This window comes from Amphiprion ocellaris, chromosome 14, assembly GCF_022539595.1.
Source record: "Amphiprion ocellaris isolate individual 3 ecotype Okinawa chromosome 14, ASM2253959v1, whole genome shotgun sequence".
NCBI lineage: Eukaryota > Metazoa > Chordata > Actinopteri > Pomacentridae > Amphiprion > Amphiprion ocellaris.
In genome coordinates this window covers 525,743-648,886 of record NC_072779.1, presented here as the reverse complement: position 1 = coordinate 648,886, position 123,144 = coordinate 525,743, and the positions used below count along the sequence as shown (strand labels likewise).

At 37.3% G+C, this 123,144-nt stretch overlaps 1 protein-coding gene and 3 long non-coding RNA genes across 7 annotated transcripts; 1 reads left to right on the top strand and 3 right to left on the bottom strand.

Moving 5' to 3' along the window:
* Nucleotides 1-2,205: 2,205 nt before the first annotated feature.
* LOC129350431 (uncharacterized) lies at nucleotides 2,206-14,586 on the bottom strand. Its single transcript, XR_008603822.1, has 4 exons — nucleotides 14,428-14,586; nucleotides 9,331-9,479; nucleotides 8,132-8,436; nucleotides 2,206-3,625 (listed from the first exon to the last, which is right to left on the bottom strand). It is a non-coding gene; the product is annotated as an uncharacterized LOC129350431 (long non-coding RNA).
* An 8,450-nt stretch (nucleotides 14,587-23,036) lies between these two features.
* Nucleotides 23,037-64,109, bottom strand: klf5l (Kruppel-like factor 5 like). 2 transcript variants are annotated; one of them, XM_023294728.3, is made up of 4 exons: nucleotides 63,839-64,107; nucleotides 41,368-42,268; nucleotides 38,532-38,591; nucleotides 23,037-25,649 (listed from the first exon to the last, which is right to left on the bottom strand). In XM_023294728.3, the coding sequence occupies exons 1-4, from the start codon at nucleotides 63,977-63,979 to the stop codon at nucleotides 25,471-25,473; spliced, it is 1,281 nt and encodes a 426-aa protein (XP_023150496.2). In that variant the 5' UTR covers nucleotides 63,980-64,107; the 3' UTR covers nucleotides 23,037-25,470. The 2 variants fall into 2 exon arrangements, with proteins under 2 accessions (XP_023150496.2, XP_054873177.1); XM_055017202.1 differs by lacking the exon at nucleotides 23,037-25,649 and adding an exon at nucleotides 37,279-38,125 and having other exon boundaries at nucleotides 63,839-64,109.
* LOC118469207 (uncharacterized) lies at nucleotides 33,282-67,409 on the top strand. Its single transcript, XR_004846042.2, has 3 exons — nucleotides 33,282-34,318; nucleotides 64,112-64,250; nucleotides 64,588-67,409. It is a non-coding gene; the product is annotated as an uncharacterized LOC118469207 (long non-coding RNA).
* Nucleotides 67,410-69,700: 2,291 nt separating this feature from the next.
* Nucleotides 69,701-92,886, bottom strand: LOC111585289 (uncharacterized). 3 transcript variants are annotated; one of them, XR_004846039.2, is made up of 5 exons: nucleotides 92,733-92,886; nucleotides 92,059-92,310; nucleotides 91,012-91,099; nucleotides 88,341-88,583; nucleotides 69,701-70,951 (listed from the first exon to the last, which is right to left on the bottom strand). It is a non-coding gene; the product is annotated as an uncharacterized LOC111585289 (long non-coding RNA). The 3 variants fall into 3 exon arrangements; XR_008603873.1 differs by lacking the exon at nucleotides 69,701-70,951 and having other exon boundaries at nucleotides 87,507-88,583; XR_002747815.3 differs by lacking the exon at nucleotides 69,701-70,951 and having other exon boundaries at nucleotides 87,507-88,583; nucleotides 92,059-92,203.
* Nucleotides 92,887-123,144: the final 30,258 nt, after the last annotated feature.

The window sequence follows — 123,144 nt, the reverse complement described above, 5'->3', positions numbered from 1 at the left end:
TTCATGATGATTTTTTTTTTCAAAGAAAACCTTTCTGGAGTGTTTTTCACGGCCTCCTTTACATTATTTCATCATATGGCACGTTTTTACAACATGTTTGAAAAATCGCATTTTTTTTCGACATAGTATAGTAAGGCGTTTTTTTGCGCCAAAATTCATGATGATTTTTTTTTCAAAGAAAACCTTTCTGGAGTGTTTTTCACGGCCTCCTTTACATTATTTCATCATATGGCACGTTTTTACAACATGTTTGAAAAATCACATTTTTTTTTCGACATAGTATAGTAAGGCGTTTTTTTGCGCCAAAATTCATGATGATTTTTTTTTTCAAAGAAAACCTTTCTGGAGTGTTTTTCACTGGCCTCCTTTACATTATTTCATCATATGGCACGTTTTTACAACATGTTTGAAAAATCACATTTTTTTCTCGACATAGTATAGTAAGGCGTTTTTTTAGGCCAAAATTCATGATGATTTTTTTTTTCCAAAGAAAACCTTTCTGGAGTGTTTTTCACTGCCTCCTTTACATTATTTCATCATATGGCACGTTTTTACAACATGTTTGAAAAATCACATTTTTTTTCGACATAGTATAGTAAGGCTTTTTTTTGCGCCAAAATTCATGATGATTTTTTTTGCAAAGAAAACCTTTCTGGAGTGTTTTTCACGGCCTCCTTTACATTATTTCATCATATGGCACGTTTTTACAACATGTTTGAAAAATCGCATTTTTTTTTCGACATAGTATAGTAAGGCGTTTTTTTGCGCCAAAATTCATGATGATTTTTTTTTCAAAGAAAACCTTTCTGGAGTGTTTTTCACGGCCTCCTTTACATTATTTCATCATATGGCACGTTTTTACAACATGTTTGAAAAATCGCATTTTTTTTCGACATAGTATAGTAAGGCGTTTTTTTTGCGCCAAAATTCATGATGATTTTTTTTTCAAAGAAAACCTTTCTGGAGTGTTTTTCACGGCCTCCTTTACATTATTTCATCATATGGCACGTTTTTACAACATGTTTGAAAAATCACATTTTTTTTCGACATAGTATAGTAAGGCGTTTTTTTGCGCCAAAATTCATGATGATTTTTTTTTTCAAAGAAAACCTTTCTGGAGTGTTTTTCACGGCCTCCTTTACATTATTTCATCATATGGCACGTTTTTACAACATGTTTGAAAAATCCCATTTTTTTTTCGACATAGTATAGTAAGGCGTTTTTTTGCGCCAAAATTCATGATGATTTTTTTTTTCAAAGAAAACCTTTCTGGAGTGTTTTTCACGGCCTCCTTTACATTATTTCATCATATGGCACGTTTTTACAACATGTTTGAAAAATCGCATTTTTTTTTCGACATAGTATAGTAAGGCGTTTTTTTTGCGACAAAATTCATGATGATTTTTTTTTCAAAGAAAACCTTTCTGGAGTGTTTTTCACGGCCTCCTTTACATTATTTCATCATATGGCACGTTTTTACAACATGTTTGAAAAATCGCATTTTTTTTTCGACATAGTATAGTAAGGCTGTTTTTTTGCGCCAAAATTCATGATGATTTTTTTTTTCCAAAGAAAACCTTTCTGGAGTGTTTTTCACGGCCTCCTTTACATTATTTCATCATATGGCACGTTTTTACAACATGTTTCAAAAATCTATTTTTCATTTTTTTCTTCGACATAGCATGCAATTTTTCAACGTTGTGAAAACACGCCATATGATGAAATAATGTAAAGGAGGCCGTGAAAAACACTCCAGAAAGGTTTTCTTTGAAAAAAAAATCACCATGAATTTTGGCACAAAAAAAAATGCCTTACTATACTATGTCGAAAAAAAATGGGATTTTTCAAAGATGTTGTAAAAACGTGCCATATGATGAAATAATGTAAAGGAGGCCGTGATAAACACAGTGGTAAGGTTTTCTTTGAAAAAAAATCATCATGAATTTTGGCGCAAAAAAAAAAAACGCCATAGTATCGTATGTCGAAAAAAAAATGTGATTTTCAACATGTTGTAAAAACTTGCCATATGATGAAATAATGTAAAGCAGGCTGTGAAAAACATTTAAATATTGCTTTAAACAATCATTTTAGGTCAACATTCAAAGATTTAAGGTGGAATATTCCTTTAAACCAAACTAAATTTCATATTTTGATCATTATCAAGTGAGAAACCTCAATCCAGACTCCTCATAGTGACATTTGAGATTCATGCTGCTGTCATTTGTTTATTCCAAACTAAATGACAGAAATCCACAACTGTAATTTTATTTCAGGACTCGGTTATTAAAACAATCCATGTGACTCTAAAAACTCAACAGCTTTACAAACTGTAAGATCAAACTCTCCACAAGGATCCAGAATAAGCTGGACTTCTACATGAGAGCTTTAATTATTCTTCATCTACTTCCTGAAAAGTTTGGTCAATAAAAAAAGACAAAAACTAATATTTTCAGCTGAACTAAAGACAGACTTTGTGATTTTTCTGCTCACATGTTGTGTTGTTGTAAACTTCCTCTTTCAAATAAATAGCCTCCTAACCCCCTGGAGACCAGCGTTTGTCCTGTTTTTGTGTTGCTCATCAGCGACCCTAGACAGCCGGGTCCTAATGTTTTTTGAGCAACACACCATACTATGACGTTTTTACAATGAGGGTTCTACTATGGAACCAGTTTGACATGTTCAGGTGTTCTTTGTGTGAAAACTCAGAGATTTCAGGGATCAGAAGGTGGTTTTCAACTTTCTTTGTTAACTTTCTGCTTCAACTTTAAACTAAATTTCCTTGACTAACCCAGCCCTCTGGACTTCCAGTAAGCTGTGTTCCTATTGGCTGTCCAGGTGGCTGCTTGGTGTTATCAGGAACACCTGAGCAGCTTGGTGTTATCAGGAACACCTGAGCAGCTCAGTGTCTTCCTGCTTTATTTAGCTGCAGACAAACATTTCCTCTGTTTCTCTTCACTAGTGAACCAGGTTGGGCTCCGTTGCTTTTGTTTGTTCTTTAGGTGTTGGCTTGCAGCTTCCAGCAGTAAAATCATCTTTAATGTGTTTCTTGGTGTGTTTTAGGGCTTTGTACTGGATAGTTGTCTTGGTACATGTGGTTCTGTAGCCACAGTTAGCACATGGTGCTAATGTGTGCAGTGATTAGTGGATTTGGTGCAGCTGAGTTGTGTCTTTATCTTGGCTGTAGTGAGTCTTCAGAGGTGTTTGCTCAGACACATTCTGTATTCTTGTTGGTGAACCAACGTTGGTTGTCCAGAAGGTAAGAGTTTCTGTCCTGATTCTTTGTTCTCAGAGGTTTTCTGGTAGGCTGCAGGAGACTTTAGCATTTGGGTTTTGCTAGTTTGGTTTTTGTAAGGTTTCATTTGGACGACTATCTTGAGGCCCCTCCATGTGGTTTAGTGAGGTTTTCTGGAACAGTTCTACAAAGCAACCTGCAGCAGAAGAGACTTTGAGACTTTTTAGGAAGTTCTGGAGCCAAGACTTTAGAGCAGCAGAAACATTTGTCAGCAGTTTGAGCAGGAGAAGGTGAGCTTCAGAGTAGAAATGAGATGGAAACCTTCTTGACCCGTGTGGTGAGGTCCTGTACCAAGAGTTTGAGCAGGTTGTGAAGAGTCTGTAGTTCTTTAGTCTGAAAGCACAAGAAGAGTCGACTCATTAAAGGAGAAAACAGGAGATATTGTTGGTTCTTCTGTCGCTCTACAGTTTCCTTAGACTGAATATCAAGTTTCTATTCTTTCTATCTATCAAGTTTAGTTTGCTTTTCTATTTTAAATGATTTCCCATGTGAGCCCAAGAAGACTTCAATAAACTCCCTCCATCCCCTAGACACAACAGATTTTATTACCATGTTAAATGCTTTTTTAAAAATATGTTTTTGAGTTTTAATCATAGTTTTACCAGTTTTTTTCCCTCTTTGCTTGTTTAGTTTTGTCATCTGTGTGAAAGGTGCTAAACAAATAAAGTTGAAAGTTGAACTGAATAATTGACTAACTCATGATTGTGACAACAGAAGTATTTTCATTGTGATTTAAGGGTTCGTTTCATTTTTAAGGTTGGGGTTAAAATCTTTACAGAAAAAGAGATTGAAGACATAAACTACATTTTAAAAAGCAATTAAATCAAAGGAAAAAAAGCATTTAATACAATAAAACTTTTAAAAAGCAAATTAAACGTGAAATACAATTTAATGATAGTAAACAGACAATATTTAATTAGATAATTAAACAGAAGATACAAAACATGCAATTATGAAATTAAACAAAAATTTTTAAACAAATATTAAACATTAAATCTGAAATATGTTAGATAATTAAACATTTAAAAAATACAATTAAACAAGAAGAATATCAAACATTTAAAAAATACTGATTTACACATTTGATTATTAAACCTTTAAAAAGACAAAACATTTAATTAAAAAAATGTAATGTTTAATTAGAAAATTAAATCTTAAAGACAATAAAACTTTAAATAGGAATTAAACAGAAAATACAATGAAGCATTTAAAAAGAAAATTAAACATTAAAAGGTGGTAAAACATTTAAAAAGAAAAACCTTAAAGATTTAATTGAAAAATTAAACATTGGGAAAGAAAAGGACATTTTTCAAACAAGCCGATAAAACATTTGAAAAAACAACAATTAAACGTTAAAAAGACAAAACATTTGGAAATCAAATCAGACATTCGAAAAGAATAAAAGTTGAGAAAAGAGCAAAACTAAACATTTAAGAAGAATCAAACTAAAGACAAAACATTTGAAAAGACACCAGTTAGACTTTAGAAGATCAAATTAAACAGCAGAGACAATAAAACGATGAAAAAGAGCAAAAACAGATAAAGGTCTAAAAGCGTTTTCTAGTCTGAAATGAAAACATCAAGTTGTTTCTTCAAACATTTCCTCTTTCTATGTTCTTGGTTTGATTGTGGACAGATTTACTAAGAACTCATTTCAGAAAACTGCTTTCCAGATAAAGTCTACTAGTAGTTGAAGGCATTTATCAAACTAAAGTTACCTTCTGATCTCCACAAACTTTACTGTTCAGTGAAGAGAATCAAAGTTTGTTGAAGATTTCTAAAAAAAACCCACAGATGAAGGTCTGAGAAGAACTCAGATGGATGATCTAAATGTGAAATCAAGACTCATGGTCACAAGTTTTAAGGCTTCTGTTAACCAGAAAGTTCAAACTAACAGAGAAGTACTGAGAAACTTTTAAAACTTCAGTCCTCAGACTGTCTGAAGGTTCAAACTAACAGAGAAGTACTGAGAAACTTTTAAAACTTCAGTCCTCAGAGTGTCTGAAGGTTCAAACTAACAGAGAACTACTCAGGAACTTAGAAGATATCAGTCCTTGGACTGTCTGAAAGTTCAAACTAACAGAGATCTACTGTGGGACTTAGAAAATTTCAGCCCTCAGACTGTCTGAATGCTCAGGTCCTGAGGACTCGGGAGGTGTGGAGGCTTTGGAAAGTCTTGGAACTGAGGGTTCCACCCTCCAGCACAAAGGCTGAAGTCCAACCTCCTGAGAAAAACGGTCGAGTCAGGACTCGAGTTAAAAAAAAAACTTGAAAATGGCAAAAAATAGATGATAAATGCGCAAAAAAAAGAAGAATTAGTATCTGAGCGAGTAGCTCAGGGGGATAAGAGGATAGACTACCAACTGGAAGGTCGCAGGTTCGAGACCCGCCACCGGCCTTTTTCTTTGTTCGTCTTTGTCAGGATTTTCAAGAAATTTAAGAAGGGTCTGGTCTTGAACCAGCGACCTGCAGCTCCACAGGCAAATCCTTAACTCACTGAGCTACAGATCAGATAAAAAGAAATAAATTCGTCGTCCCTTTGGCATCGTAGTTCCTAAAGTGACCACATGGGTGGAGCCAAGGCGGAGTCTGGGTGGAGTCAGGGCGGAGAGTAGGCGGGGAGGTGGGTGGCGGCCTCCCCCCTCTTCTCCCCCACCTCCCCCCACCACCCACCACACCTTCCCCCGCCCCACGAGTTCTTCGAGTCTCCACGAGTTCTTCGAGTCTCCACAGGTTTTCCCGAGTTTCTGGAGTTTCCACCAGGTCGGAGGCAGAACAAGTTGTCATGAAGAGGTGTTGAAGTCGGCCAGGATGGACTGACTTTTTACAGCGACTAGAAGGAAGACGACTAGAAGAGCAGGTCTTTAACCAGCATCCATAAAATTCATGGAGTCGCTCCAGAGAAATGAAGGGAGGTCAACTTTTATCAACCTCCATCCAGATGTTCAACTTGACATCTTTGAGATTTTTAGCACCACAAACCTTTAGTATCACACTTTATCATCATTTATTAGGAATTTGATGGAATCCACCAGCAGATTTAGTTTTTCCTGACAAACTTTATTCTTGTCATCGTGGGACTGCAGTATTTAAAACTCTTCCTTCTATTTGACCTCATGTTTATTAGTTTTAGTGAAGAAACTTACTTTAATTGTCCATTAGTCTCTTAAAAACCAAATAATAAATTGGATTAGTCAAGAGATTTAAATTTCTTACTTTGTCGTATTTTAAATCTGACAAAAAATATAAAAATAAAGCGTCTTGAGACAATTTGACCTTTAATTGGCGTTATATGAATAAAATTTAATTCAAATTGTATGTATCTTGAAATGTTGGAGTAATTCAGCCATATATGTTGGAAAACACATTTTCTTTCCACATTAATCTGTTGTTTTCTCCAGTAATTCATTTCTTGTTTTGGTTTATAAAATGTCAAACGCAAATATATTCAGTTTACTGTCATAAAAGCCAAAAAGATTTACATTCATGATGCAGGAATCAGGCAGTTTTTCATTTTTTATCTTAGTTTAGTCAGAAAGATAGTTGATATTGTGTGAATTGTTGCAGCTTGTGAGCCGTAGAAGGTTTTAATCTTTGGGGCCGAGTGTCAGAAAACATTTAGAAACCAACATCAACAAAACACTCAACAAAGATTTGAACATCTTTAAAGGGAAATCCAACTTTTGCATGACAATGTCTAATTAAAGGACATTTATTTCCAACGTAACTGTGTGATATTCATCCTCTGGAGCTTTCTCTTCACATCGTCTTCCACCTGGACTGGTTTGGTCGGGAGCATGTGCAACAAACATTTGAAAAACTGCACTTTAACATCAATGAATGACACTGAAGTTTAATCTCTACATAAATGAGACTGAGTCTGGATGTGCTGCTCTGTCATTAACTCCTAAGTTTAGGGAAAGTTCAAACAAAAGAGGACAGTTCAGATCAGACGTGAGAATGAGCTTATTTTGAACAAACATCTCAGACTTTCTGAGCTTCAGCACCTCTAGCAAGATATTTTAACAACAAGCAACTCAAGAGATCCACAAGTTGGAGCGAGTTAGCTTTAGCTGCTCCAAAGAACATGTGGGACGCTAACCTAGCAAACATTTCAGACTTTTCTCTGTGAATTCTGAGAAATAATTTCCTATTTAATGACAGAGCTACACATCTTAACTCAGTCTCATTAAAACAGACTCTAATTCAGTGTCATCCATCCATATTAAAGTGCAGTTACCCAAAATGTTTGTTGCATGAGCTCCAACAAAACCTGTCCAGGTAGAAGGCCACTTTGACAAACAGGAAGCGGAAGATTCCAAGCAGATTTATAGAAGGGGGAACCGGACTGTACTAAGTGTGGTCGAGTATAGAGGGGTGTTTTGTGGGTTTTTAAGGCTGATAATGATTATTACTGAGACAGTTAGAGTAGATATTCATTTGCAGTAAATGAAAGTATTTAAAATAATGGAGTTAAACTTAGAAGAACACAAACTCTAACAGAAAACTTTGTTGATACGTTTTTGTTTTGTTTACAGATGTTAAGTTTAAGGAGTTTTATTCATTACGTATAACCAATCAAATCACTCCAGAAGACAGAGCGACCACAGGTAGATAAAGGTTCAGAGCCAAAGCAGCGCCATTTTTAAATTGATTTATTACCGTAAATCAGTAAAAAATAAAATACTGCTAATCAGTAAATCAGTCAGCCAACAATTACTACAATTCTACAATGTATGTCTCTTTTTACTTTGACTTGTTATTTGTACAATATACGATGTATATGATGGTGTTTTTTCATCCCAAAGGCTATACTATGATGTTTTCTAAGAGACATACCATGCTACTCTGGTTGTTCTGGCTCTGGGCTGCTGCACTCCTCCTCTGTTGTTTTCTGGATTGTACTGAGCTTCATGTCTTCGTCCACTCGGCCTCCGTTGACTCGTCCCGCCTGCCGTCTCTGGAGCTGAAGCTGGACTGGAACAGACCAAAGTACAGTCCAATCACGATGCCAGCTGACTCTCAAAAGGCTCCTTCATCTGGCAGGTGGCGCCACTTCTTCTGAGGGGAAGCTGAGCTGGTCCAGCAGAACTTTGGAGATGTGTTCCAGTGGTTGGTGGATGTGTGGGGAAATAGAGAGGGACCTTTGAATTGTTCACAAAAGAAAACAGGGAACCCATTGGTAGTTTTAGTTTAGGGAGCTACTCCGGTGTGTTTTGGGGTTTTAAGAGGTGAACAGGAAGAGTTTTTTTTCGTATTGATTATCTTTTACTTTGTTCCTGGTTGGAATGCCCATCAATGTCAACATGAAGTTCACTTTTAGTTCTGTTTATTTTTATTTTACTAACACCCATTTGCTTTTAACCCCCTCACATTTTGTGTTGTTGTGAACTTACTCTTTCAAATAAATACTCGTCTAATCCTCTGGAAACCAGCGTTTGGACTGTTTTGGTGTTGCTCCTCACCTACTTCAGACAGTCAGGACATAACAACGTTTTGCGGACTAAAGGCTAAACTATGACATTTTCAGAGCGACATGCTATACTATGAGCTACAGGCCATACTATGTTATTCTTGTAAAGTAGACTATACTTTGACATTTTCTGAACTACATCCTATACTATGGCGTTATACACAGAGTGCTTTGGTTACATGTTGATTTATAATATATAATATAATAATATAATAATAATATAAGACTTTAATAATTTAAGACTTTACAACATCAGCATCACTGGCTGATGTTAACATAAACTGGACTATATCATTACCACCCCAAACCATAAAATTTGCACTGACATTCTTGCACTGCACATCTCTGCACTTTTAAACTTTATTTTTATTTTTATTTTTTTCTGTTAAAAATTTTTTTCACCCTTGTATATATTGTAAATAAAGCTGCTGTAACAATGTAAATTTCCCCTGGAGTGGGGAGAAATAAAGAACTTTATCTTATCTTATCTTAATCTAGATTTTTTTCTGTTTTGTTTTTTGATGGGATTACCACAGACCTGACCATGAACACTGTTGACACCCACCTGAGGGAGACGCTGCCTAAGATCTCAAGGCTGCTTGGTCGTGGTCTTTCTGGTCCTGCTCCAGAACGCCTTCATCAACTACGTCTTCTTTTGAAGAGGCCCTCAGATGCTGCAATCTCTGACCTTCAGGAGGAACTGCTGCTTTCACTCTGTAACGAGACGGCGGTTATTTTAAAGACCCAGCTCCTGGCGGCTTTGAGTGAAAATTTAACATCCATCAAAATGGAGCTCCAGACAGTTAAATCTGAGCTGTCGGTCAGTATTTCAAACATCAAGTCCGACCCGGCTGCCCTAAAGCACGCTGTGGGTGAAACGGAAACTTCACTCTCCACATCACCAACGACATCGTCACACTCCAAAGCAGAGCACCTGTCTGCTGAACTTTTAAAAGTGGACAACAAATGTGAAGACTGTGAGCAGCAGCAGCCTGTGAGCAGCGGAACAGATGTGATCAGAAAGAAGTCATTTTCTTCTTTTCTTTCTGGTTGACTTGATGCTGTCAGATGCAGATGTTGGAGCTGATTCTGATATTTCAAGATAAAAAGCTGCTTTTCCTTCAAAGATTTTTCAGGAAATTATTCTCTCAGGTTTTCTCTGCTATTTATATTTTTCTTATCTGTGATTATTTCATTATTGTAAAATAAAGTTTGAGGTATAGAGACTCATTTAGTTATTTTATTCCTGAAATCTTTTACGTAGCAGAACTAAACTTCCATTTTCCTTCTTGTACTTCTGATACTAGAACTAAACGTGTCTTCAACACGGATCATCTGGTTTTAATAAATCAGCAGCAACATCACAACAAATGAGACAATTTTGAACAAATTCATGAAATTGATGTCATTATAACTATCAGAGTCGGTTTTAGTGTCAAATTAAAGCTGATTACCGACAACTAGAACATTAATGTTACTGTTTCAATCACATTTAAGTTTCCTGAACGTTACATTAACGTCAACCAGCCACAGTTTCATGAACTTAATGAACCACATTACAGGAACACAACACACTTCAGCTGCTGACAGGAAACAACACAAACATCATTAGCTTGATGCTAATCAGGACTGGTCAGCTAGCTCAGTTAGCATTGCTAATTCACATTAAAGCTAATATTCACTGGATGCTAACTCTCTTCTCTGGTCAACACACACAAATAAACTCCACCAACTCCTGGGGTTCACTGCTCACATTATATCTGACTCTGAAGTTGAACATGAAGTTCATTAAAACCGGCACTGATCAGTAAATTATCATTTATTACCAACCAGCTGTCGGAGTCCTTCAGTGTCGGTCCAATCAGCTGAAGGACTGAATTACTGAACACAAAAATGATTAAAACAAGACAACTGACAGTAAAACTGTCTGTGGAAAATGTGCTGCTGCTCCACTGATAAATACCAACAAACTAAAACAAACTTGGTGGAAGTGTTGCTTTTAGTGATTTTTTAATAAATAGCAAATATGAGGCTTTTATTTTTCTGGAAGTAAAAGGAAACACTGCTTATCCGTAGTTTCACTAATTTAACTTTAGCTGCACTTTCACCATGTTCTGATAGATCATTTTTTTAATATTAAAATAGCTACACTTCCTTTGTATATTTGGTCGTTTCTTCTTTAAGGTGCACAATGACATTTTACAATCTCTGGACACTAAAAAGCCAGTACTCCTGGTGATGTTGGACCTTACAGCAGCTTTCGACACTGTGGACCACTCCATACTAATTTCTCGTTTAGCTCGTCATGTTGGTCTGCAGGGCTCTGTTCTCCAGTGGTTCAGCTCCTACCTGACAGACAGGACTTTCTCTGTGATGCTTGATGATCACTCATCTCTGCCTGCCTCGCTGTCATCCGGGGTACCACAAGGGTCCATCCTTGGACCAGTTCTGTTTTCATTATATATGCTGCCACCTGGAGCCATCATCGCTAAGCATAACCTGTCTTTCCACCTATATGCTGATGACATCCAGCTCTATCTGCCTGTGCTCCCCAATACTGCATCTGCTCTGGACTCTCTACATAGCTGCTTATCAGATATTAAACATTGGCTGGCCCAGAACTTTCTTCATCTGAACGAAAGTAAAACTGAATATATCCTCTTTGCCCCCTCCGATCTGCACCTCAACATACTGTCCAGTTCATCGCTGTTTCCCCATCAGTAATACAGTAAAAAACCTTGGAGTCATTTTTGATAACGAGTTGAGATTTGACAGGCAGATTGCTTCCGTTGTCAAGGCTAGCTTCTTCCAGCTACGTCTCCTCACCAAGGTCAAGTCCTTCCTTTCTAAACGCAACATGGAGAAGGCCATTCACGCTTTTATCAGTTCTCGTATCGATTATTGTAATGCTCTCTATTTTGGTGTCACACAATCGTCACTCCGTCAACTACAACTGGTTCAGAATGCAGCTGCCCATCTGTTAACCCGCACATCCAGACACACTCACATCACCCCCATCCTCTCCGCCCTCTGTTAGCTCCTGGTTCATCATCGTATTGAGTTTAAAATTTTAACATTTGTTTTTAAAGCCCTTCATGGCCTAGCTCCTTTATACATATTGGAGCTTTTAACCATCCACCGCCCCAGTAGAGCCCTCCGGTCGTCCACGCAGATGGTGCTGGACGTGCCCAGGTCCCGGTATAAGCAGTGGGGTGATTGATGCTTTGCTGTAGCCGCCCCAAGACCCTGGAATGCACTCCCACTGGAGCTCCGCGTTACTACCAACCTGCAGCTTTTTAAGTCTAGATTGAAAACCTATTTATTTAGACGTGCTTTCGAATCCTAGGACTGTTTTATGGTTTATATGGTTTTATGCTTTTGTTAGTTTTGTGTTTTTATGGGTTTTATGGTTTTATAGTAATCAAAAATTGTATTGTGTTGCTTATTATTCTGTCTGGAAAGCACTTTGGTCTTCTTCTATGTTGTTGGAAAGTGCTCTACAAATAAATTTTTGATTTGATTTGATTTGATTTATGTTGCTGCTGTTTCATTGCAATTATATTTTAATAATATGACTTTAAATACAAGTAATTGAAAAGAAAAAAAATGGTTCTGAAATACTCAATGAACTGATACATCATCTAGAGTTAAACTGAATAAGAATTCTTAATAATATAAAATGTAACTGACTAAGCTGTATTAATTAAATCCAGATATTTCAAACTGAAAGAAACATAACATTGACTGAAAGATTTCAGTCAATTAAACCTTAAATTCATTTTAGAGGTAATTGTGTTGTGCCTTTTAGGAAAAGTGCTCTTGGGCAGTCAGTTTTCTCTTTTCGTGCATCACAAACCTGGAATACTATACCAAGTGCCATTCGTGAACAACCACACCTCACCTCATTTACTAAACATCTCAAAGCATGGCTATTAGAAAATCAGATCTGTGATCATAATACTGTGTAAATTTGTTCGCCATTGATTGGGCTCGTCCCTGAAGACTCTGTGTAATTTGTTTTAAATGTGTAGACGTGGGCTTCGGGCAATAAAGCCATGTGTAATAGTGCTTAAGGATTATGAGCGATGGTGATAATGGGATATGTGCAATAGTGTTAGATGGGACATGTATAGGGTAATTATATGTTATGTAGACGGGGATATGTGCAATAGTGACTAAGAGAAATGTGCAATATTATTATGTGCAATAGTGGCAATGGGAAATGTGCAATACAATTAAATGTAACAGTGTCAGAGGGATATATATAGCGGACCCTTATGTTATAGTGACAGAGGTGTAGTATGACAATGTGCAATAATGTAGAGGGATATGTGCAATAGCAACAAAGAGATATTTGCAATATAATCATGTGTAAATGTTAATAATTAGTGGTTGGTAGCTGCCTCGATATCTCAGCTTTTGTCTGTTATGTCCACTAAGTGTTATAGTTTTTATAAGTGTTATAGTCATTTATTTTATATATATATATATATATATATATATATATATATATATATATATATATATATATATATATATATGTTATATATATATATATATATATATATATATATATATATATATATATATATATATATATATATATATATATATATATGTTATATATATATATGTTTTTGTTCAGTTATGGTCTTATGATGTTCTCTAATTTTGATCTGCCAATGGGACTTGAGACGGAAAGTAGCCGTATGGCTACAATCTATCGTATTTACAAGAAAATGTACATTAATACGAATTGTTCCATTTTAAAAATAAATGAATAAATGAAATGAAATGAAAATTTACCTAAGAAAACCATCCTTTAATGTCTTACCTTAAAATGACCTACATTTTAAAAAAAATATAGGTGCAAAGTAAAAGTTTCACACTAAAGACTAATCACTGATGAACATTTAATGGCATTAACTAAATTATTATGAGGAAACAGATATCCATTTCTAATATTTCTATCAAATATGTTTATGTCTATAAAATATACTGGACATCAATAAAAATGTCTGCATTGTGAAATATATGAAGTCCATCTGCATTTATACATCATATTGATGTTTAACTAACGGGAACTGCAGCCCACGTTCGGTCAAGTTAGCGGAACTACGGATAAACAACGTTTCCAGGTATCTCTTTCAAAATAAAAGCCGTGATTTGTTTTACAGAAAAATTACGAGACTTCAAAAATGTGATTTTGAAAATGTAAATCAAACTGTAATAAGCGTTAGCTAGCTGCTCCACTTGCTCTGAATATTTTTGTTCTCGTCTTTGTCAAGCCCAAAGGAAAAATGAATCCATATTCTGGCTACATTACCGACAGCAGCATCCCTGGAGTGACCGGAAAGGTTAGCCGACCTAGCGGAAGTGCTAATGAGGTCTGCTCTTGGCACGGATTATTACCGTCACACATGTAGCTTTGAAAATAAATCTTCTACAAGACACAGAGCTGTAGCTCCGTTTCAGTGTGAGCTCTAATGTTTCTCTGTGACTGACTTCCTCTAATAAAATCCTCCTGTTCACTGGGAGCTGGAGCTAGCATAGCTACTAGCACGCTAGTCTGGTCCGATACAGTCTCGATGATGACGTTACAGAGTAGTCAGAACGCAAGTACGGACAGTTACGTACTGAGAAACGGCCATAGTCTTCTTACCGCAAAGGTACAAAGCTACTCGTCTTCTCCTCCGGCATCAGGAAACGTCTTCAAAGCTTCTTCAAATCCAAACGAAATACAATCAAAAGATCAAACTAACGTCATTGGTGCATTCATTTGCAGTCGGACAACAAAGTTGCGTTCAGGAGCGTCGGAAATCGGAGGTTCAGTAATGTAAATGTCTGCTAGGATAATATGGTACTATCAGGTCTTTAAGATATGATGGAGATTGGTTGTTAAGCGCTTTATATGTCAGAAGAAGGATTTTGAATTCTATTCTAGATTTAACAGGAAGCATAACAAGGGAAATCTTTCATATTAGATATCTGTAAAATAATGATATATATTTTTGAATAATCTAAAAACAGTAGGTCAAACATTCTAAATAAAACTACTTATCTGTAAAAATACAGACCTTTGATATGGACATTATTTGCAGCTTTACAGTCTGTTTTTGTTTGTTTATTTATTTGTTTGTTTGTACTTTTTTCTGGGATTTTTAATGAGTTATTAACTTTAATTTAGCAAAACAGGGAAAACCTGTAAAAAAAAGATAAATTGTCAGAATAATTTTTGAAAAATCGTTTTTTTCTTTTTCAACCGTTTTTTTTAAATCCCCGAATATGCATGTAGTTTGACCTGTGATTGTTTGTGTTGTGAGAGTGTGTGCAGCTCTAGTAAATCAATAAATCAAATATGATAAGCATATATATAATATAAAGCTTATATGACATCTGATCCATGCAAGGAAATTAACGGAGACACAACAACTGAAGTCAGTCCGTCACTGTGTTTTTGTACGTTGAGTTTGGTGCCACAAGAGGGCGCACTGCAGCAGCAAATGGAAAGATTAGGAGCCAAAATATGAAAAGGAAGAAGAGGTTGCATCTGCATGAGCAGAAAGTGTGGATTACGCCTTTAAAAGCTGCTGATGTTCTACCTTTTCACTCAGATATTATTCATTCAAGGACAACCTGAGACTGTGTTAATAAATAAAAAGCTCACAGCATAAAGCGCCAGTAATAAAATGTTCCGTCTCTGCCGTTTGGTCTAAATGGGTTTATGGCCTCGGGTCAATCATTAACACACACACGCGCACGTGTGTGTGTGTGTGTTAATGACACACACACACACACACACACACACACACACACACACACACACACACACACACACACACACACACACACACACACACCACATAAACGCAATAAAAGAGCAAAACATCGTCATTCTATCAGGCTGCATTCCGATGTCAGATCCTGCAGTAAATCATCTTGGTTCAGTTTTCTGGTCATTAAACTCGTCTGGACAGTTGAGTGGAAAAAATTTCTTCTCCCAAACTAAAGATCACAGTTTATTTTAAATCCAGCTGAGTCTTAGTTTGATCTTTGTGCAGAGTTTGACAGCAGAATTCACTTTATTTTATGGCACAGTCTGATATAATTGGTACCCAGATCCAGGTTTATTACAATAACTGCACTTATGTAAACTCTAATGACGACCCTGATGACCCACAAGCAGTGTGTTTGACTTCATAAATGATTTTAGACCAAACTAACTGTGGGTTCACTAGTGAAAAGCAGCAGAAAAATGAATTCAAACAGAAGCTTTTTAGTTCTGAGTAAAGCTGGCACACTGCTTTAAACATCGCTGCTACAGAACACACTGAACTGTCTGGATCCTTTGGTTTAAACTACATTTATTTGCATTTTTGCAGATTTTAACCAGGAAAATCCAGCTGAATTAACTGTTAGCTCCACTTAAAACTTAAATCTATCTATCTATCTATCTATCTATCTATCTATCTATCTATCTATCTATCTATCTATCTATCCATCTATCCATCTATCCATCTATCCATCTATCTATCTATCTCTCTATCTCTCTATCTATCTATCTATCTATCTATCTATCTATCTATCTATCTATCTATCTATCCATCTATCTATCAGTGCTCATTTCTTTATACTTTCTCCACCTTTAGGGATGTTCCAGTCAGTAAATCCATCTGGATGACTCCAGAGGACGCCTCTGAGGCGACACAAAGCTGGAAAACACAAAGCATGCTGGGATCAGGACTGACAGGTGTGTCTATATGACATATCACTAAATCATAACACATGTCACGTTTTATTTGTTTAATACTGGTGTGTGCTGCGCCTCTTTAACACCTTGTGACATGTGTTTCAATAAAACAAATACATGTGACATTCTGATCGCATTTTATTTTTAACCCTCTTATTACCTTCAAATTTACTGATATCTTTTATGCTTGGGGTCAGTTTGATTCCAGCAATTTAATACTAGAAATCTGCAGATCCCAATACAATCTCACTGACTGACCTGAAACTGGACAGACATCTCTTCTTAGTGTTTTATTGGCTTCATATTATTTCAAAGTACATATTTTTGTTCTAACATAATAGCTATAGCTTTTTATTATATGTTATAACATACAATAAAAAGCTATTTCTGTTATCAAGAACAGTGACATGGATTATGTTCAGGAAAAACAATCACGATTTCAAAAAGTTCAGGGCCCTGAAGTTTTTTGAAGCTTATAAAATTTAGTGTCATAATGACCTCACTATCATTCAAAAAATATTGTTTTTATGTCCGAAAAAAATCCCAAAAATCTGCAGGCAGAAAATTACAATAATTCCTTAAAAGTTTCCCTTAAAAATTTTATTTAAAAAAAAAAAAAAAATGGCAAGAAAATTCTTGTAAATATTTTCAAAAAATTAGTAAAAATGTTCAAAAAAAATCCTAAAAATATCTAAAGTGATTCCCTATATAGCAGTAAAACGTGTAATATTTTCTTTAAGAACATTCACAAAAAAATCAACCACAATCCAGCAAATTTCGCTGGAAATATTTTTTAAATTTTTTTTTTCCACCAAAAAATGTTCAAAGATTTCCCAAAAATGTTGCAAATGTGGACATCAGAAGTTTCACTGTGAAAATGTAGTTTTTTCCCCACATTTTCAAACTTAAAAATGGGTAAATTTGACCCACAGGAAGACACGATAAGATTCTTTGTTTTTCTATCATAACACAATAACCTCTGTGGGTGAAGCAGCTCTGCACTAGAAACCGTAGATCGGGTGAACAATGCCTCTGATCCCTGCATGTCTCAGTGACAGGTCAGTCTGCAGATGTTCAGGGTTGTTTTCACAGCTTTGTTGGCTCCTTCCATCTCCTCCAAAGCCACCTGGGCACGGCCTGACATTGGAGGAAAAGGTAGGCCCTTGAATCCACAGCTATCTGACACCGATCCCGCCACGTTGACGGACGTCACGTGACGTTCTGCAAACGAAAGGATCTTCACCTCGAATGCACTTTGAATGGAACAACTGTGATCTTGTTCCAGTTGCTTAAAGATGTCAGCGGGACTTGATCCAATAAAAAGTCTTGCCTGATGAAGCAACTGAAGGAATTTTATCCAAAAGCATGTCAGGTGATGTTTGTTACCTTCCACTGAAACCAGTCATTCATTACTGAATGCTTTGGTTCAGACTGACAAAAGATTTATGATTTAGCTTCTAAATATTATGTTGTATCACATATTAATGTGTGAAAATCCAGCTTTATTATGTCCACAAAACAGCTCATCATTCTATGGTATAATAATCAGAAGACATGCAGGTGTGAAGACGTTATTTAGTGACTCTGTTATTTTTAAAAAACACTTTATTTACTACAGTAAACAAAAAAAAAATCAGTATCAATTACAGGAAAATATGGGAATTGTTTTACCTTGAATCTAAATGGAGCTTTTTACTTCAGCTGACCTGATATTTCTCACTGCATCCCTTTAGAATAATAAAACTGGGATGTAATTGAAGGTCGTCTCCACATTTCCACTTCTTGAAGTAATTAAAATTTATACTGTTAAACCTTTGTCTCAAATGAAAAGCACTCCTGTTGTATTAACCCTCCTGTTGTCCTCATTTATGGGTACCAAAAAATACAGTTTCCTTGTCTGAAAAATATCCAAAAATTCTGCAAAACAATTCCCCAAATTTCTGAAAATTTGCAAAACTTTCAGGAAGAAAATTCCAATAATTCCTTCAAAGTTTTATTTTGAAAAAATTTGACAAGCAAGTTCTTGTAAATATTTTTTAAAAATTAGTAAAAATCTTCCAAAAAAATCCTAAAAATATCTAAAGTGATTCCATATAAATCAGTAAAACATCTAATACTTTCTTTAAGAACATTCACATAAAAATCAACCAAAATCCAGTGAAATTCGCTGGATTTTGGTTAATTTTTTGTGAATGTTCTTAAGAAACATTTTTAACATTTCTTTTTGTCCACCAAAAAATGTTCAAAAATTTCCCAAAAATGTTGAAAATGTGGACATCAGAAGTTTCACTGTGAAAATATTTTTTTCTCTACATTTTCAAACTTTAAATTGTGTCAATTTTGACACGCAGGACGACACGAGGGTTAAAGTGTAAAAATGCTATTATATCTTCACGTCCACTGTTAAATTGCACAATCCAAACCTCATCCTCTGTGTTCTTCAGTTGCCCTGAGAGAGCTTTAACTTCTCAGAGAGGATCACGGTGGAATCATTCAGACAAGTTTTAACAGGAGTTTTACTGCTGCGGCTGTGGAATGAGCTGCAGAGTGGAGCAGCCGGCTTCGCCAAGCCCTCGGGTGAATGTTCGGGATGGCCAAGCCAAAGAAAAATGTACCTGAGCAGCAAATAGAAAAGTAGGCGATGGTAGATAAACAGGTGAGTCATCGGGGTGGCCGCACGGAACAGCCAGCAGCGACGCCTCGGTCCCTGGGAACATCTGGTCATCTTCAAAATATGCACAAAATATGCCAAAAAACTAAAAATAGCAGCAGGAATTCAAACACTTGACCTGCTGTTGGTGCTAAAGGTTCGACATCTGTTAGAAATAATGAAATATATCTTGTGTATTGTCTTGTTCAGCCATAAAATATGCAGAAATGAAAACTATGCTTACTGGCTGCACCATCACATCAAAAGAAAAAGTCTTAGCACACAGTTTGTGGTGTAAGACTGTAAGAGCTCTGGAATTGTGAGCAATGCCTGGTCTAGCCTATATGCAATGATGCACGGATCACTGAGGTTTAGCAGGGTTAAGGAGTTCAAATACTGCTTGAGCAAAGACACACATGGAGCTACAGTACAGGGATCTATTCTTCGTTGAGTCTTATATTAAAAAACAGAGTTCACACGGATTCTCAGGCATTCACGTCGAGCACATTTCTCACTGATTCGTAATGTAAACAGATAATGAGCAGACAAACAGCCAGAGGACATTCAGGGCGTTGTCGCCGATGATGAGGCAAATCTCTGCGGCTCCCGACTCAAAGCATCTTGGCACAAACATAACGATTACTTTCCCTGCCAGTGAAACACAACAGTGACTCCACCCTCTGGCCTTTATACCTTTATACCCCGACTTATTCCTGCTTAATTGTTGACTTTTTCAGGTTCTTTTGTGTCACGCAGCGCTGGCAGTGTTAGCTTTCATCTGACACCTCACGCAACGGCAAACAGACATCTACAGCCCGCCATAATGGAGCAGAGGAGTCGATACGGGGAAATAATTAACTCTTCTTCCTCACTGTTCATGTTAAAAGCTGCCAATTTATTGTTTCCTCTTTGATAGGATGTTGTTAATGTCATGAAAAAACCTCACTTCAACAAGAAGTTCAGATCTTTGGAAGTCTACAATGGTTGAGAAAATCAACATTTATTTTAGTCATTAACAAAAGTTTACATGTAAACACCATCATGGTAGTCTAGAGTTTCCAATGAAACCCATACATGTGTCACAAAAAACATTCATGCATTTTGGTTCTTTCACAGATGTATTAACCCTCCTGTTGTCTTCATTTACGGGCACCAAAAAATAGTGTTTCCTTGCAGGAAAAGAATTCAAAAATTCAACAAAAAAATTTCCCCAAATTTCTGAAAATTTGCAAAACTTCAAGAAGAAAATTCCAATAATTCCTTAAAAGTTTCCCTTAAAAGTTTTATTTTTAAAAAATCCCCCAAATTTGGCAAGAAAATTCCTGTAAATATTTTCAAAAAATGAGTAAAAATCTTCCAAAAAAATCCTAAAAATATCTAAAGTGATTCTATATATATCAGTAAAACTTCTAATATTTTCTTTAAGAACATTCACATAAAAATCCAAACCAAAATCCAGCGAAATTCGCTGGATTTTGGTAGATTTTTTTGTGAATGTTCTTAAGAAACATTTTTAACATTTCTTTTTTTCCACCAAAAATTTTTCAAAAATTTCCCAGATATGTTGAAAATGTGGACATCAGAAGTTTCACTGTGGATATATATATATTTTCCCACATTTTCAAACTTTAAATTGGGTCAATTTTGACCCACAGGATGACATGAGGGTTAAAGGTCTTCTGGTAAAATGACAAAATCTGCTGGGTCAAAAATATACACAGCAACTTAAATGATCAGTTTCTATTATGCAGACAGCTAATTTGTTAATCAAATTTCCTTTGTGGCATGACCTCTTAACTTCTCCTGAGTGATTACTACTGACTATAGCTGGTGACTCCTCTCAGGTGATTTAAATAGAACCCGTTAGATCCACTCATTAGACTCAGCCATGAACACCATAGTGGGAAAGTCTGACGAGCTAAGCAAAGATCTGACAGGAAAGTCACTTGGAGCCATTGAAAGCAGCTTCAGATCCCAAAACCATCTGTGCAAGCAATTACTTGTAAGTATGAAGTTAATGTGTTACTGCCACCATCAGGAAGAAAACACTAACTACCACCTGCTGCTGAGAGACAGTTTGTCAGGATGGTCAAGAGTCAACCAAGAATCACCAAAAAGCAGCTCTGTAATGAATGAAAAGCTGCAGAAACACAGCTGTCAGTGTCCACAGACAGCAAAAAGAGCTGAGAGGATCCATGAAAAAGGAAGTTCTCCCTCTAGAAGAACCTTAAAGCTCCATGGAGATTTGATGTTTACCACATGGACAAAGAAAAGACCTTCTGGAGGAAAGTTCTGTGGTCAGATGGATCAAAAACTCAGCCATTTGGCCTCAATTGCAGAAATATGTCTGGAGGAGAGAAGGTGAGGCCTTCAACCCCAAGAACACCAAATGTACCACCAGGCATGGTGGTGGCAGTATCATGGTCTGGGGTTGTTTTAGTAAAAACTGGAACAAGTTCTTTAAACAAAGTAAATCAAATAATGAAGAACGAGGATTACCTCCATATTCTTCAAGAAAATTTAATATCATGAGTCAGAAGGTTGGATCTTGGACACAGTTGGGTGTTCCAACAAGACGATGAGCCAAAACACACATTCAAAAGAGTGAGGAAATCCATTTTAGATGGGTCTCCCCAAATTCCTGACTTAAACCCCATCAAAAACTGCTGGATTGTGATGAGGAAACAAGTCTGAAAACTAACAAATTTGGTTTAACTGGAGATCAGGATGATCAAAGATACAACCAGAAACTTGTGGACATCTACCCATGCCGAGCTGAGGTGAAAATGGCCACAGGATGTTTAACCAAATAGGCTTTAAACCCAAGAACACCAAACCTAACCATCCAGCATGGTGGTGGCAGTATTATACCTCTGGGGTAGAACAAGTACTATAAACAAGTGCTATTTCATACATATAATATAATAATGAAGAAGGAGAATTACCTGCATGTCCTGCAATACGTTATATTGTACATTCAGGAAAACCTAAAATCATCAGAGAGAAGGTTAGGTCTTGGAGAAGTGGTCAAAGAGACAACCAGAAGCTTGTGGATGGTTTCAAAGAATACCTAGTTGAGATAAAACTGGACAAAGAACATTGTTTAAGTATTAGCATTGATGTATGTCTATTTTTGACCCAGTAGACTTTGTCATGTTTCCAGAAGACCTGTAATAAATCTATGAAAGAACCAAAATGCATGAATATTTTTGTGACAAAGCACTGAAAGGTAGGAGTTCTAGGAGTCACTGGAAAGTCAGGACACCTAAGATATATAAGCTCTTTACAAATGGATGTAAATATGCATACTAACTATAGTGGTTTAGTTGGGTTCATTTGGTCAAGAATAAGCAACAACGGTGACTAAAAACCACTTGATTACTGGTCAAATGTCTGGATTATGACCTTTGTAGGCAAAATATCAACTAAATCTAACTGCAGCAACTCTGTATTTTTTGATTTAGCGTGACAACTGGCATGCAGAAATGGTTCAGTCAGACATCTTTATGTCAAAGAACTGACCATTTAACACAGCTGGCTGTCAGATTAGATGTGATTTATTTGGGAGCTCTCAACGAATGTGAAGCAGGAATGAGGATTCTGCTTCAAGAAGTCAAATTAACTGAAAAAAAAACATGCAGAACTGCAGGGAAGTTAGGCAAGATGATAATTCTGTGTGTTTTTCGACCAAGTGACATCTTTCAGCTTAAACCCAGTTATTAGACATGATTCTCAATGACAAATAAATGTAAAATATGATCAGTACAGCATTAAATGACCAGAAATCTCAGTTTGAGCTTAGTACTAATTAATTTCTAACCTTATTTACAGATAATATCCAAAGCTGAGACAAAAAAAATGTAGGCAGTAATCTAGTATTATTTTAAGAATATTTTTATTATTTCATTGTAGCATCGTTGCAGCACAAACAGAAAACAAAAAAATAAACCGTTGTTCTTATTAATTTGTACATAAACAATCTGATAATTCTCTTACACACATGAAGTATCAAAACAAAATTACAACCGATCTAAAATCCCATTAGTTAAAAAAGGAAAAAAACAAAACAATATTAATATTATAACAGGAAATAAAACTAAAGAGATATTTACAGAGTCTTCTGTTGAAACTAGTTCTGTACACAGTGGGTGGTCGGCTCCTCCTAGAGAGACTTGAGAACTCGCTTCCTTGGGACTAAACTTTTTGGTAGTGTTGAAATAACAGGATGTGCTTCCACTTATTGGAGAGACATTGGCCAATCGATGCGTCGTGATTTCTCTAACCTCCACGGTAAAAATCAAACCCAGACTTTTAAAAAAACTTCTCCAGTGAAGGTCTAAATGTTCCGCCATCTGTTTCAGATTGCCATGTTTTAGTACGTTCTCGTAGAGTTTGGGGTTTTAAAAGAACAAAGACACAGTTTTGATGCTACAAAGCACCAGCTGCAGCAGAAAGAATCAGACTAGCAGTTCTTGTCGAACCGTCGCCACCTAAAGGCCAGAAATGCAACAGCAGCAGAAGGCAGGAAGTAGCAGTTTGTTCAATTTCAACGCTGAATTGTGCCACCTGCTGGTAGAACGTCAAAACTGTTGCCTAAAAACAACCTAAAGGAGGAGATAAATCATAAATTAATGTTCGTTTGCTGATTTATAGCCTCAATCTTTATTTGTTTAGTCATTAAAAGTAAAACAAAGTACAAGAGAAAACCACGGTTTTAAGTGTCCCAATATTTTTAATCACTTTCTTTGCCTGTGGGAGGCAGCGTTAAAACATTTTCGCCTATTTACGGTCCTGCTGTTGCTGGATTTCTGTCCTTTAAGTGTTAGAACTGGTCTGATAAGAGCCAAACAGCTCCCCCTGGTGGAGAAGCAGCATGCTAAATGTGAACGAGTGAGCTAGATTCACAAATTAGCAGGAAAATGTGATGCTGTGTTTCTGTCCACTTTTAGTGTTGCTCCCTTTAAGGCAAAACATGACCAGGGAGAATATTTCTTTAAATATTCAGTCAGTAAAAGCATTTTTTGTCCTCAATCCATTACTTGGCAACGGTTTCTGCAGATTATATCTCTTTCAGTTCAGGAAATCAGCCCTTGCTTTTGTATTATGCAACATTTTTTTCCCTTCTTCTAAAGCCAGTTGTTGGCAATCATATAAAACTGTGTGACAAAAAAAATGCAGAAGCTGCAACTGAAGTTTTATGTCCTGTAATGGAGTGAACGTTAACCTGCTGTCGCCACGCCACCCGTTAAGACCAATCAGACAACCCGATTACATAACAGCGCCGTCCACCCATCTCTGAGTGTCTTCAGCTGAAGTGTTGAACAAATAAAAGGAGATTAAGAAAATAACAGCGCTGAATAGAGACTACAAGCAGACCGCGGGCTGTTGTCAGAGGAGCCCGGTCGCCGTGGCAACCGCTAATGTCATGGATACAAACACTGGCAGGTCGACAGGTAATACCTGCACTGGAACAGGCAGAACTGGGTGATGATTAACTTTTCCATGTCAACTGTGTTTTTTTTTTTTTCTTGGAGGGAGGAGGAAGTTTCAACGTGGAATATTACTCATATTAACATTCAGTGAAAACAAACAAAAAAACGAGTTGTCAAGTATAAATTTCAATACATTCGTTGAATTCTCAAACGCACAGATGCACACATATTAACAGGTATTTACAGGACGGAGGGTGTTTCTGCCTCCACTTTTTAAAGTTCATCCCTCAGAATGATAAAAGACGGTGATGATAGAGGCGACGCTGGCAGCACAGTCGTAGGAAAAGAAATAGTTCATGTTTGTTTTTCCCCAGGATTTAAATCAGAAGGAGTCTCAAATCCATGGTAGGAGTCTGAACAGCAGAGTCCTCGTGATGCTCGCTGGGTGCGTGGTTTAGATCGAGATACATCGACAGACGCCAAAAATCATCTCTGAGTTTCTAGCAAATCATTAGCTCTGGTCTGATAGCAGACGGTCGGTTTTATCCAGGAAAAGAGAACTTTGAGAGGATCTAAAAGTTTGGTTTTGTTAGTTTCTGAATCAAACTATTTTCTCTGATTGTAGAAGTGAAACCAAACGGATGTGTGGGCATTTCTAAGCTTCTCTGCACCACGAGAACATCCCTCAGATTCATTTCCTGAATATAAACCCTGACCGACGACTACATGATCCCTCACTGGCTTCCCAGTTATTCATAACTAAATGATCTCAGCACTCAGAATAAACACCAGGGATGATTCTAGTATCTGCTGTGGTGTTCTGATGGAAGCTCTGCTGGAGTGTTACTGCGTCTTGGTTGGTATGTGAAGGTGTTAGTTCTGGTGGCGCTTCATGTGCAGAGCCAGGTGGTCCGAGCGCGAGAAGCAGCGGCTGCAGGCGACGCACTTGAAGGGTTTGGCTCCGGTGTGCTTCCGGTAGTGTCTGGTGAGCTCGTCTGATCGGGCAAAACGCCAGTCGCAGCTTTCCCACGTGCAGCGGTACGGTTTCTCACCTGCAAGAGGGCAAAGGAGACGATGGAGGCGTTAGGAATATATAGAATATTCCCTCATAATGACAGATTTTTGATTGTTTCTTTTTAGGATTTCTGTTCATGGAGTCTTTAACAGAAGTTTTAACCCTCCTGTCGTCCTGGGGGTCAAATTGACCCGCTTTTAAGTTTGAAAATGTGGAAAAAAATGTATTTTCACAGTGAAACTTCTGATGTCCACATTTTCAGGAAATTTTTAAACATTTTTTGATGGAAAAAAATGTTAAAAAAAAAAGGTTTCTTAAGAACATTCACATAAAAATCAACCAAAATAAAGTGAATTTTGCTGGATTTTGGTTGATTTTTATGTGAATGTTCTTAAAGAAAATATTACAAGTTTTACTGATATATATGGAATCACTTTAGATATTTTTTGGGTTTTTTTAGAAGATTTTTACTCATTTCTTGAAAATATTTACAAGAATTTTCTTGCCAAATTTGTGGGATATTTTTAAAATAAAACTTTTAAGGGAAATTTTTAAGGAATTATTGGAATTTTCTTGCTGAAGGTTTTGCAAATTTTCAGAAATTTGGGGAATTTTTTGCTGAATTTTTGGATTTTTTTCACACAAGGAAACAATATTTTTGGTGCCCATAAATGAAGATAACAGGAAGGTTAACTAAATTTCTCCTCAATTTCTGCAGAGCTGCTGGTAGAAGCTGTGTGTGTGCAGCTCAGTCTGTTAATAACAGACACACCTTTATTTACAGGTACATTTATCATTATCAGAACATGTGTGTGCTCTCAGATTATCAAACTGCCTTTCTATTATTTGTTAACAGCAAATGGAGTTTTTTTTCTGCCCCGAATGCAGCAAAGTGAAGCTACGTGGGATTTTTGTGGATGTTTGCACAGATTAAAAGCATGTTTTATGTGGAAGGTTACACTGGAATTATTGGGAAAAACACAAATCAAGTAAAAGAGCTACTCCAGCTGTCGGTTTTATCAACAGTTTTATTGTTGCTGATACTCAAAGCGAGCCACGATGTCTGACTTCTTCCATCATTTTATCATCGGCTGAACTTTCTGACACGTTTCTGAACTTTATTACTGATGCAATTTGCAGTCACAAAACTGAGACGCCTGATTAAATACTGTCTAATTTGCATATTTTCAGTTGGAATTTCTTCTATAAAGTGAGAAAAAGCTGAACTGAGCTAAGTAGAAAGAACTGGAAGGCACAAAATCACAGAGATACAGCTAAAAAAATCATCACATTAAGTTTCTGAAGTCATGTTTCATGATTAGATTCCTGTTTTATTTGTTTATGACACTACAAGCTATGCCAAAATTCTGAATTTTCCAAAAATAATCTGCTTTGCAAGTTGTTTTTGAAGGAGGAAAATGATTCATCTCATTTTTAACACCTCGTGGATATGAATATACTGCTTTTAAATCACAAACCAAACCACTTTTTTTGCAAACAAGCTGCCTTTAACATGAAAACATCCATTAGTGCAGCTTTAAACTCAAACCCTGTTGGCCAACGGGGCGCTTTTTGAGTAAAACCGGGATTATTTAACAAGATATACCATAAATGTTTCACAATCTTCCTCTATCTGTTCTGCTAAACGTACGGGACACAAAGCATTTCCCACTGTTTTATAATTACAGGGTATAAAAGCTAAGAAGGCATGATGACAGAGAACCTGCAAAGTGGGAATTCAAAGCAGCGAGGAACAACAAGGCGAGTAAATCCAAGGCGACACTTATCCTGCTCCACCCAAACACTGACATTTCTCTGCTGTTGCCAAACAGGGAGCTAATCATCAACAAAGACGAGGGAAAATAATGAAAAAAAAGGTTCTGTTGAATGGGCTGGTATGCCACAGCAGGAGAGAAAAAAATACATGTCATCCTTCATAGCCGAGGTGGAAATTAATGTCTGGGAATCAACACGAGGCACAAACAGAACGGAGAGATAACCAAACAATAAAACTCTGCTGAAGACGCATTCCTGCTTCAACTGCGGTTTGGGACTTTCCTGAGCTGTTGGTGTTGTTACCTGAAAGTTCATCATTCAAATCCATGTGTTTAATGCCAGCTTATCCAATGAGGAATAACATTCTTTAGATTTATTTTTATCCCTGCAGGGTTTGTGGTGCAAAAACAGTCATCCTGGAGATGTTTGAGGCTATAAAATGTGATTTCTGAGGGACTCTTCTATCAGCGAGTGTGGCTCTGTTCGGGTCATCAAGTGCTCCTTACCAGCGATGGGCCTCGTTAGCGCTGATTAGATAGCTTCAGCTAGCGGCCATCCATCACTGAGTGACAGCGACGGGGTCCAAAGAGTAAAGAGGGGATTCAGGTGACTCCAAGAAGACAAAGAGGGCACAAGGAAGAAGGCTTCAGTCTGGGAGTTTATTTTAACCTCCTGTTGTCCTCATTTATGGGCACCAAAAAATATTGTTTCCTTGTCGGAAAAAAATCCAAAAAAGTCAGCAAAAAAATTCCCCAAATTTCTGAAAATTTGCAAAACCTTCAGGAAGAAAATTACAATAATTCCTTAAAAGTTTCCCTTAAAAATTTTATTTTAAAAAAATCCTCCAAATTTGGCAAGAAAATTCTTGTAAATATTTTCAAAAAATGAGTAAAAATCTTCCAAAAAATCCTAAAAATATCTAAAGTGATTCCATATATATCAGTAAAACTTCTAATATTTTCTTTAAGAACATTCACATGAAAATCAACCAAAATCCAGCGAATTTTGGTTGATTTTTATGTGAATGTTCCTAAAGAAACATTTTTTAAGCATTTATTTTATTTCCACCAAAAAATGTTCAAAAATTTCTAAAAAATGTTGAAAATATGGACATCAGAAGCTTCACTGTGAAAATATTTTTTCCCCCACATTTTCAAACTTTGAATTGGCAAAATCCTCAGGAAGAAAATTCCAATAATTCCTCAAAAGTTTCCCTTAAAAGTTTTACACACAAAAAAAATCCCCCAAATTTGATAAGAAAATTCTTGTAAATATTTTCAAAAAATTAGTAAAAATTTTCCAAAAAAATCCTAAAAATATCTAAAGTGATTCCATATATATCAGTAAAAGTTCTATTTTCTTGAAGAACATTCACATAAAAATCAACCAAAATCCAGCGAATTTCGGTTGATTTTTTTGTGAATGTTCTTCAGAAACATTTTTAGCATTTCTTTTTTCCACCAAAAAATGTTCAAAGATTTACCAAAAATATTGAAAATGTGGACATCAGAAGTTCCGCTGTGAAAATATTTTATATTTTCTACATTTTCAAACTTTAAAACGGGTCAATTTGACCCGCAGGATGACACCAGGGTTAAAAACATCTCCAGTTTTGGCGTATTTCTGAGACATCTCATCCTCTACAGTCCAAGAACCACTTAAGAAGGTCTTTCCAGACACTTAAACGATAGGATTGTGAGTGTAAATGCGTTAATAGCTTTTAAACCCCACTCCAGCCTTCTATCTGGACAATATCCTGTTCCTTCGCCACTGTGTTTGGAGTTCATATAAAAGGCCCCACAGGTGTGTTTGGTTTTGCTCTATAGCTGCACAGTCGGAGTCAAAAGTGCAGTGACTATTATCCGTGAAAGCTGGCAAACAGTTTGTTGAAATATGACACACATGCACCGAACAAACACACTGGGCTGGTATATGTTCCTGAACAAGCCGAACCTCCATCCATCCCGAGGCGCTTTCATTTTCCTTCATTCTGAAGGTGAACATGTCGAGTTTAGAGGAGATTTACTGCACTGTTTGGTCCATTTATCACCAGTGAAATGAGAGAAAAAAGGACAACAGCGTCACATATGTGCCTCTTCAACTTAATCCTCCTGTTGTCCTCATTTACGGCCACCAAAAAAATATTGTTTCCTTGTCGGAAAAAAATCCAAAAAAAAATCTGCAAAAAAAATTCCCCAAATAACTGAAAATTTGCAAAACCTTCATTCCAATAATTCCTTGAAAGTTTCCCTTAAAAGTTTTATTTTTTAAAATCCCCCAAATTTGGCAAGAAAATTCTTGTAAATATTTTTTTAAAAATTAGTAAAAATCTTCAAAAAAAAACTTAAAAAAAATCTAAAGTGATTCCATATATATCAGTAAAATTTGTAATATTTTCTTGAGAACATTCACATAAAATTCAACCAAAATCCAGCAAATTTCACTTGATTTTGGTTGAATTTTTGGGAATGTTCTTAAGAAACATTTTTAACTTTTCTTTTTTTCCACCAAAAAGTGTTCACAGATTTCCCAAAAATGCTGAAAATGTGGACATCAGAAGTTTCACTGTGAAAATATATATTTGTCCACATTTTCAAACTTTAAAACGGGTCAATTTGACCCGCAGGAACACGAGAGTTAAAGACCCACAGAAAATAGGTATTTATTGCTCATTTTTCAGCCACGGTGTTAAATTAAAGCACATATGAGTCATAAATGAAACATAAAACTGACATATTTCACTCTGGTGCAAACTTAATGCATTCAAACTTGTGCTTGATCAGCATTTTTTTCCATTTAGTGGTCTCTGTGTAATATTAATATTCCATACATGAAGAAGAATCTGTGCAATAATCAACCTTTTATTTAAATCCTGTGCAGTACTGTTGTCTACATTTAGAGGAATCTATATTTTCTACAAGTAAATGAATCCGCATAATATCCAAAAGTGAAACTCGAGATGCAAGTTAGCTAGAAAAAAAGAGTGTAATTGTGTGTGTGTAATTTTGGAGTCATATATTTTTTTAAAAAATGATTTACTTTCTTTAAAAAGACAGACTTTTTAATTTGGTCATTATTTACAGTTTTGGCCTCTTGAGTATTTTTTTCATCCATCCATCCATCCATCCATCCATCCATTTTCTATACACCGCTTAATCCTCACTAGGGTCATGGGGGTGCTGGAGTCTATCCCAGCTGACTCAGGTGAAGGCAGGGGACACCCTAGACAGGTCACCAGTCTGTCACAGGGCCACATACAGAGACAAACAATCACTCTCACATTCACACCTACGGGCAATTTAGAATGATCAATTAACCTCAGCATATTTTTGGACTGTGGGAGGAAGCCGGAGTACCCGGAGAAAACCCACGCATGCACAGGGAGAACATGCAAACTCCATGCAGAAAGATCCCGGGAAAGCCGGGACGTGAACCAGGGATCTTCTCGCTGCAAGGCGAAAGTGCTAACCACTACGCCACTGTGCAGCCGTATTTTTTTCATTTATTTTTTATTTTTTTGATATTTTAAATGCCAATTATTACTTCTCATTGTGATTTTACTAGATATCATCCACAATTTAGCAAAAAAAATACAAAATAAAAAATGGGAAAACCTGTAATTATTTCTGTAACATCTCCAATGTGCACATTTATTCTTTTAAAAAACTGTAAACATAACAATATTTTCTGCTTAATTAAATACAGCAAAAATAGTGTAATGTTATGTAAAAAAGAATTCAGAAAAATGCAGATTTATTGTGTATGTTTTTTTTTTGTTAAAATATAATTTACCATTTGCTAACCGCTAACTGGCTGAAAAATACCTAAAAAGACATTTTTCTTTGTGATTTTATTAGTTATGTAATTTTTAACAAAGCATGGCTAATCTATAAATGTTTGGAAAAATCACCGTTAAAAAAATACTTCTTCCAGTGTTTACTTCTGGTTTATTTTTCACTCATGTCTTTATGTTTTTGCACTTTTCCCTTCACTGCCATAACACTGCAAATGTCCCTGATAGGACCAATAACAAATCATCCAGTCTTATCAAATCATATCAAGCCTTATCTTATCTTCAGATTTTCTTCTGATCGTCAGCAGGGTTAAAACTCTTTCAGCTTCAAATAAAACTTTAAAAATAGAGTCGAGCTGCTCTCATTGAAAATAAAAATAAAAAGCATTTAAAGTCCTTTAAAGTATAGGAGACCCAGCAGCTGTTTGATCAGGTGGCTGATTAGAAACGACATTAACAAACACGTCGTTTAAACCATAATGGACAAACACACAGCCTGAGACACACAATCACAACAAAACACACAGAAACATGCAGGTTACAGAGCATCAATCATTCTGGACAAAAACAGCCATTGAAGCAGAATGCTGAAAGCTTTGTGTGGAGAGACGTGTTTGCTCTATAGGAGGCTTAAAGTCTCTCTGACGCTGAAAAATGACAGTGTGCCAGAGTTTGAATAAATCCGGTACAGAAACAAGTGATTAACCCTCCTGTTATCCTCATTTATGGGCAACAAAAATATTGTTTCCTTGTGTGAAAAAAATCCAAAAATTCAGCCAAAAAATTCCCCAAATTTCTAATAATTTGCAAAATCTTCAGGAAAAAAATTCCAATAATTCCTTAAAAGTTTCCCTTAAAAGTTTTATACAAAAAAATTTAAAAATCCCCCAAATTTGGCAAGAAAATTCTTGTAAATATTTTCAAAAAATGAGTAAAAATCTTCCAAAAAAATTCCTAAAAATATCTAAAGTGATTCCATCAGTAAAACTTCTAATATTTTCTTTAAGAATATTCACATAAAAATTGATTTTTTGTGAATGTTCTTAAGAAACATTTTTAACATTTCTTTTTTCCACCAAAAAATGATCCCAAAAATGTTGAAAATGTGGACATCAGAAGTTTCACTGTGAAATTATTGTTTTTCCCCCATTTTCAAACTTTAAAACGAGTCAATTTTGACCCACAGAACGACACGAGGGTTAAAGACGCTGAAAGATGACAGACGATGGGGCAGATTTTAGTAAATCTGTACAGAAACAAGCCATTAAAGTAAACCTGGCAGCCATTTAACTCCATGCACGACTCTACACAGTCTGGAATAAAACATCAGCGCTGTAATAACGTTTTATAACCACCTCTGGCTGCTTTTACTGAGTCAAAGAGCAAACACTTCCAGGCTCTCCAGGACACCCATAAACTCTTTGTGGACCTCTCAGCTTTATCAGCTCAGTGAGTGTTTGTGAAGAGGGCAGGAGGCTTCCCTAATCAGCCCGATAGCGCTCTGCTCGTTACACACACGTACACACAAAGCTGCACACTAACACAATTACAAAAGAGCTGCAGCGGCTGCAGAGGCCACAGTCAAAGCTCTGGACGATGATGCAACGTCAACAGCTTCCGGATATCTGAGCTTCTACTGGGATTCAAACCTGCGACCTGCATGTGGTTCTAGTCTGTTAAATGTCGTCTGCAGCAGTGGAGGGGATCAAAATATGCAGAATATTTGTCTGAATACAAGTGGAGATCCTGGAGTCTGAAAGTCCTGCATTCACAAATGTTTCTACCAAGCAGTTTCAGTTGCTCCAGTCACATTTTTACTCAATGTGGGCTCATTTTTCACTGCAATATAACCAAAATCCAGCGAAATTCGCTGGATTTTGGTTGATTTTTTTGTGAATGTTAAGAAACATTTTTAACATTTTTTTGTAACCAAAAAATGTTCAAAGATTTCCCAAAAATGTTGAAAATGTGGACATCAGAAGTTTCACTGTGAAAAAAAAAAAAAAAAAAAAAAAAAAAAAAAAAAAATATATATATATATATATATATATATATATATATATATTTCCACATTTCCAAAGTTTAAAACATGGGTTAAAATGTACAGCATTTTTCCAAATTCCTACTGATGTTACTCTATTTACTATAGATATTCTGCTACTAACATTTTTATTTCTGTTTCCAAACCTGTCTCCTTTCTGATCCGTGTAAACACAGCCTGCAGTTCAGCCGAATAAATCCCTGTATTTTTAATAACATGATTCTTGGCTGTAGCCGAGTCATTTCCAGCTTCTTTGTTGCGTCTGGGAGAGCAATTTTTTTTGTTTTTACAGAATTTGAATAAACCAAATTGGATAATTTTAACGGATTTTCAATTGACTTATGTAGAAGAAAATGTTGAGCATCACGTTGCATGTGAGTAGTTCTGGTTTTACAGCTTCTTGTTCAAATAAATGGTGGAATTTTGGTGATTTTTAAAAAGATAACAAGACTTTAATGTCCGATAGCAAGTTTTTGGGTTCAGAGAGTTCAGTATTCTCTTCAAAATATACTTCCAAAGTGTCTAGTGTTGAATTAAACATATTTCTGATGTTGAAACTGAGTGTTTTAGTGCCAATAACTCAACATACTGTGTCAGTATTAGTTCATGTTGTAATTTGTTGATGTCTACCACAGTAAAATGGAAGGTTTTTTCCTCTAAACTGTTCTTAATTCTGATTTTTCTGTAGATTTATGTGTTGTATGTCATTGCATTCCACCTGTCTGATTTGGTAGAATTTAAATTGGCGCCTCATGCATCAAATATCTCAACCTGTTTTCATGCAGATTAAGTCCTGAGCCAGTCCCAGCATGCAGAATCCTCACAGATAAACATATTTACATCAATTTGCAGTTTCCAGTTCACTAAACCTGAATTTTTTTGACCTTTGGGAGGAAAACAAGTCGAAACAAACTCGTTCCAAACCCAGGAATGCCTCCAGTTCGAGAAGCGTGGAGTTCAACGAGGCGCCGTTCTGCTGGAACCTCCCAACATCAGCAAACACGACATGAACATCTGCAACAAAAGCTAATCAGCAGTGGCAGAAGAAGAGTTGGATTTCTTGGGAAAGTGTGCTGCAGAAGTGGACGTCTGTCAGGTAAAGAAACTAAAACTAACTGCACCGTCTAAACACACACTCCCACGCAACTTGCTGATAAAGTCTCTTCAAGAAACAACAAAACAGCTCATATATCTGCCAGGGAGTTGAAACAGACACAAACAGGGATGATGTTTGATGCAACATGTGGTTCATTCTGCACTGATTTAACTCCAAATGAATCATAGTTGAAGTGACAGACTGCTGAATCTCTGGTCTAAACTAAAAAAACAGCCAAACATATCTCTTTTAAAAGATATCTGGGAGCCTGTATTGCATAATTAGACTGCAAAGACACGAAGACTGCAGCTGCTCTTATCAGTCCGTCCGTCAATCAGTGTCTGCAGAACGTAAACAGGCAAACTGAGCGTTTCTGCCACACAGGTTTGACAGGTTAAGTGGCGACGGGAAGATTAATAGCGAAAATAACGATAAAGTTTGGAGCATGGCAAAAAGTAAGATCTTAAAGTCAACACGAAGCCGATGTAAGGAGGCTATAATGTGGCTAACGTTATCTTCTCTATTTGACTTGGAGAACAAAACTGGCTGCAGCGTTTTGTATGAGTTCAAGGTGTGAACAGTGTTGGAGCAGGCAAACATTCATCAGTTCTGGAAAAAGATAAAGCCTGAGTAGCTTTCAGGAAATCTGGAGTTAAAGATATCTTCACTATTTAGGGCACTGGGTTTAAACTGAAGACACAATGGGATTATTTTGATGTTTCTGTTCTCAGTTGGTTTCAGTTATTTGATTGAGAGCATTTCAATAAGTCTGTCTGCACATTTAGTTGTGTTTTATCTGAAAAAGTATGGATTATTTCTTTAAGAAGAAGCAGATAGAAAATAAAATGGAGATTTATTACAGAGCCCTGAGGCACTCCACAGTATACAGGATGAGGAAAACTCACCGAGAGTAAGATGTTGATCAGGATTTATAGACAAAAAACCGAAAGAAGCAGCGCATACAGTAGATAGAAAATAAAGTGGGGATCTATTACGAAGCCCTGAGGTACTCCAAAGCATAGAGGAGGTAAAAAACTCACCAATAGTGAGGATTTGAAAAGAAAATACTGACAGAAAAGAGGCAGTACATCTCGAAAGCTCATGCTCAGATGTTCTTTTATTCCAGATTTACCTATAAGTTTATAGTTTCTGTATAATCTCAGCTCATGAGTCATTGGCAAATAAACCAGACTGGTCAGGCCTGCATTGAGAGATGCAGATGGAGAGTAAATCCTGCTGGTAGGATTCACAGAGTCACCAGAACGAGTGACATGTTTCTGGCATTTTTTCTTGCTGCTGAACAACCGACTAATCGTGATGTTGAACTCAATGGTCGAGGGAAAACTGCCTGACCGTTTGCTGTTGGAGCTTAGATGATTTGATAAGTCTAGAAATACAAAGTTAGAAACATTGATATGTGGTATGCATTTCTGCAACAAAAAGGGCTGTTTTTTTTCTGAATTTCATGGGAATTATTGAGTTTCACCTCTTCAGGTCCCAAAACATGTTTCCAATAAAGTAGTTTCATAATAAATAATCTCAAACAACTTCTAGACATTCATTTTTAAAAAAACGCAGAGAACCGGTGATCACATCTTCTTGAAATGCTTGGTTATTTCAAAGAAGTTTGTCGGTCAGTTAGCAGATAAAACACATTCAGCATCATCATCTTCTAGTTCAGCAAAAATACAATCAGATTAAGTGTCGACAAGAACCTGAGGAGCTTTTGACTTTCATATTTTATTATCATCTGAATAACTAATCATCCTCCAAGCCTTACAAGATTGCACCTTTTTAGGTGGATGCAAGTGATTCAATTTTGGTTTGAATGTGACAGCTTATCCAAAGTGACATTAAAATATCCGTCTGACCTTCCTGTAAAGGTTTTTGTTGAATATAGTGTATAAAATATTGCTTTTCTGTTAACAAAGTGAGTGAAACCTGATCCGGCAGTCAGTTTGTGTTCCATCTGAATCAACCAAACTCCCAGTTTCAGCCATAAACCACTACTTCCCTCGAACATTTCAGCAGACTTGTGTAATGTTTTCACTCTGTTGTTGCGTTTACTATCCTCACTGCGTATTTTACAGCGCGTTTGTCTTCTGTGCTGCTGCATCCTGCATCAAGCCAACTTCCCCATAAAGATCCATCTTATCCGTTTACGACCACAGGGAGCTCCGTTTTTCTATTTTCCTGTCAGGCTTACGTGTTTCGCTCTTTCTTTACCTGCTGGAGGAGTCCTGCAGCTTCTAATCGCATGAGTAAACCTCCCGAATCCAGGTCTGAGGCCGCCGGGAATCCACAGGTTTCATCTTACAGAAGGGAAACACATCGAAACCTTCCCCCATTCTGCAGAAAAAAAAAACCCTTCCTCCTCCTACATCCTCCTGAAAAGAAACTAAAAAAGCAGGAGGAACTGGTTTGGGCCTCTGTTTAACAGCACGTCTTCCCTCTTTTCTCCTCTTTTCTTGGTCTCCTCCCTCCAGTCTTTGTTCTGTCTCTCTGGGGAAGCTCGAGCACGCATAAACATGACGGAGAAAAACAACAACAACAAATAAACGATGTTGTTTTTCCTCTTCATTATGTTTTCGTTCATCTCTATTATTGTAAATGGGAGTATCGAAACTGGCAAAGTTGCAAAATATGCAACATAATGACAATAAATCAGCATTAAGCAACTGACCTGAGAGCACAATAGCTGCAGATATATGACAGCGACAGGGTGTTTGCAGCTTTCAGCCCCAGGATTAGACAGAAAAATGTGAATATGTAAAAACAAAGAATTCATACAGAGTCAAGCAAACCTTCATCACTGCTCAAAATGCAGGAAACACGGTTTAAAAATTAAGTAAATACAAGAAAAGTCAAATTCTAGCAGCAGGGACACCAAACACTACTGTAAAATAACCGTCTTAAAACAATACGGTAAATTTTAATAATTGTAGTAGAGTTTCCAGCCATAATTTTACTGAATGTGTATTTTATTTATTTTATTGTTTAATGGAGGACATTTACAGTTGAGTAATGATATATTACAAAAATACAGGATCAATACTGTAGAAAATAAATGAGTTGTGTTTTATTTCATCATTTCATTCAAAAGAGCTTCTAAAAAATGGCAAAATGCTGCTGGAAAACTAGTCATTTAGAGTCAACTGTTGATTCTAGATCACATCAAAAGGGATATGAGTTTTTACATATATATGTTGTGCATATGACAGATTTTAATTGGGAAAAAGCATAAAATTTAATGGATTTGTATTTTAAATATTGCTAAACCACGATTGTTAAACCTTTATGAATATTAATACAATAATAAACTGTTAAACTTGGATCATACCAAGTCTAATATGTAACTTTACTTAAGAATCTTGTGTGTTAGTGTTTAAAAAGTCTGCTGACATATTAAGTTCAGGGATGTCGCATTGAAATATTGTAAACGTCTAAATGTAATTCAGTTAAGTTAATTTTGCTTACATCAAGTGTAAGTTTTTACACTTGTAATATTATTGATATCTTGGTGCATTTAAAAAAACATGGAAAAAAGTCTGTGAAATAAAATAGAAAAATTATAAATTATAAATGCAACTTCAAGCAGAACACTGAAGTCTCACTTTCGTTATTTCATTCTTCATTTATGCTTCACAAAACATCATGAACAACCTGAAATTTCTTCAGAAAAATGAGTTCAATTTCAAAAACTTTATGCCTCAGTTTATCATTTCCACATTACAACTTCCAGATCACAGAGTGTCGACAAAGGAACACAACATTTAGTCATCTGGAACTGAATCATAGAGGATTTTACTTTATGATCAAAACGTCAAAAAAAGACAAAAAACAAGACAAAATATTACAAAAACGAGACACAAAGGGACAAAAAAAATGGACAAACAACAAGTCAGACAAAAACACGACAAAAAACATGAGAAAATATTACAAAAACGAGGCACAAAACAACAAAAGAACCATGAACAATCTAGTATTTTACTTTATGATCCAAACCACTTGTCATGGTCTAGAAATGATTTTAAATTTATAGTTTTACTAATTTAAAATCTGCAGTTAATGTTTTCTCTGGAATTTTTACACTTTGAGGACCGGATCTGTCAGTCACAGACTAGTGGATTGTTGCTGCTGGACGTCTAAATAAATCCTCACAAACACCCTGATGTGTGTTCATCAAACGTCCCGTAGAAACCCTGATTCTTACCTGTGTGTGTCCTCTGGTGTGCCTTCAGATGAGAGCTTTTTGTGTAAACTTTGGTGCAGCCTGGAAGGAAAAAACACGGATCATGAGCCGGACGGACGGCAGAAACGTGCAGGAGAAGAAAACGGGAAATTTCTGCACCCATGAGTTAGAAGCATTTATATCCAGGAGGACAAACATGAAAACAAGTCAAAATCCACAAACCTGACCTGCAAGAAGAACTAAATGGACAATTTAACAGCTAATCCCTCCAAAAAAACTAAGTAAACAGAATAATTAACTATCATGTCGTCCTGCGGGTCAAACTGACCCGTTTTAAACTTTGAAAATGTGAAAGAAAAAAATTTCACAGTGAAACTTCTGATGTCCACATTTTCAACATTTTTGGGAAATTTTTGAAAATTTTTTGGTGAAAAAAAACAAATGTTAAAAATGTTTAAGAACGTTCACTAAAAAATCAACCAAAATCCAGCGAATTTCACTGGATTTTGGTTGATTTTTTTGTGAATGTTCTTAAAGAAAATATTAGAAGTTTTACTGATATATATGGAATCATTTTAGATATTTTTAGGATTTTTTTGGAAGATTTTTACTCATTTTTTGAAAATATTTACAAGAACTTTCTTGCCAAATATGAGGGATTTTTTCAAAATAAAACTTTGAAGGAATTATTGGAATTTTCTTCCTGAAAGTTTTGCAAATTTTCAGAAATGTGGGGAATTTTTTTGCAGAATTTTTGGATTTTTTTTCAGACAAGGAAACAATATTTTTTGGTGGCTGTAAATGAGGACAACAGGAGGGTTAATAGAGCTTTAAATTAGCAAAGATTGAGTGTTTTTCTATTAGAATCCTGTTGGTTTTCATGAACTCTTCTTTGTGAAGTTTCTTGTTTTCAAACCATAAAAATGTGGAAAGATGTAACGCCACATTTCCAAAAGAAACACAGTTAGGGTTGAGAATCTTCTACGACGACAATTTAATTTATTTAAGCCTGAGAATTTCTGCATTTCTCACATTGTTGACACTTTAGAAATTAAGAAACTGCACAAGAAACAAGTAAAATTGAGTCACATTTTTGGTCTTGAGGGCAGAATATGAGACTAAATTAGCTGTTGATGCCTGATTCAATTTTATTTAGTATCCTGGAATTCTGGTTTTATGCATAATTGTTTTTTTCTTGCATTGATGTGCACTTTTTTTTAAAGTATGGGAGAAAACTACTGACAGATTTATAGATGTGCAACTATTTACACAACTCTGTTCCTGGCAGTAAATGAAGCAGTGTTAACTTGTTCGGCTAGTCGTTGTGGTTTGCAGGACTCTACAGGCTGATGGTGTTGCACAAAAATGAGAAATAAAACAGAAGTAAACGATGGTGTGGTGGTTTGATTGCATTTTGACCTACATGCTGCTTAAGGCTCTCTAGATATGATCAGATATCTATCTTCATTAGAAGGTGGAGGCACAGAAACACTGCAGAGGAAGGTTGTGTTTGTTGCAGAACAATAAAAAAGAGTTTGTGTCGATGGAACTGTTTTTGAGTTGCTTTCATTTATAGACGATCACAGCTGACTCTGGTTAAAGCTTCTGATACTAAAGTATTATTGGTTCAACGTCAACTACAAAAGATTTAAATAAAAATTAGAAAACAGGACCCAAACCAAAAACTGAGCTGTGATTTATACTGTTGAAAATGTAGTTTTCAGTGCTAATGGACATTTAAAAATGGAATAATGGCGCCAAATTAATCCATGCTTTTTTGTTTATTGCTGGTTTAAATGGGAAATAGAACCCCTTTATCCTCTTTTGCATTGGTTTAAAAATGGGCCAGTTTCCTTGTTTTTTGTTGATGGAATAAAATGTAAAAACAAAAACAAAATTGGTCCATTTTCTCTTTTTGTTGCTGCATTAAAACAAAGAACGAGAAACGGTTCCATTTTCTCATTTTTGGTATTTGGTGAGAAACTGATTCTATTTTAGTTACCAGATTGGTCGAGTGCAATTCTAAGGCAGGAAAATACACGAACTGTGCAACAGCAGAGCTAGAACTTGACAGTTCAGCAGGTTGGTGTGCAGCGGGTTAGTTCTGAAGCACAAACTGGCCCCAATGACAGCACAAGTTAACCAAAGTCAAATCTGTTTTTTCTGCTTTTGATTTCACAACAAGAACAAAACCTGTTGAAAATAATAATGTCTGGTTTCTCTAGTGGAAGATTATTATCTGAGTTGAAATATTAACCCTCCTGTTGTCTTCATTTACGGGCATCAAAAAATATTGTTCCCTTGTCTGAAAAAAATCCAAAAATTCTGCAAAAAAACTCCACAAATTTATGAGAAATTGCAAAACCTTCAGGAAGAAAATTCCAATAATTCCTTAAAATTTTTCTTAAAAAAAACCCATAAAAAAATCCCCCAGATTTGGCAAGAAAATTCTGGTAAATATTTTTTAAAAATGAGTAAAAATCTTCCCAAAAAAATCCTAAAAATATCTAAAGTGATTCCATATATATCAGTAAAACTTCTAATATTTTCTTCAAGAACATTCAGAAATCTAACCAATATAACCAAAATCCAGCGAAATTCGCTGGATTTTGTTTGATTTTTTTGTGAATGTTCTTAAGAAACTTTTTTTTTTTTTTTTAAACCAAAAAATGTTCAAAGATTTCCCAAAAATGTAGAAAATGTGGACATCAGAAGTTTCACTGTGAACATATATATTTTTCCACATTTTCAAAGTTTAAAACTGGTCAGTTTGACCTGCAGGACAACGTGAGGGTTAAATGAATTTAAAGTTAAGAAAAGCATCCGTTAGTGAGTCGAACACAACCAGAGGACATACCTGGGTAGTCACAGAAGTGGATCCTCCTCTTCTCCAGCTCGGGGTTGTTCCTCCGGTTGTATTTGGGTCCCGTGAGGACGCCCTGGCCGTGCGTCATCAGCATGGCGTGAGAAGACAGCTTGATCCCTCCCAGACGCTGCTGGTACGGCGGTGGAGGCTGCGGCGCTAAGCTGAGCAGCTCCGCCTGGCCGTCGGGGCTCCCCGGCTGGGAGTTTGGGGGCGACGGCGGCAGGCTGTGGGGCGCCGTGTGCTGGGAGACGCCGCTGGGAGAGGCCTGGTAGTAGCCGTGGTGCTGCTGCAGCTGCTGCTCCGCCATCATGTAGCTGCCGTTGTTTGAGACGCCGCCGAGGTTCAGCATGGTCCTGGTGGAACCCTGAGCCGCCGGGCTGCTGTGCGTCAGCGTCATGGTGAGGTCGGCGCCGCTGGTGATGGGCATGTGGTAGACCTGCGGCTGGGGAGGCGGAGGGCCGATGTGGAGCTCTGTGTCCAGATTTTGCTGCTGAGAGCCGCCGGCGACGCTCACCACCCCTCCAGAGCTCATGTCTGGCTTTATGAAAACGTTGTTGACGACAGGCGGCATGCTGAAGACAGAGGTGAAGTCCGGCAGGGCTTGGGTGGAGGTGGGCAGGGAGCAGGGCACCTCCAGCCCTGGTTCTGTCTTGATCTGCTGGGGTGTGAGGGTCTTAGTGTTGGGCCGGTAGAGGCCTGTGCGGAGGTGAGTGGTGCTGGGCAGGATGACGTTAATGTTGAGGCTGTAGGGGGCAGAAGGTTTGTCCTCGGAGAAGTACTCGTCCACCACCGAGGCGCTCTCCCGTCGGTACTTCTTATCGGTGGCGTCGGTCGAGGGACTCAGAAGAGAAGTGTTGACCTGGGGGAGGTATTTGTCCAGCTCTAGTCGGGTCTGAAAAGAAACAAAGAGGAGACGAGGTTAACCCTCGTGTTGTTCTGCGGGTCAAAATTGACCCAGTTAAAAGTTTGAAAATGTGGAAAAAAAAAAAAAAAAATTCACAGTGAAACTTCTGATGTCCACATTTTCTACATTTTTGGGAAATCTTTGAACATTTTTTGGCGGAAAAAAAAGAAATATTAAAAATGTTTCTTTAAGAACATTCAGAAAAAAATCCACCAAAATCCAGCGAATTTCACTGGATTTTGGTGGATTTTTTTCTGAATGTTCTTAAAGAAAATATCACAAGTTTAATGATATATATGGAATCACTTTAGATATTTTTAGGATTTTTTTGGAAGATTTTTACTCATTTTTAAAAAATATTTACAAGAAATTTCTTGTCAAATTTGGGGGATTTTAAATTAGTTTTTTATAAAACTTTTAAGGGAAACTTTGAAGGAATTATTGGAATTTTCTTCCTGAAGGTTTTGGAAATTTTTAGAAATTTGTGGAATTTTTTTGCAGAATTTTTGGATTTTTTTTTAGACAAGGAAACAATATTTTTTGGTGCCATAAATGAGGACAATAGGAAGGTTAAAGGAGAAACTCTGCATCGGTCCTGAAACTAAAAATCCGCACTGACTGGGTGGAAAACTAGACATCTGTTCGAACAAACAAACTCTGAGAGCTGAAGAGATGCAGGACTTTCCCTGTTACTGCAAGAAGCAAATTGGTTTCTTTCTCTTCTGTGAAGCTAAAATCAGCATTTTAGTAGAAAAAAAACTACAGTTTCTTGACAGACAAACACAAAAACATCATCATAACTGTGCAGAAATCTTCTTCTGGAGATAAAAATCATAGACTGAATGATCAGCTGTGGGATTTCTAATTGTTTTGTGACTTTATTGGGCTGCAGGTGGCTCAAAGGAAAGCTCAGTTCCACAGTTAAAAGAAGCTAACACAGCATAAATGAACATATTCAGTGGATGAGACGGATAAAGCAGAGAGATTTCAAGAAAATAAACCTATTAAGAAAGAATAAAGCAAAAGCTCTCCTCCATCCCTTGATCAAACCTCATTCCTGTTTCCCAGCAGAGCTCTGACAAATAACCAAAACCAGGAGGATTCACCTGCATTTACCTTCATATTAATGATCCAGGATCAACGTTTTAATCAATGATCAATAACTGATTTGGTGTTCTGTTGGAATCCTAATGTTTACAACTACTCCTGCTTTCTTGTCATTTATGTGTTATGCAATACAACAATTCTGCAGCTATTTTATATCTATATTTCTCTCTCTATATATATATATATATTTCTATTTAGCCTCACAGTTGAAAGCTTTTCCCTTTGATAATTTACTAAACAACAGTCGTTTCCCAGGAAAACTCCAGAGAGACACAGGAAGGGAAGGTTGGAGATGTTTTTTTTTTATCTTTTCGTTTCGTTTGAGATTAAGAAATGAAGATTACAGGTGGGTAAGGTGTTGTCTACAACATGCTGTGGGACGAAACAAAAGCGAAATAATAAAACTAGAATTTAGTAGAAAGATGTGTTGATGTTTTTTTTTCAGGGTAAAACAGTTTTGCAGTCTGAGCTAATTCAAGAGAAGGCTGGAAAAACTGTCTTCTGTGTAACTGAAAAAAGAAAAGGAATTTCCTTCAAGATAAATAAAGCTTTATCTCAAATTATTGTTATTAAAAAGCTTTTCAATGCATTTATTTCAAATTGTGACTTAAAACAATGCAAAATCACAAAGGCTGCATTTTAGGACACACAGTTTGTGTGTTAATGTTTTTATTTCAAACCATCCTCTAACATTAGCCTTAATAAAAAATATCAAAATCGAATGAGGTCTGATCTTAACCCTCCTGTTGTCCTCATTTACGGGCACCAAAAATATATTGTTTGCTTGTCTGAAAAAAAATCTGAAAAAAACAGCAAAAAAATTCCCCAAATTTATGAAAATTTGCAAAACTTTCAGGAACAAAATTCCAGTAATTCCTTCAAAGTTTCCCTTAAACGTTTTAATTTTAAAAAATCCCCCAAATTTGGCAAGAAAATTCTTGTAAATATTTTGAAAAAATGAGTAAAAATCTTCAAAAAAATTCTAAAAATATCTGAAGTGATTCCATATATATCAGTAAAACTTCTAATATTTTCTTTAAGAACATTCACATAAAAATCAACTAGAATCCAGTGAAATTCACTGGATTTTGGTAGATTTTTTTCTGAATGTTCTTAAAGAAGCATTTTTAACATTTCTTTTTTTCCACCAAAAAATGTTCAAAAATTTCCCAAAAATGTAGAAAATGTGGACATCAGAAGTTTCACTGTGAAAATATTTTTTTTCCCCCACATTTTCAAACTTTATAATGGGTCAATTTTGACCCACAGAATGACATGAGGGTTAAATGCAAAATCTGTCAAACAAATCTCAAATAATTAAATATTTCCAACAAGTTCAGACATTAAGTGAAACACTGCTACTTATATATATTCTATGCAGAAACAAGAATTTAACAGGCAATAATCTCTATGTTGATCTACTAAGAAACCTTTTCAAGCAGCAGGACCGGACAGGCTGAGTGTAGAAGAAAATAAACTGCAGGTATTCAGAGGTTTCTGTCTAAGTAGAAGGCATTATCTGATCTTCATCCCTGATGGACTGGTGTGTGTGTGTGTGTGTGTGTGTGTGTGTGTGTGTGTGTGTGTGTGTGTGTCATTCAGAGTCAATGAAGCAAACGGTCACTGGTTTAGTGCTGCAGCAGAGACCACACACAGAGCCGGTTTACTTGTCGCATGCATGCACAAATGCACGCTGTTCATGCGCACCGACGTACACTGAATGCTCTCAGACACACACAAATAGGAAGAGAGTTCCTCTGCGGGTGTGTCCAATGGTTTGATGCATGAAGATGTAGCGAGAAAAAGAAAAAAAAGCACTCAGACAAACCAAAACAAAGACTGAAGGCATGAGAAAGACGCAGTGAAACTGTCTGACACTGTCAGGTAAAAATAGATCCACGGGAAGGATGACGAGAGGGAGGACAGACCACAGATATGACGCACACATACAGAATAACAGAAAAAAAACTGCACGAGAAGGAAATGAAGAAGAACCAAAGTCCAAAAAACAGCGAGAGAAAACCACAGCAGCTATGAAACTGATACTCAGTGTGTGAATGAATGCAGCTAATCTGACTGGAAGCTGCACACAAAAAGTCTGAGGGGAAATCTGCATGTTTCTAAGAAATCTGAAAATAAACACTAAATATCCCGCTGTGACTGTCATGGAAACAGAATATTTCATGTCTGAATCGCAGAAAATGCATAATTTCTGCACTGGTTTAGTTTGATTAAGGAATAAAATGAACCAATTATGCATTTCCATACTTGTCTGTACATTTTGAGCAATAAATTGGGCACAGAAGCTGAAAAATAACTTATAATTGCCCTCAAACTGTATAAAGTGCACCCTTAACCTAGAAAGTCCTAAAGTGAATCGAGCCGTTTGGAACAAATGACCTGACGAGGTGCTGATGTGCTCGAGGTCGAGTCCAGAAGCCGAACAAAGGAGCAGATAAAAGCTCGTTTCAATGCTGTTATTCTGCAGCCCCGTCAACACACACATCCCTCTGCTAATAACCTGCTGATGTGTTTTCATACACAAACCTGCAGGCTTGTTGCTCAATGGACACTTCAGGCTGGGAGGTGTCTGTGTTCTGCATGAATGAGTCTATTTATTTACGAGTGAACAATAATACGTCTGTACACTGGAAAAAATGCTCTCTCAAAACAAGAAAAAAAACTTATTTCAAGGAACTTTTACTTTGAAAAAAGTGAAAAAATCTGCCAATTGAACAAGTGAAAAATGTCTTGGTAAGATTTCTTGAAATAAGATAAGATATTTAGAATACTGAGATCTTAAAATTAGCTGGAAAACTTATTTTAAGCTCTATTTTACCAGGATTGTCAAGCTTAGGTGCTTTAAAATAAGCCAGACATGCTAAAAAAAAAAAAATAGCAGTTTTTCCACTCAAAAATAGATTTTTGCTTTCATGTAACCTCCTAATGTGAGATGTATTAACCCTCCTGTTGTCTTCATTTACAGGCACCAAAAAATATTGTTTCCTTGTCTGAAAAAAATCCAAAAATTCAGCAAAAAAAAATTCCCCAAATTTCTGAAAATTTGCAAAACCTTCAGGAAGAAAATTCCAATAATTCCTTAAAAGTTTCCCATAAAAGTTTTATTTTTAAAAAATCCCCCAAATTTGGCAAGAAAATTCTTGTAAATATTTTCAAAAAATGAGTAAAAATCTTCCAAAAAAATACTAAAAATATCTAAAGTGATTCCATATATATCAGTAAAACTTCTAATGTTTTCTTTAAGAACATTCACAAAAATTCGCTGGATTTTGGTTGATTTTTATGTGAAAGTTTTTAAGAAACTTTTGTTTCCACCAAAAAAATGTTCAAAGATTTCCCAAAGATGTTGGAAATGTGGACATCAGAAGTTTCATCATGAAAATATATTTTTCCCCACATTTTCAAACTTTAAAACTAGTCAATTTGACCTGCAGGACGACACGAGGGTTAAATCTATTTAGAGTTTTCTTATAAAATTCAACTCAAAACAAGATAATTTCCAGATTATTTGACTTAACAAGATATTTAAGATGCATTGTCTTAAAACAAGTCCCTCCATCTGCTGAAATGTCTCTTGTTCAGTGAATTTATCTTAAATCAAGTGGGATGAGACATTTTGAGTAAAAAGTAAGACAAATAGACTTGGTAGGATTTAGAGTTTTTGCAGTGTATGTTGTCATATTTTACTTTTCGGTGCAGTTAATGACTGTCTTTATTTATAATAAACAAGCTTGTTTCTTATATTTCATAGTGTTTGACCTGGTTTTACACCAGAGAGCCGGTACATGAGCCGTAAACCTGTTTGCATTTTGCAAAGCGAATGTGTCTCAGTGAGTTTCGGCGTTAGTGCTCTGCAGGAGAAGGATTCACGTCTGTCGTAGCTGAACTCTCACCACCTCGCCATCGGTGCAATCTGAGCAGCCGATGAAATGGAAGTCTTGGGTATTTACAGCGGAAACAAGGAAACAAAAACAGCTCCTCTGTTTCCTGCCCACTGAAGGCTCCTGTTTGCCTTTCAGGACGGAACACAACCGGGTTCTGTGGTTCTGGGCATCTTTGGTCGTGTCCCTGCTGCTGATGATGATGAGTTTTGCTATCAGGCTCTGCTTCTTTACTCACTTTAGCCTCTTTTCTGGTTCACATGTGCAAAAAACAGAGAGAAAGACTGGAGCTCTCATTGTATCGCAAATGAACTTTAAACTTTTGTGTTATGCAGGATCTTAATGATTTAATCCTGTATCAATAAAAATAGATGAACCAATAAAGCAGCAGACGGAGGATATGAATGTCAGTACCTGGTTGCTCCACCAGGTGGAGATTCTTACTGTTTAACCCTCGTGTCGTCCTGCAGGTCAAATTGACCCATTTTAAAGTTTGAAAATGTGCACTGTGAAAACTTCCACATTTTCAACATTTTTGGGAAATTTTTGAACATTTTTTTGGTGCAAAAAAAGAAAAGGCCAAAAAAATGTTTCTTTAAGAACATTCACAAAAAAAAATTCAACCAAAATCCAGGAAAATTCGCTGGATTTTGTTTGATTTTTTTTCTATATTACCTTAAAGAAAACAGAAGTTTTACTGATATATATGGAATCACTTTAGATATTTTAAAGATTTTTTGAAAGATTTATATTCATTTTTTTTAAAGATATTTACAAATTTTATTTTTAAAATTTTTAAAACAATTTTATTTCTTGCCAAATTTGGGGATTTAAAAATAAATAAATAAATAAATAAATAAATACAACTTTTAAGGGAAACTTTTAAGGATTTATTGGAATTTTCTTCCTGAAGATTTTGCAAATTTTTACAAATTTGGGGAATTTTTTTGCAGAATTTTGGGATTTTTTTCAGACAACGGAACAATATTTTCAGTGCCTGTAAATGAGGACAACAGGAGGGTTAATACTTAAGCATTGTGGACTTTTAGCTAGCAAGGGGCACCATGACAGAGACTTCTGTGGCTGTTAATGGTTTCCGTCCATAAATCCCATATTTAACTACCAAAGTTTACCAGGACATAGCTCCTGTAGCTGCATGGCTAATCTAAATGTTACTTATCAGTAGTTAAAAATGGTTTAAGAAACAAATGTAATATCCATGATACTTTATTCTTTTTGGTAATTAATCAACCGTTATACTGGTAAAAGAAAATTGTTCTAATTTGCATCTCTATTTGAATGTGTCTGCATGCTGTTTGAAGGGAAACTGAGTCATGAGCTAGCCTGGCTTAGCTCATGAAAATCTGTGATCATTTAGCAGCCACAGGAGAGAAATGCACGGCAAAATGTGTCCAAGCACCGACAGCACAACAGAAATACACACAATTTACATTGTGAGTGTTAGTAGATCACACACCAGAGAGAAGCACATCCTTCAAACTCATAAATCATTTAAAATGAGTCTGTCCAATGCGAGTACCTCCTCTTTCTCCTGTTTCACCTGAAAAATGAAAACCTGAGCCTTCAGAAAAACTTTTCAATCCCATAAACTTCAGCACACAACTCAAACAAACTCTTTTTCTACACGAGTTCTGTATAACTTGGTATAACTTTCATACATTAAACAAGAGACACGGCGATGTCAGAGCGAACTAGAACGTCTCTGGATCACTCTATGTGCTAAATGAGGAGAATATCGTTAGACAAAGACAGAGTGGGTTAATAATTGGAGAACATGTACAACAGTTCTGCTATGAATCCTTCTGCCTGATGATAACGGTCTCTTATCAGCTGTGTTCGGGTTTATGGGATGGAGTGGGAGTTTCCACACATCCGGCCAAGTTGACGTCCATCCTTAAAGAACCTTTGTAAACTTTAGCCCCAGGTACGACACAGAGCTCACGCTTTACATTACTGCTAGACAATTTACAATGCTCTTTATAGATTTGTAATCCCTCGTTGACGTTGTTAGCGGAAGTTTCCGTTCCGTCAGTCAGTTCCAAACATACTAATAGTGGGTTACTGAGACAGGAATGCTAATGCTGACGGAGCCACGCTATCGTTGGATTCAGCTGATATGATTTTCAAAAGCCTTTGTCACCACATTTAATCACCTAATTGATCTCTTTTTAGCCAAACACTGTCTTTACGGGCATAATAACCCCAAAGAACCTTTTGTTCTCAGACATGTTAACCCTTGTGTCGTCCTGCGGGTCAAAATTAATCCATTTTAAAGTTTGAAAATGTGGGAGGAAAAAAATATAGATTTTCACAGTGAAACTTCTGATGTCGACATTTTCGGGAAATCTTTGAACATTCTTTGGTGGAAATAAAGAAATGTTAAAAATGTTTCCTAAGAACATTCACATAAAAATCTACCAAAATCCAGAGAATTTCGCTGGATTTTGGTTAATTTTTATGTGAATGTTCTTAAAGAAAATATTAGAAGTTTTACTGATATATATGGAATCACTTTGGATATTTTTAGGATTTTTTTGAAGATTCCATCCATCCATCCATTATCTATACACCACTTAATCCTCACTAGGGTCATGGGGGGGCTGGAGTCTATCCCAGCTGACTCAGGTGAAGGCAGGGGACACCCTAGACAGGTCACCAGTCTGTCACAGGGCTACATACAGAGACAAACAATCACTCTCACATTCACACCTACGGGCAATTTAGAATGATCAATTAACCTCAGCATATTTTTGGACTGTGGGAGGAAGCCGGAGTACCCGGAGAAAACCCACGCATGCACAGGGAGAACATGCAAACTCCATGCAGAAAGATCCTGGGAAAGCCGGGACGCGAACCAGGGATCTTCTAGCTGCAAGGCGACAGTGCTAACCACTACACCACTGTGCAGCCCTTTTGGAAGCTTTTTACTCATTTTTTCAAAATATTTACAAGAATTTTCTTGCCAAATTTGGGGGATTTAAAAAAAAAAAAAAAAACTTTTAAGAGAAACTTTTAAGGAATTATTGGAATTTTCTTCCTGAAGGTTTTGCAAATTTTCAGAAATTTGGAGAAATTTTTTGCTGAATTTTTTAATGTTTTTCAGACAAGGAAACAATATTTTTTAGTGCCTGTAAATAAACACAACAGGAGGGTTAACTAAAATCATTGCTATTCATCTCACAGTAACTTGTTGAACCACATCTACAGCCTCTCAGACAGAAAACTAAAAATGATCAGAGCAGCCGTTTGACCCCCGACTCCAAAAGCCTCCCAGCTAAAAGTCCTCATCAGACCCCCTTCTCCTGCTAATTGCAAAACAAACGGCTGCTTCTGCACACCGGTTTTCTTTTATGGCTTCAGGAATGCAGAGAAACGGCAGCGGCGTTTTTATGGAGTTCCTTTGGAACTCCATAAAAAGAGAAAAAACAGAAGTGTGTCGAAGGCCCAGTCTGCAGGCTGTGAATCATGACGGGTCATCAGAGCAAAAGCAAAACCTCTGAGACCACGGAGACGTTTAATGGCCGCAGATGAACAAGGAGATAGAGAAGCTTGTTTTGGCTTCACAGGACAGTAAAGATGAGATTTAACCAGACAAAATCCACTTTAGCTTTTCTGGGGAAGGATTTTATTCTTCATTTCATCCTGCTGGTCAAAATTGATCTGGTTTAAAGTTTGAAAATGTGGAAAAAATAAATATTTTCACAGTGAAACTTCTGATGTCCACATTTTCAACACCTTTGGAAATCTTTGAACATTTTTGGGTGGAAAAAAAGAAATGTTAAAAATGTTTCTTACGAACATTCACAAAAAAATGTAATGTCCACGTTTTTTTCTGAACGTTCTTAAAGAAAATATCATAAATCCCATATTTAACTACCAAAGTTTACCAGGACACAGCTCCTGTAGCTGCATGGCTAATCTAAATGTTACTTATCAGTAGTTAAAAATGGTTTAAGAAACAAACGTAATGTCCATGATACTTTATTCTTTAATTAGTTTTACTGATATATATGGAATCACTTTAGATATTTTTAGGATTTTTTGGAAGATTTTTACTCATTTTTTTAAAAATACAGGAATTTTCTTGCCAAATTTGGGGGATTTTTTTAAAAATAAAACTTTTAAGGGAAACTTTTAAGGAATTATTGTAATTTTCTTCCTGAAGGTTTTGCAAATTTCCAGAAATTTGGGGAATTTTTTTGCTGAATTTTTGTATTTTTTCAGACAAGGAAACAATATTTTTTGGTGCCTGTAAATGAGGACAACAGGAGGGTTAAACAGTTTACTTATAAAATTAAATTCAAGTTCACCTTTTCTCTGCATGAGGAGAACATTCAATTTCACCCAAGTTATCGTGACAGAAAGAGAAGAATCTTGATAAATGATAATATATGTATAAAATAAACATGCAAGGTAAACACTTGCACATTATAAATGTCATTTTACAAACTAGAGAACATTTTAATTGAAGATATTGAGCTTTTCTATATGCAAAATATGTGCAACCTGACTTCTGTTGCTAATAAAAAGGCTGCAAATGCTGCATGTGTGTGTGTAAGATGTGGTGTTTAAATGTTTTAGATGTGCACACAGTGTAGTAGAGTATATAAAAGTGAGTGCACCCCTATGCAACATCACCTAAACGCCAAATGATTCTACATTTACCACTGAATTGCATGACATGTTGAACATCCAACAGTAGGAACTCAATGCAAAAAAAGTCAGTAACGAGCTTTAAATCTTTTAGTTCTTCAGTACTTCATATGTCCACCTTTAACTCTGGTGATAGACTCACTCCTCTTTAGCATGGAAGACAGCAGAGTTTACTAATTTATGGAGAAATGTTGCTTTTTTTCAGCTGCTCTTTGCTGGAGGGGTTGTGTTGCTCTGATCTTTCTCTTGAAAATACCCCAAAGACGTTCTGTTGAATTCAAGTCATGCAGTATACTTAGCCAGGTCCCAGTTTTTACTGTTTTCTTCTTTAGAAATTGTCTTTGATTTGAGAAAATTGATCATTAGGATGCCAGATATTCCTCTTTTGCCAAGTTTCTACAGACTGGGTCTCATCTGGTCAACCAGTATTTTTAATATATCCACAGACATTAATGGCACATTTATAGAGATCATCTCTCAACACCTCTTTCACTAATGCAAGCCCATACTATCACACTCTCATCTCTGTGCTTCACTGGCAGGACTGTGCATCCACTGTGGTAGTCCTGGTCAGGTTCACATCTAACATGCTGGATCTAATTTATCATCCGACCACAGAAAGTTCTCCCAGCATTCATCAGGCTACTCTACCTGATTCCTACTGTGATTTATTCTATCTCCTGATCAGTGCCACTGTGATTTATTCTACCTCCTGATTAGTGCTATGATGACTTATTCTATACCTCCTGATTAGGGCTGCATTTTGTTTGGTCACTGATCTTCCTGCATCCTTTTGCAGGATGATCACAACTGACTTTTTTTAAAAGCCTCTGGCAACATGTGAACCAAAAGGTCCAAAACTGAGAAGGTCCTGGTGTGTACAGTTCATTTTATAACCACATAATCAGGCAAAGTGGAAATCATGAGTACTGAATTTTGTTGAATTGACCACAGACTTTGTAGTTTGTGTGTCACTGATGACAGGAATATTTGCTTTGGTTCTTTCTAATTTAATGTCTCTATAGTCTTTCTAAAGTGTTTGTTTTTGTGAGGAAATTTTTGACTTGTAAACTTAGAAATGCTGCAGATATTGAGAGGTGATAACACTGAGACAACAAAGCAGATGGTGTACTCATGTTGTTCATAAATGGTATATGACATTCTAACCAATTGTAAGGCATCTCCATATATCCATTAAAATAAAAGTCACTTCTTAAAGTGATTTAAGTTTCCGAAATATAATAACTGGTTGATTGTTCATTGTTCTTTGTATTGATTACTATATTTGTGCTACTTCATTTCAGCTCCTCTCCTTCCAATGAACTGTAGCACAAAAACTGACACTTTATATTATAGTTTGTTCTTAATCACTGTGTAAACACCGGGTGGAACTTCTATTCTTCTATTCCCGTTAACACTTGTACCAAATAATAACCACGTCTGCGTATTTCCGTCTCTTGTTTCAAATCCGTCTTTGTTCTGTATAAAACAGAATCAGTCCTACTACACTTTTAGAGATGAAGAGGGTTTTTTTGCTTCACCACAGAATAATTTCACCCTTTGTTTTTCTTCACAACAGCAGTTTTCGCCTGTTTTCCCAGACGAGTGAGGGGTAAACGGTGGCAGTCATTAAGGAGATTTGGCTGCAGACCTCAGCTATTAGGAAACGGTACAATATGACTGTCTGCGGTCGGCATGTGTTGTCTGGTAGAGAGACAAAGCCGGGCATGATGGGTACAGATGATCAGCAGACCAAACAATCCAAACAGCATGAGTCACATGATGAATCGCTGCTGGGTCTTCCTTCACCGCAGGAGGATCAGACTGATTCACGGCTTCGAATACGTTCAGAGTCGGCAAAAATAAATGCCAGTTTTTCAAAATATGATGCACCTTCATGACATTTGCTTTAAAATGTGAGTTATCCAACCTGTTAGATGGTTGGGTTCATTTCTGTGAGGAAGAACAGTGGTGAAAATACAAAACTATGAAGAACAGCAGTGAGACTTGAGATAAAAAAAACTATACCACCATGTGCGCAAAACAACAACACTGAAATAGATAAATTCAGGATACTTTATCATATCAGCAGGCAAAAGAGACCAAAAAGTCCAAAATGCAGGAATTCTGACATTTAGCTTCCGCAGTCAGTTTCAAACTTTCCTTGATCTAAAGAGGAAAAAAACTATCCCTAGATATCCGATGAAACAAATGAATAATGCTTCCTGACACAACTCTTCCCTTTTCAAATCCCTGCAGGGACTCAGGTGAGCCGGGACTCGTAGTCATCGGACTCTTGGCGAGATGCAAATCAGCTGCATGTGTTGTCCTGGAAGTCAAATCATTAGTCAAAGCAACGAGCATCTCAAGCTTCAGCTGCATGAAAAGCGTCTGTTGCAGGAGAGAGGAGGGTTGAACAACAATAAACTCACAGAGGACTAAAGAAAGAGGGTCAATCTGGTGGAAACCATAGCAGCAGAGTCTCAGGATGTAGAAAACCACGTCTGAGCTATATCTGAATATTGATCTCCAGGAATCATTAGGCGTGACCGGCGACAGCGTCTTGATCTGAAAGGCATGAAGTTACTCTGTAACTGCCCCCGCCGTCCCACCGGTGAGACAACGGCAAAAGAATCTGGAAATAGGTTTCATATTAGTTACTTATTCTGCCATTAATTTTCAATTCAATTCAATTTTATTTATATAGCGCCAATTACAGTCAAATTGTCTCGAGACGCTTTACAGAACCCATATGCCTGACCCCCAGAGCAAGCCAAAAGGCGACAGTGGCAAGGAAAACACCCTTTTAACAGGGAAAAAAACCTCGAGCAGAACCCGGCTCTAATGTGGGGGGACCCATCTGCCTGCTGGCCGGGCGGGTTGAGAGGGACAGAAGAGGTAGAAAGGTAGAGATAGAGGGATAGAAGTAGAGGGGTATAGGTAGAGAGGTAGAGATAGAGGGATACAGATAGAGGGGTAGAGATAGAGAGGTGGGGGGGTGGGACACAAGGACCATAAAACACAGCCACACATCTGAAGCATCCAGCATCCAGCTCTGGGACCAGGGACACTCGGAGAAAGGACACAGAAAGAAACAGAGTGAATGTAATGCAATAATGGTATATATAGTAAATACATAGGTAGTTAGAGAAGGGCTCAGTGCATCAAGAGAGGTTCCCCAGCAGCCTAGGCCTATAGCAGCATAACTAGGGGCAAACTAAAGGGACGTCAAGAGGGGAAGTCAGTTGTGCAAATGAAAACACCAGCATACCCCGTCAGGGTCCCCCAGTCAGCCCTAACTATAAGCTTTGTCGAAAAGGAAGGTTTTAAGCCTGGTCTTAAAAATAGAGAGGGTGTCCGCCTCCCGAACCCAAACTGGGAGCTGGTTCCACAGGAGAGGTGCCTGATAACTGAAGGCTCTGCCTCCCATTCTACTTTTAGAGATTCTAGGAACAACAAGTAAGCCTGCAGTTTGAGAGCGAAGAGTTCTGCTAGGATAATATGGTACTATCAGGTCTTTAAGATATGATGGAGATTGGTTGTTAAGAGCTTTATATGTCAGAAGAAGGATTTTGAATTCTATTCTAGATTTAACAGGAAGCCAATGAAGAGAATCCAATATAGGAGAAATATGATCTCTCTTGCTAACTCCCGTCAGTACTCTGGCTGCAGCGTTTTGGATCAGCTGTAGATATTTCAGAGAGCTATTGGGACAACGTGATAATAAGGAATTACAGTAGTCAAGCCTAGAAGTAACAAATGCATGGACTAGTTTTTCTGCATCACTCTGAGACAGGATGTTCCTGATTTTCACAATATTTCTCAGGTGGAAAAAGGAAGTCCTACAGATTTGTTTTATGTGCGAGTTAAAGGACATGTCCTGGTCAAAGATAACGCCGAGGTTCCTCACAGTAGTACTGGAGGCCAATGTAATGTCATCCAGAGTAACTATATGCTTTGAAAGCAATTCTCTAAGATGTTTGGGGCCAAATACAATGACTTCAGTCTTGTCTGAATTTAGTAGTAAGAAATTATAGGTCATCCAGGTCTTTATGTCCTTAAGACAATCTTGCAGTCTAGCTAGCTGATTAGTTTCATTTGGCTTCATAGATAAATACAATTGAGTGTCGTCAGCATAACAATGGAAATTAATACAGTGCTTCCTAATAATGTTGCCTAAGGGAAGCATGTATAGTGTGAACAGTATTGGTCCTAAGACAGAACCCTGAGGAACTCCATGATTAACCCTAGTATGCTCAGAAGAGTCATTGTTGACATGCACAAACTGGAACCTGTCTGATAAGTAGGATTTAAACCAGTCCAGTGCTGTCCCTTTAATGCCAATAGAATGTTCTAGTCGCTGTAATAAAAGTTTGTGGTCGATTGTATCGAATGCTGCACTAAGGTCCAATAAAATAAGTATAGAGACCAGTCCATTATCTGACGCTATGAGAAGGTCATTAGTAACTTTCACCAGAGCTGTTTCTGTGCTATGATGCACTCTGAAGCCTGACTGAAACTCTTCAAACAAGCTATTCCTTTGTAAATGTTCACATAATTGATTTGCAACTGTTCTTTCCAGAATTTTGGAGAGAAATGGGAGGTTGGAAATTGGTCTATAGTTGGCTAAAACATCTGGATCTAGAGTGGGCTTTTTAAGTAAAGGTTTGATTACAGCAACCTTAAAAGCCTGTGGTACATAACCTGTTACTAGAGAGAGATTAATCAGATCTAACATTGAGGAATTAATTAAAGGTAAAGCCTCCTTGAACAGTCTAGTTGGGATAGGATCTAAAAGACATGTTGATGGTTTGGATGTAGAAACTATTGAAATGAGTTCAGAGAGATGTATGGGGGTGAAAAATTCTAAATATCCATCTGGTCTTACAGCCAATTCTAAAGTATCTGTACTCGATGATACATCTGTGACATTTGCAGGAAGGGCCAGATTAATTTTTTCTCTAATCGTAATAATTTTATTTGTAAAGAAGCTCATGAAGTTGTTACTGCTCAAAGCTAAAGGAATACAAGGTTCAACAGAGCTCTGACTCTTTGTCAGCCTGGCTACAGTGCTGAAAAGAAACCTGGGGTTGTTCTTGTTTTCCTCTATTAAAGATGAATAATATGTTGTCCTGGCATTACGAAGAGCTTTTTTATAAATTACTAGACTATTTTTCCAAGCTACATAAACTTCCTCTAAATTAGTGGAATACCACTTCCTTTCCAGCTTTCGGGAGGCCTGCTTTAAAGTCCGCAGCTGGGAATTATACCAAGGAGCAGGTCCTCTCTGAGATAGAACTTTCTTTTTTACAGGTGCAACACTATCAAGTGTTGTACGCAGTGAGGCTGCAGCATTATTAACAATATAATCCACTTCTGTGGGGGTAAAATTATAATATTTCCCTTCCATTATATCAGTAAGTGGTGCTGGACTAAATAGAGAGGGTATTATTTCCTTAAATTTAGTCACCGAATTGTGAGACAGACATCTACTGTAATGATATTTATTCTTAACTCCTATACAATCTATTGTTGTAAATTGAAATGTTATCATAAAATGGTCAGAAAGAAGAGGGTTCCGGGGAAATACTGTTAACTGTTTGATTTCTATGCCATAAGTCAGAACGAGGTCAAGGGTATGATTAAAACTATGAGTTGGTTTATTTACATGTTGAGAAAACCCAATTGAGTCTAATATTGAATTAAAAGCAGTCGTAAGGCTGTCACTGTCCACGTCAACATGAATGTTGAAGTCACCCACAATAATGACTTTATCTGAGCTGAGCACTAAATCAGATAAAAAGTCTGAGAATTGAGATAAAAACTCAGAGTAAGGAGCAGGAGGACGATATACAACAACAAATAAAACTGGTTTCTGAGCTTTTAAATCTGGATGAGAGAGACTGAGAGTAAGATTTTCAAATGAACTGTAACTAGGTTTAGGTCTCTGGTTCATTTTTAAGCTAGAGAGGTAAATTGCTGCCACTCCTCCTCCTCTGCCTGTGATTCGAGGAACATGACAGTTAGTATGACTAGTAGGAGTTGATTCATTTAGACTAACATATTCTTCCTGCTGCAACCAGGTTTCAGTCAAACAGAACAAATCAATCTGGTTATCAGTTATCAAATCATTTACTAACAGAGATTTAGACGAGAGAGATCTAATATTTAACAGACCACATTTAATTGTCCTGTTTCTTCGCTCAGTTGAAATAGTGGTATTAATTTTAATTAGATTTTTATGGTTACTATGTCTTTTGTTTATTTTTGATTTGCTTAATTTATTGAATTTTGGTGGTCGGGGGACAGACACAGTCTCAATAAAGCTAACTGAATTACTGGAGGGTGACAGCTGAGAGGAAACTGCAGAGAGGTGTGGAAGACTACAACTCTGCATCCTGGTCTGAACTCTGGGTTGTCATGCTTTAGGAGTTCTAATAAAATCAGCCATATTTCTAGAAATGAGAGCTGCACCAGCCAAAGTGGGATGGATGCCGTCTCTCCTAATCAGACCAGGTTTTCCCCAGAAAGAGCTCCAATTGTCTATAAAGCCAACGTCGTTTGCAGTACACCACGTAGACGACCAGCGGCGAAACGATGCCATACGGCTAAACATGTCATCGCTTGTCAGATCAGGCAGGGGTCCAGAGAAAACTACGGAGTCCGACATGGTTTTGGCAAAGTTACACACCGATGCCACACTAACTTTGGTGACCTCCGATTGGCGTAACCGGGTGTCATTACCGCCGACATGAATAACAATCTTACTGTATTTACGATTATCTTTAGCCAGCAGTTTCAAATTTGCTTCTATGTCGCCCGCTCTGGCTCCTGGGAGGCATTTTACTACGGTCGCTGGTGTCGCTAGCTTCACGTTTCTGACTACGGAGCTGCCAATGATCAGAGTTGGTTTCTCAGCGGGTGTGTCATTGAGTGGGGAAAAACGATTAGAAACGTGAAGCGGTTTGTGGTGTGCCGGGACAGCGGGCTTGAACTTAGGACTACGTTTCCTACGAACTGTCACCCAGCTACCCTGACTTCCCGGCTGCTCGGGAGCTGCTAGGGGACGGCTAGCAGAAGCTACACTAGCAGCTATGCTATTGCGGTCCGCACCGGCTAAGGGAGCCTGGCTAACAGCTAGCGGGGTGTTTTCCATGGTGCGGAGCCGCGCTTCCAATTCAGAGAGCCTCGCCTCCAAAGCTACAAACAGACTGCATTTATTACAGGTATCGTTATCACTAAAGGAGGCAGAGGAGTAACTAAACATGTGACACACTGAGCAGGAAAGAGAAGGAGAGGAAGAGGGAGAAGCCATGCTAACTGCTAAGTGCTAGGCTAGCGGACAGAGATAACAGATTAACTTAGAATTAAGTACTGAGAGGGTGCGTGAAGAAAACGAGTGTATGTTACGATTCAAATATTACCGCTACACACAGATTTAATGAATATCAAATTAGATGGAGTGGATAAGCTACAACAGTCACAGAACACAACACAGCGCTACAACAGGAAGTGACGCAATACGCTCACCGTAACGTCAGACGTCAGCAGAGTATATCTGCAAAGGAACACAAGCAGATTGATTCCAGATTTTAAAAATGCAAAATGACCTGACTCAACACTGAAACAAACAAGGCTCCACTTTAACGAGGAGTCAGGATTCTGCCTTCACAACGAAATGCTGCAGCTTGGAAAAGGCTGGTTCTGTGTAAAGTAATGACACGTAATTTAGTCAAAGACAAACGTGCAGCTTCTCTCTGTTCCAGCACATCAGATATGTGGCTTCGCTACCTGCTACTGTTTTTTATTATTGTAAATTGGACATTTTTTGGAGATGGGGTGATATTTTAACCTCTGGTTGGACAAAACTAACTTAAAACTGGGTTCTTGGCATTTTTCACAGTTTCATCCTTGCACAAAATATGGTTCAACTTTGAGCATGTCTCTCCATTAAATGGAGACTACAGAAGCATCCTGTCATTCAGTCCAGTCCAGTTTAGCCATTTAATGTCTGTTCAGAGCAAAAATATCCCAAACAAAACCTCAAAGTTGATTTCTTTAAATGACAACTGCAGCTTTATATTTTCAAAAAGCCAATTTATTTGCCATTTACGTAAATGCCGCTGCTACTCCTCTACACAGTCATAGGATCAACCACAGATCAAGTAGTTTTCTACACTTACAGTCTGCACTCAGGAACTTTCTACTATAGAATCATTTAAACACCTCAAGTAAAGACGTTACAAAAGAAGTTATGCAAGAGACTAAACAGCTCAGCTCTCAGCCCTTCAGAGCTGCTAAATTCCTCCAATGACTCACAAGTTGTGAAAGAAAAACGTCACCTGCTGCCATAAAACTGCACTAATCGGTAATTAAATGTACCAAATGACAAGTTCTGTCACACAGTTCAGAGCATTTTGTTGTCTTTCAACTTTGTTTTCGTGCTACATACACCACCGAAAATCAGTTTTTTTCCAATGAAGACAGCATGAACTGAATGATAAATCCAGTGTAGACATTGTTAATGTGGTAAATGACTATTGTAGCTGGAAACAGCTGATTTTTAATGGAATATCTCCATAGGGGTACAGAGGAACATTTCCAGCAACCATCACTCCTGTGTTCTAATGCTACATTGTGTTAGCTAATGGTGTTGAAAGGCTCATTGATGATTAGAAAACCCTTGTGCAGTTATGTTAGCACATGGAGAAAATGGTAGTGTAACTTTCAACAGCTCACTTTTTGGCAGCAGCAGGATGCGGTTGCAGCAAGAAATGAAATGCAGTTCACACCAAATAGCATCTGGATACACAACTCAGCAACTAGCCGGTGAACATAGAAGAATATTTAAAAGCTAAAGAGCAAAATATTTGCTTCTGGAGATGGTGAAGACCAAAACAGAACAACAAGAGAGTCTATGTCTGGCTTACATTCATTAGCGGGACACAAACCGGGCTCAGGAATGTAAGAAAAAAAGTCAACATTTAGCTGAATATGTGAAGCTTTAAAGACTTTATTTTAATGGAAAAGCTTCACATTACAAGTTTGCTAAGACTTTTAAAGGGTGGATTTAACCCCTATTTAAAAACAATTGCAGGTAAATTTTGCTTCAACAACTTTAGCCAGGGGCTGCACAGTGATGTAGTGGTTAGCACTTTCACCTTGCAGCAAGAAGGTCCCTGGTTCACGTCCCGGCTTTCCCAGGATCTTTCTGCATGGAGTTTGCATGTTCTCCCTGTGCATGCGTGGGTTTTCTCCGGGTACTCCGGCTTCCTCCCACAGTCCAAAAATATGCTGAGGTTAATTGATCATTCTAAATTGCCCGTAGGTGTGAATGTGAGAGTGATTGTTTGTCTCTGTATGTAGCCCTGTGACAGACTGGTGACCTGTCTAGGGTGTCCCCTGCCTTCACCTGAGTCAGCTGGGATAGACTCCAGCCCCAACCATGACCCTAGTGAGGATTAAGTGGTGTATAGATAATGGATGGATGGATGGATGGAACTTTAGCCAGAAGATCGGTTGAGCTTATTCACTGTAGTTTTGGACAGATTACTCAGCAGCAAACAGAAATGCTGCGGTTTCCATGAAGACACGTGACTGACGGCTCTGGTGAGGCTTTCTGTCGTTGCTGCCGTGACTTTCTCATGAGGTCGGCCTTTGTCATCCTGATTCTGGCCTCAGGCGGCTCATGGAGATGCGGGCGCTGCTCAGACAGGTCGGACAACATGCGACTGTCACGACACCGCCGACTTAAGCGCTCTTTAAAAGACCAACACAATGACACAAAAGCCCCTCTCAGGAGGAAAAAAAACAACAGAAAGTGGAAAAAGACAAGAGGCTGGCTTTTATTTATACCCCCAACTCTCTGTTATGCTTTAGTTTAGACAGAAACTCTGTTTTGGCAGAAAATTATGGATTAAAAAAGAGTAAAAGATACAAGAGAAGTGGTTTCTTTGAGTGCTTTTTTTTTGGTAAACCTGGCTGCGTGATCTTTCATGCTGAATAAAGAGCAAATAAGGTAAACCTGTTCAAGCCGCAGCTGCTTTCATCTGCCTGAGGGGAAACTTTCTCATTTAATCTGACCTTTTGTACTTGAGAACATCACATTTAGCAGAAAAGCAATCATTGCATGTTGCATCAATGAGCAAAAAGCAGCCAAACTTCAAAACAAGCAGCAGAGTAACACATGGGTGCAGCTAAACCGTGTGCTGGTGGTGATTTAAAGATATTGACTCCTTCTGGAACCGTAAAAACAAGTCAACGCTTTGTCTTTTTGTCTTCTGATGCTGAAGTCAGTGTCAAACTGTTCTGCCTTTCAGGTTGCTGAATCCCACAAGCACAGAAAACCAGTTTAGGTAATAAAATACTTGTGTTTATGACAACTGTGTCCTATATGTATCTGCAGAAAGACAGGAAGAGACTGTTCTATTTATCGTATGGAAAATATGAAGACATAAAGTGTAAGAAAGCTTCTGGAAAATAACTCAAAGCTTTGTTGTGTTGAAAGAAGATAATAAGCTCCTATTTTTGCACCTGTTTTCACTTCATGATGTAATATTTGAACACATGGGTGCATTTTTGTTGAACTGGAAGCTGAAAGAAGATTGTTTTTATAGAGATGATTTGAAATGAAAGTTGATGCAATCAGGAGAAAAACTACAGACGTCCAAACTTATAAATCTGAATAAATCTACTATGAAACGGCAGGATAATAACATAACCAAACATGCAGAGACCTGAACATGTTTGACAGCAGCTGAGAGCCGCTTCCAGTCCACGGAGTCGGTTGAAAATAGCTCGAGCATGTGACTCCTTTCACTCCATGTTTGCATAAAAATCCACAGCGACTCCATTAAAGCTGCTCTGTGTTGAATGTGATGCATGCAGGTACGACAAAGAGTTCATCAGATCTACATGAATCAACACTAACAGAGGGAAAAACCTCCAAAAAACACCAAAAACAAAACCTCTAGAAGCTACAGACCCAGCGTGGGTTCTAGCTGGTTGTAGCCTCAGGAATCTGGATCTGCTGCCTGTAAACACCTGGCAGGAAACCAAGCTCCGGTTTCTGTTCAATTCGTTTAACTTTTAATGCACCTGTCGCATCTGTGCTGCGATCAACAAAGAGTCCGGTGAGGAAGTCTGAATGTGGGATTATTTGTACGTTTTGAGTTCACTTCCTGAAACGTGTGCCTGTGTTTCCAGCATTATGGCACCAAATGTCCACCGACCAAAGAAACGTTCTGCAGAATGGTCTAAATCATGTGATGGAACCTCATGACTGCACAGATTCTGCAAGTATAGATGATCAGAGCTTGAGGAAACAGGCAGCATGTGAACTCACGAACTGAGCTCAGCGTAGGTGGAGTTGTAAAGAAATAAAAACGGTAGACCTCTTTTGAACAAACATCCAAATATGATAAGTTCATCATTTCTTCCCCATAAACATGTTGCTGCAGCGACGTACAGATCAGCCTGCATCCATTCAATCACCAACCAAAGCAAAGAACACCTTGAAAACATCCAAAAACCAACCAAACTGTACTAAACTCCACCTTTCTGATATGACAGGATGATAAATTCACTGAGATCTGAACCATTTATGTCCCCAGCAGCCACTAGGAGCCTCAAACTGAACTTGCAAATGAACTTTACCTGTCAGGTGTCTGTAGGACTTTAACCTGTACAGGTGAGCTGCAGTCTGATAAACCAGAAACAATGTGCAGCTCAGGTGGTTTTTACAGCTTTCTGGATCCTAAACTGTGTGTACAAACACTGTCTGTGAAGATGGGGGGGAAATAAATGCAGTAATGTTAGAAACACCCGGACAGGCCGGAGCTCCGGTTCCCCTCAGCGGGTCGTCGGAGGTTCTTACCGCGGGTTTGACGTCCTCAAACACGGACGCGTCCTCGGCTCCGTCCGCCCCCGACATCCTCACCGGCTTGAGCTGAGTGAAAACCGCCCTTTCTTCTGTGGTATGCGGCGGGTTCATAGCCAATCCTACACTCGCTGCCATTCAAATAATAATCTGCTTCAAGAGGTTGATCTTCTAATCAAAGTTTGGTTTGAAGGTTCATACAGAGGTGTGGACGTGGAGCTGGAAGCTTCGGTGTAAATCCACGGACCTTCCTTTTCTTCTGCCTCTCAGGTAGCTTTTACCTGAGCTCAAGTACGAACCTGCTACCTGGAGGCGCAGCCAATCAGAGCGCAGGACGGGGCTGGCGGTCCAATCAGGTGCAAGGAGGGAGGCGGGACTCACCTGAGAGACCCCATTGAATAAACATCAGGTAAAGAACTGCCCCCTCAACCACACAAACAAGAATTATTAGATTTCCATGTTAGTTCTATAGTAAATAGCTGCTAAATGAAGGCTTTTAGTTTCTGACTAAAGATTTTTTGCAACAATGTGTCTCCCCATCACTCAGATGCAATAAATGAGTCATTTTGAAGATAATCTGTAATTAGAAACACAATTAAAACGTACTGTTTTCTACAATAAGCTGGTGAAAAGTGGAATTAGATGAAAGCTGAGATGCTGCAGTGGAGAAACTTACACAGTTATACATCCTGCAAGAGTATTTGACTTCCATTTTATTGATTGTTCTTTTTTTTTATTACTTAAAGGAGTCACACAGGAGCTGATTTTAAAGACAGTGATGGAATTATGAATGGTGCACATGAAAACACAAGATTCCACATTTCATGACAAAGTCTGGGTCATACAAGTAACAACAGCAGCAAATATGAATTATGAATTCATCTGAATCACAGATTAAGATCATGCATGACGAGGAAATCAAGCTTTTCTGGAGTCACCATTAAGATACTAGATGGGATTCATTGCTTTTTGAAGTTTAACCACGTGAGTATTCTGGGTTCCTGTGCAGTGGAGTGTTTTTTTTTTATATAATATTTAATAATATACATGATATTTTTTATGATATTAAAAGCAAAATATTTTGCTGTCACATTTTTGACTGTAGTTTCTAGAACCATGTGCTGTCATTTTACATATTGTCTCCGTTTTGATAAATTGAAGATGATGTTAATTTAAATCACAGAAAAAAAGCATTCATCTATTTCAGGGGTGTCCAACATGAGGCCAGTGGGCCAAAGGCGGCCCTCCAGAGGGTCCAATCCGGTCCTCAAAGTGTAAAAATTCCAGAGAAGACATTAACTGCAGATTGTAAACTAGTAAAACTATAAATTTAAAATCATTTCTAGACGATGACAAGTTGTTTGGATCATAAAGTAAAATACTAGATTGATCATTGTTCTTTTGTCGTGTCTCCTTGTCTCATTTTTGTAATATTTTGTCTTTTTTGTCTTTTTTGTCTTTCAGCTCACGTTTTTGTCGTTTTGTGTTTCTTTTTTGTCTCGCTTGTGTTTTTTTGTCTTATTTTTGTCTTTTTGTGTTTTTTTGTGCTTTATTCATTGTTTAGTGTGTCGTTTTGGGTTTTCTTGTCTCGTTTTTGTCGATTGTCCATTGTTCTGTTGCTTTGTAACTTTTTCTCTCTTTTTTGTTTTATTTCGTGTCGTTTGTCTCGTTTTTGATGTTTTGTGTCGCAGTGTTTTGTCTTGTTTTTGCTGTTTTTTCGTCTTTTTTATCTGACTTTTTGTCGTTTTGATCATACAGTAAAACTGGTCCGGTCCACTGGAGATCAAACTGGGCTGAATGTGGAACCTGAACTAAAATGAGTCTGATGATCCTGATCTATGTGTTATATTTGACCACAACACTGGACTTTTCTCAGCAAGTTTTAGGCTGACAGGATGCTGATGAAGCTCTTCTACTGCTCCTTTATCCAGTCAGTTATCTCGTTTTCCATCACATGCTGGTATGGTAACCATGGCAACAAGGACAAGAACTCCCTCAGGAGGACAGTAAAAGTAGCTTCTAGTTGGGTGTGTTTTAACATCTTGAAGACGTTTTTAATACAGAAGTTATAAGAAAAGCAGAGTTTTTTCTTATGGATGCTCCTTATCCTCTGGCCTTCGTCTGGCAGGAACCCAGGACACAAAAAACAGGTCCCAGTTCTCCTTAGTGCCTCCATCCGAGCTCTAAATGCTGAGAAGAGGAGGTAATAAACTGTTTTTCCTTTCTTCTGTCCTGCTGCTGCTGCTGCTGACTGAACGACTGAACTCCACCTGACTAAAGGAATGATTGCTGCTAATGTCCGTCTACCTAATGATTCATGCGATATTTTATTGTTTTTATTCTGTTTTTACAGTTTTGTTTTTTTAATTTGAAAACATTTTTTCTATTTAGTTGTTTATTGTTTTTATTGTTTGTTTGTTGTGAACACTCGTGGAAGCTGCTGCAGAACAAATCACCCTTCAAGGGACAAATAATAAAGGTGAAGGTTGTTTTTCTTAGAATTTGACGAGTCGTTTTACAGATTTTCCTCAGTTTTCTAAATGACAGATAATGTCCAGCAAAACACAGAAGAAAAGGATAAATTTACTTCCTAACTGTAAAAAACATCCATTATCCATCCATTATCTATACACCACTTAATCCTCACTAGGGTCATGGGGGGGGCTGGAGCCTATCCCAGCTGACTCAGGTGAAGGCAGGGGACACCCTAGACAGGTCACCAGTCTGTCACAGGGCTACATACAGAGACAAACAATCACTCTCACATTCACACCTACGGGCAATTTAGAATGATCAATTAACCTCAGCATGTTTTTGGACTGTGGGAGGAAGCCGGAGTACCCGGAGAAAACCCACGCATGCACAGGGAGAACATGCAAACTCCATGCAGAAAGATCCTGGGAAAGCCGGGACGTGAACCAGGGATCTTCTAGCTGCAAGGCGAAAGTGCTAACCACTACACCACTGTGCAGCCCCCTGTAAAAAACAAACAAACAAAAACCAAACAGACTGTCAATAACATCCAAATCAAGAATCTGTTCAAAAAATTTAATCATGCTGTTTTGCTGTATTCAAATGTAAATATTATTTTACAAATTTTGTCATTTTTGTGAGAAAATGTATGAAAATTAAGGATTGAGATTTGGTTCATATTTTTTTTTTCATTTATGAATTTTTTTTACAGAGTTTCTCCATTTATTTAAATTACAGATAATATCTGTGAATTTACATGTTAACTTTAAAACATTAATAAAAACATTAGGTGCCGTTGTTTCGCTGTATCCAGATCTTAGACTCTATCTGCCATTATTTCAAAGAAAATGAATGTGTTTTGAGGATTTCAGATGGTAAATCTTTTTTTGGAGATTTTTTCCATTTTGTTAATTTACAGATGATATTTACAAATGTAAAAAAAAAAAAAAATTGTAATTTACATGTTAACTGTAAAAAAGAAAAAGAAAGAAAAGAAAAATAGATAAAAACTGTCAATGATGTTTGCATCAAAATGCTGGAATTATGTAATTATTTTACAGATATTTGTTCTTTCTTTCTTTCTTTAACTCTACAGTATTCGAGTGTTTTCAACATGTTTTTTTCTGGTATTTTTATGGCTTATTGATGGACTTCCTGCAGCTCCAACAAGAAACAGGTTAAACTTTCAGAAAACATCCTGTTTCTTTCTTCTTCTGTCTGACACCATCAGTCCTTTGGTCTCACGTGAGCCACTTTATATTAGCTGCTGTTTAAAAGCTAATTATGCTCCAAGTGTTGCCTCCAACCAACAGCAACGGCTGAGTCTGTTTTTATTGTCTCTAAAATAATCTACATGATATTTCCAGAGTGCACAGATGTATTCTTTCAGAAGTATCACTGTCATTGTTGTCATATCAGGTGAATCACCACACAGCTGAGTGTCACAAAGTGATGCAATACTTCCTTTAATCAGCACTGACAGATTCCCTCATTTTCACTCTTCAGTCAGCTGGTTCTCCCTCACTAATGAATGGAAGGATCATGTTCTGGATTAGATGTGTGCATGTAGAGAGTCTGTAATCAGTATGGAGTCGTGGGTCTTAACCCTCCTGTTATCCTCATTTATGGCCACCAAAAATATTATTTCCTTGTCTGAAAAAAATCCAAAAGTTCAGCAAAAAAATTCCTTAAATTTCTGAAAATTTGCAAAACCTTCAGGAAGAAAATTCCAATAATTTCTTAAAAGTTTAGCTTAAAAGTTTTATTTTGAAAAATCCCCCAAATTTGGCAAGAAAATTCTTGTAAATATTTTCAAAAAATTTGTAAAAAATCTTAAAAAAAAATACTAAAAATATGTAAAGTGATTCCATATATATCAGTAAAACTTCTAATATTTTCTTTTAGAACATTCACATAAAAATCATCCAAAATCCAGATTTTTATGTGAATGTTCTTAAGAAATAGTTTTAACATCTTTTTTTCCACCAAAAAATGTTCAAAGATTTCCCAAAAATGTTGAAAATTTGGACATCAGAAGTTTCACTGTGAAAATATATACTTTTTTCCACATTTTCAAACTTTAAAATGGGTCAATTTTGACCCGCAGAACGGCACGAGGGTTAAGACACTTTTGAACATAATAAATTCTGTTTCGTTGCGTTTTTACTTGTGAATGTTGAACACCTCATTCCCAGAGAAACAGTTCCACTCCTCTGGTTTGTCACCAGGTGTGGCTACACATGATGTATGACAGAGATTAAGTGCTAAACTGCACCCAAGACATGAACTCTCTCCAAGAAATTAAACATGGACATTATTTCACTGCAGAACCTATATATATCCAGTGCAGAAGACACAATACATGAGCATCAGGGTGTGTTCCTCGGCTGCTGGCATGAGGATAAAGGGCGACAGAGTTTGTAAAAGTGAAGTTATCAATCACCTAAAAGCCTGTGTTTGCACAGTGGTTAGGCGGTCGAGGGACAATCAACTGATGTGTGAGAGATTTAGAAGGGAATTGTGTGTCCAAATGCACCACACCTCAGAATTATACTTATTCACCCGTCACACAGCAGGGACAGGACGGACTGATGCCGCCTCACTGGTCTTCTGCTGGAAGCCTGAATGCACTGGGAAGCTACACACATGCACAACCAGTCAGGAGTGGTGGAATATATTGAACCGTTTTCCATACCTGCTCTGTGAGAAGCTGGTTCACCCTGGATCAGGCCGTCAATCAGACAACGATTCACATTTACACCTAAGTGCAGTTTAGTGGCACAAGTTTACATAACTTGCTAAGTTTGGACTGTAGGAGGAATCTGACTATCTGAAGATACCGAATGAGCATTTTTAAAGTAATTTTTAAGTTTTGTATTTTTGGACCATTTTTTGTCATTTTGGATCAATTTCTAGTCTTTTTTGACCATTTCTTTTGGTAATTTTTGACCATGTTTTTTTTTAAGTAATTTCAGTTCAATTTTTTGTTATTTTGGACTACTTATTTTGTCATTTTGGATCAACATTTTAGTCATTTTGGACCAATTTCTAGTCATTTTGAACCATTCTTTTGTCATTTTTGACCATTTTTAAGTGATTTTAGACCAATTTCTAGTCATTTTGGACCCTGGATCAGGCTGTCAATCAGACACACAATAATTCAAACATTTACACCCAAGGGCAATTTAGCGGCACAAGTTTACTCTGCTTTAACTGGAGGATATCAGTGTTTGTTAATGGGCTGCAGCTTAAGTAAAGTTTGAAGTTCTTACAGTCCACATAAAAAGCATTCACCCCTCTGAGAGGTGTTCACTGGGATACTGATTCTGGATGACTCCCCCTATATCACATCCTTCCTAAGCTTCCTCCAGGAGGCGGGATGCTGGTTGGACAAAGATTGTCTTCAGCTGATTGACAGAAACCACCCACTCAGGGCTCCTGGCAGCAAACCTTCGTGCCCACACCAGGAATCTTAGTGTCATCTTTGACTCAGTGCTGAAAACTGACAAATAGATTTACAGTGTGGTGAAAGAGTTCTGCATTCAGCTGGGGAACTTTGCCAGACTGGAATCTTTCCTGTCAAAACGGCACAAAGACCACAACTGATGCACCGATTAGAAATGGGCTGCTAATCCACTGACATGTTATCAGACAACAGGACGTCACATATTACAAGCACTCGACATGTTTTGTATGCACAAATCTTTTTTTAAAAATAGATAAAAACAGCAGGAAATCAACACACAAACAGCAGGAAATCTACACAAAAACAGCAGGAAGTCAGCATAAAAACAGCAGGAAATCTACACAAAAACAGCAGGAAGTCAGCATAAAAACAGCAGGAAATCAACACAAAAACAGCACAAAAGCAAATTTCTGGTCAAATTTCTAATCATTTTGGACAAATGTGGAAATTTGTTCTGCATCATTGCCAGATAGCGGCACGGCATCACTGTTACCGTGACAACCAGTGAACACTACATCAGCTGATTGTGATCTTACTACAAATCCACAGCTGAGGACTTATCAGGACTTATACATTAGAAATGATCCAAGAGACAACTGATTAAATTGTGGGGGTGTGTCTGAGTCCCATCAATTCCCACCGCCTGCTACATGTTTAGGTCATGTGATCCGGTATCCATACATAACGTACACATGCAGAACACACGCCTGTACTCAGAGGAAGGTCATTTGCTGAGCATTTGCTCATTTGCTCTCAGCGGTGGTCCTGGAAAAGTTCAGCCTGCTTCAGTTTCCACAGAAAGACCAGTCTTTGTTGAGCTTCTCCAACAAGGTTTGAGGTGTTTGAGGTGTGAACTTCAGCTGCTCCACACTCTCTACCACCACCCCAAGCATGTGGAGGTGGAGGTGGCTGTTCTCATCCTCCTGAAGTCTTTCCTCATTTCCTTTATCTCGTTAGTGTTCAGGAAAGAAACGAGCGACTAAAGATGTCAACTCAGAGTAGCAGAGTAAAAATACCATCATTGAAATGCAGTAGAAGAAGAAGTCAGCTTGAAAGTACCTGAAAGTTTCACTGAAGTAATTTCCATTCCACAGCTGAGCTTGTAGTCATGAGGAGGGCGTTCACCAGCATGTGTCCTCATCTGGCCTCTGAATAATAATAACACACTGCAGCTGCAAAGAGACAATGAGGAATGTAACGGATCCAGTTTCTTACCCTCAGATGTGGCTTCCCCCCGATTAGATAACAACGCAAAACAAAAACAAAAAAGAAATTCATATTTTCTGTTTCCTTCTCTCTCCTCAACACAAACACACATTAAAAACTGATCAGTGGTTATACGAGTTTGGCCTTTTGTCGCAAGCTTCAGCCTGCATGTGCAAAGATCTATTGCTCTGATCTCATTTGATTTTCTTAGTTTTCTTTTCACCAAGTGTGTCGTGTTGGTGGAAGATTCAGCAGCGTGACTGTAAAATCTTATCAGAGCATTCAATCTTCACTTCCATGGAAAGAGGAACAGATCAGAGTAGATGAATAGAAGCTTCTCCGCACACTAGATCATGTTTATTTCCTCTCAGATTAACCAATTAAAACATTTAAAGCTGAAAATAGACGCCTAAGTCCCTCCTATGCTGCTTGATTGACAGCTGATCTCTGAAGATGTTCTAGAAACACGGCTGTTCTTCCACCACCAGCATCATTCAGGCTGGTTTTGTGCATCAGAGACTCTTCTGATTAGAGTGATGAAAGCCATCAGTGTGAAAGTATCTGAAAGTGAAATCAGGAACACGCCTGGAGCCAGAGTCTGAACTCAGAGGTTTGGTCCCGACAGGTTTTCAGATTGTTTGTCTCCAACATGCAACATTCATCACACTCCAGCTTTTAATAGCTTCTTAGACAGCAGAGAAATGAACTATTCTGCCGATAAGGTTTGAGTGTTTTAATGAATTATTGCACAACTCCTTATAGCCGTCTTCACAGCATAATAGGAATAAGTGCCTCATAATAAAACTATAAGTTACGGGTGGAGGATGAATCTTAACCCTCCTGTTGTCTTCATTTACAGGCACCAAAAAAAAAATTGTTCCCTTGTCTGAAAAAATCCAAAAACTCAGCAAAAATTTCTCCAAATTTATAAAAATTTGCAAAATTTTCAGGAAGAAAATTCAAAAAATTCCTTAAAAATTTCTCTTAATCCCCCCCCCTTCAAAAAAAATTCCCAAATTTGGCAAGAAATACAATTTTAAAAAATAAAAAAATTAAATATTTTCAAAAAATTATTAAAAATCTTCCAAAAAAATATCCTAAAAATATCTAAAGTGATTCCATATATATCAGTAAAAGTTCAAATATTTTCTTTAAGAACATTTTGGAAAAAAATCAACCAATATCCAGCGAAATTTGCCAAAAATGTTGAAAATGTATAAGTTTTCACTGTGAAAACATTTTTTTTCTCCACATTTTCAAACTTTAAAATGGGTCAATTTGACTCGCAGGACGACAAGAGGGTTAAACTCAACCTCATGGTGTGACTTTGTTCAATAGAGTGAACAAAAGGGCCATAGGTCAGTCTTAACGAGTGTAATTAAGTATTAATCATCGATAATGGAGCGGACAGATGCGGTTCTTTGGCTCCAGTCTGTTGTCCAATTAGAAATGAGGTCCAGATCCAAGGAGTCTAGTCACAGATCACATCCTGCTGCTGTAAAGCTGATGCTCCTCAGCTAGCCCGGGATGCAGGGATGGTGTCCCTGCAAAATAGTGTTTGGGGGGATTGTTTATGGAATGTTTGCTTGCAGGAAGGTGAACACTGCCAGAAAAATGACCAATTTACAAAAACAACAAGCAGAATCCTTGGCAAAACTTCCATGTTTCAGCATGCAGGCTGCTGCTCAGAGGTCGATGCTGCTGTAAGGAGTGTTCAGAACAGATGGAAAAAGGGAAGACGAAAGCCAAACAGATTTATACCTGAAGTCTTCTTTCACTGAGTACGACTACTCACAGACCAGTGCGTTGATTACACACTCTATAAAGTAACCCAGGGAGTTGATACCACCAGATGATTAAAATAATGTAAATGTGTTGGCTTAGATTAAAATTTTAAGTTTCAAACTGTATCTTGATGCGTTGTGTTGACATAATAATGTCTGTATCAGCCTCAACTTCAATATTGTGTGTAACTGAAACACAAGTTTTAGTATTCAATGATTTCAAACAGAATTTAAGTTGCAGTAAATTAATCAAGTTGGCTTGATGTCTTACAGTTCAGGATTCCAAGTCTTTAACAACAGTTGTGTTTGCTACTGATTATAAATGAATAATTTCAGACACCACTGAATGTAGAGGAAAGAAGTTTTCATAACTCTAAAAGATTCATGCGTTAGTTTCCTTTATTTCTTTAGACTTAACATTCATTCTTAGAGTGCAAGACATTCATGGATTCAGTGAATCTTGGTGAATCTAGAGATCCTCAGATTCGACATCTAATGCTCTAATTAGCCAGATAATATTTGACTTCTCTTAAAATGTCTCAACACCCGTGACTTTTGGTGCAGATATCAATGACATCGCTAACCACTCATTAACAGTGTTAGCGTAATAATTCTATTTGCCAGAAAGGGGAGACAAATGTTCTGCATGGCACGTTTAAAATGCTCTATGTCATTCTCATATCTGTCAATTAGCCTCCGCAGCTTAGCTTAGCATAAAGACAATTAGCCTTAGCGTAACATAATCCACCTGCTAGCATCGCTAAAGCTCACACATAAACATAAAGTGACTCAAAATGTGTCGCTTCTGCAATCAATACAGTTTAGCATGTAAACTTTATCTTTTTTATCAAGATATTAGCAGTGCAAGTTTAACCATTTAGCATGCTGAAGCTAACATTTAGCTCAGAGTACAACCTCATGGAGCTGCTAGCATGCTAGCAAAAATGGAACTATATGTTAAGAAACTGCAGCAGAATCTAACGAACTTCACAGACAGGATGTGGACGTCAGAAAGTACTTGTTGAATTTAACCCTCCTGTTGTCCTCATTTATGGGCAACAAAAGATATTATTTCCTTGTCTGAAAAAAATCCAAAAATGCTGCAAAAAAATCCCCAAATTTCTGAAAATTTGCAAAACCTTCAGGAAAAAAATTCCAATAATTCCTGAAAAGTTTCCCTTAAAAGTTTTATTTTAAAAAAATCCACCAAATTTGGCAACAAAATTCTTGTCATTTTCAAAAAATGAGTGAAAATCTTCCACAAAAATCCTAAAAATATCGAAAGTGATTCCATATATATCAGTAAAACTTCCAATATTTTCTTTATGAACATTTTAATATTTTCTTGACGAACATTCACATAAAAATCAACCAAAATCCAGTGAAAATTTCCTGGATTTTGGTTGAGTTTTTTGTGAATGTTCGTAAAGAAACACTGTTTTTCCACCAAAAAATGTTCAAAGATTTCCCAAAAATGTTGAAAATGTGGACATCAGAAGTTTCACTGTGAAAATATTTATTATTTCCACATTTTCAAACTTTAAAACAGGTAAATTTTGACCCGCAGGACGACACGAGGGTTAAGTTCTGTGGATTTTGATCTCCTAATTGGATTTGTGGATAGAAAGAAAACCACGGTTAGCGCTAGCCTCATGCTTTAGCTGCAGACCGGTCCTGGACTGAACCTTTCTGCTGGATACTGGTTATGAAATCCTCACTTAGAAACACTTTCCTCATGGAATCCCTCAGCATTCAGAGGATTGCTCTGGCTCTGTTCATCACAGTTTGTTCTGCTGTTGGATAATTATAGCCTGAAAATATGTGGGCCGACCAGCAGGACGATACAAACCAGATCAGGGAACATCTCTGTTATTATATTCAGAATAAACAAAGTCCACATCGCTGCTCGATTTTCTCACGGTTTGTCATCGCAGTTTGACGGCAATAAACTGACGCAATGAGACAATAAAACCCTGATGGAGTGTTTTTACTTCTGCGGTGACAAAATGTTCTAATGGCGATTCTCCGGTACGTTGCAACCTGTTCTTACAAACAACGAAAGTTTCAACTCTGGACAGAACGTGCAACTCGTCTGATAGGCTGGATCGTGTGTTCTCCAGCTGATTCTAGCAACTAGCATAAACTAGCTCCAAAAGAAAGCAGTGATAGAAACTGCACTGATTAATAAAATATGAGGGATGTCAGTAGTTAATGACACTCTGGTACGTAAAGCTTGGAGTTTACCAAATAAGTCAGCTTTATTTCCCAACTTGTCAGGTTATTTTGTCAGATGCTAATCTGCATTTCTATGCTGATGACTCAGTTATTTACTGCTGTGGATCATCTCTTGTTCAGGCTGTTGAATTCCTGCAGAAAGCTTTTGTTTCTGTCCGGCACTCATTACTTGACCTGAAACTTGTTCTAATGCAGACAAGACTAAGCTGATGTTGTTCTCCAACTCTAGGATGTGTCCACAGATGATTCCCTCAGTGTCCACACTGGAGGGACATGAAATAGAGGTGGTTCAGGTGTATAAATACCTGAAGACTCCCTCACTTCCGAGCCACATGTGGAGAATCTTGTGAAGAATCTGAGGCTAAAACTTATTTTTTATTTTCAAAACAAGTTGCGTTTTTCTTTTAGTGTAAAAAAGCAGCTTGTCGCTGCAGCTTTTTTGTCCGTGTTGGATTATGGAGATCTTTTGTATATGAGTGCTTCTGCTCGATGTCTTCTAATCGTTGACACAGTTTACCACACTTCTTTGAGGTTTACTACTAACTGTAAAATGTCAACGCACCACTGAGAGTTCTACTCTCAGGTGGAATGGAAGCTTTAGCCTCCAGAAGAATCCATCACTGGTTTACTTTCATAAAGAAGGTGATACTTGGACTACTGCCCTCCTACATTTGCTCCTTAACTGCACAGAAAAGTTCTGATCTTCTCTCGCTCCATTCACCAGATCATTAGTTTCTTTCTGTTCCATGTGTTCGTACTGAACTGGGTAAAAAGGCTTATTAGTTTATTCTGCACCTTCTGCCTCGAATATGTTGCAGAAAGACTGGAAATTAACCAAGTTAATCTCATTGAGTGGTTTTAATGCTCACCTTCTCAGGTGTGGTCAATTAAGACAATTAAGCCCATGCACCACCCAAAGACTCTATTACTGGTACTGCAAGGCCTGTAGGGAAGCAGACGGATGGAAGAGCAATGTTGTGACAGGTTTCAGGAAGAAACTATGATTCCAGGGAAAATGAGAAAGGCTCAAAGGTGATAAATCTTTACAAATTAGCAGCAGACACAACCTCATTCCAAAAAGCACAATTGACAAAACAATAAATCAGTAGCAAAATGATGAGACAGCATACCACACATGCAGAAAAACTAAAAAACTATCCAAAATGACTAAAAACTGGTCCAAAATTACAAAAAAAATGTCCAAAATGACAAAAAACAGTCCAAAGCGACAGAAAATTGGACTGAAATGGCTAAAAATTGGTTCAAAATGAGAAAAGGGGTCCAAAAAGACTAGAAGTTGGCCCAAAATGACAAAAAACAAAATTACTAAAAATTGGGCTGAAATGACAAAAATATGTTGTAAAATGACTAAAAGATTGTCCAAAATGAATAAAAATAGGTCTAAAGTGGCTAAAAACTGGTCCAAAATGGCCGAACAACAGACATAACCTGGCTGTACCTCCTGCTGTCTGGTGGTGATAGAAGGTCTTTCTAAAAAACGAGGCAGGACTAGTTTTACTGTATGATCAAAACGACAAAAGTCAGATTAAAAAAACAAAAAACCCCAGCAAAAACAAGACATAATACGGTGAAAATGAGACACAAAACATCCAAAAAACGAGACAAACGGCACAAAATAAAACAAAAAGAGACAAAAAATTAGACAAAGTTACAAAGAAACAAAAAAACGGATAAACGACAAAAACGAGAAAAAAAACACAAAATGGCACACAAAACAATGAATAAAGCAAAACACAAAAATACAAAAATAAGACAAAAAACACAAGTGAGACAAAATGGAAACACAAAACAAAAATGAGAAACAAAACCAAAACATGGGACGAATGACAGTAGTCAGACAAAAAAACCCAAAAAAATTAAGACAAAATGTTACAAAAATGAGACAAAGTGACAAAAAATTTGACAAACAACACGAAGCAAAGCAAAAAAGAGACAAAAAATTTGACAAAAGTTACAAAGCAACAAAAAATGGACAAATGACAAAAATGAGACCAATAAACCCCCACAAAACGACAAAAACGGCACACAAAACGCATAAAGCAAAACACAAAATGACAAAAATAAGACAAAAAACACAAGCGAGATGAAAAAGAAACACAAAATGACAAAAACGAGAAACAAAACGACAAAAACACAAGACGAAAGCCAGACAAAAAAAAGACAAAAAGCAACAAAAACAAGACAAAATATTACAAAAATGAGACACAAAATGACAATACAACAATGAACAATCTAGTATTTTACTGCATGATCAAAACAACTTGTCATGGTCTAGAAATGATTTTAAATTTATAGTTTTACTAATTTACAATCTGCAGTTAATGTCTTCTCTGAAATTTTTATACTTTGAGGGCCGGATTGGACCCTCTGGAGGGCCGCTTTTGGCCCGCGGGCCGCATGTTGTACACCCCTGGTTTAAACCAACATCCAGGGACACTGAGCTGTTAGGTAAGTGAGTAAATATAAGTTAATAGCTATCCAAATATGTGTATTTGTATTGAGTAATGTTTGCATATTTAGTTTTATTTTTTGTGATTCCTTTGAGGAAACATATTTACTGAAAACACAGAGTAATAAATGAGTCGTGAAGGTTTGTTATGGAGCTTAAAGACGACGATGAGATTATATTAATGTCTAATAATAATCATCTCAGTTGTTCTATGAATAGTGGCTGTGATGAAACATTTGGACCAGAGGCCTCTATTGACGGAGGGAGGAACCCCTGAACAGCCTCCGATTGTTCTCAGGAATGATGCCTCCAATACAAGGCTGTTTGCTTTTCTTTAAGGCGACAGCTTAAGAATTGATCTGAGCAAACTCAGAGCTGCTGTGCTTCCTTACGTCAGGCATCGGCTCTGTGTGCAGAGGTGAGACTGTCAAGTTCAAGGTGGTGGGAGGAAGAAACAAAAGGAGGCAACGGAGAGGCAAATTCCTGTTGGCTTTTATTGTTCTAATGGAATTTTTCTGCACGTAGAAGAAGGGAGACTGCCAAAGACACAAAAATATTTAGTTTAAATTGTAAAAAAAGAAAGAAAGAAAGAAAGAATACTGAGTAACTTAACAATGGATCAAACGTGATGTGAAATGGGCTGCATGAATTGACACAATGAGGATTAACAGTAATTTTAGCATCTTTTAGCGCTCTATTGTAGTTTTATTACTCGTTTCCAGCTACAGTAGACAGCAGACAAGCTGTGATAAACCTCCTGTACACAACCTCATATTAGCTGGTGGACATGAGAGCAGATACATCCCAGAGGACTTTCAAAGACTGTACATGAAGATGGATAAACTCTCTGAGGCGCCACCCACAGGTTTCCTGAACAGCGGCTTTAAAGCTCAGTGTGGATGTTCTGGCTGTCACCATCTGGACTCCCTGCTAATCCAAAAATTAGCAAAGATGTGGAGCATGAATGTAGCTCAGATGGACCATCCAAACATCTACAGGCTGTAGACCGACCTATGAAGGCACCCACCTCTTCATCTAAGCTGCCTCTCCTTTAATTGGAGACACATTAATTTAATAGATTTTTTTTAAATAAAGCTTTTAAGGGAAGCTTTAAGGAATTCTTGGAATTTTCTTTGTAAGGGTTTGGCAAATTTTCAGAAATTAGGGGATTTTTTTTTTTTTTGGCAAAATTTTGGGATTTTTTTCAGGCAAGGAAACTGTATTTTTTGGTGCCCGTAAATGAAGACAACAGGAGGGTTAATCTGCATCAGTTTAACGCATTTTTTCCAGTTGTTCTTTTTCACAACTTTTTCCAGCAAACAAATTTACAGTAAATTCATGAAGTGTGCAGAGGGATAAATATGACTTATGAGCTTCCAATATGAGATCAGAATGATGAATGCATGATATATCGTTTCAGAGCTGCTATTATAAGACGCAAAAAAAGAATCACGGATTTAAAAAAGAGGAAAATAAAGCAGTACGGTGATTAAAAGATCCTGAAAACTCTGGATGAAGCCAGCGGGCCTCAGTGAAGATCTCAAGGTCAAGAACTGCAAGGGTTTTTGTTTGTTGTCATCCGTCACATAATTTCTGGAAAAAATACATTCAAACAACAGAAACTAGAATAGGTCCGGTTAAATTCTGCTATCAGGTACGCTGATGATACCTCATTTCCTGTGACGCCAAAGCCTGATTTGTCATTTTGGAGCTCTGTCCAGACACAGCAAGATTCTGTTGTAATCGTTTTATTGATTGTGCCTTTACAGAAAAGAGCCAGACAGTTTAGGGCTCTTAACTGTACAATAAAAACTGCATCACACAGTGCCAGCATATTACTCAACATTGATAAATCCCAAAATTAAAATAAGTGATCAGGGACTGAAGGAAGCAACGTCATTCAATCAATCACTGTAGACAGTTTACTGCTTAACAACACAACAGAGACGCTGACCTTCCTGTAAAACAGATTAATTAGCAACTAGTCAAACCCACAAACGTTTTTGTCCTAATTTAGGATTAAATGCAACAAAACTAACTCATTAAAATAGCTTTTGTTCCTTTTATCAGTGGTGTCTAGATAGAAAGGAGTCAGAGTTTAACCCTTGTGTCGTCCTGCAGGTCAAATTGACCCGTTTTAAAGTTTGAAAATGTGGAAAAACAAAATATTTTCACAGTGAAACTTCTGATGTCCACATTTTCAACATTTTTAGGAAATTTCTGAACATTTTTTTGGTGGTGAGCTAAACATTCACACACATGTCCATAACCCCCCCCCCCACCCCACCCCACCCCCCCACCCCCCGCCTCCACAAGCTTTCCTCACTATACACAGGAGCCAGGAATCCGTGCAGTAATTTGCTGCGCAGGAACCGGCTAACTGTGCGTTGCTCCCCCCTCCACCACCCCACATCCTTATCCCAACTATCCTTGTCTAACGTCATGCTTTGCTGTTTGCGGGTTTGTTTGTTTTAGGTTCCTTCTCAAATTGAATTTCGCAACATTGGAGGTTTCATTTGATACAATGAGCCTTTTTTTCTTTTACCCTCTGCTATCCCTAACCAGATCCCTACATGTCTGTTTCTTTTTTTCCTCAAGAAAGGTGCGTGCAGCAGCCTGAGCTGTCATTGGCAGGGCAGCTCAAATGAAATTTCATTGTATATGAAAGTGTGCAATGACAAATAAAGCATCTATATCAAGAAAAAAGTGTTTCTTTAAGAACATTCACAAAAAAAATCACATTGAAAAAAAGAAATGTTAAAAATGTTTAGGAATGTTCTCAAAAAATCAACCACAATCCAGCGAATTTTGCTGGATTTTGGTCGATTTTTTTGTAAATGTTCTTAAAGAAACTATTAGAAGCTTTACTGATATATATGTAATCACTTTAGATATATTTAGGATTTTTTTTGGAAGATTTTTGAAAATATTTACAAAAATTTTCGTGTCAAATTTGGTGGATGTTTTAAAAACAAAACTTTTAAGGGAAGCTTTTAAGGAATTATTGGAATTTTCTTCCTGAAGGTTTTGCAAATTTTCAGAAATTTGAGGAATTTTTTTGCAGGATTTTTGGATTTTTTTTTAGAAAAAGAAGCAATATTTTTAGTGCCCGTAAATGAAGACAACAGGAGGGTTAATCGTAGTTTACAACAGAGGCGTTCCAACTCTTAGCTGTAAAACTGTTACGATTTCCATGCAAATACTGTAATCTTGCAAACCAGAGACACATGTTGAACCATTAAGAACAGAGTTACTGACATATTCTGACACAGAATGTCTTATCAGAACAGGAACGGAGGGAGTTTATGGTCATATATTACTCTAACTGGTACAGGTCAGGAATGTGTTGCACAACGTGAGACTGGAGGGGGAAATATTGCTGGTATATTTAGAGTCTGTGTCTGGATAATGTCATTCTTACCAATTATAATATTAAAAAACACACACAAAAGGAAGGTGTAGCCCTATTTTTAGATAAAATACTTTCAAACTTTATTCCAGACACTTTTTTGCTGCAGATATACCAGATCAAGCATCAAAAACAGCTCAAAAATCCTGGTAAAGCACAAAAATCAGGTTCTAAAGCCACTGAGGTGCTCCACTTAGCGTCTGTATATCTGCCCCACTATCACATAACTCTATCTAAGAGTGCCTGAAGCAGGAAGAGGGAAAACATGAAATGTGTTTCGCAACAAGTTGCTGATAATCCTGCAGGATGTGTGACCATATTTGGGTTTGAGGAAGTCCTGGAATTCCTGCAGGTGAGATATGAGCGAGTGGGTGACATCATGCAGGGGGCAGGATGGAGGAAAGGAGGGCAGATTACACACCGAGCTCTGCAATAGTCCTGATAATCAACGGAAGCAACCCACATATACCGAGTGATGTTGAACACTGCCAGTCAGAGCCACACAGCAAAAACTCTAAATCCTACCAAGTCTATTTGTCTTATTTTTAGCCAAAATGTCTCATCCCACTTGATTTAAGATAAATTCACTGAACAAGAGACATTTCAGCAGATGGAGGGACTTGTTTTAAGACAAGCATCTGAAATATCTTGTTAAGTCAAACAATCGTGAAATTATCTTGTTTTGAGTTGAATTTTATAAGAAAACTCAAAATAAGTTTAACTCTCGTGTCGTCCTGTGGGTCAAAATTAACCCGTTTTAAAGTTTGAAAATGTGGAAAAAATATATATTTTCACAGTGAAACTTCTGATGTCCACATTTTCAACATTTTGGGGAAATCTTTCAACATTTTTTGTTGGAAAAAAAGAAATATTAAAAATGTTTCTTAAAAACATTCACAAAAAAATGACGGCTTCTGTTATAAAATCTGACAGCTATTTTGATGCTATTTTGAATTTATTTATTTTTTAAATGCAGAAAGACCCAGATTTCCCGATTCCAGCTTTTTGGAAACAAGTTTAGTTTCATTCTGCGTTGGTAATTTTAAAGTTTAGACCACATTGATTCTTTGCTACCTTCAACTGATTGGACCAGTTGATTACAAACCTCAAAGACACCTGCTTCAGAAACCTAATATCATTAAATGGTGTAGAATTTCCAAACTTCTAATACTATAAGTATATTTGCCTGATCACACTCCTTTAGTTTTACTTAAACGTTTCAATGCGAGGATTTTACCTGCCACAACATTTTTAAAGTGTTTATTCATTCACTTACTGCCTCCCACGCTGGCATGTGGCCTCACATTTGTTCTAATATTTCATAACCTGTTATTCCTGCTGTGGAATACAATGCCAAACATAACAATACTGATTTATAACCCTGTACTTGTACTTTCTGTGCTGTGGGAACGTCAGTCACGTTGTGGAGACTCAACTGGACTTCTGGGTCAGAAAGACTAAAACACTGAATTTTAGTGTGTAGACTTAGATTAAGGTCATATTAGTAACAGGACTGTGTGCTGTTCGGGAATTATTGCAATGAAAACATGAAACAAATGGGTTTTGAACCTGAATATCTAAGTGTCAGCAGGTAAAAAAAAAACAAAGAAAAAAACAGAAGCAAGTTTATTTATACAGAACCCCATCATATAGAGAAGTTGTTCAAAATGTTACAAATATAGAAAACAGATCTATCTATCTATCTATCTATCTATCTACCTATAGTCTATCTATCTATCTATCTATAGTCTATCCATCGATCTAGTCAGTCTATCTATCTATAGTCTGTCTGTCTATCTATCTATAGTCTATATATCTATAGTCTGTCTGCCTATCTATCTATCTGTCTATCTATCTAAAGTGTAGACACGTTTCTTTACGGTACACATAGATTAGATTAGACTTTATCATCATAATATTTACTTTAAAGCAGTGGGGAAAAGCTGTCTTTAGCTTAAAAATGTCTACATCATCTAAGTTCCACTGGAATTTGGTTCCATCAGTGGGCAAAACAAAGACTAAACGTTGTTTGTTCAGTCTGAACTCTGGGCTTCACTAAATGATCGGTCGTTGCAGATCTCAGAGATGTCTGCGATACGACTGTCTACTATTTGGACAAAAGTATTTGGATAAATCTCATCCATGCAGTCTGACAACTCTGTTCTTTCATCTTGATGCTTGAGACATGCTGTGAAAAAAACTCCATAAAGACATGGTTCGGTGAGTTTGGTGTGGAAGAACTTCACTGACCTCAACCCCATCCAACACCTTTGAGATGAACCAGAATGGAGAATGCGAGCCAGCCATAAATAAATGGTCAAATCTTCCCCCAGAAAGCCTTCCTAGAGAGTGGAAGCTGTCATATCTGCGAAAGGGAAGGCATACTCCATATTAATGCCTGTCTGTGGAACAACCAGCTGTCCAAATACTTTTGTCCATATAATGCAAGTTTGTCTAGATCATTCAAATCCTTTTAGACAAGAAGGACAGCCTTAAATTCAGATTACTATTTAAGTGGAGGCCGATGCAGGGACCCAAGAACTGGAGTCACGAGTTCTCTCTTCATGTGTGGGGTGCTGGTTTTCTAGAAGAAGAAGAAAGAAGAAGAAGCGGAAGAAGAAAAAGTATAAGTAGATCAAGAAAAAGACAAAGCCTAAGTAGATCAAGAAGAAGCAGCATAGATGAAGAAGAAGAAGAAGCATAAGTAGATCAAGAAGAAGCATAAGAAGAAGACGAAGCACAAGTAGATCAAGAAGAAGCATAGATCAAGAAGAAGAAGAAGCATAAGTAGATCAAGAAGAAGCAGAAGAAGAAGAAGGGGAACAAGCATAAGTAGACCAAGAAGAAGAGGAAGAAGCGTAAGTAGATCAAGAAGAAGAAGAAGCAGAATAAGAAACAGTAGCAGAAGAAGAGGAGACAGAAGAAGTAGAGGAAGAGCAGCACATAGATTGTTCCTTGAAACTCAAAAATAACACCTGAAACACTCCACAGTTTAAAGAGTCTAATGGTGTTATTAGGGGATCCAGTAGGAAGAGCACTACAGTCCACTCTACAAGTAACGAAAACATGATTTTTAGGAGTTTTTCTAAATCTTGCTTAACGCAACGCATCAAAAAACCTTCAACACTTGCAGTGAGATGATCTGGTGGCTCTGATGGGCTGTACCAGCATCTCACTGAGATGGTTTACGTCCACTAGTCTCATGAAATGGTGTAAATCATATGTTGTGGCCTTCACAGACACCAGATTTCAACCCGACTGTCAGATTTTGAACCAACATTTTGGACAACACTCTCAACCACCATCACAAAAACACCAAATGAGGGAACATCTTCCGGAAGAATGGTGTTGGTCCCTCCAGGAGAGCTACATGAAGGTCCACTGAAGCTACTCTTGGTGGTCCAACACTTTACTGAGACGCCTTTTATTGGCTTTTCCTTTAATTTGTCACCCGTCTGTACATGAGTTTAGCAGCGAATGTAAATAAAACTTCAACCGTAAATGGTTTCCTCCTTCGAGTCATCACAGAGCAGCAATCAGGTGAATGATTGACTCTGAAGCGAATAAAAGCTTCTGTCTGTTCATTCGTCTGGACAACCCCGCTGACGGTTTCCATTTTAGCGTCACATATCATTGCCCTGCACTGCTTCCTCACACAGCGATCCTGATCCGTGGGGTGTCACCGTGTCACGCCAGCGTAACCTCACCCTGTCACCACACCCTTAACGTGTCAACAGGAGCACGGCCGACCACAATGCGTCAGTAAAACGATGCGCCATTCAATGGGTGACAGCCAAGCGGCGTTTCATTTACTGGAGACCTGACACGATCCGCTGCATGTGTGTGTGTTGTTGTACCTTTCATGTGTCTATTCAAAGCTTATGTTTGTTAAAAAAGAAAGCACAAGAGGCCCAGAAGCAGCAAATACATTTGGAAGAAAGGTTTTCTGTAATGTTAATTTACATACATGGCAAGTTCCACCTACCAGCGTGTTCACTTACAACAATTTTATCCTCAAAAATACACAATCTTGCAGTGAAATATCCATTTAGTCACTCCAGCACTGCTAAACCGTATGGTTAGGTTTCAGGAAACAATCTGGTTTAATCATAAATTTAGAGCTTCATTCATTCCAAAAACCTCTCAACCCTCCTGCTGTCTTCATTTATGGGCACCAAAAAATATTGTTTCCTTGTCTGAAAAAATCCCCAAATTCAGCAAAAAATTTTCCAAATTTCTGAAAATTTGCAAAACCTTCAGGAAGAAAATTCCAATAATTCCTTAAAAGTTTCCCTTAAAAGTTTTATTTAAAAAAAAAAATCCCCCAACTTTGGCAAGAAAATTCTTGTAAATATTTTATAAAATGAGTAAAAATCTCCCAAAAAATCCCAAAATATCTAAAGTGATTCCATATATATCAGTAAACTTCTAATATTTTCTTTAAGAACATTCACATAAAAATCAACCAAAATCCAGCAAATTTTGCTGGATTTTGGTTATTTTCTGAATGTTCTTAAAGAAATTTTTTTTTTAACATTTTTTTTTCCACCAAAAAATGCTCAAAGATTTCCCAAAAATGTTGAAAATGTTGACATCAGAAGTTTCACTGTGAAAATATATATTTTTCCCACATTTTCAAACTTTAAACCGGGCCAATTTGACCTACAGGACAACACCAGGGTTAATAATATAATCACGCCAGTGACTCTAAGTTCTTCTAAAACAGTTGAATTGAGCGTTCTTGAGCTGCTTCAGGTCAGCAGCAGGTGACACATCATACGTCTGCAGGCCGATTACCTGCCGGTGTTGTGTGATGAATTGACAGCATTAATAATGAGTGAGATGATGCTTTATGCCTGTTGACTGTGGAACAGACACCGGCCTCCAGAAACTCACTGACAGACACATGTAGGTCACAACAATGAACAGAGATGCATGAAATAATCATTAGGATATTCTTAACAAAAACCTCTCTGAAAAAAGGCAAAAAATCTCTAATTAACCCTCCTGCTGTCCTCATTTACAGGCACCAAAAAATATTGTTTCCTTGTCTGAAAAAAATCCAAAAATTCAGCAAAAGAATTCCCCAAATTTTTGAAAATTTGCAAAATCTTGAGGGAGAAAATTCCAATAATTCCTTAAAAGTTTCCCTTAAAAGTTTTATTTAAAAAAAAAAAAAAAATCCACCAAATTTGGCAAGAAAATTCTTGTAAATATTTTTTTTTAAAAAAAGAGTAAATATCTTCAAAAAATCTTAAAAATATCTAAAGTGATTCCACATATATCAGTAAAACATCTAATGTTTTCTTTAAGAACATTCAGAAAAAAATCAACCAAAATCCAGTCAATATTGCTGGATTTTGGTTGATTTTTTTCCCAAATGTTCTTAAAGAAACATTTTAACATATCTTTTTTCCACTAAAAAATGTTAAACAATTTCCCAAAAAATGTTGAAAATGTGGACATCAGAAGTTTCACTGTGAAAATAATATTTTTTCCACATTTTCAAACTTTAAAACGGATCAATTCTGACCCACAGGACGACACGAGGGTTAAAAGTTTGCCTTAAAAGTTTTTATTTTAAAAAAATCCCCAAATTTGGCAAGGAAATTCTTGTAAATATTTTCAAAAAATGAGTAAAAATCTTCCAAATAAATCTTAAAAATATCTAAAGTGATTCCATATATATCAGTAAAACTTCCAATATTTTCTTTAAGAACATTCACATAAAAATCAACCAAAATCCAGCGAATTTCACTGGATTTTGGTAGATTTTTTTTATGAATGTTCTCAAACATTTTTAACATTTCTTTTTTCCACCAAAAAATGTTCAAAGATTTCCCAAAAATGTTGAAAATGTGGACCTCAGAAGTTTCCCTGTGAAAAATATTATTTTTTCTCCACCTTTTCAAACTTTAAAAAGGGTCAATTTAGACCCACAGGACAACACGAGGGTTAAAGCTTTGAAAATCCCACCAGATGAATCGCTCGTGGCTCTTTACTCCCATTACATTGACACAACGTTGGTCAGATTTCATTAAAAGATATTTGATGAAGCTATAGGAATGATCTTCTGAACTAGAGAGGTGGTTTGCATGAAGAGTCGCCTTAAAATATGTTCAGACTTGGACATTTGAGTGTGTTTACATCTAAAGCCGATACAGTATTGGCCGTACTGTACTTTTAATAGCACACAAACCTATTATCAGACTAGTTTATCTGTTTGCTGTGGCATGCAGTACAAACATCGCTGTGTGATCCTGTCAGATGACAACAACGGAATAAATAGGTCAGTGTTTCTGGCATGACCTTAATGTTCAACCGCACTTCAGCAAACACTGTACTTAAACTCAATCTGCTAGGAAACGCTGCAGGCTGCTCAGTGTGATTGTTAAGTGCAGAGTTCTGACTTTTTCAGTGCCACGGAATCCTCAGGAAAGTTCACGCATCACCTTAAAGGACCTGCGTTACTCCAGACCACGAGTCCTGTTCAGGTCTAATGTCAGAGTGGGAAAAATAGCAGAAAAAAAGGAGAAGAAGAACAACAAGAAGAGCAACCAACAGAAGAAGAAGAAGCAGTGGAAAGTGAAGAAAATGTTCATCAAGGAGCAGCATCAGAAGAAGAATCAGAAACAACAGCAGTACTAGTAGTAGTAGAAGAAGAGTAAGAAGCAGAAACAGCAGTAGAAGATGCAGAAGAAGTAGAAGAAGAGAAAGCAGTAAAAAGAACCGGAAGAAGCAGCAGAAGAAGTAGAAGAAGAAGCAACAGCATTAGAAACGAAGAAGAAGACAGTTTAGTTCCTTGGAACTCTGCAGAGACTACAAACACAACTGAAACTATAGCCAATTTGATTTATTCAGTCAGTTTCTGCTTCTTCTGCTGCCTGCGACTCGTTAGTTTGTCCAATTTGTAATTTAATAAAAGCGCTTTAATCTTTTTTATCATTATTATTATTATGGTACGTTGAATAAACAGTTGAACCATGAACTGCATGACATTCAGAAAACCACAACACTTGTTTCATCTGAGTGTTTAAATCATTCCATGTCGTCCTGATGGACAGAAACTCATTTATTGTCTTCTGGGGATTTTCTAGAATGAAAAACAGATGAATTTAAGTGGGTTTTTTTTGCAGGTACTACTGATGAGAACTGAATCTATCACACTTTCAAGAAAGTCAATTTATGCCTTGAAGCTTTTCTACTAAAAAATTATCTCAACCAATCACAGCTGATGCCCAGTAAACAGCATCTGAAGGCGTTCTGCAGCATAGAAACCAGTCAGCCAGTCTGAAAACGTTCAGTAAACAAACCAAACGCCTCTTTATTGTCTGATAATTGGCTGTAATAGCATAATTTCATGTAAATGTAGCAACAGGTAGGAAATGAACGCAGGACAATGGAGCTGCATGTTGGAACAGATAATGACGGTTTGTTTGATCCTCGTCCACACGCACCTTCAACTAAAACTCTTCCTCCTCCTGCGTCACCAGCAGCATTCCAGGCTCCCTGATTGGTTGGAGGCGCCAACTCCGGTGATTCAGCTACCAAAGTGTTGTTGTAGTTTGGCAACCATGAAGGGTGATCAAGTAGAAAGTACAACGGCTGCAGGGCAGAAAGGAGATTCCAGAGAAAAGCTGCTGCAGCAATTCAACAAGTGATCAGCAAAATCTGCTGTACGGGTTGGAATAGATCATCACCTGCACATGGTGGAAATGTAGAAAGAATCAGTGCACTGCAAAAACTCTAAATCCTACCAAGTCTATTTGTCTTATTTTTAGCCAAAATGTCTCATCCCACTTGATTTAAGATAAATTCACTGAACAAGAGACATTTCAGCAGATGGAGGGACTTGTTTTAAGACAATGCATCTTAAATATCTTGTTTAGTCAAACAATCTGGAAATGATCTTGTTTTAAGTTGAATTTTATAAGAAAACTCAAAATAAGTTTAATCCTCATGTCGTCCTGGGGGTCAAATTTGACCCATTTTAAAGTTTGAAAATGTGGAAAATATTATATATTTTCACAGTGAAACTTCTGATGTCCACATTTTCAACATTTTGGGGAAATTTCTGAACATTTTTTTGGTGGAAAAAAAGAAATGCTAAAAATGTTTCTTAAGAGAATTCACATAAAAATCAACCAAAATCCAGCGAATTTCGCTGAAGTTTTACTGAAATATATGGAATCATTTTAGATATTTTTAGGATTTTTTTGGGAAGATTTTTACTAATTTTTAAAAAATATTTACAAGACTTTTCTTGCCAAATTTGGGGATTTAAAAAATAATAATAAAATAGAACTTTTAAGGGAAACTTTTATTATTAGAATTTTCTTCCTGAAGGTTTTGCAAATTTTCAGAAATTTGGGGAATTTTTTTGCAGATTTTTTGGATTTTTTTTCAGACAAGGAAACAATATTTTTTGGTGCCTATAAATGAAGACAGCAGGAGGGTTAAAATGCTCAAATTAGGAGGTTACATGAAAGCAAAAATCTATTTTTGAGTGAAAAACTGCCATTTTTTTAGCATTTCTGGCTTATTTTAAGACACCTAAGCTTGACAATCCTGGTAGAATAGAGCTTCAAATAAGTTTTCACAGCTAATTTTAAGATCTCAATATTCTAAATATCATATCTTATTTCTAGAAATCTTACCAAGCCATTTTTCACTTATTCTATTGGTAGATTTTTTCACTTATTTCAAGGTAAAAGTTCCTTGAAATAAGTTTTGTTTCTTGTTTTGAGAGGGCATTTTTTTCCAGTGTGTCTGAGGAGGATCAGTCTTGAAGGTTTTTATTTTAAAGATGGATGCCGTTGGTTTCATTTTAAAGTCTCCTTTTATGGCCCTGATTTGTTTTACCCTGAAAAAGAAGAAATAAACCTGTGCCACAGGCTGCGAGGCTTTGGACTGGTTGAGACATGACAGAACCACGGAGCAGCTTTTCAAAAAAGAAAAGCAAGAAAAAAAATCCCTCCACCTGTGTTTATGGGACAAACTGTTCTGGGTCACCAGTGAATGCTTACAGAGATGAAAAAAAATCTCTTTGAAAGCTAAAAAAATAAGATTGTCAATATTTTCCAATGACAAAAACAAGACATAAAAAGACAAAAATGAGACACAAATGTGAGCATTTTCCAGATGTGATTCTAGCTTGACAGGAAGCAAACGGCATGCAGCTCATCTGAACTTATCTCTTCGTTTTAAAATAACAGCAAAAAGGAGTCATTTACATCCTGACTGCAAGACAAAAAACAAACATTTACCATCCCCATCTGTATTTTTTAAATAATAATTCCTTCTTTTGCAATGTTTGACTGCAAGATTACAAATTTGTTTCTGTTTTTAACTCAGCAAAAAAAGTAATATTTTACAGAAATTTTCCACTTTTAAAAGATTATAGATATTAAAGGATTGAAAAATATGTTCTTTCGTAGTGTGAAATTACATTATTTTACCAAATTTGAATCAGTTAAAAATACAATTACTTTACAGATATTTTCCAGGATTTTCCATTTTTGAACGTCATACTTATAATGTTTTTAAAAGATCATTTCTTATGTGTTGAAATCAGCAAAAAAGTGTTAGAATTTTGGAGCTATTTGCCGTTCTTTGAAACAAGATGTATGTCTATTAAAGATTGCAGATTGGTAATTAATTCTTTAACAACGTGAAATGACATGGTTTTACTGTATTTAGATCAGCTAGAAGTACCATACAGTTACAGATATTTGCCGTTATTTTCACAGTTTTATTTAAAAGTTTTTGAATGCTACAGTATTCGACCAAGGATTTTTTAAAATTTATTTTTAATTTTTTTCCCCAAAACTTGTAGATCTATTTATGTCGCTTTATTGAAACATATTTATAGAATAGAAAACTATAACGCAGACTTCCTGCCTAAAGGTTTTCTGACTGTGATTTTTGTCTCATTTATTGAAATCTGACACTTTAAAGATGTCAGGTTTCACTTCAGGGCGACAATGTGAGAAAAAACCACCGAGCTGCTGAGGTTTTTGTGGTATTTTGAAGAGTAATGAGGATGAGTGAGCTGCTGTCACATGTCAGGGATCAGACGGTGTGAAGGTTTTCAGTGTTTCTGCTGTCAGAGAGGAGTTTTCCACTCACCCTTGTTCTCCGTCAGCTGGGTCCATTTATTGGCTGAACTTCAGTGACTTCACGTCTGACTCAGCCTCAGCAATGTGCTCGCACACGTCTGCAGCACAAAGAAACGTGAAGTGATTACGCAGGTGGAGGAAATGACGAGGATGGAGAGCGAGAGGGCATCTGGACCCATCGGCCAGAGGTTTCATCTGCAGCACAAAGATGCTGGATCTGGAGATTTGTTTTCTGGAACGGAGCCAGTTTTTAAAAGCAGCATGGATTTGGTCGGCCTGATCCAGACAGTCCAGGGCTGCCAGATGTGGATTATTAAAGCTCAAAATGGGACGATACACTGCAAAAACTCAAAATCCTACCAAGTCTACTTGTCTTATTTTTAGTCAAAATGTCTCATCCAACCTGATTTAAGATAAATTCACTGAACAAGAAACATTTCAGCAGATGGAGGGACTTGTTTTAACCCTGGTGTTGTCCTGTGGGTCAAATTGACCCGTTTTAAAGTTTGAAAATATGGAGAAAAAAAAATATTTTCAGAGTGAAACTTCCGATGTCCACATTTTCAACATTTTCGGGGAATCTTTGAACATTTTTTGGTAGAAAAAAAGAAATGTTGAAAATGTTTCTTCAGAACATTCACATATATTTGGAATCACTTTAGATATTTTATGGATTTGATGGAAGATTTTTACTAATTTTTTGAAAATATTTATGAAACCCTCCCTTTTGGTTCTAACACCTTTAGGTGTGGTTCAGGTTCGCGAAGGAATTTTGTTGAGAATACAGTCACCCCAAAAACACACAATGACTACAGGTTGTAAATTTTAAAAGAAAAAATATATTGAAGCCACACGTGAAGTTTAGCTTATTAATGATGAAACGACCAAAACATTCTATCCACTGATGGTCCGCAAGGATCACAATCGAGTTCACCAACAGTTCCAAGAATTAAAATGTCTTTGTTCACCCACAACTGGCCGGCCAGGCAAATCAAACCCAAACCCCTGGGCAACAAACAAAAAAAATATCAAGTTCATTCAGTGAAAAAGATCCTACCTCCCCCTTATAATGAATATCCGACGAGACGGTCCGAGATGATGGCTGATCCCAGAGTGATGGAGATGGAGATGTGGATGGACATCAACACACAGCAGATGGATGAAGATCAAAGTCCCGCTGAAGACAATCCTCAAAAACCAGCCTACACGGATGTGCAGGGCAACTACTCATACAATCCATAATAAGTGTCCAATACATTTACTCCAATAAAGCTGCCATTCTGCCAGTTCCTTCTTGGCTTATAACAGGCTGTACACATAACAATAAAACATATAGATGAACAATATAACCTTCTGAATTTAAATACATTCTTCCCTCATCCTACAGCTGATGACACAACACATTTTACAGTTTAACACATTATTAGACTCAGTAACTCAGTCTAGCTGCATAAAATGTACTCTAGCATTTGAACATATGCAGCATCTAACTAGCCAGCACCGAGTGGAGATCCTTCATTTTACACAGTAAATTATTCAAGTAGCAACAACATACAACTCAGTAAACACATGAAACAGTTAACAGATATCAATGGAAAACCATTTAATTCCTATCAAAGTTATCCCGACTGTTTTTTAGACAGACTATAGGGCTCATGTTTCCTGTTTTTAGCTTCACTTTGCTAGCGTTAGCATGCTACGGTAAAACCTTGAAAAACACCCATAACTCACCGAAATATCGATTTCTACGTGGTTCAAAGACGTCTGATGATTCTTGTCTACTTCCGTAACTTCTGCAGTTAACTTTAGTGTCAAAATACCTCCTTTATGGTTTGTTTTCTAAGTAAATCCAGCTCTAGCTGGAGCATAGCATCCACACAGAGAAAGAAAAGATGGCGTATTTCGGTAAGATGATCACTCCGAGCACTTTTTCGCGCACGAAAGAAACTCATCGAATTCAATCTTAAGGACAATAATGGCCTTCTACTACCACCTTGTGGCCGATTTGAGGTACTAATTCTCCTGAGAGAACAGGCAAATTAAGAGACTAACTCAAAATACTGGCTAAAAACACATTATTAATAAGCTGAGGTTATCTACCCAGGTTACATTTACAGGAATTTTCTTGCCAAATTTGGGGGATTTTTAAAAAAAATAAACTTTTAAGGGAAACTTTTAATTTTCTTCCTGAAGGTTTTGCAAATTTTCAGAAACTTGCGGAATTTTTTTGTGGGATTTTTGGATTTTTTCAGACAAGGAAACAATATTTTTCAGTGCCCATAAATGAGGACAACAGGAGGGTTGATTTCTCACTACCGATCTAAACTATCTAAAGAGAGTTTACTGTGATGGTTGAGAGAGCAGCATCCACTATATGAGTCACTTCATATAAAATGCAGCTAAAAAGTTCATTCTTGTCCCTTTAGAATCAGATATTTTAGTGTGCAATAATATTAGCATATTTAATACCTTTGTGCAAACTTTTACCTTCATGCTGTGGATATTTTCTGAGTTATAGACCTTTAAAGTACATAAAGATGGGTCAAAATATTTAAATTTACTGTATTTTTGAGCCTTTATATCTTTGTAAGTGCAGCAGATATTTATGTGAAATTCTCAGGGTTGAAAAATACTTCTGAGTTCTCCTAATCCACTCTGGGTGTCACAATATGAAGTCTAAATCTCACTTTTGAGCAGCGTAGTTTTTCGTTTATCAACTTGGATCATCAAAAACATGAAAAAATTCAGAGTTTCAGCAGCAGAACTGCAGCAGTTTAGCGTCTATAACATGGAGTCAGAGAAAAAAGCATCGGTAGCTTGGATTTGTTTTCTGTTTTCTGATAATTCAGTGGAGAAAACCTTTAAAAAATGCTTTTGTGGTCAGTTTTAAAGGTCATGATTGATAGAAGGTTGGTCAAAGCAACCTTTACCTGCATTATGATAGCAGAATTTAGCCAGAATTCCTTCTGTGTTGAAGTAATTTTCTAATATAGGCACATGTTGACAGCTGTGAGTGTAGCTCTAGGCTAGAATGAAATATTAACGTTCTCCAGTGTTTTTTGGATCAGCTGATTGACTTTTAATTGAATCTGCTGTTGCTGTTTTTCAGGTGTAAGCGATCACAGGCATCTTCTACGTGAAAGCAAAACGAGTTAGCTTCTATGATCTGACAGCGTTCAGATCCGTACAGATGAGTAGAAAACAGCGAGAGAAAAGTGTGGGAGGCCGCTTGGTTTGTTTTCTCTGAGATTATGGCGACAAAAGCCTCAATGCACCGCGACCTTTGGCCAGGTTCCTCTGACAGTTCACCTATCGGACTGTGATGGATGAACTCCAGAGCGAACCGACTGTCCAAACACCAATGTTCAGAGTCCTACGACGTCTATTCCAGCTGCAAAAAACCGCACATCTGTCTCTTCTGATAAGTTCCCAAATGGCTGTTCTGACCAGATCTGTCACTAACACACCTTTAAAAACCCCAAAAACATCTAAGTAACCACAATTCCAACCAGAATGAGGTAAGAGAACATCTAGAAGAACTTCTATCGCTTCCTCTGAGGGTCAGAGACTTTTCTTGGATGATTCAGAGCTAAAACGTTCTAAGAAAGTTCTGCAACGTTCTGGTAAAGTTTTCTATTAGTTCCCAGAATGTTGTTCTTAAAGATCAGACAGCTGAAGATGTTCTAAAAATGTTTGGCGATAACACTGTTGGACCGATATATGCTAACGTTCTCAAAACTGAGTGTTGCACTGAGAACGTTTTTCTTTTGTTTGTTATCCTGGAACATTGGGGGAACGTTTTATAGGTTCTATGATACTGCCAGAAGAGAACAGAGCAGAACAAGACTTCTTAAAAAGGACGTTCTGTCATCTGAGGTCTCAGAAGCATTGCTTCCTTTGTTCTCATCGTGGAAATGTCATATAGAGGAACATTCTATAAAGTGTTCCCTCAACAAAAAGCGAATGTTCTACCTCTACTATGTCACATTACAGGAACGTTATAAAACTGAGGCCTCTGGAAAACATGTTTTGAATGTTGGTTTGAGAACATTCTGCCTTTGTTATGATGGAACATTGTCAGAATGTTTCATAGAAGAACGTTCCATAATGAGTTCCTCAACAACACTTTAAAACATCCTTAGAACATTGCAACCAGAACGTTTCACCTTTGTTAATATCTCACAGTACAGGAACGTCTCATTAAAACCATGTGAGGCCTCGATAACATCTGGAGAACATGGTTTGAATGCTGGTTTCCTTCTTCATCATGGAACATAACGTGTGTTAAAGACAATATCTTCTGAATGTTAACATTAAACAGGAACACTACTGGACATGAAGATGATTGGAACATGCCAGTGGTGTTATCTAATGTTGTGAGAACGTTCCCCGTCTGCTGGGTTCCTATGTGTAGAACCGACTCCATCTTTGTTGCTACGGTAACAGATCATTATGATTTAAAACTCTTTAAATCTGCAGAACACGGAGATTTATGTGGCGTTGGTGGGTTTAATCATCACCGTGGGAACTGGTCCATCAGGGGCTTGAATGTAACGGACGTTCTTTTAATTTTAAAAGCCCCACACTCCAGCTTCAAGAAGGATCTGACTCATCTATAGAACCAGAACAACACGTGTGACGTTACAGGGATTAAAGGATTACTTCAAGTCTGTGCAAAGTTTGACACTTCAGCACTTGAATCCGGCAGGTTTAGTCTAAATTTACAGGGTCAACATATAACTGCAGGACTTTTTGTATCATAGTCTACATTTTTGCTGTTTTCAGGCCTAAAATCAACGTATAACCAAACACCACGTGGCATTTTAGAGAAAGATTCTTCTCAATATTATATATACAATGGAGTAAAAGTGAAATGTAAAGTTATTTCTGAAGATATTGAAGTAAACCTGTTGACTACCTTATATTAAATAACTCAGAATGACACAAAATGACGACAGAAAAACACAAAATAACTCACTGAGACACAAAATTATAATAAAAAGAGACAAAACGACCACAAACAGACTGAGAGAGACCAAAAGTGACCACAGAGAGACACAAACTGACAAAGAAACACAAATGACCAAAAAAAGACACAAAATGACTCAGTGACACAGAAAATAATCATATAAAGATACAAAATGATGAGAGGCACAAAAAATAACTACATAATGTTGCAAAATGAGCACAAGGACACACAAAATGACCACAAAAAGACCTAAAATGACCACAAAAATGACTGGAAATGACCAAAAAAGAAACAAAATGACCACAAAAATGCACAAAATGACTCAGTGAGACAAATAATTATCATGTAAAGACACAAAATGACGAGAGACACACAAAATAATTTCCAAAAATTGCAAAATGACCACAAAACACCTAAAATGACCACAAACAGACTGAAAGCGGCTAAACAGGGGTGTAAAATGATCACAAAAGACCTAAAATGACCACAAAACAGTCAGAAAATGAGCAAAAAAGCAACAAATTGAGCACAAAAATACACAAAACAACCACAAAAAGACACAACGTGACCACAAAAATGCACAAAATGACAAAAAAAATGACACAACATGACCACAAAAATGGACAAAATGACAAAAAAATTACACAAAATGACCCCAGACAAACACAGAATGACTCAGTGAGACGGATAATAACTATTAAACTCACAGTAATCACACTATTTTATTGCATTTAACTGAGAAAAAGTTCCAGTTAAAAACAATAATGCAGTAAAATCACTGAAAGGAAATTACATGGTGACTGCAAAAACAAACAAACAAACAAACAAACAAAAACAAGCCACAACTGTAAATTTGTCTTTCTACTGTGTTTATACAATTACATTTTCTCATGTATTCAAATTAGTGAAAAATAAAAAATTATTATTTTACAGTTATTTGCTGTTCTTTAATGCAAAAAATATGCATAAGGATATACAATAAAAACACCTTAGAATTAGTATAGAAATCGATCACGTTCTCAGCTGGAAATTTTAGGTTCTTTAAACGTTCTTAGAATGTTCTTGTGCAACGCTCTGGTAATGTTTTTAGCTCGAAGTTTTTCTCTTCATTCCCAGAAAGATAAAAATCTGATGACGTTTTCAAAACATCCTCTGAATGTTGCAACTAAAACGTTCCGCCTTGGTTGACCTTTAACTTTACAGAAACGTTCTTTAACCCTCCTGTTGTCCTCATTTACAGGCACAAAAAAGATAGTTTCCTTGTCTGAAAAAAATCCAAAAATGCAGCAAAAAAATTTCCCAAATTTCTGAAAATTTGCAAAACCTTCACGAAGAAAATTCCAATAATTCCTTAAAAGTTTCCCTTAAAAGTTTTTTTTTTAAATCCCCCATTTTTGCCAAGAAAATTGTTGTAAACATTTTCAAAAAATGAGTAAAAATCTTTTTAAAAAAATCCTAAAAATATGAATTTTGCTGGATTTTGGTAGATTTTTTTGTGAATGTTCTTAAAGAAACATTTTTTTTACATTTCTTTTTTTCATCAAAAAATGTTCAAAACTTCCCAAAAATGTTGAAAATGTGGAAATTTTCACTGTGAAAATATGTTTGTTTTTTTTCCATATTTTTAACCTTTACAAAGGGTCAATTTGCCCTGCAGGACGACACGAGGGTTAAAGTGAAAAAACATGTGTGAAACATTCTTCAAACATCAAATTAAAACTTTTTATCTACAACATTATTAGAACATTCAGTGAATATTGGCCAATGCTGTTAAAGCATATTAAATGTTTTTTGTCAGACTTTTCCCAGATGTTTGGCTGAATTTGATTTGCATAAACCAAAGTCTTGCACTTTTAAAATTGAATCTGGCTTTTCATTTTTCACATTTTATTCTTTAATATTTCTTCTGTCCATCTGGTTCTTGCTAGAACCATGTCTAAGTCATTGTGTGGAACTGTTTGTTGTCTTCATCCTGTTTTGTCAGGTTGCATCACTGCATGAAAGATGATATCTGTAAACTTCCCGTTGCATCACTGCTGTCATTTTCTGGAAATAACTGCAACATCAACAAACATGGAAGAGATAAAAGTCAGACTTTTAGAGCTTGCTTGGGTTTGGGTTCCATCTCAAAGGTGAGTAATTCTGCACACGGGTCTCATGATAGAGTCTACTGGATTTCAGGGATCTGTGGTTTTTCATCATCGCTGTGTTTGTTGTTAAGCAACAGATTCATGTTCATGCTGGGCCTTGTCAGCACTGACACAGATTAGCTGAATCTGAATCACAGTTTCTCTGCTGACACCAAACGTTTGGAGCCGTTGAAAGGAACAAGGAGCCACACCGAGTTTCCCTGGTGGAACCTCAACCTTAGCTGGAAGCATCGCTTTACTACGTTTTGTGGTTGATGGTTTAATGGAATATTTTAAATCAGTTGTGAAACAGTTTTCATTCTGGCGTCCTGCTGGGTGTGATGGGTTTGGAGATCAGCTGGAAGAAAAACCAAACTCCAAGTGAATCACAATAGCTAGAAAACCATGAGCCGGAAAATTTCAGTTCAAACCTTCCGTTGTTAAAACCGATGTTAAAATATCGGATCTACTGCATTTCAAATGGCTCAGACTGACTCTGATTGGTCCAAAATGAACAAATATCATGTTTGGACACAGAACGTTTGACTGCAGCTCAGTGTCCAGATAGAATTAGTTTGTTTCTAAAACGTTCTGAGAAAGTTCTGCAAATATTTTTAGCGAGACTTTTTCTCAGAATAATGTTTTAAAAGACAGGAGAACTAAAGACGTTCTAAAAGTGTTTGGTGATAACATTGTTGCCCTGACAATCTCAAAACTCGATGTTCCACTGAGAACGTTCTTCCTTTGTTGTCATGCAACACTGTGGAACTTTTTCTAATGTGTTCCCTCCACAACGTCCCCAAAACATCCTTAGAACAGTGCAGCCAGAACGTTCCACCTTTGTTCAAATATCACAGTTAATCAACGTCCTATAAAGAACGTTCTGGCATCTGATGACTCAGTAACATCTGGAGAACATTTTTGGAAAGTTGGTTTGACAACATTCTTCCTTTATTATCATGGAACATTGTGAGAATGTTTCATAGACAAATATTCTATAATGTGTTCCCTTAGAGCCCTGACAACTCTGCAGCCAGAATGTTCTACTTCTGTTAATACATTTCAGTACAGGAACATCTTATATGGTTTGAGAATGTTCCTCTTTTGTCATGATAGAACATAATTTCTATTCCTGAGAGCACCCTCTGATTGTTGATATTAAAACATTTTATTAACTTTATAGGAAAAATTACTGGGAAAGAAAATGTTCTTAAAAGGTTATTTGATTTAAAACATTTTTTAGAAATCGTTTCCTTTGGTAAATATTAGAGCTGGTACGTGATGTTCTCCAGTACTATGGGAACCAGCTGATCCACAGCTCGCTCTGCTGGACGAAAAGGAGAAAGTCACCGTTTTTCACCGTGAAAATCTCTACTGCAATAACACATGAAATGCTGACAGATTCAGTCGATGCTTCGTCTTTCTTTTAACTCATTCTGTGTTTGGCCGAAAGGTTGCAACACCGTCATCCACACATCCTCCCTGCTGACGACTGGGTTTGCTCTGTTTGCTCTGTGGTGTCATTGTATGGCCACGCTAATTCATACTGATGATGTCAGCACACACACACACACACACACACACACACACACACACACACACACACACACACACACACACACACACACACACACACACACACACACACACACACACACACACACACACACACACACACACACACACACACACACACACACACGGCTTGTCTCCTCTCACATGGAGGTGATGAGGTGTCAGGTTTCCTCCCACAACAAGGTCCTATGGTAAACAGATGTGAGCCGACCAGGAGAGATCAATGCATGAGAGTGTGTGTGTGTGTGTGTGTGCGTGTGTGTGTGTGTGTGTGTGTGTGTGTGTGTGTGTGTGTCAGAAGGATCAGAGATAATCAGAGCTGCCTAATGACCCCTCCAGAGAGACCTCAGCTAATCCTCAGCACCTGTGGGACGCTGAAACACTCGGAGCTCCTCCACTTCCAGCCAGCTCTCCTGGGGCTGGCTGGGGGTGCGCTTGATTCTGCGCTGGTGAGGGCCCATGTGGGTGGGGTTATGACAGCACAGAGTGCAGGTTCAGGTCACCGGGGCTTCAGAGGGGATGAGTACATATCTGAGTGTTCGTATTCATTCAAATCTGAGGTTTTTAACCCTCCTGTTGTCTTCATTTATAATCCTAAAATCCTAAAATTCAGCAAAAAAATTCCCCAAATTTCTGAAAATTTGCAAAACCTTCAGGAAGAAAATTCCAATAATTCTTTAAAAGTTTCTCTTAAAAGTTTTATTTTTAAAAAAAAAAAATCCCCCAAATTGGGCAAGAAAATTCTTGTAAATATTTTCAAAAAATAAGTAAAAATCTCCCAAAAACTCCTAAAAATATCTAAAGTGATTCCATATATATCAGTAAAACTTCTAATATTTTCTTTAAGAACATTCAGAAAAAAATCCAACAAAATCCAGCAAAATTTTCTGGATTTTGGTTGATTTTTATGTGAATGTTCTTAAGAAACATTTTAAACACTTCTTTTTTATTCACCAAAAATTGTCCAAAGATTTCCCAAAAATGTTGAAAATGTGGACATCAGAAGTTTCACTGTGAAAATGTTTTTTTCCCCACATTTTCAAACCTTAAAACGGGTCAATTTTGACCCACAGGACGACACGAGGGTTTAATCAATTTTCGAACTTCGGGCGATGATTAGCTCCAGTTTATTTCAGTCTGGTGAGAAAATTCAACCCGCACAAAGTTTGTCTCAGAAAGAGAATCAGTAAAAGTGGACATTTTTGTATCGCTTTGTTAAAGTTAACCTAAGGAGGGATCAGTCATTCTGAAAGCTGCTGGTATGTTCAAGGACGCTCTGACATCTGATTTTGTCAGAGTCAGACGCTGCAGCAGCAAAGAAACACTGAGCAGGTTTGCTTATTGTCTGTATTCTAGGGCTGGGTTTCCAACACTTCAATACTGATTCAGCAGGAGACTGTAAGTTCCTGAAGTGTGGAGTGTTCTTGAAATCCACTCTAAGGAAGATGAGATTTATTCCTCCTCGACATGTCATTATTATAACTTCTACACTGATTGTGTAAAGTCTCACGTCTCTTCACGTCTGATTTACAAAGTGTGATGACGTCAACAGAAATCAGTCAAACACACCAGCAAAGTTTGGTGGAAAAGTTTGGTGTGTTTTGGAAAAGCAGAAATGCAAAATGAACACAGATTGTAGTTAATATTTCTGGGGATGATCCATGTCATTCAATATTTAGTATCTGCCAACACTGACTCTCAGCTGGATGCCATTTTCCCAGATAATACAAACTTCAAGTACGGTACATTAAAGTCACTAAAATCAATCTGGTATTAAGAAAATAACTGCAGTTCCAATTTAAAATATTTCCACCCTGCAGACATTTCAGCCTCATCCTGCAGACACGGTAACTGATTAAAATGATAAGAACCAACCGACAGACAAGCATGCCAGAAAATGTGTTGTAGATTAGCTGTAGTACCTGGTTGCTCCACCAGGAGGAGCTTCTCACTATTTACTAAGCAGAGTCTGTTTATCTGCCTGTTTGTCTGTCTGTCTGTCATCAACATTACTCCAAAACAGACTAACAGATTTGGATGAAATTTCCAGTGAAGGTCAGAAATGACACAAGGACCAAGTGATTAGATTCTGGCAGTGATGCAGCTTATAGTCTGGATCCACGGATTGGTTAAAGATTTCTGTATCATTGCCAGATAGCGGCACGGCATCACTGTAACCATGACAACAAGTGAACACTACATGATCACATGATTGTGATCCTACTACAAATCCACCGCTGAGGACCACCAATGTTTATAAAAGTGTAGCTGTGAATAATTTCTACTTTTTAAAGAAAATTTTAACAGTTTGAAGACATTTTAAAGTAATTTTGGACCCATTTTTAGTCATTTTCTTAATCCTTCTCAGCCATCCTAGACCATTAACTCATTTTGGACAGTGTTTGAACAGTAAAGGAGGATTTTTTGAGCAAGTTCTGGACAAATTTGAGTAATTTCTAGTCATTTTGCACATATTTCTGGTCATTTTTGACAAATTTTGACAACATTTAGAGAACATACATATTATATGAAGTCAAATCTGAGTCATTTTGGACGTGTTTTTATTGTTTTTAGTCATTTTTGGAACCCTTTAAGGCCATCATAGATGTATAACTCATTTTGGACAGATTGTGAACAGGAAAAGAGGATTTTTTTCAGCAAATTCTGGACAATATTCTACTTTCTGCTGACGATCACATGATTATGATCCTACTACAAATCCACCACTGAGGACTTATCAGGACTTATCCGTCAGAAATGATCCAAGGAACAACTGATTAAATTGTGGGGGTGTTTCTGAATCCCATCAATTCCCGCTGCCTGCTACATATTTAGGTCATGTGATCCGGTATACATACATAACGTACACATGCAGAACACACGCCTGTACTCAGAGCAAGGTCATTTAGTTTGTGGGTACAGAAATATTAAATGGAGCCGTGATTTCTGCCACGAATTCTTTCAAGATTTCAGCCTTCGGAAATGGTCTAAGTGCTGCGATCTCTGAGTGCTTTTCTTGTTTATGCTGCAGAGACCTGAAGGCAGCCACTCAGACTACAAGCAGAGAGCATTGTGTGACTTCAGCTAGCAACAGCACCATGACAAAGACTTCTGTGGTGCTTAATGACCACCGACCAGATTTCATGTTCTGCAGAAGAGCTGAGACTGTATGATTTTGTGGATCATATGATGATATGGACTAAAACAACTGTTTAACTGATTGATGATGCTGCTGTTCAGAATTCCTAGCGACCTGTCGCTAGCTGAGCTCTTCTTTAACAACACCTGAGCTTCGTGTTCAAGAAAGCCGATAACGAAATGAGTTAAAAATTCTTTGATCAACCCTGGTCTTGATCGGGTCATGCCTACTTCTACTTCCTACTTTAAAGTGTTCACTAAAGTTGTGGGATGTGGCCTGGAAAGTCACGATTGAAGCCATGTACTCGTATCTTTTATCTAACCTGTAATGTTGTAAACTGATGTGATAATAAACTGATTATAGAACATAAACAAACTGCCAAAGAACCACAGATAAAGAGCACTCACAGATAATGCTCCCACAGAAACACTGGAAGAGGAGATAAATGTGACTTTCAATATTTGCTCAGTCACAGACATGATTAGACGTTAGATTTAGCCTTTTTGGGATAACAGTTTGTTGGACTGAACTTGTTTAACCACTGAGTGTTAAAGCTGCAGTAGGTGTTTTTTTTTAACCCTCATGTCGTCCTGTGGGTCAAAATTGACCCGTTTCAGGTTTGAAAATGTGGGAAAAAAACATTTTCACAGTGAAACTTCTGATGTCCACATTTTCAACATTTTTGGGAAATCTTTGAACATTTCTTGGTGGAAAAAAAAAATGTTAAAAATGTTTCTTAAGAACACTCACATAAAAATCAACCAAAATCCAGCGAAATTTGCTGGATTTTGTTGGATTTTTTTCTGAATGTTCTTAAAGAAAATATTAGAAGTTTTACTGATATATATGGACTCGCTTTAGATATTTTTAGGAGTTTTTGGAAGATTTTTACTTATTTTTTGAAAATATTTACAAGAATTTTCTTGCCAAATTTGGGGGATTTTTTTTTTTAAATAAAACTTTTAAGAGAAACTTTTAAAGAATTATTGGAATTTTCTTTCTGAAGGTTTTGCAAATTTTCAGAAATTTGGGGAATTTTTTTGCTGAATTTATGGATTTTTTTCAAACAAGGAAACAATATTTTTTGGTGCCTGTAAATGAGGACAACAGGAGCGTTAAAGGTGTCATATTAACATTTGAGCAAATTGTAGTTCTGAGAGGAATCCCAGCTGGTTTCCATTCAGATTGTTCTGTGTTCATTCTGAAAAAGTTCTGCAAAGTTCTAGTAATGTTCTCAGCAGGATTCTTTCTTGTAGTTCCCAGAATGTTCTTCTTAAAGGTCAGATAACTAAAGATGCTCTAAAAATGTTCAGTGAGGACATCATTAGATCATTCTGCTCTAATGTTCTCCAAACAGAATGCTGCACTGACAACATTCTTTCTCTGTCGTCATGTTACAATGTGGGAACGATTTATAGAACCTAAAATGTGTTCCGTCAACAACATCCCAAAAACATCCTCAGAAGGTTGCAGCCAGAATGTTCCACTTGTGGTCATAAATCGCAGTAAAGGAACATCTAATAAAGAACGTTCCGTCACCTGAGACCTTGATAACATCTTAAAAATGTTTCTGAACATTGTATGTATTGAACATCCTTCCTTCATTATCTTTTTAGAAGCATCTTATAGAAGAACGTTTTATGATGTGTTCCTCAACAAAAAGCTAAAATGTTCTATCATTAATATATTACTTTACAAAAACGTTACTAAATGTTTTCATAAAAAAAGAAAAAATTCTGCCGTCTGAGTCCTTGATCACGTGGAAAATATTGTTTGAGTGTTTGTTTGAGAACGTTCCTCCTTTGTTATTATGCAACATAGACTGTGTTCCTAACATTAACATTAAAACATTACATTAACTTAAAAGGAACATTACTGGAATGAAAATAGGCTTAAAATGTTCTTTTAAGATTCAGTTAAAACATCAGGTGAATGTGAGAGTAAAGGTTTGTGATCTGAAGTTTCAAGAAACAACCGATTTATCAACGTAATCATTCAGTCCAGAAATGAGGTAAAGTTACGTCTATTTCTTCCTCTTCTAGTGACCACCAGGCTGCTCTGTGAAGCAGGAAAAGGCTGAAGAGGTTTCATCTTAGTGGCTCTAAGAGTGTGCATGTGGGGGTGTTTGTACGTAACCGTATGTTGAATTATTGAACTGGGTACTAAATCCGTCTTCTTCGGCAGGAAAGGTGCTTCTATAGAGGCCACTGCTGCCAGTACAGTGTAATCTCCTATAAATATAAATGTTATTTCCTATGTTGTCTGCGGGTGTTTGTATTTACCCCCCTCTCCTGCCTTTAATTATCCCCGTAACCTCCGCTGAGGCTCACATCTTGACAAAAGAGCAGATTTGAATTTCAGATGCAGTAAATGAACCCTGTTGAATGAATGAAAGAATGGATGAATAAATGACTATAAAGCAGGCTGTGCATCCTTGAGGTTTAGCATGAAAAGTTAACCATTGACAAAATAATAGAAAAATAACATCTTGTATGTATTGGCAGAGATTTTATAATTCAATCCTGCAGACAGGTTCGTACTTCAGGGTCCTAAACCAATAAAACAGCCATGTACGGCCTTTTAAAAACAATGTTTTCATTAACTGGGTTTGGTTTGCTCTACAAAATGTCAAAGAATAATGAAAAATGTTGCAAATTCAAGAGTCCAAGATGACGTCTTCAGTTTGTTCAGTACAGTTCATTTTCCAAAACTCCCACTCTAATCACTGATTTAGCCCCCAAAACTCATATCTGTGTATCAAAGTTTCATATTTTGAGTTTCTTTCCCGTGAAAATAAACCCTTAGTGCCCTAAAACAGCTTAGATGAAACTCTTTGCTGCAGCTCAGCACACCAGCTCACCTACGATTCTACTCAAACACTGTAAAACTACACTTTTCCAAGTTGTAAAACTGCAGATTTAAGCTATGCATGAACAGATAGAGAGGAAATATGACACAGAAAGCTGAAGAGATCAGTTCTTTAGGTTTATGAAACCCTTAAAGTCTGAATCAGTGTTTTTGACGGCAACAAAATGAGAGTATTCAAGGCGTGAGAGGAATCCATCTGGCTCTACGGATCTGACTCCTGGTCACTAATGAAGATCCTCTCAAAAAGAGTTGATGGGGCTCAGACCAGAATGTTAGGGATGGAACACACAAAAAATCTCCTGGAAATCACACCTCACTAACAAGTCTCTAGACGGTCCACATCCACGCTGGTCAGCCATCATTAGACGACGTAGACCAGCCCTGGATGGACATGTGGTGAGAAGCAGCTGGTCGTTGCTATGGAAACCTGATACTATCAGAAGGTGCTGGAGGAAGACTCTGGTCTGGAAGGAAGAGAAGTTTTGACTGAGGGAGCTGGATGAAGAACTTCATTCATGTCACCGATTCCGTCGGATGAAACTGACTTGACTTGAATCAGCGGTACGCTGCAGTTTCATGGTGGAATTGCTCAGCTGTGATGTTGACTGCTTGTTTTATTCAGGATATATCTTTTTTTTTTTTAAAAACACTCTATGAACATGCTAACAAGAGTAAAATTTAAAAAAAAACAAGAAAAGCACTTAGAGAGCACACTACTCCCCCAAGGCTGCTCATTCCCCCATATGTCAGAAATGCAGCATTTTATTATTATTGTTATTATTGATGATCAGAAATCATGGCACCATAGCATCTGTCCATTTAATACAAATGTACCCCCAAGCACAATGACCTGAGCACAGGTGTGTGTTATGCACGTGTACATGATGTACAGATACCAGATCATGTGATCTACATATGTATAAATTACTCTTATAAAGGTCTGTTGATCAGTTCATCACTTTTGCCAAGCCTTTGTTTTGCTAGTGTTAAAATAACCGTTCCCTCCATGCTTTTATTTTGAAGGCTTTTTTTTTTTTTTTTAATGTTACGGGCTTTTATTTTAGGCACCATTCCCACGGCATAGGAAGTATTTATCTAAGAAGAGGTTTCTCAACATGAGAAAGACGCTGCCAAAAAGTCTGAAAATTCACATAAAGGTGGAAGGAAAACTCAGAAACACCCCATAATTTAATCAACTGTTTCTTGGATCATTTCTGATGGATAAGTCTTGATAAGTCAGTTGCAGGATTGCAATCATGTGATCATCAGCAGGCAGCTGATGTAGTGTTCACTTGTTGTCATGGTTACAGTGACACCGTGCTGGCAGCTATATCTGGCAATGGGAGATCCTTAACCAATCCGTGGATCCAGACTGTAAGCTGCATCACTGCCAAAATCTAATCACTTGGTCCTGGTGTCATTTCTGAGCTTCCCTGGAAATTTCATCCAAATCCGGTAGTCTGTTTTTGAGTAAAGTTGCTGACAGACAGACAGACAGATTCACAGACAAATGTATGCCGATCGTCACATAACTAAAATAAGTAAAAAAATCACCAGAAGAGGTCTTTAAATGAAGCAAAATTTGATATTACTGTCTTCATACATTACTGTTAAACATGAAACTATCAAAATGATGAATATAATTTATAGCTGAAGGTGAATGACACCAACTCAGGTAATATCTGCATCAATTAGAGGCCTCATGTCAAATTCCACATTCAGAACCCTGCAAAATAAATGCCCAAACAATCCATGAAGGACTTTAATATGTGAGAAATGTGGGTAAATATCATCTGTGTGGAAGTCTGGACACATGTTCCCTGAATGCAAACAGAAAACAGAAGCAGCTCCTGTGAAGAAAGAGCTTCTCGTGCTTTCATCTCAGCTTTATTCCTTCAGTCGGCCGCCATCGGTGCAGATGAAAGGCGAGTGCACGCTTCTAAAGACATCCCTGTTAGGACAGAATCCACAGCTCTGATGTCGGGAAGGTGATTCTGACAACAGGTATGTGTTACATTAGTACTCTGTCTCCCCCCCATGGCGGTACAACTCTGTCAAAGATATTAAAAAAGAAGATAGAAAAAAGAAAGAAAGAAGCTTCTGAACGCACCTCTCCCAGGCTGCCGGTGAAAGAAGCCGTTTGACATGATGAGCCGGAGCGTTACCTAAGGCTACCATCAGCTCCAATGTTCATCACCTGCCAGCAGAGAGCAGAGGTGGGCTGGAGGAAGAAGCTGCAGGAGCCCCGACACTCCACCAGGTGGCACTACAAGTCAGACGTCCACCTTCCTCCTGCTGGCCGCAGCCAACACAGTTCCCTTTACTTGGCAGAGAGCCACATTTACATCAGGCACAAGTTATTCTGGGCTAATTTGCACCTGATGTTCACCTAATGAAGACAGAGCCAGACTGAGGGGCCCTGAGAGAGCAGCAGAGGGCCAAATCTCTCGACACGATGCAGAAACGACGGCAGTTCCCGTCAATTAAGATGCGGGCATTTACACAAAAACACAGAAGCAGACGCCACACAGAACGCTAATGAGCTCAACAAGCTGCTCTAATCAAAACATCATCAAGCAAATTAACGGGAGGAGCTGGAAACACCTCGCAGGGCGTCGTCCGGTCGCACCTTCAGCTTTAACCTCCTGTTGTCCACATTTACAGCCACCAAAAAATATTGTTTCCTTGTCTGAAAAAAATCCAAAAATTCTGCAAAAAAATTCCCCAAATTTATGAAAATTTGCAAAACCTTCAGGAAGAAAATTCCAATAATTCCTTAAAAGTTTACCTTAAAAGTTTTATTTTTAAAAAATCCCCCAAATTTGGCAAGAAATTCTTGTAAATATTTTCAAAAAATGAGTAAAAATCTTCCAGAAAATCCTAAAAATACCTAAAGTGATTCCATATATATCAGTAAAACTTCTAATATTTTCTTTAAGAACATTCACATAAAAATCAACCAAAATCCAGCGATTTTGGTTGATAAAATGAGCTCACAGGACACGTTTGATTTCATTTCCAACTTAATCGATGACATAACGAGGTTTTAATCCAATTAAACATTAAAAACCTAAACATATTATCAGTTGAAGGGATTTTGTGTTCTTTGAAGGATTGTGTAAGTTCAGGTTTTATTTAACCCTCGTGTCGTCCTGCGGGTCAAACTGACCCGCTTTAAAGTTTGAAAACATGGAAAAAAATATATTTTCACAGTGGAACTTCTGATGTCCACATTTTCAACAAAAATGTTAAAAATGTTTCTTAAGAACATTCACACCCTTAAAAATCAACCAAAATCCAGCGAAATTCACTGGATTTTCGTTGATTTTTATGTGAATGTTCTTAAAGGAAATATTAGAAGTTTTACTGATATATATGGAATCACTTTAGATATTTTTAGGATGTTTTGGAAGATTTTTACTCATTTTTTGAAAATATTTACAAGAATTTTCTTGCCAAATTTGGGGGATTGTTTTTAAAAATAAAATTTTTAAGGGAAACTTTTAAGGAATTATTGGAATTTTCTTCCTGAAGGTTTTGCAAATTTTCATAAATCTGGGGAATTTTTTGGCTGATTTTTTGGATTTTTTTCAGACAAGGAAACAATATTTTTTGGTGCCTGTAAACGAGGACAGCAGGAGGGTTAACTACAACAGAGACTGAAAAGTGTTTAACTGTGGGTTTTCATAGTTTTACGACTGATTCCAAGTTCCTCTCTGCTGCACAGAGAGAACAAAAGCAGCACAAACTTCATACTCTAAACCTATTTAAATGTATTTGTATGTGCAGTATAAAGGAACTGGGACAAAACATAATGCAGACTGTAATATTTCACCCTTTAAACCATGATACAAAAGCATTTGTAAGCAAAAAGATGTGATGCTGATGCACTACGACTCCTGTCTGAGTAAAACCTTTAAACATTTCACTGGAGGAGTCCTCGTTGCTCTGATCCAGTCTGATAACTCAGAGCCACTGCTGCTGCTGCTAATAAAACTAGAATAATCTACATCTTCAGCAGCTGAATAAAGCCGACCGGCCCTCAGCATTTCCTCCCTGCAGTGTGTGAATGAGCCGTCCTAACCCAAACGACTCTGTGGTTCATTAGGAAAGAGATTTATGAAAAGGCTTCATTAAAATTGCATTCAGCATTTCAGTGGCTGTAATGAAAGTTAGAGCGAGTGTCAAAACCTCTCCGGTTCACCGAAGCCGCCGGGCGCTGCAGCTTCAGGAGGCTTTTACATCATGTGGTCGGAGCTGTGCAGAGATTTATCACCTCCTCTGTCTGCAGAAGAACTTATTCAGATAAAGAAGGGATTATCTGTGAAGGTGCAGCACTTTTAGTGAAGCAAACAACAACAACAAATAATGCTAAAAATGAATGCAGAATAAATTGAATTATGGTCTAATTTTTACCAGTGATGCATTCTGACTGGTCAGTCTGGTTGAGGACGTTGGTTGAAGCTGATTTAAGGGAAGCAGGTTACAGATGTTGGTTTACTCCATTTTACACTTTGTGCGACTTCCACTTGACGTTTTATACGACTTTTTAACCCTCCTGTTGTCTTCATTTACGGGAACCAACAAATATTGTTTCCTTGTCTGAAAAAAATCCAAAAATTCAGCAAAAAAATTCCCCAGATTTCTTAAAATTTGCAAAACCTTCAGGAAGAAAATTCCAGTAATTCCTTAAAAGTTTCCCTTAAAAGTTTTATTTAAAAAAAAAAAAAAAAAAAATCCCCAAATTGGGCAAGAAAATTCTTGTAAATATTTTCAAAAAATGAGTAAAAATCTTCCAAAAAATCCTAAAAATATCTAAAGTGATTCCATATATATCAGTAAAACTTCCAATATTTTCTTTAAGAACATTCACAAAAAAAACCAACCAAAATCCAGTGAATTTCGCTGGATTTTGATTGATTTTCATGTGAATGTTCTTAAAGAAACATTTTAACATTTCTTTTTTTCCATCAAAAAATGTTCAAAAATTTCCCAAAAATGTTGAAAATGTGGACATCAGAAGTTTCACTGTGAAAATATATGTTTTCCACATTTTCAAACTTTAAAACGGGTCAATCTGACCTGCAGGACGACACGAGGGTTAACATGTTTAATTGTTATTCTACAGATTTTTCTTTGTTGTTAAATGTTAAATACAGATTATGTCCAGTAATATTAGTAACTGTACAGGTAAAAGTGTTCATTCCCACGCTGATGTGAGTTTTCATTTTAGACACAACCCACATAACAACTTATGTTGTGTTCATTTAAGTGAGAAATTCTTACATCAACAGCTTTTATTGTATGTTTTTTGTTTTTTTGCAAAAAATAAATAAAAATAAATTATTCAACACCTATTTTGAATGCAATTTATCCAACAGGTGTCACCTTTTTGTAAAATAATTTACAGTTATTTTATAGCTTTACCATATTCTCTAAATAATGACAAAGTGCTTAAAAAAATCACAGAAAATATTAAAAATTCAAAAAATGTCATAACTGTATATAATGTTACAGCTTGACTCGAAGGCTGCAACAAAACAGGGAGACAAACACAATGTGGTGACTTAAACTGATTTATTGTAACCAAACATTCCAAAATGTGCACAACAAACAACAAACACAAAACCCAAAAGCATGCAGCTGAAGCTCCTGCAGGCAGCAGCTCCTATCAAAGAGCTGCAGTAGGAGAGAGGGAGGTTACATAGAGCTGAGCCACTGGATCCCAGGTGCAGCTCATCAGCTGACGACCCTCAGCTCCAGAAACCCAGGAACACCTGTCCAGGTGGAGGGTCGTCACAATAATCCATCCATCCATTATCTATACACCGCTTATTCCTCACTAGGGTCGCGGGGGGTGCTGGAGTCTATCCCAGCTGACTCGGGCGAAGGCAGGGGACACCCTGGACAGGTCGCCAGTCTGTCGCAGGGCTACATATATAGACAAACAATCACTCACACATTCACACCTACGGGCAATTTAGAGTAATCAATTAACCTCAGCATATTTTTGGACTGTGGGAGGAAGCCGGAGTACCCGGAGAGAACCCACGCATGCACAGGGAGAACATGCAAACTCCATGCAGAAAGATCCCGGGAAAGCCGGGACGCGAACCAGGGATCTTCTCGCTGCAAGGCGAAAGTGCTAACCACTACGCCACTGTGCAGCCCTCGTCACAATAATGTCCACATCAAAAATATGTATTTCTACAATTAGTAATTAATTTTTTTTACAACCTGTGACCATGAAATTAGACTCCCCGGTCAAAAAAAAAACAGCCTCATTTTACAAATATTTGCAGTTATTTTCACCGATTCTACATTTTTTTCCACTGGTGATTATTGCATTTTTTGCTGCCTGATTTTCAGAGTTGTTTAGAAATACTTTGTTGTCTAACAGACAGTTTTCCAACTTTGCTGAGTGCCTCTGTAGTGATTATAAAGACTACAGCTGTTCATAACTTGTTTTAATGTTTAATTCAAAATTCAAACCCCTTAAACAAAAAAATGAAATGAAAATGTGAAAAAATATATATTTTTACAGTGAAACTTCTGATGTCCACATTTTCAACATTTTTGGGAAATCTTTGAACATTTTTTGGAGGAAAAAAAGAAATGTTAAAAATGTTTCTTAAGAACATTCACAGAAAAATTTTCACCGGATTTTGGTTGATTTTTATGTGAATGTCCTTCAAGAAAATATTAGAAGTTTTACTGATATATGTGGAATCACTTTAGATATTTTTAGGATTTCTTTAAGAAGATTTTTACTCATTTTTTGAAAATATTTACATGAATTTCCTTGTAAATATGGGGTATTTTTTTAAAAAACAAAACTTTTAAGGGAAACTTTTAAGGAATTATTGGAATTTTCTTCCTGAAATTTTGCAAATTTTCATAAATTTGGGGAATTTTTTTGCAGAATTTTTAAATTTTTTTGAGACACGTAAACATTATTTTTTGGTGGCCGTAAATGAGGACAACAGGAGGGTTAAGCAGATTCCCAACATTATTATGTCATCAAAATGATGTTTGCTGCTTCAAGGTTTTATCTCAATCAATAAATCTGATGTTTTTATCTCACAACCAGGAATTCATTTAGCAATTAGCACAGAAAGATCTCTGTAATAAACTCTAAAAATCAGCTGATTAATGACCTCCTTAGGCCGAAGTGATTCAAACATCAACTGAAGGTTTCTTTCTGTCTTGTTTTCTGAGTGAAGGAGGAATAAACCCTCTTCTCTCTGCAGAATCCATCATATCAGCCCGGTCCTGTGTGTTTGTGGCGCTGCGATACATCATTCATGCCGTCATCTTTCTTTCATGCCGGAGGGGGAGTGTGTTTCTGCTCGTATTTGTTTGTTCACACATGTAGAGCGAAGTGAAGGTCTCCCAGCAGGCCGTCGCTCCAGTGGCCTCCCTTAATCTCCTGCGACTGACACCTCTCCTGATTATGACGTCTCCTGTCCTGGGACGAGCGACGCTGGAAGCTGTGGATCGCCTGGAGGCTGCAGGCCGAGGACGCTCCCTCAGCTCCGTCCTCTGACCTTTGAAGGCCTCACCTCTCTGAGATCGGTTGGCTGCCAACACCGGGTCAGTCAAAGGAGTGAAACTTTAATATTTAATCTTTTTTTTCTCAGTTCTGTTGCCCCAAAGCAATGAGTGACAGATACATAGCAGCGAATGAAAGTTTAAAGATGTACCGATGGCCAGACACACCGAGGCCGATGCTTGATTGACTGCTTGACATTGTGCAGACCTGATATGGATCTGCCTCCTCTCACTATAAATAATGATGCTGTGATTCCCCGTCACTTCTACACTCCCAGGGTTTCTCCTCATCATCCCACCCCAGAAGTCCGTCATTCCTGATCCTCTTCTTCATTTCAGATCCTGTTTCATGTGAGGATAAAGTCAGAAAGTAAGAAAACAATCAGGAATGAAGGTCCGGAGTGTGATTTTTGAGCGTTCAAGAACTGAAAAACACACTGGCCCTGTTAGCCTCCTGGCCAGATAAAGTTTTCCAACTTTGCTTGATGCTTCTGGACAGCGCTGGAGAAGTGTCCCGCTGGTAGGGGAAAAGAAACGGGTTTTAATGCACTCCTGAATGGTTACTGAGATAAATTATTTCCCTTTTTTCCATTTTCCTGCTCTCCTAAAAGCCCGTTGGAGAAGAGATCAGTCCAAGGAGCTCGATGTTAGCTAGAAAAGTGTGATTTAGAGTAGATCTGGGCTCTGCAGAGCTGCTGCATCATAACGAATCCAAAAAAACACAGTGAATACCAACACTTGTGCACATTTGCCCGCTTTTCCACGTCTATGTGCATATCTGTGTGTTGCTCTTTGCCTGAAAGTGTGAGTCTCAGAGGTGTAGTAAAGCAGGGAGTGGTGGTCTGAGCAGAGGAAAGGCAGACTAATGGATATTAGACTAATGGGCAGCAGCAGTACGACTATTCAAGCAATTAGAACAGGAAAGAGAGCGAGCGAGGATTGGTGATGATGGAGCTGGAGTTACTGCTTCCACTCAGACCCCTGAACTAATGAACAGATACAGACCATCACTGGACTTTAAGGGGATTTTTCTTTTCAAACGGTGACCCTGAATGCAGAGGTTACACTGGATGGAAATGAGCTCTGGGGTGTTTATTTTGGTGAGTTTGATAGTAAAAATTAGAAAACAACTACTGTATTTAAGTGTTAGTTAACACTTTAACCATTTTGTGTCTCATTTTTGCAATATTTTGTTGTGTTTTTGTTGTTTTGTCTGACTTTCATCTCATGTTTTTCTCATTTTGCGTTTTGCTTCATTTGCCGTTTTGTGGTTTTTTGTCTCATTTTTGTCATTTGTCCATTTTTTTGTCCCTTTGTAACTTTTTTGTCAAATTTGTTGCCTTTTTTTTGTTTTGTTTACTGTCATTTGTCAACTTTTTATTGGTGTTGATTCTGACGGCTGGAGGCTCATCAATGTTCAGGTCACTAAACTGAAACTACACCAGACAGCAGTGGGACTCAAATGATCTGACCCAGCCCAAGCAAAGAGTGTTTCAGTTACTATTTTTTATTCAAACTGCTTTCCATCGTGTCCATCAGGGGCTCATTTACCAACATATTCACCCTCTAGTGTCCACAGAAAGCTAATGTGTTCTGTTTTTCTGTGTCTGATGAAGGTTTCGGCTGGAAAACAAAGCTCCCCAGAAAGAAGAAGTTTCTTTTTGATTTGTCTGTTTAAGCTCTTAAGCATCTGCCAATCTAAACACGTGAAAGAAGAAGTTCAGTTTGTCTATTTTAACTGTCAAGGTACCTTAAAAAACGGCAACAAACCTCAACAAAGCTGTTCTCTATTATACGTTCCAATGACTTAAAAAAAATACTCACAATGACTCATGAGCAGATAACGTTCCACTGCACCACTTCTTTATCGCTTTTATTATCTTTAATGCAGGTTTGACATTTACATACCAACCGTCTTGTGATATTCCAACATCAGCAGCATTCCCACTGAGACGTTCAACAACATTCTGCACCTCAGAAAAGCTAAAGCCCCTTTTTTAATCAGAGAATTAAGGCCAAAGTGATGAACCCTGGTGTCGTCCTGCAGGTCAAACTGGCCCGTTTTAAAGTTTGAAAATGTGGAAAAATATATATTTTCACCGTGAAACTTCTGATGTCCACATTTTCAAAAGCTGGATTTGTTAAGGATTTACCATTACCAGATATAGCAGCCGACACGGCGTCACTGTAACCATGACAACAAGTGAACACTGTGTCAGTTACCTGCTGACCATCACATGATTGATCCTACTACAAAATGACTGATTTATCAGTTGGAAATCATCCAAGGAACAAATGATTAAATTGTGGGCTGTTTCTGAGTCCTGCTACATCTACACACATGGACAAAATAGTTGGTACCCCTCAGTTAATGAAAGAAAAACCCACAATGGTCACAGAAATAACTTGAATCTGACAAGAGTAATAATAAATAAAAATTCTATGAAAATTAACCAATGAAAATCAGACATTGCTTTTGAACCGTGGTTCAACAGAATTATTTTAAAAAATAAACTCATGAAACAGGCCTGGACAAAAATGATGGAACCCTTAACTTAATATTTTGTTGCACAACCTTTTGAGGCAATCACTGCAATCAAACCATTTGTGTAACTGTCAGTGAGACTTCTGCACCTCTCAGCAGGTATTCTGGTCCACTCCTCATCAGCAGACTGCTCCAGTTGTCTCAGGTTTGAAGGTTCCTTCTCCAGACACCATGTTTCAGCTCCTTCCACAGATGTTCAATAGGATTTAGATCAGGGCTCATAGAGGCCACTTCAGAATAGTCCAATGTTTTCCTCTTAGCCATTCTTGGCTGTTTTTAGTTGTGTGTTTTGGCTCATTATCCTGTTGCAAGACCCATGACCTGCAACTGAGACCAAGCTTTCTGACACTGGGCAGCACATTTCTCTCTAGAATACCTTGATAGTCATGAGATTTCATTGTACCTGCACAGATTCCAGACACCCTGTACCAGATGCAGCAAAGCAGCCCCAGAACATAACAGAACCTCCTCCATGTTCCACAGTAGGACAGTGTTCTTTTCTTCATATGCTTCATTTCTGCATCTGTGAACATAGAGCTGATGTACCAAAAAGTTCCAGTTTTGTCTCGTCTGTCCATAGGACATTCTCCCAGAAGCTTTACGGTTTGTCAACATGCAGTTTGGTAAATCCAGTCTGGCTTTTTAATGATTTGTTTTCAACAATGGTGTCCTCCTTGGTCGTCTCCCATGAAGTCCACTTTGGCTCAAACGACGACGGATGGTGTGATCTGAAACTGATGTACCTTGACCTTGGAGTTCACCTTTAATGTCTTTAGAGGTTGTTCTGGGCTCTTTTCTTACCATTCCTATTATCCGTCTCTTCCATTTGTCATCAGTTTTCCTCCTGAGGCCACATCCAGGGAGGTTGGCTACAGTCCCATGGATCTTAAATTTCTGAATAATATGTGCAACTGTAGTCACAGGAACATCAAGCTGCTTGGAGATGGTCTTCTAGCCTTTATCTTTAACATGCTTGTCTATAATTTTCTTTCTAATCTCCTGAGACAACTCTCTCCTTGGCTTCCTCTGGTCCATGTTTAGTGTGGTACACACCATGTCACCAAACAGCACAGTGACTACTGTAACCCTATAAATAGGTCGACTGACTGATTACAAGTTTGTAGACACCTGTGATGCTAATTAGAGGACACACCTTGATTGAACATGTCTCTATGGTCACATTATTTTCAGTCTTTTCTAGGGGTACCATCAGTTTTGTCCAGGCCTGTTTCATGAGTTTATTTTTTTGAATAATTCACTTGAACCATGGTTCAAAAGCAATGTCTGATTTCCATTGGTTAATTTTCATAGAATTTTTATTTATTATTACATTTGTCAGATTCAAATGATTTCTGTGACCATAGTGGGTTTTTCTTTCGTTAACCCAGGGGGACCAACAATTTTGTGCATGAGTGTAGGTCATGTATGTAGCAAACCCCAGCCAGACAATGGTGAAGCTCCTGATGTTTCACAAAGCATTTCACACTCTCAAGATTAAAATCCTAATTAACCAGATTGCCCTTCATTCTCCTGCTGTTGGACTGAGTGGCTGTCGAAGTGAACAAAGGACAGAAAGGTTCCCACAAACAGCTTGTTTATCAGGCAACAGCTGGAAAACCAACTCCCATCTGTTCTGCTTTCCATCGCTTTTCAAAACGTAAAGAAGAAGCTTTTTAATAGTAACTGTCTCAACTGTCTCCGTGACAAAAAAGCTCCTCGTGCTGCTTTTTGTAGTGATTAATTATCACTTGCTGCCTCATAAGGTCTTCTTAAATCTTTTCAGGTTGGAGTTTGTTTCACTAATCAAGGACTTTATAGATTATTAAGCAAACTAACATGAAGTGATATTCTCTGAAGCAGCGCAGTGTTCCTTGGAATCCTGATGTGTAGACGGCAGGCGAAGAAAGGCCTGAAATATACAGGTAGTTATGCAAATGCAGACGACTGTATTTCTGAGTAAATGCCTGTTTCGCTTGGCAGAAGTCACACGGTGGAGTTTTTTTTCATCTGTAAAGTACCGCCACTGACATCTCAACTGATCATCTCTCATAATCAGAAGTGATGCATAACTCGGTGGTTTCTATTTTTCTTTGGGAGGCAGGTGAAGGAGAAATAGGAAATTTCCCCTTGTGAATATTAGAGCCATAAATCAAGAAAGTACTGCATTTAGGGAATGGAATGAGTGTGACCATTTGGTTTATCAGCATATTAATCAACACAGTGGCTGAAATAGTATTTTATCTTGTTTAATTTTTGAGGATTTTGCATGCAGTGCAAAAACTTGATAGAAATAAATGTGCAAGAAAACATTCAAACGTTCATTTTAAACCTGCAATGTGGAGCTTTTGCTGCTTCGTTTACTACTTCCCATCACGCTCCTTGTTGCTAACCTCTTCAGATCACCAAATCACTGGCAAACTAGTGACCGCTGATTAATCTAACAAGGCATCACCAGCGGCCTGCCAGCATGGACACATCAGCACAGAGGCCAGAATCCAAACAGAAGCTAATAGATAGAGATTTAAGTGACGCTGATAGGCTTAAACAGCATAATGTGAACTTGTTTGACATTGAGTTAACTGTAAAGTTCGTTTATGGGTGATTTACGGTGTGTAAACCAGATTTCTGAGAATACTGGAACATTTTCCTCTATGAACAAATCTGTTCAGTATCGGTAATAATCTGTGTAATATTTCTACTTCTACTCATGAAAGAATCAGGAATCTAGAACTTACCTAAAAACAATCTGCACCAGTGTGTAAATCACATCTGAAAGAGCAGATTTCGGAGTTTTATGGGGTAATGACACTCGTAATGAACAAAGGAGTTTTTTCTTCTTCTGTCTCGCTCTATGTGTGGAATCAATACAGAGTAAAGATAAAAACCAAATGACGAACTCCGAATGACCGACTAAGTGGTGTAAATTGATTGCCCTGCTGTACCGCTGTGTGTGTGAATGTGTGTCTGCATTGTGTGTGTGTGTGTCAGTGTGTGTTGGTGTGTGTTTTCCCAGCTGGGAGTGTGTGCTCTGTGATCCAGGTAATGCAGAGCAGAACAAACGAGAGGCGACCGCCCTCCATCCATCTTCTCCGTCCCGTCTCCGGGTATTGATCGGTGGGACGACGCCGTGTTGTGTTTTCTGCAGGCGAGTTGTGACAACGTGGTGACAAGGCCCCACAGGGGACGGCCGGGGCCCCACAGCGGGGCCGGACACGGAGATAAATGGCCGTCCTCGGGGCCCTGCAGCACTGGGAGGTTACAGCAGGACATTTTACTGCAGCTCAGCTTGTTGGAGTGAAAAAGCTGCGACTAGCTGGGTTTGATTTGGTTGTTGGGGTCAATTAGATGGATCAGTGTGGAACTGCTGTTTTCAGGCCTAAAATCAACATTTCTTTAATTCCAACCAAACACCACATGGCATTTTAGAAAAACATTCTTCTAAATATTATATATACAACTGAGTAAAAAATAAAGTTATTTATAAAGATATTGCAGTAAACGTAATTTTCAAGTCAGTTTGGACAGTTTTCTAGTCATTTAGGACAATTTTCTTGTAATTGTGGACAATCTTCTACTCATTTTGGACAAATTTCTTGTCATTTTGGACAAGTTTCAACTCATTTTGGACAAGTTTTGAGTAATTTTGGACACTCTTCTTGTCATTTTGGATTTGGACAATAAGACTTGGATGTAGGAGTTCTTAGAAAGCAAACAATCGTCCACATGTTTAATTGCCACTCCGATGCTCCGATGGATTCAAACTATGAGCCCATTATTCATCCCATCTGAGAGACATTTCAGCGGCTTCGGCTCACAATCACTGCAGACGTTTCCTATCGGTCAGTCAATAGTGATCGCAAGCAATCTGCGGCCGACGTTTTAGCCCCCAGCCTCCGTATTGGCATTCCCCTCAGAAGCAGCATCAGATTATGGGTGTTGACATCCGGAGGGTTCAGCCACTACACCCATAATTAGTAACACCATGTGGATTCAAATGATCCATCATGGAGATACCTTGCAGATGAAGCCGGCGATTTATCATCATGTGGGATGTCGGAGACGCCGGTGTCTCAAACTGGGACAGTAAATGAGACGGGATGACACTGAAGGAGAGGCTGAGGAGGAGCTTTAACCTCCCGAGACCCAGATCACTCATTTATTATGTCCTCTGTAGGGGACATTTTGTCGTCTTTTGACTCATTTGAGCTCCACTATTAAATCCTGATGTGCTCTTTAGAGGACATCCCAGCATTTCCAGTCATATCTGGTGATTGGGTGGGACGAGGGGAACGTTGTTTTCATGCCGAGACAAAATTCAGTCCTCCTGACTGTTGAGAGTTTAACCCTCGTGTCGCCCTGCGGGTCAAAATTGACCCGTTTCAAAGTTTGAAAATGTGGAAAAACTAAATATATTTTCACAGTGAAACTCCTGATGTTAAAAATGTTTCTTAAGAACATAAATCAACCAAAATCCAGAGAATTTTGTTGGATTTTGGTTGATTTTTTTGTGAATGTTCTTAAAGAAAATATTAGAAGTTTTACTGATATATATGGAATCACTTTAGATATTTTTAGGATTTTTTTGGAAGATTTTTACTCATTTTTTGAAAATATTTACAAGAATTTTCTTGCCACATTTAGGGGATTTTTTAAAAATAAAACTTTTAAGGGAAACTTTTAACCCTCCTATTGTCTTCATTTAAGGGCACCAAAAAATACTGTTTCCTTGTCTGAAAAAAATCCGGGAAGAAAAGGAAGAAAATTCCAATAATTCCTTAAAAGTTTCCCTTAAAAGTTTTATTTAAAAAAAAAAAAAAATCCCCCAAATTTGGCAAGAAAATTCTTGTAAGTATTTTCAAAAAATCTTTAAAAATCTTCAAAAAAATCCTAAAAATATCTAAAATGATTCCATATATAGCAGAAAATCTTCTGATATTTTCTTTAAGAACATTCAGGAAAAAAATCAACCAAAATCCAGCAAAATTAATTGGATTTTGGTTGATTTTTTTGTGAATGTTCTTAAGAAACAATTTTAACATTTTTTTTGCACCAAAAAATGTTCAAAGATTTCCCAAAAATGTTGAAAATGTGGACATCAGAAGTTTCACTCTGAAAATATGTATTTTTTCCACATTTTCAAACTTTAAAATGGGTCAATTTTGACCCGCAGGACGACACGAGGGTTAATGTGTGACAGGTATTCAGATGTGTTGACGGATTAATTAATGTGTCTCTTTATGTAGGATAACAATGACCATTAGTGCAGAAGCCATTAGGAGCCTCATGTAATTAAAACTGGTTCTAAAATGTAACTTAAAGTTGAATTTTTAAAAAAAAAGTTTATGTTAAATAAATGTCTTAGATCCACCAATGAAATCATAATTAAACATAGTTGAAAAACTTAAGTAGGTCACAATTAGTGGCTGTAAACAAAGACGGACGACCCTGTTTCCTTTAGAGCCCAAACGCTGCTGAATTTGCAGCTATGCCGGTAAATATGCTAACTTTAAGCCTTAGTCAAATTTAAACAGATGAGTTCTATAAAAACTCACCCATCATGTAGTCCTTATGAATGGCTAAACTAGCTGTAGATACTAAAACTATTTCCATATCAGGGCTTTGAACAGGTTTAATTCTACTGTAAAGTTGGACGTTTTAACATGGGGGTCTATGGAAACTGGCTCACTTTTACGGCCAGCCTCAAGCGGACATTTGAGGAACTGCAGTTTTGCACACTTTGGTTTTTAAACACCACAGTTTGCTGCTTGTTAGTGACACATGCTCCATTTTCTTGCTGTAATATTTCTGCAGTGTCTTCCATTTCTTCACCTTCTTCCTTTCACAGGAAGCATGAAAAGTTGAGATGGTTTAAACCAGGGGTGTCCAACATGCGGCCCGCGGGCCAAAAGCGGTCCTCCAGAGGGTCCAATCCGGCCCTCAAAGTGTAAAAATTCCAGAGAAGACATTGCAGATTGTAAATTAGTAAAACTATAAATTTAAAATAATTTCTAGGCCATGACAAGTTGTTTGGATCAGAAAGTAAAATACTAGATTGTTCATTGTTCTTTTGTCGTTTTGTGTTTCACTTTTGTAATATTTTGTCTTGTTTTTGTTGCTTTTTGTCTTTTTTTTGTCTGACTTTAGTCTCATGGTTTCGTCATTTTGTTTCTCATTTTTGTTGTTTTGTGTTTCCTTTTTGTCTCGATTGTGCTTTTTGTCTTTTTTTCATTTCGTGTTTTGCTTTATTCGTTGTTTTGTGTGATGTTTTGTGTTTTTTGTCTCGTTTTTGTCATTTATCCATTTTTTTGTTGCTTTGTCTATTTTTTGTCTCTTTTTTTATTTTGTGTTGTTTGTCTCGTATTTTTGATATTTTGTGTCTCATTTTCACAGTATTTTGTCTTGTTTTTGCTGTTTTTTTGTCTTGTTTTTTATCTGACTTTTGTTGTTTTGACCAAATAGTAAAACTGCTCCGGTCCACTCGAGATCAAACTGGGCTGAATGTGGAACCTGAACTAGAATGAGTTTGACAGTCCTGGTTTGTTGTTTTTGTTGGACCAATCAATGAACAGTGTCTGAGAAACTTAAATACTTAACATCAATTAAAAACCTGATTATTATGGGGTGTTTTAATCCATAAAGCCAGACGGATGCACTTTGCACCCACATCCTTTCTTCTAAGTTGAATTAGTCTGAAAGGATTTACAGCACTTAGGTGTAGCACAGATCAGTCCACCTGACCTTCTAACGCCGGAGCAAAGAGTCAAAACAAAGACGATTATTTAGTTCACTGTGCTTTGATTTCCTCATGTACTCATCCCTGCATATCACAAGAAGCATTTGGCCATAAATGATCCTGAAAATCGCCCGGAGCTCATGGGGTTAAATATTTCTTTTTCTAATATAAAGTTTTAAACATTTTATTGTACAGGGTTAGTTTTTTTTTTTGCTGCATTTGTCAAACACAAACTGCAAAGATCTATCCATACTGCTTAACTTTAACTAAAAATATTCAAGTAACACAAACTTCTTTAAAAGTGAGTGTAATTTTAGTTTTCTGTGTTTCTGGCATTTTTTAAAAACAGCTCCTGCTTCTGTTAAAATCCTGGACTGAAGGTCGCAGGTAAACCTGAAGAGAAGAAGCTGGATTCCTTCTGATAAACAGTGAATACAATATTTATAATTTATAATGTCCCTCTAAATGTTTTCGTGTGTCATCATTCTGCTCTAATAATAATAACAATAATAACAATAACAATAATAACAATGACAAGTATAATAACTAGAACAATAATAATTGCTATTATTATAATTATTTGTTATTATTATTATGTAAATGTATTTAATCATTATTATTTAGAATATTTGAA

What these genes read in the sequence shown, in the direction of transcription:
- klf5l (XM_023294728.3), bottom strand. Translation starts at nt 63,979, where the DNA reads ATGGCAGCGAGTGTAGGATTGGCTATGAACCCGCCGCATACCACAGAA. An exon ending in TTGAGGACGTCAAACCCGCG is followed by an intron (nt 42,269 to 63,838) that starts GTAAGAACCTCC and finishes GTTTCTTTTCAG; the next exon opens with ACCCGACTAGAGCTGGACAA. An exon ending in ACACCAGAGGACACACACAG is followed by an intron (nt 25,650 to 38,531) that starts GTAAGAATCAGG and finishes GCCCTCTTGCAG; the next exon opens with GTGAGAAACCGTACCGCTGC.